The sequence below is a fragment of the Puntigrus tetrazona genome, chromosome 24 (genome assembly GCF_018831695.1).
Source record: "Puntigrus tetrazona isolate hp1 chromosome 24, ASM1883169v1, whole genome shotgun sequence".
NCBI lineage: Eukaryota > Metazoa > Chordata > Actinopteri > Cypriniformes > Cyprinidae > Puntigrus > Puntigrus tetrazona.
In genome coordinates this window covers 1440600-1557272 of record NC_056722.1, presented here as the reverse complement: position 1 = coordinate 1557272, position 116673 = coordinate 1440600, and the positions used below count along the sequence as shown (strand labels likewise).

The 116673-nt window shown below is 36.9% G+C and overlaps 4 protein-coding genes across 9 annotated transcripts; 2 read left to right on the top strand and 2 right to left on the bottom strand.

Annotated features, from left to right (window-relative positions):
• Positions 1-5679: 5679 nt before the first annotated feature.
• Positions 5680-8682, bottom strand: neurod6a (neuronal differentiation 6a). Its single transcript, XM_043225755.1, has 2 exons — positions 8533-8682; positions 5680-8071 (listed from the first exon to the last, which is right to left on the bottom strand). The coding sequence occupies exon 2, from the start codon at positions 8059-8061 to the stop codon at positions 7078-7080; it is 984 nt and encodes a 327-aa protein (XP_043081690.1). The 5' UTR covers positions 8062-8071; positions 8533-8682; the 3' UTR covers positions 5680-7077.
• An 8819-nt stretch (positions 8683-17501) lies between these two features.
• itprid1 (ITPR interacting domain containing 1) lies at positions 17502-31814 on the top strand. Its single transcript, XM_043227026.1, has 17 exons — positions 17502-17788; positions 18903-19105; positions 19429-19477; positions 19649-19686; positions 20531-20587; positions 22770-22818; positions 23520-23594; positions 23687-23889; positions 25516-25991; positions 26076-26136; positions 26554-26678; positions 28185-29048; positions 30466-30593; positions 30696-30807; positions 30964-31233; positions 31328-31376; positions 31727-31814. The coding sequence occupies exons 2-16, from the start codon at positions 18985-18987 to the stop codon at positions 31373-31375; spliced, it is 2676 nt and encodes an 891-aa protein (XP_043082961.1). The 5' UTR covers positions 17502-17788; positions 18903-18984; the 3' UTR covers position 31376; positions 31727-31814.
• Positions 31815-33659: 1845 nt separating this feature from the next.
• On the top strand, positions 33660-35313 carry ppp1r17 (protein phosphatase 1 regulatory subunit 17). Of its 3 annotated transcripts, none has more exons than XM_043226783.1 (3): positions 33660-33864; positions 34663-34747; positions 34950-35313. In XM_043226783.1, exons 2-3 carry the CDS (start codon positions 34678-34680, stop codon positions 35225-35227), a joined length of 348 nt encoding a protein of 115 aa, XP_043082718.1. In that variant the 5' UTR covers positions 33660-33864; positions 34663-34677; the 3' UTR covers positions 35228-35313. The 3 variants fall into 3 exon arrangements, with proteins under 3 accessions (XP_043082718.1, XP_043082717.1, XP_043082716.1); XM_043226782.1 differs by lacking the exon at positions 33660-33864 and having other exon boundaries at positions 34349-34747; positions 34950-35072; positions 35157-35313; XM_043226781.1 differs by lacking the exon at positions 33660-33864 and having other exon boundaries at positions 34349-34747.
• A 1007-nt stretch (positions 35314-36320) lies between these two features.
• On the bottom strand, positions 36321-106203 carry pde1ca (phosphodiesterase 1C, calmodulin-dependent a). Of its 4 annotated transcripts, XM_043226608.1 has the most exons (18): positions 105904-106202; positions 100291-100341; positions 99689-99854; positions 58524-58637; positions 56930-57112; positions 56552-56618; positions 52442-52558; positions 51958-52098; positions 50736-50836; positions 50518-50646; positions 49747-49848; positions 49456-49576; positions 46509-46590; positions 46302-46422; positions 45428-45600; positions 43606-43950; positions 42044-42100; positions 36986-40480 (listed from the first exon to the last, which is right to left on the bottom strand). In XM_043226608.1, the coding sequence occupies exons 1-18, from the start codon at positions 105986-105988 to the stop codon at positions 40398-40400; spliced, it is 2238 nt and encodes a 745-aa protein (XP_043082543.1). In that variant the 5' UTR covers positions 105989-106202; the 3' UTR covers positions 36986-40397. The 4 variants fall into 4 exon arrangements, with proteins under 4 accessions (XP_043082542.1, XP_043082545.1, XP_043082543.1 ...); XM_043226607.1 differs by lacking the exons at positions 36986-40480; positions 42044-42100 and adding an exon at positions 36321-36885 and having other exon boundaries at positions 105904-106203; XM_043226609.1 differs by lacking the exon at positions 42044-42100.
• Between the last annotated feature and the right edge of the window lie 10470 nt (positions 106204-116673).

Here is a 116673-nt window from a genome sequence, read left to right as displayed (position 1 = left end):
GAAGGTTCTTCAGATTATAAAAAGGTAAGAGATAGTTCTTTAATCCCTTAACAGTCACTTACAGCCATAGACTAATTCATAAATGAAAACATTTAATGTAATATGATTTTGATGTACCGTTTTGATGGTAATGCAATGTCTGATTTTAATGTCTTGAATTTTCCAAGTCATATTTTAGCCATGACGGGGAAAAAGGCAATGAAGAAGGCTATTTGACAAAGGTCTGAACTCCTGTTATGATGCATATTTTTTAGGTGCACATTCTAAATGAATCTATTACTATTTCAACATTTTTTTTTACGAACAAAAGTGGTAAAATATCTATTAAAGAGATTTGCAACAATATATAGATTGTCATGATGCGCACACACACACACACACTAAGTCATTTACACTATCTGACACAGCTACGTTTAAAATTGTATTGGAAGTTAAATGCTGGGCGTCCGGTCAGAGGAGAACTGACCCCAACTGAGTCTGGTTTCTCCCAAGGTTTTTTTTTTCTCCATTCTGTATGCATGGGGTTTTGTTTCCTTGCCGCTGTCGCCTCTGGCTTGCTTGGTTGGGGACACTTAACTTCTAGTGATTTAACGTCGAATTGATTACAGAGACCGTCTCTGCATTTAATAAGAAATTGGTCACTCTCGTCATTATACATCCCTGTCATTGTACTCTTCTACATTATACTGTACAGTGCTTTGATGCAACCTGTGTTGTTAAAAGCGCTATATAAATAAAAATGATTGATTGATTGATGATTAGATTCAATATAGAGAAGTAAACTTAGGTGTCCCAGTTTAGTCAAAGAACCTTTGACTAAATGTTCCTTTGTGAAACTAAAAATCGCTGTGAAGAACCTTTTAAGTGCCTTTGCCTTTGTACAACAGCTGATTTATAAAGTAGTATGTTTTAACAGCGTCTGTTTTCAGCCTCAAAAACCAACAGCTGACACTGATCTTATAATTCCCAGAACAAACTAAGTCACAGAACTAAATTTTAGACAGATTCATATACAAGTTTATGAAATAAACAGCAGCTGAGATGTACGTGGAGATGCTCAACTAGGATTTTTAGGTCAGACCTGTATCTCAAACCACTAAAGCATTCTGATCCATATAAAATTAGGTTCTCAATTGATCTTTCTGCCGAAATGTGTGCTGAGGGTCCAGGCAAAGACATTTATCATAAATAGTCATTAACTTTCCTTTAGTCTAGATTTAACATGGAATACAAATGACTTTACTGTCCAACATTCGGGTTTAATGGCTGCTAAATGTGCCTGTGATTAGCCAACATCGACTTCAGACAAACTTCATGTAATTTGTCCAAATGGGAATAGTTCATACATTTTTAATATTAGGTTTTGAAATTCACATTAACGACCAACTAGATTGATGAGCTCTAGGGCCTCTTGATGTCACGCTCTCTGCCAACTAGCTGAAAATCAGCTTTAGATGAAATTCAAATGACTCCGCGGCCATTGACGGTCAGGTTGAATGCAAAAGATATTTGCACCCGAACAATCCCAGCGCAAAGCGAATGGGAAAACGCTAATTCCAGACCTGCGAGTCTCTATTAGTTTAAGTTAAGCTTGTGGGTCAAATGTAAGGGCCGCATAATAACAGAGAGATCAAGTACCCCGGAACCCTCACACCGAAAACACAATCGTGTCCCGTGCCAGGATACGCACACACCGTGCCAAGTCTAGAAATAGGGGCGTTCATCTCAGCCAGGACGGGTGCCAAACTGACACCAATCTAATATGCAAATGAGTTGCTGGCTGACGATGCGGTTGCTTCTGTGGGGAGGATCACCTGCACCTCCTCTCGCAGGACATGGTTTTCAAAGGGGTTTATCTCCTTAAACCCTCTAATTAAAATGAGAAATCCCTAAGCCACCAGCACTCGCGCGAAAAAAGAAAAGAAAGAAAGATTATTAGGAAAATTCTGTGTCCCACACCATCTGCGACCCGGGACTTGTGGAGATTTTTTGGGAACGAGACTGAGAGAGAGAGCAGGAGAGGGACTAACGTATGACAACACCCTTTCTCCACCCGTTAGAGGGGCGTCGAACAGATAAATCAACATCGCACCAGCTCTACATTGTTCGTTCCTAATTACCGTTATTATTAACAAGCAATTCATTCCAGAAACTGTCTCTGAGGCTCTCAGGTGTGAGTTACCGAAAGCTACTGAGTGAACCTTCATTAACAACTACAATCAAACAACCTCCCTCTAAAGAGATCTCGACATCTGCATCGCATGTTTAGCATGAGCACGGAAACATGGGCTGTGTCCGAATTCCTGCACTTTTATTGGCGTGTATTAAATTTGAGAGAGGTTAATGAATTAGATTTTAGGTGTGTATATATGCATACACTTCTGGAAACTGAGCTGTCTGTTACGTATTCGCATTCATTTCAATAGCATGCAGCCCTGGAAGTACACAATTTTTAATCTGGCATCTTTGCATTCAGTTTTGTTGTTTTTTAACCAATCAACTGATTTCTGCATGCCATGTGACTCTGAGGCCATTGTGACAAAGCTGATTGGCTGATGGCAACAAAACAGTTATTCCTTAAGAACGTATTTTGAAGGCTTTTGGTAACCTTCCATTGACTTCAACCGTATAAACAAAAGATACTACTGAAATCAATGGAACCCAAAACTGCTTGGTTACCAAAATTCTTCAAAACATCAGCTTTTGTGTTCAACAAAAGAAATTAATACCAATTTGGAAAGACAAAGGGGTGAGTCAAAGTGCTATCATATGATGTTGTTGTAACATTGTTCAGCCGGAACAATGCTAACTAGTGCCTTCCATAGGCTGCATCCAAGTATGCACACTTGCCTTTTATATAGTAGGTGTAAAACAGTATATGATAAGAGTAATACGTTGAAATGTATAGTACTGTCTCAAAAATAAGCAATGCCAGAAAATAACCATGATTTGATTCCCCAAAGAAAGCTTTCAGTGAAGAGTTCATAAAAGAATTTTTTTTTCTTAATGTGAAGAACTGTTTAATAATCTAAAAAACCCTTTTCCACTATAAAGAACCTTCCGTGCAATGTAAACTTTCCATTGATGTTAAAGAACCATCAATGCCAGTAAAGAACCATTGTTTTTAAGAGTGTAGCTATTCATAAAAGCAGACAAAAAGTACGTAGTTTACTTCTTTAAAGAAGTAGAGTATATAATGAGAGTCATAATGGCAGGTTGGCAATGACCTCTGACCTGTTACCAATAACCACGAAAACAATTTATTCAGGTTTCGCTGAACAAGTCCAATTTAACCAAAACAAACCACTTTGCATATAGCACTTGATGGATTGAGGATTGTTTAGCATAACACTTATATGTTCCATCTGTTTACAGGCTATCTGTATAAATAACCGGACGGGTCATTCAAGTACAGCTTTACCACTCTGGACAGATTGCATTTAGTGATCAAGTTTGGTGTGACTCATCCTTCAATGATAGGATCAGAACAGAAGGGTTGACATCAGAACACAGAATGGAGCATCGCACGCGGACCAGAGCTATGAGTGATCGTGAACGTGAGTATGTAGTAATTCACCTCCAGCCGTCCACACACAAATATACGCCCACAAACTCATATGCACACTCACACACTCCCACCCACGTCCATATGCTCTTCCACACGATCGACACAAGTAATTTCTTTTAACCGTTCAAGTGACATATATGAAACGCAAACTCACCTAAAGCATCACGGCAGGCCGGTTTAAAACTCCGGTGGACGCCATCTTGAATTTTTACGCGGACGAAAACGAGGCAATATTCCAAACGTTTTTTTTTTTTGCTTTTCTAAGCGGTCGGTATCTTTTCAAAAACCAGCACAAATAAACTCACCGTGGGCTTCATTTCCACAGCCGTCAAAAATTAATTCCTGTCAAAAATTAAACAGGCTATGGCTCTACCTTGACTGAGGTCGATGTGCTTTAATGTGCTGTAGGAGCTAGATAATAAAACCGAGTGATGATATTTGATGATAAAACGTATTTTACATTATGGTCACTAATCTGAATAGCATTTCCGTTCAAAAAACATTTTTGGCCATTTTCATAGTCATATAATAGGGCCTAATTTAATATATAACTCTTGTCGGGGCAATAGACCAAACTGCCACATTTGTTTTACTTGTATATAATCATTAACAGTAGCCTAGACTATACAAATTCACAAATTCGTTTGTTTCATAATTGGTTTAATAATACAATTTGGTAGTTTAAAGCGTACCAAGCGCATTTTATATTTCAAAATGTACACATTTAGAGCTCCATCTCTTTGTTTAGGAGTAAAACACGCCGTCTAAACGACTTTGACTGGATGCAGGGACTGGCTGAAACTGCGTATATCTTCTCTGTCAGTAAACAGATTAGTTACGTTTTCGTCTGAAGGTAAATAACGCTCTCAAACGTCGACAGGAAGCGTGCGGCGAGAACTTTCCACCGTTCTCAGACAGAAGCGCACGGAGAAGTGTTGCTGCTCATTTTTCAGCTGTTCGTTCCTGACAGCTTCGTCTCTGGGGTAGCATATGTTCAGCCTCTCTCTGAGTTGTGTGAAATATCGCCACTGTGGGGTTTTTTCTGACACCTCAACATCCCCGCAGCAAATCAAGAGTCTCGTCGCACGCTATCGGTGATTGTGCAGGTTGGATTTTTTGCACCTGTCAACAGCATTAGGTGTTTTAGGACGACGTGATGATTAATTGGATATTAGCATAGATTATATTTTCTTTAAACGCGTGAAAAGGGATCAATTAGGACTAGGCTACCAGAAAAAAAAAACCAAGTCTTGTGAGATCAGTTTTTTTCTTCTTCAATACTGTTAATGTGATTGTGCCTTTTATTTTGGACTATTCTGCGTAGCATTTCATCCAAATGCGACATAAAACCTACGCAAAGCCTGCATCCTATTATCAATTAATGCGGGCCAGTCTAGGCCTATTATTGGGAAATCGAAAAGACCGCGCGCTGATTTTTAGCCATTTGTTTTTTTAATGCCGCATCTTTCGTAAACTATCAGTTTTATGTCTTCTAATCGTAACCCGCGTATCGAGAATGCTGTCACTCCGGTTTCCCGGGGATGACAATGCACATTCGCGGGGGAATAGCTGTTTTTCGGGCCCCTGATCCGCAGTCTGTCGCTGTTTGGCCCGCGTCCAGCTCGCCGCTGAACCCGGAGACAGGAGAGACTCGAAGCCAGACAACCTTTACTCCCCTAAACCCGGTCCTGAATAACATCTCAAGAACGTCTCATTTTACAATTAACCTTGACCACCGGCACAGGCCCGCAAAATAACGCGCGAGATGGATTTGGTGATTTCGGCGACGTTATGAATTCCTTTGTCCGCCCTTGATAAACAGATGATCTCTGCTCTTCTGTAGGCATTTGATCAAATCTGTTATTTATTTAGACTTTAAATGTGTTATCTAAATAGGCTATATATTAGATACGTGCATTTTAAAAGCTGTTCATTATAGGTTTGCAACTATAGTAGAAAAATTGCGTTAATTGTTGTTTTCGTTTATTATTTTTTTCTAGCGGCACATAGCGAGGTTCATATATCTTTTTTAAACCAGATGCATGCGTTATGTTTTATTTATTATTTGAATTCGGGACCCGTGTATTCAGAGCAGCGCTTTCGACAGAGAATTGTATTCAATTAAACTTTATTTTACTGTACAAAACAGCTCGACAGTGTACAAAGACCAGTTTCAGTGCATTCAGTCATTTTTGCGCACACACACACACACACACACACACACACACACGCACAAAAATCCCGTTTGGTGATAAAAATCAATGCACGACTCCACCAGACGTCCATGACATTGCATAAATGATGCGTGACAAATATATTAAGGCAGGTTTTCCCGTGACATGAGTTCACTAGACAGCACACAGACCTTTCCATTAGAGATTTTACATGCTTCTGATGCATTTGCTTACAGTGGTTGTTCCGAGATTGTACGCAGTGTCACCAAGATATCGACGACTTCACATCTGAGAAAATACAGAATTGTCAAAACAATCTGTTGCATAATTACATCATCGTGTTGTGATATTCCTTTATCGTACTTTTGAAAACGACGCGCATGGACAAATGTGAGATATTTGATATAGTTGGAAATTAAGAGGGTGCTTAAAAGTCGATTGTCCACAAGTTAAATTACACATATCGAAATCAATTAAACAAATGAATAATATACCGTTATTATTTCATTTTTTTTTCAGAGTTACATCCATAGCCTATATATATTTTAAATATATCATCTTCTATAGGAGAACAAACTGATTCAATAATCGTCTCTTCGTGGTGGTCTTTAACATATTACTACTATTATTGCAAATAGCCTAATAATAATAATAATAAGCAATTGTTGAATCATTTTTTTTTACCAACATTTAAATATAGTGCCCTGCGTAATACATCACGAAACTTTTGTAAACAAAGATTACATTTTGATTTAAAGGAAACAAATACAGTTACTTCTCATAAACGAATAAACCCATTTATGTATTACTAAATGAGGAGCAACTATTTTTTTTTAACGATACTATTTTCAACTTTGTGCGAACATTGTTTAGACAAATTAAGTGGATAAATAAATGGCCAGATCGAGATTTATAGACTTGTGTATTGCATAGCACCCTCAGCAGTTATTGCTCTCCCATTTTACTGAATTTTCATCGCAAATATCTGAACGATTTTATAATTAAAAGATACCTTTTGGAGCAAGAGTCCTTACTGGCAGATTTTAGATCTATAAATACTCAGGCCGTTAAAATAAACCAAAAATAAACGAGAAACTCTGTAATACACTTTGTTATTGTTTGGTCTGTTTTTTCCATCAGACCACGTATTTTGTCGAACGGTTTAAAATGATAATTAGGAACACTGTAAGCACGTTTTCCATTTAATTAAAAAGAATTACTAATAAAACATCCGATGGCTTAAAACCCAAATCAGAGATGGACTTTTAAATAATACATGTGCGATCGAAAGTCCTGCATTTTCAGTCCTTTTCACTCACGTTTGACTTTCTCTCGTTAATTATGAAAAGTGTTTACTTCTTCTTGCACGGGGTAAAACTGGCCGCGCAGGTGAATGTCATAAGGGAAGTGGAGATCCGAGGAGCCTCTCGCGGTCTGGCTGATGGAGGAGCGCGGCGGCACGGCGCAGTAGCGCGTTCCGTAGTGGCAGCTCTTGCCGTATTCGACCGGCTCTTCGTGCTTGAGGGAAAAGATCCCGTTAAAGTTAATAGGCGGGCTTAAGGGACCGTCGAACTGAGGGCTTCCGCATTCCGGCGAGACGCTTTCGTAGAAAGACTCGTAGGAGCTGCAGTAGTTGAACGGCCTGAAGGGTTTGACCGCTTCTACCGAGGGTCCCGAGGGCGTCACCACACCCGGACTGTGGTAGGTCGTGTACACGGATTCGTACGGCGACCTGCCGGAGAAAGACGCCTCGCCGTTGATCTGATCCGTGATGAAGTTCCTGGCGTTCAGCTGCAGGCACCCGGCCACCAAGTTGGTGGTGGGCTGCGAGAGCCCTTTGCACAGGGTCTGGACGAAGGTCAGGAGGTCGGGCCTCTTCCCGGTGCTCAGGATCTCGGAGAGCGCCCAGATGTAGTTCTTGGCCAGCCGCAGGGTTTCGATTTTGGACAGTTTCTGAGTTTTGGAGTAGCAGGGCACCACCTTGCGCAGGCTGTCCAGGGCATTGTTCAGACCGTGCATTCGGTTCCTCTCCCTGGCGTTGGCCTCCATGCGCCTCATCTTGACCCGGTCCACCCTGGCTTTGGTCATTTTCTTTTTCCGAGGCCCTCTCCTCCGAGGCAGCCCGTTCTCGTCCTGCCCGTCCTCCCGTTCGTCCTCATCCTTCTCCGAATCCTCGTCCTCCATCGTGTGGGAGAGCGTCTCCTCCTTTTTAAATGGCTCTTGTTTGTTGACCTTCATTTCACCCACGCAGTCCCTTGGAAAGTTTGCCCCGAATTGAGTGTCCATTATGACAGGATCCTCAAATGGAAGAGTCAGCATTGTGCTCTTACTGGGGATGATGAGAAGATAATAGATCTTCTGAATCAATCAGCAGCGATTTAAAAACAAGCTATACATGGTGCTCAATTAATACACTCTCACAGGTACAAAAGCAGTTACTGGGGCGGTACCCTTTCACTAAAATATACTTTAAAGATACTAATGTGCACCCGGTAGGGGTAAACGTGGTACAAAGGTGTACCTTCTGAAAAGATACCAACATGGTGAGAGTTTTTGTACCTTTTTTTTGAGCCCATAAAATGATGCATTAACGTAAGAATTACACACAGAATTCCAGAAGATATAGATTCTCTAATAAAATCACAAAAATGTAGAATTCAACAGAAATGTATCCGTAAACTTGTTTTCATCGGTAAAACCGCACTTGTGCGCTTACGAAATGTAAGGCTTTAAAATCAGACAGTCATGCAGCGCAGATGCCGATCCTTACCCTCGACCGATCCAGCTTACCTGGATTACGATGGTGTCAGATGACAGTTTTCATATTTCCTATTTTGAACTTTTTTTTTTCCGCGTGGTGTTTTAGCAGGTGAACAGCTCGTGCGTTTTTCTCACCTCCCCACTGTTCTCCTTGTCTCGCGCTAAGAGAAATGACACTGATGCCAACTGCCAGAGCTGGTACCCATGCCATCTGCCGCTGACGTCACGTGGCATGGGTTGGTCATGTGATCGGGTCCCGGGGGACCTGTATTCCTCCCCTGATCATCTGGCGTGCGCCTCGAGCTGCGTACCACTGCAAAACCACAAAGCAGCCTCAATAAAGGACCGAGTACCAGCATACACCATTAGAATCTGAGGCTGTGGATGAACAGGAATGCTGCGAGACGGTCAGGGAATGACATTTCTCAGTCTTTCCTCGTAGAAATGAAGAATTTGATTTGAATGCATAAGTGAACTAAATCTAAATAGACACACAATAGCTTTTTTGTATTAGGTATATTGTGCAAACATCTCAAAAAATGGTCAGTGCTGGTGAATGACAGCAGGAAGTGGATGATTGATGGCTCTTGTTTGCCTGGTCAGTCTCTTCAAGGGCGTTTGCCAAACGACCGATCCTACTGTCTGTCATCATGAAAGCGTTTTCAATGTGGCATCAACCCGATTACGAAAACATATATTTTAGAGGAAGGTTAGAAGAATTCGCTCTCTGACGTTTATTAAATGTGAGCAGTGAACACGGATTCTGAGGTTTTCTTATTCTTTTTTTGTTCTGCGTATGAAAATAAATCTGGGTTTTTGTTTACACTCTCTCACGCATGCACACGTTCACACAATCCCTTCCCGTCCTCCTCACACAGAGCCATCCGCATTCACACCGCTCTGTAGTATGCGGGTGAATCTAACGAAAACATGTCCAGGTCACATTTCGCTCCGAGAAGTTATACTGTGCACGACGAAAACGCCGCCTATATTAAGAGCTTTGTTATTTTTTGGGATTGTGACGTCTTTCCCTCAAATTCTCATGCTGTGTATCTGAACTGTGGATGATCATAATATATAATTGTACATTATAAAAAAAGCTGAATATTACGATGCTACAATTTAAAATGGTTGTATATTTTCAGTATCACTCTCGAGTGTCACATGACCTTTCAGAATTCATTGCAATACTCTGATATGATGCTCAAGAAGCATGTCTTTAATATTTTAAATGTTGAAAATGTTGTGTAGCTTCATACTGACACAGTGACACATTTTATTCAAGATTAAAGGGTTTCATGAGTTTTTCAGGAAAGTTCAAAAGATAAGCATTTATTTGAAATAATACAACTTTGCTGATTAAAGTGTTGCATGTTTAAATAAACAAAACAAAATAAAAATTCTCTTTCTATATACGTACACACTCATATGTACTCATAGGTAACACACACACACACTGAAATACTAAAACATAAGAATTTTTACTGACCCCAAATTTTAAACTATATATTAGAATTTTCTATAAACATCTTAGGAAAAAATTTTTTTTTTTGCATTATTTTAATGAGAACTTTGTCCAGGATTGTCATCATAATGTACTTAACTGTTAAGCAATGTCACAAATATATAGTCCTAAGCTTTTCTTTTTTTTACTTTCAGGATCACATTGAACACATTTGCGCCCGGTTTAGTGCAAGATTTACCCGTGCCCCAAAATCACACACAGATTTTGGGGCCCGGGTCTGGGCATCTCTGGCATCTGGTTGTGTCTTGTAGCAGTAATTGTCCCGAGCTCTGGCTCCTCCCACATTAAGACCCGACACCCATGCATTCCATTATCAGTGAAAGCTCCTGCTGCTATTGAACCTGTGCCTGGCCTACTCGCTCTCCCTCGCATTTATAATTCAAATCAGAAGCTCTTTAAATGCCCCAAGTGCATTTATCCCTCTCAGAAGGACGCCACAAAAGCCTAACACCACATAAATGACACGCAACACCTTTCTGTCCCCGTCTAAGATTAATAGGCTCTTTAACCCGATGTTGACAGACTCTAGTGGTCCCGTTAGCAGCGAGTCGCCTATCAGACGCAATCCGGTTAGTCATGAGTGTTCTTGGTAAAAATATTTGCTGTATTTTTCATTGGGACGGCCAGGTTGATCTGCACTTATCAGCTCAACAAAAACATAATGAACGCAGCATACAGATGTAGTTTGCTGACAGCGACGGCTCAGTCATGCATGATTGGCGGATACCCTTGGATGTTTGTGTTTAGAAACACACACACACACACACACACAGTCCCCTTCTGTCCCCCTCCAAAAAATGCCTCAGCTGGTGACGAGCTTTCCGGTTCAGCACACACACCAACATCTGATGAGTCAAACTTCCCCATTTCAGACTAATCACTTGACTGCACTAATTGCAAATGCAAATATGCAAATTCATATTAATTAATTACTCTGTTAATTAGTTCTCTGGTCTTTTTGGGCAATAAATCATTGTGCTGCAGAAAGGAAAGGGGGCAGGCCCATCCCGCATAAAAAATTTAGCGCAGACACTCGGAGAAGGACAGGCGAAAGGACCTGTAACGTTAGAAAAAAGAGCAAAGACCAGAAAAAAACGACAACACAAAAGCAATGGCCGGGCCAGACACATGCTCCCCTGACAGACTCTTGCTCCCCTGACAGACCTGCTTTATACCCTGCAGACTCACAGTGGAGGACTGGCCCCTTTTCATGTGGAACATTCGGCTGACAAGAGCTGTCTGCCAGTGATTTCATTAACACATTATCAGCTTTTAAGGACAGTGTGATGCCAGGAACAGGCAGCAAATGAAGGCATGGATGTTCACACGTCAAGTGGCATGCACACACACACACGCACACACACACACACACACTCAAGTATTAAGATCAGTAGCTCTGCTAAAGATGGTCTTTTGAGAGTTCTAGACGTCTGTTGATGATGGGCCTCGGAGCTAATCTCGAGTGCACGGATTTGATGACAAAGAAAAAATTAAATATTACCGTCAATAAGAGTGTAAAAATAAGCATTTTTTTCATTTTATAAATGCAATTAAATATGCTAAAATATTATAAATATAATCAAACAGGGTTGACATACAAAGATACCCGTGTGTACGACAGCCACAGTGTTAATGGTTGGCAGTATGGCATATGCATAATTCATCATTCAGTTTTTAAAAATGAATAACATCAGTTTCTCAGAGGAAAAGGACGACTGCATGCAGAAGGAACTGTTGCTTAAAATGGCACCTTTTAGTGAATTGTACATAAATATTTCTAGAGAATGATTTCTGTATCTAAAACAACTGGTAACATGCTATAAAAAAAAATTACAGTTATTGCAACAGCGTATTATAATTGAAAAATAGGCTATAATGTTTTCTAAACATATTTATAAAATATAATAAATAAATTGCGTATTTAATTAATGTTATGTAATTGTTAATGCGCTCTTTTTTAATTCATTAAAGCTAATGAGTAGAGGTATTGAGTACATTAAAATTTTTGTGTTTCAACTCACTGTGGAAATGGTAAATTTTTTTAACTGTCGCGTGAAGTGCATACAGTAGCTATTTCCATCTGTGCATGTTTTAGAGACCAATAAAAGTAGAGAGACATAAAATAAAAAAATGGCCGCGCTTGTTTTTACATCAAGAAAAAGGTGGATACGGGAGAATCTCCATTAATATACCATCAGATTAATCCGCACACAACAGCGAAGACTAAACACAAATTGCAAAATTAACCAAATATTCTCCGGTGTTTCATGATTCAACCGTTAAAGGGGCCAAAAGTAAAATTCGTTTACGAATTTTTCATGTGCATTTTACCGTTATTTCGTATTTGTCATCATTTAAAAATGCATGCTATGGACGCGAAAACTATTGTGATTGACACTACATTACAAATAAAGCGGCTAATAATAGCCTATAGCATAGACTAATATAATAACCTTCAAAATAAAACTTGTTATTGTTAATTGCATAGATTTAAATAGATTTCTATCACAGAAGATGAAGTTCATCGTGCATCGCTAGTTCTAAAGTTCTTCCTTTTCTCATTAGAATTACTGTTACATGCAACCGCATACAAGCCAAAACAAAATATGCCTTTGATGTAAAATATGAACTTGTGCCATGCTTGAAAACAAAGACTTGATTTTTCCCCCTGTGATTTGCATGAAGAAATGATCTGCTCAGTGCCGCCGATCCACACTGTTAAGTGATTTTAATTTCACTCTTGTACCTAGCCAATGCTATAGTCCAGGGACTAGCGGGAGCGGATGGGGGAAGTGTGTGCGTGCGTGAGTGTGTGAGGATACGTCGTGCCAGAAATGTTGATGTGACTGTGATTTATGTCAGAGTCGTGCCAAGTATGTCCATCAGGGTGAACCTTCTCTGAGAAACCTCACCTAGTGTGTGCCTGTGACTCCGTCGCAAAGCAATTGCGCAAATCTTATCTGGTAGGAAGGTGGATGTGGTGTATCTGGCACGAGTGAAGTCTCTGGCATGGGTTAAATGGGTCGTACCCTCTCTTTTGGCCCTGTGGAGGCACACGTTGGACGGGTACAGTCTCCTGCAGTCCCCTGCTCTTGTTTGCCCAGTCCAGATTAGGTTCTTCTGGCACGACTCGTGCTGGGCTTCTTCCTAAACCGTCTGGCATCTGCTCGCGAAGCAACCCTGAATGCGGTGATGTTAGGGCCATATTTGGCTCCTCATGAGACCAGAATGTGTTTTTGTCCCGATCTAAATAAAATAAAAGATCCATTTTGTGATCTATTCACTAAAAACAGCATCTGAATGTATTTGTTAATAAACACTTTTCTTGAGAAGTAAGCGTTAGTTGTTCAAATAAGAGGTTGAAGTTGACTTCACGCAAGCCTTTATCGGCTCTCTACTAGTTGTTACTCGAACGTTGCTGGAATGTTATGGAAATGTTATGCATTAGTGTGGCCCCAGCTGCTTTTTTGCATGTCATTTCATCATTCGCCATCAGCGGCCTCTCCAGACTTGTCTGATCATCTGCCCTGACGCAATGAGAGGCACTACAACAAATATTGTTTTGGAAATCGGCCTGTTTTGTCTTTTATCGTGGCTCATCCTCCACCTCCACCCAGAGACAAAGCACGTCCAAAGTTCAAATTCATTCCTGGAAAAGTATTATTTTTGACTCTTTAGCGGCTAGCAAGAGTCTGACGGTGTTAGATATGTTAACGATCCATGGCAGTAAGAAATGGCAGAAACGACTTTTTCAGAAAAGATTTGAAATGCTATTCTTCTTTTACGCTGCGAATCAGGAACAGACTGCGCGCTCATTAAAGCATGCATGGGTATCTGCGAAGGCGCGCGCTTAGAAGTGAGATTCCACGCAAGCGTGCACAATTTTATACAGATTTGTTCCATTTAGCGCGACGTGTATATTGTTCCTTTAGTGCCAAAACCCATCTGGCTGTAGTCAGTTTTATTTTGATGTAACCCCAGTCGTAAGGATCCTCGCGCTGGAGCCATTTTGGACGGCCTGCTGGACAGATCACCCTCAGGAACCGGCCTAAATGTCCTTGGTTTCAGCAGGCAGCTGTCTCCACTTAGGCCTTAATTTAATCTCCACTCTCCGACCCTCTGAGGCTCCTGTGAATGTTCTGGAAAACAGAATCTGGCAACCCGGACACCCGCTCTCTGAAGCCCGCCACAAGGGCTGATATTTATGATGAAGATATCTGGTACGTTTGTTTGCTTACATTGGATATTCTTGTGGGCCTCGCACTAATGCTATGATATGTTTATCTTCGGTTTGTAGTCGGGCTATCTGCATTTTCCGTAAACGTTGATAAAGCGATTACGTAACAGCGCCATTGTCGTCGTTCTGCGTTTGTTCTCGCCTCTTCTGAAATGTTGGCCTGCTCTTATTTTCAGGAAATCTGAAGGCCCCATCTGGTCAGCCTGGTGGGGTTTGGATTAGTCATGGTCTGGACCCTGTGACCAACCGACAGCCTCGCGAGGGTCTGCGCAACCCACCCACAGACAGCCTGTAACGAGCTCCATCCAAAACGAGCACAAGCGCACAAAGTCACAGTCAAAAGCATTATCGCCATTCTGCCAAGACCTGAGACAGTGGGACTTAAACCCACACGGAGACGGACGGAGTTCACACATATAAAATCTGTAAGTAGTTGTTAATAATATGACATTTTCATCCAAGAATATTCAAAATTCCCTCTAAAGATAAAAAAAAGCATGTATTTCAGTAAAGTCAGAACAAGGAAACGCTGCCCTCATAGACATGTACAAAGGTAGATTTACATAACAACTCATCTAAGATGCCTTTTGATATTAATGCTCTGTTTTGATTTTGAAGGCGGCAGAGATGAGTCTTTTGCGAATTTTTAAAAACAACTAGACTGAAAACAAAAGACTATTAATATCCTACTTTGATTGACTCCTTTGGACAGCTTTATTACATTTTAATTTAATTTGTATTTATATATAAATAACACTAATATTTGAATATTTTTTTTAAATTAATTTCATTTGCACATTATTTTTTACTACAATAAACTATCGACGTTATTTAATTAAAATAACACTTATATTTAAATATTGTTTTAATATGAATTGTATTTAATTTGCATTAAATTTGAATCGATTCCTTCATACAAAATTATTTTATTACATGTTATTTATATTACATTTGTTCTGTTAAAAACAAATGTCCACATACAAATGTATTTATTTATTATTTACATATTAATATTTATTTTAATATGAATCTTTTAAATTGGCTATATTATATATATATATATATATATATATATATATATATATATATATATATATATATATATATATATATATATATATATATATATATGGCTAGATTGTTTATTATATTAGTTAGTTGTATTTTTAGTTTTTTTGTAACCAATGAAAAAAAAAATCCTTGAAAATGATAAAAAAGGGAGTTGTAGATCTGTTTTTGCAAATGAGCTCTTCAGGTTATTTAAATACATTACATTATATTTCTAATGAGTTCTATTTGTGTGGTTGTGTCCGAAGCTCATTTGAATTAGTTTTAAAGCATTAGAATTTTCCCTTATGCTGCAACACTGTCTAGACACAGCCAACGTAAACTCTCTTTGAAAATCCTTCTCAATATTCTTTGTTCCAAAGCTTTCTACCAACAATAACGCTCTACATTCGTATCTTGTAGCCAGATCTTGGTGTGGAAGCCGGAGTAATTGTAACAGATGTTGAATGATTAAATTAGCAGTTGCAGGCTGCTCAAATATTCATGTCGCGTTGAGAACGTGTACCATTACGAAGAAAACCCATCGAACGCTGCTTGATTATTCTATGCTTTTGTTTCCTTCACATAAGGCACAACTGCCCGGATGATAGTCTAGGTGAAGATGTCTGACTGTTTTGTGCCGGGGCCCTCGCGTAGGAGAAAGAGATGCGTTAAAGCGTTAATACAGCCATTTGAGAGCCTTTTCAGAGCTGTACCGCTGTGATGACTGCATTTTATTCAGCTCTAAGGTTCATGAAAGTTTAAGAAACAGACTCTAAGTGATGTCATGGGAAGCATCACGCTATGAAGTGAAAGGGGGAACTGCTCTTGTGCCCCGGAGCGAGAAACTTCACACCCGTCTGCTCCAGATGTGCTCAGCGCCTGCCCCTGTCAGGACGTGTCAAGTCCCTCTCACAGCGTGCAAAGTCTGCATGGAAATTCACTCGAGGACTCGCACGCAGGAGAAGCAAAAGAAAAAAACAACTGATATCAGACTTAGGATGTTTATTAGCTTGCTTCTCAGATGATACGGCGACCCCAAAAACTATTTAGATACCTGGGACACATGCAAAAATTGGAATTTAAAAATGGGAATTATTAAAAATGAAACAAAGTGGCCTTTATTGTGTGCACGAACACACATTATATTTCCTAAAAAACGTTTGTGCAGCCATCTACGTAGATATAGACACAAAACACTGTGAAACTCTGGTTGTCAAACGCTATTGGATCATGTTCTTATTTAATTGAATTCGATTACTCTGCAAGAGCACCTGCGTAAACTCCAGAAGAACTGACTTCACACATCTGCTAGGAAATATACAAAACACAAGCATTAAAAGCTTTTTGTGCAACATTCCTTTTCATAGATTTAGATTTTAAATGTAAAAATTGTTGTTACAATAAGTACTTCTGACAACAGCAAACGTGACAGTATTGCTTATGTGAAACATTCAGGCTTTAGGATTTCCGTTCTGAAATGTAAAAGTGATTGGGTTGCTTTGACAAAACATTCAAACGAAACAGTGTTCTGCCAAACATGCATAATGCAATCCAATCTGTGCCAGTCACCTACCTAGTTGTTTGTGAATAGTTTACTGGTCCTCGGTGTGCACGGAATATTAATTCACACAGAGAAATGATCTAGTTTCCACCTTTTATCCTGGGGAAAAACTGCCGCACATTTTTATAGCTTAATTATGCGTGGTGGCATTCATTATTGAGGATGCAGGCATCGGTATATAAAGCCCAAATGTATTTCAGTTAGACCTTTAGTGACCTCTAGTGGTTGAAACACAGAACTGCAGTCAGGCCAACTTGGTTTAACATCATATTATAAGCTGCGTCTAATTCTAAACACATCATAAACACATAAAAACAATGTAGTAATAATAATGTTAAATGTGACTAAATATTTTATATATATATATATATATATATATATATATATATATATATATATATATATATATATATATATATAGACAACATGGCAATAAAGAACAGCAAACAACGTACAATATATAATTTAGTTCTTTAAAGTGCTAGAATATGCGCATAAATATGTCTAAATAATATTTTCGGGGGGCGGGGGTCGTTTAAACTCGTTTAAAAAGATTTTCTGGCTCAATGGCGGTATTGCGAAATGTCACAAACTTCCTTCTAGCAGGTTAGCCGACAACAAATATCATGTTTCTGCACGCAGGCAGAGCTCAATTCCTCTTTCAATCTTGCTCATGTAAATATTCATCTGGATTAAAGCAGAAGGCGATAACAGCGCGTTCGCACATCGGCTTTGCGCCTCGGGTTGTTTTCTATGCGCTTTATTTGCATACGCGTTCTGCTTTTTCCTTGTATGTGGACCGAATTAGCCGGTGTGTTTCTGTTTTTAGCCGAGGTTGATATAGCGATAAGGCACTTTAAAGCAGGCGCGCTGCGGCAGGTGTTCAGTCTGGACGTGCTCCTCTAAAGCGCAGGTGAGTGTTTGAGATGGCGGTCAAGATGCGGTTCGTCACATGTCTTTCTATTTTTCCTCAGTCGATGAATAGTGTTCGCTCGAAATCGGTGTTAGTTTCATCGTTAAGCTAACATCCACTCTAGTTTTAGTGGTTTCATGGTTTATTGTTTCAGGATAATTTATTTATTCATTCAATTTGTTACCATGGACCACAAAACCACTGGGTGTATTTGTAGCAGTGGCCAAAAACACACCGTGCTGGTCAAAATTCAGTGGCATATTAAGTAAAGATTAATAAATATATATAAAAAAAATATTTTTTGATTAGTAATATGCATTGCTAAGAACTTAATTTGGACAACTTCGTATTTCAGATCTGTTGTAACTCCATATCCGAACAAACCAAACATCAATGGAAAGCTTATTTATTCAGCTTTTTCAGATAATGTGTAAACCTCAGATTAGAAAAAACTGACACCTGTGACTGCTTTCGGGGGTTCAGGGTCATTTTTAGCAGAAGCAACATGGATCGCAGTGGTTTATATCATTGTTTATTAATCATTTTTTCTTATTTTTGGTGAAAGGTCTGGACTTATTCACAGATAACGTTACTTGCAGGGCATGTTCTCGTAACGTCTGACGTCCTTTAATTATTGAGGTGCCCGATCCTGTTCCTCAAGATCTACTTTCCAGCAACGTTCAGTTTCATCTTTAATAATAATAATAAAAAAAAACACCTGAACCTGAGCCAAATAAGAGGTTCAGGAACATCTGATGATTATAGACAGGAACAGAAACCCATATTTTGTATTGAAAGGGAAAGTAAAATTAACATTCAAATAAAATATGTATAAAAATTTTGTTAAGTAGATTAATGTTTTATTAATTGGTGTGTGTGTCTATCTATCTATCTATCTATCTATCTATCTATCTATCTATCTATCTGTCTCTCTATATATAAATTGGAAAATATTGCTGGTCAAGTGTTTAGAAAAGAAGGCCAACTTTTAGATTTGTTTTAGCCTTTTAGTTGTACCATAGATTTTATAATATAGCGTGAATCGAAACCGCATACATATGGTATATACCACAAATATTAAACCTGCATGGCATTTTGTCTTTTTTTCTGACAGTCATTATTTGGACCAGTGAAGATGAACTGATTTTGAGGTGTTTGCTCACCACGGTTGATGATTTTTCAATGGGTTGAATCTCATGACCACAACAATGTCTACCAATAAATCTGCCGCCAGAAGAGCAATTCTCCAGACCTCCAGGACTAGGTGGAACAGGACGGATAACTTTGATATCGTTCCCATCATCAATTTGGACGCAAGTGAGTAGCTGATATATATGTCTGTTAGGTGCTGTACTGTTTCATGGACGTGCAGAGTTGCGATGTATAGTTTGATATTTGAGATAATCCAAGGAACTGGGAAGTTGTATTACGGTATAGTCAGTGTCGGTCAAATCTTAATTCCACGGATCAATCCTGCTCACTTCACAGAACATGCAAAGCGGCGCAGTGAACGCCCATGTATCCCTGAAGCTACGGCTCATCCAGACCCATCCAAAATACATTTTTGTTTATGAAGCATACTGAACATTTAGGAAGCAGGGTGAGTGTTGTAACGACTGGCCGTGTTTTGTTTTGAACAGGGAAGTGTGATGAAGACAGCGTAGAGCGCTGGCTTACGACAATCTCCAAGTAAGTTGAGCCTCACAAGTCTTCATGCCTCTTTCACCGAGGGCTAAACCTTTCTCAAAAGGTTTCAGCCGCTCTATTGTGCCGTCTGTTATAATTTGCATTCTTCCCAAATTATACTCTTAAAAGCGTTTCCGCTATGGCCACTAATATAATTTGACTTCCTTGTTTAAGGGACAATACAAAACCAGAGGTTGTCCTGGAAACGTCCGGTAAGTTTACGTGTCCTATTTGCACAAAAAGTGTATGGGTACATACATTTCTGGTCCTGGGCAACAATTAATCACGATTAATCACATCCAAAATAAAAGTTTTATGTACATAAAATATGTGTATGTGTACTGTGTTAATTTATTATGTGTATATATAAACACACACACACATATGCATGTACAAATAAGTGAAAAAAAAGTGTGTATATATGAAAATAAATACATCTAAGTATTTTCTAAATATACTATATGTGTGTGTGTCTGTATATATATATATATATATAATACACACACACACAATGAACAATTTTGGCATTATAAATATTATATTAAATAATTTTGGAATAATTGTTGTCTAGCACTAATTACTTTATGTACACATTTTTAAAGCAGTAATACATTAAAAATAATAATACGTTATTATTTGTACTTGTTATATATTTGTATTTTAATGTTTTACAAAAATAATATTTTTATTTGATCATATTTTTATTATTATCATATCAGGGATAAAATGCAACATGGGAGAGAATTTTGGTGCATTTTTCTTGCTTTATAGTTGCTGTACATTTCAGTTCATTTCAATTTTTGATGGATGTGATCAGCTCAATGCATATGCAGTGATGTTGTGAATGCCTCTATTTCACCCTGGAGCTCTGTGTAAATGCTGCGTTGGAAATGTCATTAACATACTGATATGATTCACAATGAGTCAATTAGTCATTGCTGATTTATGCCATTATAACAGGGTTAGCAGGTCAGCCAACCTTTGACCCGAGGGAATGACTTGTTGCCTCTGAATTTCTTAAATATTGCATTGTAAAACATATTGCTTTGCTTTCAGTGAAGCCTATAAGAAGAAACGAGAGCGGAGAAGATGATCTGGCATTGGGAGTGGAAGGTAAACATTTTCAGGTTTTGTATTGCTTGTTCAGCTTAATCAAATACCCATCTGAAACAAGACATATGAGCGATATGAATGAGTGACGTCGGTTGGCATCAAGGCTTTAGCTAATTTTTTTAAATTAAAGTATTGAGCATACAGTGGCATATGGAGTCTGTGATTTAGAATAGTGTTCAAAAGGACTGTGCTAACCCTGGATTTTAAACATGGCAAACCTCTCCATGCCTTTTAACACAAACACTGGCAGGAACTGAGACAGTCCAGTCCCTGCTGTCTCCAGCTTCGGGGGACTCCAGTCTGAGATGCATCACGGCATATTTGTTGAAACTTCACGTGCTACTGCAATGGTTTCCAGTTACACAGAAAAGGAGTAGATAAGGCGGAAAAAGACGCGTGTCTTAACTTAACATGATTTACATAACTACTATATGTTGCTGGGTCAATATCCATATAGGTCTGCGAAGAAAACCAAACAACCAGGGGTACGTTTCCCAAAAGTTCTGTTGTTACCAATAGAGTTCAATGGAACTTTCCACCGTCATTAACTAACAATGCTTTTGGTAAACGCACCCCAAAACAACCAATACTATAGATTTTTGTGTTAGCATTTATGGGCTTAATAGTATTTTTTTTTTTTATAAATATGTAATTTCCCTTTAAATTTACATTGCAAAAAACTTCAAGTAATACATTTGAAAAAGGTAACCTAAGATTTACTTGATTATTGTAGCGTTTTTGTTTACTTGCCATTCTGAAGATCTCAAGTAATATTGTTGAAGCTTTCCTGTACTTTAATTTTTAAAAATGAGCACAACGGATGAGTTGGATTCATGATTTGTAGTTCAAATACACCTACACTGGAAAAAAATCTTAGTCTTAGTCACTCTTTTCCCAGTATGCAAAGGCATGGCATGACTAGTTTTGTCTGACTGTTCTTTTATAAATCTGCTGTTGATTTCATCACATTATTGTCTTGTGACATTAGGATTTGTTTTCTACTTCACTGAACTTGCATCATTGCAAGTTCAGTGAAGAGTAGGCGTTTGCTTAAAATAATAAGTAGGTTAAACTATCAAATTGTTGCCTTCTTTTATAATTCCTGTATGAGCACTTCTATGATATACATGAAGTACATTTCCTACTAGGCTAAGTCGTCCTTTACATAATTCTTGTGACTACTGTGGTGTTAAGGTTTACCTTAGGCTGACCTTTCACTACAGGCACCAGGGACTGTTACAGAAATTTCCTTTATGCAATCTCAAGTTAAGCTCTGACATGTCCTAACATACTGTACATTGCAACAGATAAGATTCTAGAGGTATGATGTTTAGATGTTGTTGCCCCTAGCCCTTAGAGAAAATATTTTTCCAAACAGAACTTTAGAATCTTTCATGTCTACTGACTTGGAAATGTATCTTTAGCCCAACAAAAACAGGATAAAACTATTTAGACATGTATCTCTTCACAGACCGATTTAAAGAACAAATGCAGAATAATATTATAATTAGACAAATACAGTAGATACAGTGGCATATTATGTTACTAGAACATACAACCAGCTGCATCCATAAATGTATTTGCTTACTCGCCAGACATTTTTAATATCTGTTAACATTTTTGAATGATCATATTGACGCCGACCACCTAAAGTTGTTTTCTTTCTGCTGGGTGTGCTGTGTTTCTTCAGGATTCTGTCTGTCTTCTGGACTGGGTAGGGTCGCTTTGTAGTGAACGTCTGCTCTCGTTTGTTGCCGTTCGACTCTTCTTAGAAAAGGTTGCTCACCTTCTCTGAATCTGTCACTCATGTCAGTTGTGCCGCCAGACACTCCCCTTCTAGTGAATGAGGTGCTTTGGTTTTGTAACTTGGCTGCAATGGAGGGTAGAAGACGGAATAGATTGCCGCTCTTCGGAATCCGCCGAGATTAAACAAAGACTCGAGTTTAGGAAAATATGCTGGGCACTTTGGATCGGGGGCCACTTTTAACAAGACATCAGCATGTCCCTGACAAAATGCCAATGCTCTTCTCTAGAGTTGTTTATGAGAAGATATCAAAACAACAATGAAGAATACTGACCTAATATAGCTACTGTACCGCTTCTCTGGAGGTGTTTAATTGAAAACGCAGATGTTTTCCATCTTTATAAGAACTCCTCTGTGTTTTTTCTGTGTCTGATGCAGCATCTTTATATGGCAAACGCTCTCTCAAGACTCTGCGAGACCTTCTGAGGTAAGAAATGATTTAATGTTCATTGCCTTTGAAGCAGTACTTGTCATTTATAACTTTTACGTCTTCATTGTGATGTGATATTCATATGATAAGCTGATCATTTTTGCATGGAATGGCCCATATTAAAATTGTATGCTATTTTACTGTTTTAATTAAATCAAAATGGATATTTTGAGATTTACTAAAGATTTAACTGTTATTAAATTATTAGTTTAGGCCTGAAGTGAGCTTTAGTGTACAATTAACAGCACTGTTCTCTATCAATAGTCTTAAGGAATACACACTGCATTTCTTTGTCACATCAGAATGTTTAAAATGACATTAAGCGTCATTAAGTGACATTACATTTGTTATGTGAATATGTACTCTGTATGAATGTGTATATACTATATATCAGGCAGAGTGCTGTGTAGGAGTATATATATGTGCGTGATGTAGGCTTGTTCAGGCACCTGCCAGAAACCTTAGCCACATTTCCCATGCAAATGCTGATTTGTTGACATGACACCGCATGGGCTGCTGGGCTCGTTTGCATGAGGTGGAATGTCACTGATGGGGCAGTGAGGTAAGAGAAGAGCGATTCTGACCGGATATGAGTGAAACAGAGGAAAATGTGACGGAGGGCTTCGTTGTGTAGGAAAGGAAGGTCAGCAGTGCTTGTTTTCTGTTCACTGAGGTTTGCTGGTGTCATTTACACACAGGTCATCTCAGGATCCTCCTGTTCTGTCCAGGTGGAACAGTTTTGCATCGAATGTCTCAATACCATCTGATGTCAGGTCTGGTTTTCCTCAACAGCCTTAACTAGCCATTCGTTAATTGTTGATATTTTGGCTAATGTTGAGTTTTGTACTGTGATTTTGTTCTGCAGTGTAATGGACGTATTGAACATACTGCAGGATGACCCTGAGGAACTGCTGTTGGATTTGGGTTTTGGCACTGAGGAGCCTGACATTACAGGGAGAATCCCAGCCCGATTCCTCAATTACCAGTCATGTGCTCGTGGGATCAGCTTTCAGCTCTTTCTGGAAGCTCAGCAGAACCGAATGGACGTTGAAAACTTAGATGTCAGAAGTGAGCAAGTATCCTAAGTTCACACAAAAATGAAAGGGTTTTTTTTTGTTTGTTTAAACGCCACCTCAAACTCATATGACTAACTGTCTTCCATGAAACTCAAACAGTGAATTTCTGAAGAACATTCTTTCCACAGCTCCTGTGTAATGAATGTGAAAGAGGAATGGAGCTGTCAAATTCCAAAAAATAAATAAACAAAAAACTAGTGCTGATGATCAATCGCGATTGAATCACATCTAAAATATTTTTTTTTTTACATAATATATGAGTTTTTACTATATATGTACTATATATTTTGGATGTGATTAATCACGATTAATCCTTTGACAGCACTACAAAAAACACAAAATTGGTCTATATGACTTTTTTTCTTAGGCCAAATCTAATGTATGACAGATATTTGAAATATTCCAACCGTGCCGAGAATTCCAGGCTGAATGTTTGTTTGTATTCATGCCTTGCCATACGAAGCTCATGTGGAATGTTACCATTCTTAAAACCAGACCATAGACATAGACGTTAAGTAGATGTTAAATTTGCAGTATGCAATATTTACAGCTAGTGGTTGAAATGGGTACTGCAGCCTAAATTCAAAATAATGGAGAGAGTTGTTTCTCCTGCCCTCTCCTCCTCAGACTCAACATTTATGTGGATTGCCAGATTAAGACATGCAAGAGGAACAATTGCAACTGACTGGAAGGCGATGGGCCATGCAATTTGTTGAGTTGATTTTTAGGTTGAGTAGAATCTGTGATCTCTGACCCAGTTCATTTTCTGGCTTCCATGGCTAAGTTTTATGATTTATTGGGTAAACTGGCAGTGGGCAGAAACAAACATACCAAAACAAAAATAGACATTCTGACAAGGAACAGTCATTTCAAAAGTAGAATACCTTATGTAACATTGTGAAGTATGTGACTTTAAAGGAAAAGTTCCCCAAAAAATGAAAATTCCATCATCATTTACTCACCCTCAAGTAGTTCTAAACCTGTTTCTCTGTTCTGCCGCACACAAAGAAAGATATTTTGAAAAAGTTTGTAACCAGGCTGTTTTGGTCACCAGTGACTTCCATGGTAAGAAAAGAAAAATACTATAACACTCAATAGCCCAAAAACAGCCTGGTTACAAACTTTTTCAAAATCTCTTTATTTGTGTGCAGCAGAACAGAGAAATTCACACAGGTTTAGAACTACTTGAGGGTGAGTAAATGATGACAGAATTTTAATTTTTGGGTGAACTATTCCTTTAACATGTTTCTTAAATGTATATTATGATATTTTTTGCTTTAGTACAGTCAAAAATTACATACAGCACCTTTTAAAAGTTCTTCATGGACCCTTAGGTTCCAGTAAAGAACTTTTAAATTTTAAAGAGTGTTTGTTGATTTTCCGTTGCACAAACTCTTCTTTATGCTGGTAATTTAGGTTAAGAAAAGTTTTTCTATGGCATCACTACATAATACCCCAATTTAGGTGTTTTCGAAGGTTGAAAGTTGTTTAAATATTGTGTAAAACAGAAGTTGACACTCCTTTCCTGTACAGCTGCAGTGTGTTGTAAATCTGATAAGCACAGTTTAATGCAAGTCAAGCGTCTTAAAGCTCTATCTCTTTTCCTTCCGGTGTTTAGATCGGTTTAGACAACTCGAGGTTCTTCAGCAGGTCACCACGACGTTCTCCTCTCTGGTTGGTGCTAATACTCAGAATATGGACCCATCTACAACCTCCAAGATGTCCGCAGAGGCACGAGAGAGGAGAAAGCGCATGGCCATGATTCTACGTAGAGCCTCTAAGAAGAGCCTCAGCCAAGCCAAAACATTACAGAACCAGCACATGCCCTCTTCTGTGACCTCCTCAGCCCTATCCGGCCCAGAATCATCTGGCATACCAATGTTAGATAAAAAGATCCCTTCTAAACGCACAAGAATGTCAGACAACTATCTCTCCCCGCTTGAAGAGGAGCAGAACGTTAATTTTGAGGCCACTGAGCCGGTTCTAAACAGCCCAACGGTAAGAGGAACATCAGACCTTCTGAAGCTCGACTCTGTCCCGTTCACAACCGAAGAGAGTCTGCAACGGCCTGTTGAATCTTTTGAGCTGGAAGAGGTGAAGTAGTAGTGATCTGCAGTAATGCTCTCTGTATTTACTTCCACATTATTCCCTCTCTAATAACTGTTGACTGTTTTTCAGATCCAGAGTTTTGACGAGGGAAGTATACCTGGGAGCTGCAATGGTCCAGTGGATCCTGGAGGTGCATTTTGTTTTTAAGACACCCAGGAAACTGCATAGCAACATGCAATGCCCTGCTAACTATCCTAGAATTTGTACAGGCTAACACGTGCACTTCAGAAAAAGCTAACATTTAAAATGCAATATTGTTCCATTTGTTTTCTGAAAAGCGAACGTTTTTAAAAGCCACAGTGTGGATTCAAATAATTTACTTGGAACAATTTCCATTTCTGATATTATGCAAATGACTCATGTCGATTGTCCAGTCATTTTCATATGCGCAGCAGGCTACATGGTGTATAGTTGATGTAATGTCCACCTGACCACAGCGCTATGGAAAAATGGACTTGTTTGTTTAGTCTGATCAAGAGGCTTTAGTGTTCTTCTGAACGCTTGTGATATGTGGCCACATGCTAATCTTGATCTTGGTTTCCTGTAGGTGAACGAATTGGGTCTTACGTGATGAGAACAAACAGTTGTCAGTCAGACAGCAGTGGCTTCCTAGAGGAGCCCTTCATACCTGTGCTATCCCAGCAAAGCAGCCCTGGACCCGATCTCATGAAGGTAAGACGTAATTCAGTTCTTTCTTTATCTACATACTGCAGAAGGATTGAGCACCTGTATAAATGGTACTATAAATAGTGTGCTATTGTGTTAAGTCTCTTTTATGTCAAAGAGAAATAAGAAAATACAATATATCATAAAATCACTTTTTTCCAAAAAAATATCTCATATATTTTCTTAAAATGTATTACACGACCATTCAAATGTTTGGGATATATAAAAGCTGTTCCTGGAAAAATATGTATCATGGTTTCTAAATAATAATAAGTCCCCCAGCATATTTACATACTAGAATGATTTGTGAAGGATCATGTGACACTGAAGACTGGGGTAATGGTTTATGAAAATGCTTTTGTATGGAATAAATTATTATGATTAAGTTACATATTACAGTATATTAAAATAATAACCAGTTATATTAAATGTTTAATAATATTTCTTAACACGGTTGTGACTGTAAGAAAATTTCCTCAAGGTGTCACAACACCGGTAATACTGGAGTCACTGTGATGGGATGTTTAGGTTTTTTTTTTTATCTTTTCCTAGCTTTCCTTCGGTTTTAAATAGTTTGAATGCGCCATGTGTGTTTTACGTTCGCTTTTGGCAATTAGGCAACAAGCAGTTGTTCCAATTTCCCTCATCTTGTTAAAAAGAAACGTTTACTTTCACTTTTACATGAGCGGCAATTCGACATGAATTGCTTGAATCCAATTCAAGCAAAACAAATAAAAAAATACACCATGCTATAGCATATACCTAATATAACATAACATAAAATAAAATAACAAATAACTTAACAACTAAAAATTAAACGTAACATCTGTTAGCAAAATGAGCTACAAAGCACTGCATTGAGCAGCTATGTTCAGTTTTAATCGTATGTTCTCTCACCGAACTAAATTACTTTTATTATTATTAAAAAAAATAACTATTGGGGCGGTGTCACGGTGGTCAAGTGATGTAACCACCAGCGTCTTTCGCAGCAAGCCTATTTCTTAATATTTCACTGTTTTTACTGTATTTTTTGACAAATACATGCAGCCTTGGTGAACATAAGAGATTTCTTTTAAAAACATTTCACTGACCACAAGCTTTAGAAACGTTGTGTAATTCCATTTCCTATCACCAGTGCTAAATAAATGCTATGCAGCAATTTTACTCAAGTAAGTCATTTGTGGAAGTAAATTATTGCACAATTCCACAATATTACTTGAATTACCAATATACATTTGATCCATTTGAACCATTTTTTGTAAAGGCTATAAAGAAATCCATACTTTAAAAAATGTCACAATGTGGCCAACTAATAATATTATAGGTATTATAGAGTCAGGATCTTTTTGTTCAAACCAAACAGACACAGTAGTTTAGCGGATACCTGTTTGGATACGATATCTAAAGCCATTATTTTTACAGTTACATTCTTTGTTTTTTGGCATTAATAATCAATGTGAACATTTAGCATTTGCTGGGTCTAATTTCCTCTGCTGTTTCTGCTTTTTGCAGATGCTAAATGCAATATCACAAGATAGCACAGAGGATCAACAGAAGAGATTACAACAGCGAGAAATGGAGGATCCACCTGCAGATAAAAACAACTCTGAAACGGAGTCAAACCAAAAACCCTCGCCTACAACAGCAGACTCTGAAACTGTGTTTGACTCAGGAGAGCTGAGGAAAATAATAAGTGAAAAAGAAATTTCTTTGTCGCCAGATATTAGCAAAGTTGGCAGTAATGGTGTTTACACTCTAGCATACTTTGTTCAAATGGATCCCGTTGGTTACCCGCCTGAAATACTGCAAGGATCAAAAAGTCCAGACAGTCGTCTTTATAGGGAAGGCATGTCCCTCTTTGAGGAACTAAAATCTGCTGAGATAAACTCACACTTGAGGCCTGATCTGAGGACAGATGTTGTGGGAAGGGAGGTGGATAACTTTACAAATAATCTTGAGGAGGGCAAAAAAGATCCAGCCTTGGATCTGATGCAGGGATCCCTGGCTTCTACCGCTGGGCACAATTCCCCCACAGCCCTCAAACTCAGGAGAGAGTCTTTCTCCAGGAGGTCCTGGTCTGATGTGATCACAGATAATGACTCAGGAACAGCACAGACACCTACCACACAGACACCGTTCACATCAGTGGACACATCTCCACCTCACCTATGGAACTCAGTGGACTGTTCTGGAGATTCTGGACGTTTGCGTACGCGGTCGATATCACTGGACACCGGACTGTCGTATGAGGAGGAGGATCACAGACTGCACGGTGCATTGTGGGCCGGCGCGCAGCGATGCTTCTACTGCGGCTCCCAGATCGGCTACGACAATGGCTGGGCAAAACCTCAACCCGAGCTGTCCTCCAGTCTGCCCGTAAGTAGACGTTGCTCTACAAATAATCATTAAATATGGCAGACTGAGGTGGAAAATTCCAATCATGCTCTGTATTGTATTTATTTTTTAAATATCTTATATTATTAGGAATGCATGATATATTGGTAGCATATTGATTATTGCTCGAAATGTCCTCTGAACAGGCTAAGATTAAACATTCTATTCTGGGAAAAACTCCTCCGCCTCTTAAACATGCGAGATTAAAAGCAATGTGCACTACTTATGTTTAATGAAGCTCATTTGAATTTGTATAGTTCATTTGCATGTGTAATGGAAAACAGTAGCGAACATTGACCACTTCAGAACCTTCACAGGTTTTAAGCACACGCACCAAAATCCCCTTTAACTCGCATCCTCGCTTATAAACACTCCACTGAAGCTGCCTGCATTTGGAGGTCAGAGGTCATGAAATCCAGCTAAAACCCCTGCATCAAGCCAGTTTTGTTTTAGTATCATTGAGAGAGATGGGATCAGTATGAAGTAGTTTCTTATGCTCGTCAAGGCTGCGTTTATTTGATCAAAAATACTGGAAAAACTGTAATATTGTGAAATTACAATTTAAATATTTAAAAATATAATTTATTCCTGTCATGCAAAGCTGAATTTCCATCAGTTGTTACTCCATTCTGCATGACGTCACATGATCCTTCTGAAATCGTTCTAATATGCTGATTTATTTTTATTATTACAGTTGTGTTGCCATTATATTTTTTTTAGTTTTCTTTTAGTTTTCTACTTTAAGTTAAAAAGAACAGCATTTTTTAATTAAAATATAAATATTTGCTAACAATAGAACTCGTCGCTATTACTTCTTATACATTTAAAACTTTTAATTTCTGTAAAAAAAGGAAAAAAAAGAAAACAAATGTACTTACCCCAAAATATTAAATACTAGATTATATTGTTAGAAAGTTAGATTTCTATTTTAAAATTTATTGTATGAATTTATATTCATCAGAGTCTTAGTATGACAGGTTTAAAAAAAAAAAAAAAAAAAAAAAAATTAAGCAGTGCAACAGTTTCCAGTAATGATTTTATTTATGTGACATTGAAGACTTGAGTAATGAGTGTGTGCTGTGGTTTTAATAATTTTCTCAGTTTTTATTTGTTCTATTTATTTTAGAAATGCTGTTATTTATTATTAGCTGTTTAGTTATTGGGAAATGCCATCTTGGTAGTTTAAGTGTTTATCTTTATTTTTCAGTTAACGTTTATTGTATTTCAGGTAACGCAAAAAACAGGTTTTGTTCTGGGTTGGGTGGTTAATCAGTTGGTGGCCTCTAGCAATAAATCAGCTGTTATACACCAAAAACCAGCTCAACTGCTTTTAAAGACCTTGTTTTCCCAGAAGGGATCAAACAGGAGCGGACAAATATGATTCTATTTCTTTTCCCAGTACTCTCTGGATGAGCTTGAAGACATGGTGAAATGTCTGAGGAAGTTCCGGACAGTTCTGACAGAAATTGAAGTGAGACTAGAAGAAGAACAAGCAGCTGTGATCGGATCTCTGTCAGATTCCCACAGGTGAAGACGAATACTATCATAACGGATAAATCAGTAGTTAATAGTGCTCCTCAATGACATGTATAGTATCGTGCAGCGTTTAAAGCTGATTCTGTGTTTCAGGGAGGAAGTGGAAGATGTTTTGAAGCTACGAGAAGCTGTCAAACATGAAGCCGGGACCCTTGAACAGCAGCTGTCTGATCTGGTGCATCGCTATGACGACAGCATTAAAATGGTATTCAGTTTACTCATAAACTAAACATTAAATGTGGTCAGAATATAGGCTTTGGCGCAAAAATGGCACAACGCACGAATCGGAATACACTTTGTCACCACCCAACATCCTTCAGACGTGCAATGTAAAGAATATAACATACTGTTATGTTTACAGAAGCTGAATCGGCTCATGGACGAACAGTCTCAGCTGTGCACCCAACTGAGAATTACACCCTCCGATATGCCCCATTCAGAACCCACCTCAACCAGGAGCGTGGCCGTTCAGTGCTGCCTGCCGCCCGTCGCGTCCAGTCCTCAGCGGTGTGTCCATCATCACTGCACCTGTCACGGGGCATGTCAAGATCCACATCGGTTCCCCTGTCAAACCCAATGGGAGGCCAACTTTAAACCAGACAGGCTGGACTTTGTAGCTTTTATTAAAAGTGTAAGAAACATCTCGTTCCCTCATCATCAGAATTATTAGAACTGGTAATGATAACGTCCTAACGCATCGTTAATTGTGCATTTTTATCTTTCAGTTGAAAAATTCATTACAACATTCAATGAACAATAACTCATTGGAATAAGGTTTGTTTTCTTCTTTAGTCTGAAATCAAAAGTTAGTTTTATCTTTTCAACTTTTTGTATATCAAGTGTATATCTGACTTTTCACCATTTTGGCTTAATATCTTGCAATTCTGAATTTTCTCTTTGTGAAAAAGATAACATAACTTATAAGATTGATTATCAGTTACGAGATTGATTATTAAACTTATGATTATGAGATTGCTCTCAGAATTGCGCAGTTTATCTTGTGGTGGAAACAAGTTTCTATATCTGAAATAAGTTTGGTGAAATTTTGTGGGGTCTAAATGGAATTCAGTTTGACTTGCATGCAACATGCAAAACAAATAATTTTGTTTTTTCCTTTTATTTAGCGACGCAGCAATGCAGTGATGAAGTCACTTATCAAATTAAGTGCTGACTCCAAAGCACAAGAACTAATAAACAATTATGTATATACCATTATCATGTGTCCATCTGATTTTTTACATGTGCATACACGACTCTTATAATGTAGATTAAACCTCCTCCCAGTGGTCTAGCACTCTCTCGTCTCTGTCTTTGTAATAAAACACTCCATATCATCGAGGTGTTGCACTGACCGTATAAGGAAGCTGCTGCTCTCCTGATGAAGCAGTGTATGACATAGTGCTGGTCCGGTCTGATTGGACAATGATCTAATGGTTCCTCCAGTGGTCCTGAGATGCCCTCCAACAGTTATGGCCCAGTCAGTAAGCCTACTTTTTGGTCTACAAATACAGTTTCTTTATGTAAGATTACTGATAGTGTGTTACTGAGATTAGTTTTGACATTCTCAGAATTTAAAACGGTAAATATTCTTAGCAGCATGCATGCAATTTTAGTGTAATGAATCAGAAGGCATTATAAGTCATCATAATAGTCTTTCAAAACGTGCAATAACCAACTGTTTGTTGCATTAAGGGGAGAGACCTATATCTCCACTTCAAGAGTAATTACACGCACCAAAACTTACATTTTTATTCCTGTCTACATCCCAAAGGCTTTTACAAAAGGATTCGTTCATATATAATTTGCTTAATAATATATAACATTTTATTCTCCCCAAAAACTGCCAAAATGTATTGTTTTCGGTCTGTTCTAAGTATTTTCTGAATTGTGGAGCAACGAAATGAAATACCCAAAATTCCTTCTGTAAAACCTTTTGACTCCTACGTGTCAAAAACATGAAATAATTTTGAAACTGGCTTCATAAGGTGTTTAGATATTTTGTTCTAGAAATGTATGCAAATTGGACATATGCATAATTCATTAAAGAATGCCTCATTTGCATATTTAAATTGAATATTTTAGAAAATTGTAATACAAAGAATGGTTGCACTTATCAATGCAATCAGTCAACTAGGTAAGTAAGGTGATAACTATACGTTGTTTTTTTTACTCTATTCACCTGCAGTGTCTCGCATTAAAATGTTTTGGGGGATGTTAACGTTACAGGGTTGAAGGCCAAAAATGCTTTGTGCCTACAAAAACTATTGACTGTTTTGCCACGTAAGAGCCAAAGTATTGAGTTTTACAATACAACAGTTACAGTAAGATTGAAAACAATGAATACTGAGTAACTGCAACGTAAGAAACTCAGCCTACCTGTTTTCAATCGTTTAATCAGACATACTTCGATGCCACTTCCTCAGACATGTTCTCAGGAATATAAAAAATGACATTGCTGTTTCAAGTCGTTGTTCTAACCCATAAACAAACGTAAATGTGCCATATAACGTTAATGTTTTTAATGTTTAGAAAACGAGTTTTGCTTTGGCGCGTTCAGAATTTAGGGATCATGTGTAAAGTGCCGCATTGTATTCGCATGCAGACTGACCAAGTTTATACGCTTACATTTATGTTCTTTGCAGACGCTCCCTTACCAGACTTAAGGTTGGAATATGGACCGTTTGTATGGTTTTTTTTAGTATCGAACGGTTCAGTGAATTAAAAAATAATCAAAACCACTTCACACACACTCCACACGGGAGGAGGAAACACCATTCACATCAGAGCAGAAAAAAAAGACATCAAAGCCTGTCAGTAAACAATGTCCACATTGTTTTTCATTATTATTCATTTCCTCTCGTTCACACTCTTCATCGAGATAATATTGTTATTATTGCTGTCGTGATGAGTGTACATGCGTAAAAATGATCTTAAATATTATTAAGCTCTTTATGGTGTGGTGAAATCAAACACCAATGAAGTAGGAATCACTGCACTGAAGACATTGTCTCAACAAACTCCATTTTACCAAACCTCGCCTCCATCGTGTTTGAATCGCTACTAAAAGTGTTGAAGTTGTTTTATTAACGTTGATGAAGTGCGTTCATGGAAGCTGAGATGATTGACACATGACAAGGGCCTCCATCACCATGACAACAGGCTCTAATGGAGACAGAATTAGAGGAGGCCCCTCCTCCTGAAGTACATAACCCCTGTCTTTGATCTGACCTGCACTCGCTCTCCAGCTCTCTGCTGCACTGAGGTAAGGCCTCTCTCTCTCTTATTATTTACTTTAAATGATTAATAAATTATATTTATATAGTAACATGTTCACAGTATATACATACGCGCTATTTTATGATGTAGTAGCCTATGTTTTAATTGTAAGTGCATGCATAAAATCTAAAGCAAATTTTATTTTACTTATTGAAATTAGATTGATATATTTTCATATATTTATTTCAGATAGATGGTAATTGATTAATAAAATAAAATGAGTATTTTTAAATAGATTGTTAAATCAGATATTGTTACAGTATATACTTAGTGTGGTCAGAATTTTATTCTTACAAAAAAAAAAAAAAAAAAAAAAAAAATATATATATATATATATATATATATATATATATATATATATATATATATATATATATATATATATATTTACATGTAAAAAATGCTATATTAAAATTCATCAGAACTCAAGAAAGTAATAACATAAAACATTTTTATTGCTGTTTGTATTATTTTTGCTGACTGACAAATTAAATTCAAATCAAATTAAAATGTAAGTTTTTTTAAATGAATATAAACACAGAATTAAACCCGTTTTAATTAATGCAACACATTTAAGTATCATGCTTTGACGTTACATAATTAACCATAATAATATAAAATCCAGAGCCCAAAGTGAGAAGCTATTATTTTTTTTTTTTTAATCAGTTTGCTACCATTTAGACGTTCAGTAAATATGCTTTCCAGTAAATATGACAGAGCCTTTGTCATGTATATGAGTGTGTGTGTGTGTGTGTGTGTGTGCTGTTATCTGATACCTGAACAGACTGCTGTGAGGAGCATGTCCACTGACTGTGTGAGGTCACTCTCAGACAAAGCCGAACACACACTCACCATGCACGAACATCTCTGTGAGTACCGCAGCCTGTTTTTCACCTCATTTCAGCATGTGTATCTGCACGCACGATGTTATTTCTGAGTACAAGAGCTACGTAATGACAATAAAAGGGTCAAAACGTGGGTGAACAGCGTCCGGCGGGAGTAACAAAGGAGTACCAGATGGCGACGATCTGGCTGACTTTCTGAACCCATCTCTCAAATGTTCTCCTGCAGATGGGAACCCTGAAATGGACAATCAGAAGCACAGCTCCGAGGAACATCAGCAGGACAAACTGGGACAGAAGAAACCCCGCAGGAAAGACACTCCCGTACTCAACAGCCCTCCGCTCATACCAGGCAAGACTCTGATTTCTGTCGTCCTCACACCCTCTCCATCAGTCTCTTTGTCTCAGGTCTTTGCGCTTTTCTTTTTTTTTGCAGGCGTGAGATTGATGAAGACAGAGGCTCGAATGATTCATCAGGAGGATGAGGAGAAGGAGATGAAGAAGTAGATGTCTTTAAAAACATTGTTTTCAGTCTCGTCAGTGTTGTTTTTGATCGTCGTCTGAGCCTTCATTAAATGTAGGTTTTGCAGATATTTTCCGCGTCATTTCGTCATTTGAGCGTTATGCTGTAGAAACACAACTTGGAACGATGCAAAAACATCAAAGCATGAAGGTTGGGAAAGTGTGAATATGGTGCATGCGTTTTAATTATTTTTGTCATATTGAGACGATCTTTATCTAAATTAGATAATCATCTGCAAAACTACTATAATAATTCTGAAAGTGGTGCTCAACATAGGATGTACATGCACAGGGGTTTCAGAGAGTCGTTACGTTTGAACAGCTGGTTACATTAACTGGGTACATCTCAAGACCCTAAAATCAAAAGAGGAAAATTATATATGTTGCACAGTTTATGAGATATTGCTGCCTAATTCTCATTATGAAAATAAAGTGGAAAAAAAATAAAAATCTGATTATTTTTAAAGCTTTCATACTTCATGGTAACATCTATCATGGTGCCTTAATGCTAACGTACTTTGTTTTTTTAATTTGTATTACACATTTTTGTTTTTGAATTGGGAACAATTAAATATGTACATTATTAAGGCAATGTGCAACACAACTGAACATAAGAATGACCAATAAATAAATAAATAAACAAACACAATTAAGAAAAAGCAGTCTTACCTCTCCAATTCTTTTTACAATAAAAAAAAAAAAATCAAATAAAAAAGAATATTAATATATATATATATATATATATATATATATATATATATATATATATATATATATATATATATGTGTGTGTGTGTGTGTGTGTGTGTGTGTGTGTGTGTGTGTGTTTTAAAAGTACTCATATATTATCAAGGAAGCATTTGTTGTAGTGTAGCATGTGTTTAATTTATGTTGACTAAATAATAATTAAAATGGTTTTGGAATACAATTAAAAAAGTACTGTGTCAAGGCAATATGCATCACAATTGAAAATAAGAAAATAAGTACTACTATATATACATATACATATATATATATATATATATATATATATATATATATATATATATATATATATATATATATATATATATATTAGTGGTGTCAAACAATCGCAATTGTATACAACATTTTTTGTTTGTGTATATTCATAATACATAAATAAGGCTACACGATGGGCACATTTACATGTCTATATACATATTTAAATAAGTATTTAAAATACTAATAATTATAAATAAATATATTTAATATATAAACATATTTTTTTTTAAATACATACACAATAACTTATTTTGGATGCGACAATTTGGCAGCACTAATATATATATATATTTATTATTTGATCTATTCATTTATCTTCTGTGTACACTCTTGAGCGAAACTGCTAAACTGTCAAAGCACCGTCTTCCTGCAAAGTACAATTTCTTTTTCTATTGATTTTGGGTTGAAATAGCTTCACTCAACTCCGTTCATCCAGTGCGCGCGCTACAGAAGGGGTCACCTCCCCCGTCTCAGAGAGATGCTCTGCAGGTGTCTGGCCTTGCTACGGGGGTCTGCGGGTTTGCTGTCCTCTTTCTGCGGGCGGGAGGGCAAGTAGGAGTTGGCACAGTAACTGGGTTTCTTACTGTATCTGACCAGGTGGTATTTGCGGCGGGTGGGAGCTGCAAAAAACAGAGCAGATTCTTAACAGCCATTCTGTTAATGCAGTCCGTGTACATTCTTAGGTGAAATATATCAAAATGAAGACTCAAACCCGTCATCTGAGCCCTTTGAGTAAAGATTTATTGTCACAAAAGTGCAATTAAGGAGCATCGAAACAAGCATGATCACGTGACCACACCTGCCTTGTGATTGGATTTTTTCTTTTTGAAATAAAAAAAGTAACGGATGCATAAACGGACATTAACGTACAAAAAAAAAAAAAAAATAAAACAATCTCATGACAAATTATGCTTTTGGAAGTAATAAAAAAGGTAAACAGAACGAAGTGTGTTTGACTGCAGTACACTAGATAGCCAACAGATGGCTGTACAGCACTATGTGATCCTTTCCTTTTACTAGTAGAAACTGGTCTGTGTTTGAGTGCCGGAGAAGATATGTAGCACATGAGGATTTTTATACAAACAAACCAAAAAAACACATTTTTTTTGACATCGAGGTTTCCTGGCAAACACATATATGTACTCAATACATGACAGTTACTACAAAGCAGAACTAAACACACATATTAAGGCAGAATCTCACTGTGCCATATTTACTCATCAGCTTCGATGTTCTAGAAATGTACAGCATTTCACTTAAACGATCACATTCTGAGCCTAAATGTGCTTAAAATGAACTTGGGAGGCAAGACATTTCTAAAAACACAGTTATAGTCAAAGAGCTAGTGTGTGTGACTCATTATGCACTCATTTCATCCAGCAAGGAAGTTTGTTAATCAGTATTTGTGATATTTTAACTCTGCGCTTACGGATATATAACAGCAGGGGAGGGGCTCTGGCCAAAATAAAAACCTGAACAAAATTATATCATTATTGTAATATTTCATCGTGGCACACAGTACTGACCGATCAAACGGGTTTTGCAAAATTCAGCACGAGAGAGCAACATGCTGACATTCACACCCGACTTAACTCTTCAGTAACATAAAATAAAAATCTCTCAGACATGAAGAAAACTTTTGACATAAGCACATAACAAAAAAAATAATAATACGTGTAATGACTCAGAACCAAGTCGGAAGAGGACAAATAAACAGGAAGATGAACAAAAATATTCTATGAATGTCAACAGAATAATTCACAAGGATCTGTAATTAATAATAGATTTAAGGCAACAATGCTTCCTTCTTTTTTTTTTTTTTTTATCGTTCTTTCTCACTTTCCAACCAATGACTCATAAGAAGTATGCATGAATGATGGCTTGCAATGACCTCCAGATAAATGACGTACAGACATTATAATAATCTTTGGTTGAGGCAGTCGAGACATATACACAGAATTTTGCTGCCTATTTACAAGGAGGCCTTTTTTTTTTTTTTTTTTTCTGCTTTTTACAATTTACGTATGAAAGTTTACAGAAAGGTTCACACGGACGGGTGCATTATACTCTCAGAAGGTGAGCGGCACAGACAGGGACGTAAATACCTCGCTAGGACAGTGAACTATAGTTTATTAATATCACGCAGCACCCGACGGAAGATGCTCGTGCTAAAACGTGCTTCCTAATCGTTCCGTTTCTTCTTTCAGCAGATTAAAAAATAAGATTCCTTTTAATCTGTCGTCATTCTCTCAGAGACTGCATGAATAGCACACCTTCCTACAATTAATCTACATTGTTCAGTTGTTCATACCAAATTCCCCTATAAACACTTCATAAATAATATAATCTTTTTATATACATTACATACAAAAATAGAAGAAAATTCAAACTATAACCTAATGTCAAAGTAATTACATTTACTACATTTTAAGGGTTTAAAGAGCTTATGACGTTTGCAGAGGTTTAATTGGCCCATCAGATTTTGACTCATAATAACACAGAAATCAGACATAATCCTTCATTCATTTTAAAGGAAGAGTTCACATTAAAAAAAAAAAAACCCTCAGGCTAAGTAAGATGAATTTGTTTTGTTATTTGAACAGATTTGAAGAAATTTACCGTTACTCATTCATCTGCAGTGAATGGGTGCCGTGAAAATGCTGGATTTAATTCTTACAAACATGCAGCTTTTCACTTCACAAGAATATAGTAATTCATGTTTTGGAGTAACGCGGATTACTAGTGGATCATTGTGACGTTTTTAATCGGATGTTTGAACTCTCACTATCGCGGCACCCATTCACCTCAGAGGATCCAATGGTGATGCTTAACTTCTCCAAATCTGTTCCTGTGAAGAATCAAACCCATCTAGATCTCATATCCCATCTAGATTATTCCTTCAATATGCGTAGTGGGGTTCAAAAATCAGGCTAATTTAGAATTTTTGCTATCTAACGAAAGAAAATGCATCCGTTTTAAAAATGTTTAAATTACAATATACAATATACAACGATGCGATTCCTCATTTCTCGCGTAATGTGTTTTAATGATTGTGACACTATGCCACAAAACCGGTCGTAAGTTGCTGAGGTACAGTTGCAAAATGATTTTCTTTTCTGCTAAAAATCACGAGGATACTAAGCAAAGATCATATTCCATTAATATATTTAGGTATATTAAAACTTCACTGTTGATTAGTAATATGCATTGCTAAGAACTTAATTCGGACAACTTTAAAGGGGATTTTCTCACCCTCAGATTCCAGAATTTAAAATAGTGACCAAATATTTTCCGATCCTAACAAACCATGCATCAGCTTGACACTTACGACTGATTTTGTCGTCCAGGGTGACATATTATCTTTTTTCCTCCCACCAAGAAAACCCCAGATTTTCAACTTTTGGACCCCACTGTATAAGTATTAATTTTCACAACATCCTGCTTACACATATAATAATATAACATGAAAACATCCTGAAAAAATCTTCTATGAGCTGAGTGCCAGTGGCAAGTATACCAGCGGAGGATTATGGGCCGTTAAACTAAAGATCAGACTCAATCAAAGACGCGGTTCGACATCAAGAACCTTCCGAAAGCGTATGTACAGAACACACACGATGGAAACTGTACGGCATCTGTACCAACACAGAACAAAAAAACAAGTCGACAGCAAGATCGGAGGACACAAATAAAAATAAGGAGGTGAACAAACAGTAGTTCTGCAGACATTCTTTGGAGGTGGTAACGGCGATGATCTGGATCCGTGAGCGCTCTTTGAAGTTCTCCTCTCGCTGTCCGTGCAGGTTTGGCGCTCGAGAGGTCGGCAGATGTCGCGTTGTCCCCGAGGGAAGAACATCAGCTGGGGTTGGCCTCCATCCACTCGACGCGGGACACATTTCCACCATGGCACCTTGTATGACTTTGCAAGACCAAAGTCTTAGTTCTCTAACGGTTTTTTGCGCATCTCTGAAACAAACCCCGGAGAACATCCGTGGACTGAAAAAAACAAGCTCCATCAGAAACAAAAAGATCCGATTTTAGGATGCGAAACGTCCTCAAAAGAAAAAAAAGAAATGATGAATAATAAAAAGTAACCACCAGGCGACAGCATAGTACAGGATTTGGAGCGCTGTTAGTTTGCATCAGGCGCAGATGCAGCGGCTGCACTGTCTGCCAGTGAAGAGATCCCACAGTTACTGTGCTCGTCTTCTGAGTCTGCAGAGGAGAGCAGATATTGGGCACATTTAGAGCTCCTGTTCCACAGCTCTGACTGATGTCTGACAGGGGAATGATACGCTACGATCAGAATCAGATGGAGGGAATCTGGATGAACTAACCGCGTATACAGTATACAATATCTCAGAGCAGGTTTCATAACGATTGGTTTGGAATGCTTCAATTAAGGATGAAAGTTTGGTCATGTTAATCCAAACCCACGTGATTTTCTTTAGTGGAACACAAACTTTTATAGAATGTCTTGGCTTTGCTTTCATAGAAGTAAATGGAAGCGGAAAAGGGAAGAAAAGTAAAGTGGGAAAGGGCTGTCAAAGCTCAAAAAGATGACAAAAAGCGAGAATCGATGAGGTTTGACACTAAATCTGTGCAAATGGATCTTGATGCGGCATGTTTGAAAGCACCGCAGTCTTATTTTACAATTAAAATATCCTTGAATCAAATATTATATACATGTCATGTGACACTGAAGACTAAAGTAGCGATGCTGAAAAATTCAGCTTTGCATCACATGAATGAAATAAATAAAAAATAAATTACAATATAAAACAGTTATATTAAATTGTAATGCTTTTTAAAATATTTTAATAAAATATTTCACAAGTTTTTGACCGAAAATTATATATATTTATATTAAAGACAAAACATATATTTTATGAAGTTTTGTAAAGTTTGTTTTAAAATATTTTAATAAAAAACAGATTTTTTAGTGCAGCGAGGGAAAGCTTTTTTTGTGGATAATTTTAACTTAATTTGTAATTCAAATGTCAAACAAAACTACCTTTTTGTCCTTTTTCAAAGCAAGAACCCACTGTATGCACAAAAGCATCCAGGACATTGTACCTCAAAGAAAATCATACAGGTTTGGAACAACACAAGCAAACAATTAATACACAGAATTAGTAAACAGATTGATTTTTGGATGAAATGCAGAAGTCACAGAAAATGCGTGAAGGTGTCAAATCAAAACACCATGGGTTTTTCTGCTAATAGTCCTGATGAGAGGAAATGAACCTCAAGTAGCTCTCCTGCTGATAGCGACTGAATCCCATTTTACATACTAAAGCATGAGTGCCATATCATAATATACTAATATAAACTACGCCAAAGTTCGGTTATCAAACTACTTCCAAAAGATTTTGAAGGAATGCATCCCTAAATTTTCTTTAGTTTTGCTAGTTTTTCCTATATTGTGCGGTTTTATGATGTTGCAGTCACTATTGTGCACCGTGTCCAAACCAGGCACAACACAGTAAACCAAACAAGAAAAATTCAGTAAATCTCTTTCATGTAAATTGGATATTTTTTTTCCCCCCAGCCAGTTCAAACTACGACAAAAACCGAAACGATCTTAGTTTAGGCTTCTGTCGTGATGATCTCCTTAGCCCCGCCCACAGTGCAACCTCATTGGTTAAACATCGGTCCTGCTGTGATTTTTGAGTGCGGACAGACTTGGTTGGGACACGGTGCTGCAAAGTAGTATGCGAGTATGCAAATTAGCATTCAGCCGCTATGTAATGCAGTTAAAAGAGATGATGGAGTTACCGTCCGATCTCTTGCTTTCACTGTCGTCACTGTCAGGTGAGTTCAGTTCCTCGTTCCCTGACATTCAGATAAGAAACGGGTCACTAGCTGAGCCCACTCGGGGCAAACGAACAGACAGACAAACAAATAAAAGAAAAGACGAGCGCTTTTCTAACATAAACAACCATTAGGTCTGCTACGCTAACCGTTTAACCGTTCTTTGTGGTGTAAAGTGTGAACTTTGTTGTATCCATCATTTCTAGCTCTAGTAAAACATGTCCGACAACAACATAAACGCATATACAACGCAGAATTCAGCACACAGCACAATGCATTGCAGAGTAGAGCACTAATAAGTGGTATACGCTAGTTAGTATGCTTGCTTGAGGACATTAAATGCTATACATTACATCGCACTCTATATACCACACAGCACACTGTAAATTGTACAGTATACACTATAGAGCACACTACACAACATGGACCACTCTGTACACTACAAAACACTTGAGAGTTAGTGTATACTAAAGTATACTAAAAACATTGACGAACAAAGCCACCTGCTTTCCAGCATGTAATAGTTAGTGCTTGGTTACAACAAATACAACAGTAAGCGAGAAAAAGTGGTAAAGCAAGATTAGTAGTATGCTAGTGACAGATCTGTATATGCTGGCCCATGTTATTAGCATAGTATGATAACTTATTATGTTCACAATTGTTTTTTTTTGTTTATTTCCTAAATTCATTTTAAGGAAATATTGTGGAAATTACAATTGCACAATATATTAAAATACTTTTGAGGAAATATATTAAAATTAATTTAATTTTTAAATTTAATTTATTAAATAATAATAAAAATATTAATAATAACAAAAATAACAATGCAATTACATATTAAAATTTTTGGTGCTGTCAAAAGATTAATCGCTATTAACTGCATTCAAAATAAAGGGTTTCAATTAAATAATTTATGTACATGTACTATGTATATTTAAATACACACACATATACATTTTATATTTTACAAATAAAAGTTTATATATTTATTTTTCACATTCTTATATTTAATTATTATATATAAATATTTAATATATAAACATAACATGTTTTTCTTAAATATATACATGCATCTGTTTGTATATATTACATAATATACATAATAAAAATACACAGTATACGCACACAGCGAATAATCGTTAGACAGCACTAATTTAAATTAATATTTTCAATTATGCGTGTATTTTTTGGCATCTGCTAACAACCAGCCAGTATATAAATATCATTATTTGCTTCGGCCATTGCCACTAGTCTGCATCACGTACATTATTTAACGACATAATATACAAATGTTAATAATAATAACAATACTGATAAAAATATTAAAATCATCAAAACCCGTATCGGTCAACCACTAGTTTATATCAAGCATAAGATAAGCTTAAGTATTGGTCAGTATAGATGTTTAAGATAATTAAAAATAGTTTTGGAAAAAGGACAGGCAAAAAAAGCACCACATATTGTTATAAACTTGATATCCGAATATCAGGATAAAATCACATTTTAAAAACGTTTTTGACCCTCACCGTTGTGTGCTCGCTGGCTGTTGTCCGTGTCGCTGCTGGTCTCGGGCTCTTTGGAGTCAGACGCTGGGGTTTGAGCCCCGTTCACCCCCCCTGGGTCTTTATTACCCTCTTCCTCTCTGGGCTGTTGCTCTGTGGGCTCGTTGTTATCGCCTGTAGCTTCTCGATCTGTCTTTGAATCCTTCTCTTGTCTTGTGCCTTCCTTCCGTTTGTCTTGAGATTTCACACTCGAGTCTGTGTTGATCTTGTCTTCTTTTTTAGTATTATCGCCGTCACTGCTTTGCGTGTCTGTGTCAGTTTTATTATCTTTCTCCTCGTTCTCTTCCTGTTTGGCCTTCTCTTCCAGATCTAACACAGACAAATATAGTCAGTACTGGCACTGTGAAAGTGAGGTCACTTTAAGCATGAAAAATTATGAATATGGGATACTGGATATGGGTAAGAATTTGAAATGCCTCTGAAAGAGGTTGCTAATGCTTACCGATGTTGTATGTATTTGATCACAAATCAACAGCTACACTGTTAAATATTATTATTATCAAAAAAATTACTTTTCTATTTTTATATATTTTAAAATTGTAATTATTGCTGTGAAGTGGAATTTTCAGCACCATTACTCTTTAGAAATAATAATTTCTGTTTATTATCAATGCTGAAAGAAGTTGTTCTGCTTAATAATATTTCTGTGGGAACAATTTTTCAGAATAGAATGTTCAAAACAGAAATCTTTTAACACTATAAATGTCTCTACTGTAATTTTTAAACAACATAAAAGGCCTTGGTAACTAAAAGTATTCATTTCCATGGAAAAAGTCAGCAACATATACTTTTATTGTCCGCTTTAGACATTACTTTAACTACTAACAGTAAGAAACTTTGCAACTACATGTTAGTAGCAGTCATTAGAGTCTGCTTAATAACTTCTAAGACTTTATTTTATTCACACAACATACTGACTATAAGAAACTTATATCAAGTATATATCAACCTATTCCACTAACCTTAAACATAAGCTAACAGTCCATTCTGAGAGTTAGCAGACTCAAATTACTGAGAATTAGTTGACACGTATTTACTATTTACTTAATGTCGGTGGAATATCAAAATAAAATGTAACCAAGTCTGTCATTCAGATCCTATTTTATTTAAACACTGTTTGAATTCCCAGATCAGAGCGAACTCTTGACATTCTTGCATTTCCGCTCTCTAGAATTTGCACAAGTATGAATAGAAATAAATGAAAAAGGAAGTCTGATGTGACCGCAGCTTAACACAGTCAATCGTGATTTAATATTACAACATGTTTCATCCACAAAATCTGTGCCAAATGGAGATTTATCTAGATTTACGTTATAAAGATTTGTTTTTGTTTATTTGTTTAGCCTGAGCTCTTAAATCTTTTATTGAATTCATTTATATTCCTGTAAGAAAGCTATATTTTTACAGTTTCTGAAGAGATGAGTGGTGCGTACTGAGGCATTGTAAATGATTGTCAGGGTATTGCTATGCAATTGATAAGGCGTTCTACGTGGTTGCTAGGGTGCTCTGTGGCGTTGCTATGGCTTTGTATATTGCCCCAAGTCATTACTCTCATGATTTTCTGGTCTCTAGATATGGCCTGGATTCATTGTCCAACCAGCACATCACTATTTGATGCATCTTTAATTTATGTTCAGCATAAGCTACAGCAAAAAGCCAAATATTAATATTTTATGGGTTTGTTTAAATCAGTAGCCCTTGGTATGAACAACAGGAGCAAGCATTACTAAAAATGTACAACACACCATCTTGATTTCGCTAAAAGTGCATATGGTCGCGATTATACCTTTGGCTGCCTGTGCTTTCCATTTTTCTCTGTTTTTATGCACTTCCTCATTCCAGGTGCTTTTGAAGGTCTTAAAATCGACAGCGTTTACGGAGCAGTTCAGGGAAGGGCCGCCCTCCGAACCAGTGCTTCTCACAGTAGAGCGTTTACCATCTGACGGGATGTTATTCAGACTGCACAAACACACACACACACACACACACACACACACACACACACACACAGACAGAATTGGCTTTCATTCAGCTTCCAGTAAATGTTTGTCTTTAGATTATATGGAAGTACATCACGTTTAAGTGTAATGTCATTAGTTGTCAGGCTAATGAAGGACACTAAGAGCTTCCTAGACTAGAAACAGGATGTGCACGTCCAAATACTACATTAGTCACCTGACACCCAGGCATGTTTGGCAGTTCACACAGAATGACCTCATAAAAGCATTAAAGTAGTAGGTGTAATTAAAGTAGCAGGCTATTAAAGGAAAGATTCAAGTTTAAAGTTCCCCGATTATGGGTAATGAAAGGTTTGTATTTTGGTTTTGGGAGTCCCCAAGTTGTCGTGCATGCAAGGTCAAAATGGCTAGTCGATAAATATGTTTAATGTTAGCTGTTCAGAAGTTAGTAAGGTCAAGTTAGTAGTCTCTCATGCTCACCAACGTTGCATCTGTTTGATCAAAATACAGTAAAAGCAATTGTACTATTTGCATGTATTTTGAAATGAAAACTGTTTTCATCATTATTCTTCAGTGATCCTTTAGAAATTATTCTAATATGCTGATTAATTTGTTTAAAAAATTGCAATGACCCCAAACATTTAAACGAGGTCAGTTCGACACGGAGCTTTAATATTTGAATAAACCAACGCTGTTCCTCACCTGGACCGCCTGAATCCGGCCAAACCCGAGGGTGAGGCTTCTTCGATCAGCGGAGTCACGATTTTCTCAATCATGTCTGTCAGCACAGTGAAGGTGGGCTCCACGATGAAATCAATGAAACCTGTTAGGGAAGCGAAATGAGCATCATAACACACGGACTTGGGTGTACCATATCCTATTGATTCACAGGCAAACTTGATCACTCACCGATCTGAGACTGGGCCACCATGGTAGACTTGCGGTCACATAGAGGAGAGAAAGGAAGTCCAAGCTCTGCCTCCTTATCGCCCTAAAACAGAAAGAAGAAGACAACCAACACCAACAAGCATTAGTTTTCAGGTAAAGATTTCTGATTATTAAATGGGTCATAGTGTATTTCTCACCTCTAACTCTTTTAAATGGGCTTTTTGGGTGCTTAGTCTTTAAGACGTCTATAAATTACTTTATTTGGAGTATTTCTTTACACACAATGCTTTATTCACAATGCACATTTTTTGATATTATGCCTAAAATGTGTTTTAATATCACTATTGATAGGACTGTATGTATAATATCAGTCTCTGAATGTGAGATTTTTAAAGTGTACCTGCAATAGCTCCACTTTAACACAATCCAGATATACTTCAGTATATCTTTAGCTGGACTTCAGCACTATTTCTGCACAATGAAAGTGCACTGAAGACAAAAAAAGTTTAGCCAATTTTAAGTATAATAGTTTATTATACTAAGTTACTTAGTTGCATTATTTTTTACATTCATTTATATTTTTTAGTAAGGACTGTCTTTTGGGTAAAAAACAACAAAAATAAATAATCAAAACAAAGCAAAATATAATGTGACCGTGATACAGTCTAATACTGTCATTTTCAACTCTAAACCTCACATAATGTTTCTATAATAGATTGAGAAATTCAGATATCGTATGATATGAGGCCTCTAATCGCTGACCAATTCAGACAAAACGAATTTGGTTTAGGTTTCAGTTCATTTCAACAGAACTGAAATCCCTTGTGTTCAGCTCAGCTGCATTCTCATTATTCTCTGAATCAGTTCATAGCGCTTCATATACAAAACACCAAAGATAATCATGAGAAACAATAGCTATAATTATCTTTGTTATGATTGCCTTTTGGCCGAATAATGCAGCTATGACCTCTAAACAACGTAGGACCCTATACATATTGCGTTCCTCAGGATGTTTTGTCAATTGCACTTTTCGCCGTCACCATTAATTTTCTGCACAACACTGAGCGATATTTCATTCCTGACCCTGAAATTGCAATTATAATTCCTGGGGGTGATTTACCTGTGACGAACCGCTCATTTATTAGCTTAAACATGTCAATAAATCAAAGATTCAATTTCACTCTTGTAGGAACACCAAGATGGGGCCGGTGTGATATCAAATCAGACAATGGAAAGTTAATTGGTTTGGCACTATGAGCAGATACGCATCTCTTAAAAACACACTGTGTTTGGATCAGAATTAGATCCGTTTTCATTTAGCAAGAAAATTGAGCTCTACTTCATTATTTATTCAATCATACAAGAAAGAAAACGTCCTGGAAAGCAATTGTGAGAGACTTCATAGAGATACTAAAGCTGATGGCATAGAGTGAAGCAGCGGAGATTCAAACGTTGAGGCTGGAATGTGGGAAATGGATGTTTAGAGGGGATTAATGGGATTTTTACAGTGGACATTACAGGCTTGAAATGCTAAATAACCCACAGACGCACAGACAATTCACGCCCCGTCTGATGCATATTGCCCACAAAAATAGCAAGAGCTTTCTCAAAACCTCAATCTGCGTTCTGACTGTGAACACAATTTCCGGGAGTCATGGTGCTCAGGGTTTTTATAGGCCCACTGGGAAACAGAGTTGTGTTTACATGGTATTGGGCTGCTGCAATGATGAGCACTTCCTAGAAAGAGCTAGGGTGGATTTGCAAGGTTTTCGGTGAATGAAATTCAAATCGGAGATTTGTTTGAGGCTCTTATTTGGTAGCTGGTAAACAGGATATTCTCGACGACAGCTGTATATCCCATTTTGTTTACATACATTTACTCTAGTCTATGTATAAATTATTCAGCATTTATTCTAATCGAATCAGAAAGGAAAAATAAGAAATCATCTTTTTTCACATCAGCCTATTCTCAAATTTGTAATACCTTGATAAATAAATAATAAATAAATAAACATTTCATTATGATGATTTATAATTAAATTTTTTATTTTTATTTGTTCTTTTATTTGTTATTAATTTTTAAACATGCATGCATGAAGTCCACAGTATGTATAAATATTAAAATATTTTGTATTATTTTAATTATTTATTTTTGTGTCTTTTTATAACACTTCACAATAAGGTCCCATTTTTTAACTAAACTAGTTAAACTAAATTAGTTAAACTAACAATGAAAATAGTTCTAAAGCATATATTAATCTTAATGTTAATTTAACATGTACTAACATGTACTAACTCATTATTAAAATTGTTACATTGTCATTTAGTGTAGCACAATATTTATGTAAAAATTCAAACAACATTCTTATTCTAACTTGTACATATAAAATAAGGAAGCATATTCAATTTTACTGTATGAGTAAAATGAGTACAAAAATCTTACTGACAAATGGGTAAAACCTAGGATAATGGCAAATTAAAAAAAATAGTAGTTCTAATTAGTATTTAGGGTTTAGTCATAAATTAGTCATAAATTAATTTGACAAGATTGTTACACAATGACATTTTAAATTTTGTAAATCAAGGAAAAATATGACTTTTTCAACTTCAACCCATGAATATATGAATAATTATAAAAAAATATATATATAAAAATAAATATATAAAAAAAATAAATATATATATATATATATATATATATATATATATATATATATATATATATATATATATAATATAAAATAATAATGTATTAATTATTAAATAGCCTTTATTATTATCAATATTATTTTACAATTCTTAATTAAAAATAAAAATCAAGATATATATTATATGGCTTTTTTTGTTTCCTTCAGGCAAATTACAGAATTTCATGTTTCTTTCTTTTGACTTCATGAAATATGAAGTATAACCCAGAAACAACTTAGATGAGCTGTACATGCTTCTGTAACTATGATAAGACACTGACCTGTCTGAAGAACTCCTCCAGCAGTGAGGTGGTCCAGCGGTGGTGCATGTTCCAGTTTTTGGCAGGGTGGCTGATGTCAGCGGTGTGCAGTAACAGGGATAAGGCCTTGGGTTTATCAATCCTGCAGAGGACAGAGATGTTCAGCCCCTCAGAGCTGTTATAATCACTCTGTCCAACCTCTCATTATGTGGATATGAATATCTGTAGATGCAGAAATGTTTTTGCGTGAACAGTGTGTGATCAGCTAAAGCCCCTCCTCCTGGTTACCCTGATGTGTGCGATCGCACTTACGCTTCTGGCTGCTGGAGGAAGTTCTTCATGGCTTTAATCTGCTGGAAGTGACAGGACATGTCAGTGGCCAGGACCATCTCGACCACCAGAGCCCGCAATTCTCTTTGAGAGAAAAAGACCTTTTCAATATTGACTTTAAAACAGGTTACATTCAGTCTTCTTATCAAGAACCTATCATGATGTACGAGGTTCTTGGGTTTATTCTCCATATAATATTACACTAATAACTAATAACATATTAGTTACTTATTAATTATGAAGAAGGTTTTTAAACCGCGGTCATCCAGGGGGTCTGTGTAAAAAAATGCAACCAAATACAAATAATAAAATGTGTTAAACTGACAAAATTGCTTTCTTCTGGTCATCCTTGCCAGATATCATAAGAACAACTAATAATATTTAATCCATACTGACAGTCATAGTTTTATGTCTGTAGCTTTATACATCTAAAAGTATTATTTTAAAATGCAGAAGAAAATATACAGTACCAAATGTAAAAGGAAAAAAAGAAAAAATTATATATACACACTTATATTAATTATATTAATTATTAATATATATATATATATATATATATATATATATATATATATATATATATATATATTTTACATTATTAAGTATATATTTTAAATATAAATTATATACAACTTTTTTCTATAAAAGCACCAGGACTAGAAAATAAATTTTAAGCAGTTTAGTTTCTAATTTAAAACTAAGATTACTGATTGGGCTACTATGAGTTTTTGCGGTTTGCAACACGTTTCTAACCTCCAGTCATCTTTTGACAAGTTGTAGAGGATGTTCATTTCATCATCTTCCTGCAGGAGACGATATGCAGCGCTGACATGGTGGTTTTCCTGTACGGCACGGTCATTGTACAGTATAGCTGTGTCGGATCTGTAAAACACACGTTGGTTCTATTAAAGGCCATTGATGTATTGGGTTTGCTGAACTGCACTGATAACGGTGTTTCATAGCAATAGTACCTGGTCTGTATGTGGAAGTTGTTGGTGGTGCCGGTATGTTCGTAATCGTGCACAGCAGCAGCGAACAGCATGGCAAAGATCTCCAACTCGGTTAACCAGTGCTGGAAGAAGTGAGATAACAAGAGAAATGCTATAGCAGCAAGAGAAATCCCACTTTCGATTAAGTGTTTTGATGCAGTTGGTTCATTCTTTGGGGTATATTGCTGTTATAATGGCCAACAAGTAAGATAGTGTCTCTTTCTGCTAATGCTGTAAATGATACAGGACAGTATCAAAGACTGATTCAAACAAGTTCTTTGAAAGAGTCATAGAAGTTGGAATCAAACTCATTGTCATTGTCTATCCATCTGATTCTCTAAAGAGTTATTTGTTCAGAAATCAGACCACAATGGTCACCTAGTATATCTAGTATATCTTGGCTTTCCTGCATTTATTTGATTCACTAAAAAGAACCAACTTATATGAATCGTCCATCCAGACATTAGACTTATATTTCTGATTTACTAAAAACAACCATCTTAAAAGACTCATTCATTCAGCAGTCAATCTTATCTTGGTCTCCTTTAAACTTCTGATTCACTATTAGTTCACGTCGGTTGGGAGAAAAAAATTTAGCACAAGAACAGTAGCAAAAATGTGCAAAAAAACCCCCACTCCAAACACCACCATAAGCGTGAAGGAAATGAAATTATATTAGTTCAGTACATTCTTCGCCACATTTATTCTTCAGTGCATAACATTATCTTACATTAACACTAAATCACCAAGGTGCCAGAATGACAACAAGACAAAAAGAAATCATCAGTGGTGTAAATGCTAAGGGGCAAATAATTTGTCAGCGTGCCAGAGTGATGTCCACACATCACAGAGAGGTTAATGAGCCCACGGCGGGAGTGACAGGAGCGTGTTTTGAGGCGTCGAGGGAGATTAACTTTCTATTGATTGGTATACAAACCAGAGCGGACCATTGCACCTACTTCCATTCCAAGAACCTCCACCTCAATAAATACCTCAAGTGCACTGTCAGGCTTAATAAAACATACTTCGCCGGCTCGCTTCAGTAGGAATAACAATAATAAACAACCGAGGGGACTCGATGTTCGTGATTATTTTATCCAAGCACACATAAACATACACAAATCCCCAAAGGCGAGACCGTTGCTGGAATTCACAGGGTCTAGGACACCATTTTTTTGCGGAGGATTAGCACCCATGGACTTACAACCATGCCGGTCTTGAGCAGGAGGTAGTGCACTGTCTGGGTGACGTCTGCGGCGTGGATTAGGTTGTGGTATGGGTTTCTGTGCTTAGTGTAGCCCACCTCCAAGGCCTCCACAAAAGACACCAGAGCCGAAACAGGGATCTGAGGAGACATACAGTGTCACCCGGCCATCCGGGGATGATCATCTGGACTTTGTTATCAAATGTCATTATGATGGATGGTTGAGTCTAAACACATAGCGTATGCCATGTTGGTAAATATCAAAAATACAATTGGCAGTATTTCTCATATTAGTTAAAATTAGTACATGGAAAACTGGAAATAGTGCAAAAAATAAAATAAAAACTAGATAATAATAAAATATATTTCTGCTTTACATTTACATTTACATTTTCCTATTAATGATGTCTTGAGAGATATCCCTGAGGAACTCACTGGAAGGTAAATTTTATTTTTAAATAAAAGGAAAGAGAGAGCGTCTTACCTTAAAGCGATTGATTATGTCATATCTGGTAAGAAGTTCATAAAAAATAAATTTCAGTGCATGATCTCCACTGGCATCATTCAGTGTGAAGACGTCAAATGACCACGTGTCCACATGCTAGATAAACAACAAAAAGACATCTTTACCATTAATGTCAATATACCGCAGTAACATGAAATATCAATAATATAGTGCAGTCAAAGGGTTAATCGCATTCAAAATAAAAGGTTTTGTTTGCGTAATATAAATGCGTGTCCTGTGCATATTTATTATGTATATATAAATACAGTATAGATTTTGAAAATATTTACATGTAAATATATATTTATATTGAAACAATTGTATTATAATATATTTAATATATAAACAAACTTTATATATTAAATATACAAAGTATATTCTTCTGAAACATAAACATGCATGAGTGTGTATATATATTTAAACATACATAAATATAGACACATATATTATGCAAACAAAAATAATGCTTATTTTGGTTGTGATTAATATTAATTAATTATTAGACAGCACTACTATATTACAATTCAAAAAGTTTGGGGTTAGTAAGTTTTTTGTTTTTTTTTAATTGAACGATCCTGAATTTATTTAACTGATATTATAATAAAATACTAATATTTCAGTTTAAATGAACAAATATTCTATTAGAATAAATTTCTAATTTTTTTTTCTGTGAAGACAAGGTTAAACAGCATTTATTTGAAATAGAAGAATACTTCTTTTTGATAAACTGAATGCGTTATTTCTGCATAAGTCTAAATTCAATTCAAGAAAAATTCTTTTGACACTACTTTTCAATAGTAGTGTATAGAGTACAACTTTTTGTAACTTCCTTCATCTCTTAGCATCTTGAGAGCTATGAAAGAGCAACTGAGACTTTACTTTATGATGCCTATAAACGTGATAAGATGTTCAGTCCTGAAATTGCTGCGTTTGCATAATGTGGTAATACCTGCCTCATTTCTTTTTTTTTATAGTGTATAAATTACTTTCAAACCTTATAAACAGGGTCTGTGATGAACGACGTGTGATTCTATCCTTGTACATTTCAATCCGGAGTCATGAAATGAACATCAGTAATAATACAGAAGATTTGGTCTCCGTTATGGCCGCCTGTGGTTTATGTGTTCTCTCTCCTCCATCCGCTCTAAGTTTGACCCTCCGTTATTTCATCTCTTCACTTTCAAACAAAGTTCTATGTAGGTTTGATTAGTTGGTTGCAATGAACATTTGCAAAATGCTGCATTAAATATTCACATCCTCAGATTGGAATATTTGTCCTGCACTCCGTCTCAGTCACGGCTGAGAGCTTTCAATAGCTTTAGGCTGTATGTGGAGATATATATGCAGATTCACCGAGTGCTGTGAAATCAAGAGAGAGGCCAAAATCCTGCTGTAAAACCACCAGGACATCCAGTACAAACCTGCTGCCTCATTTATAAAACACACTTGCAGTCAGATTTGACCCTAAAAATTTTTGATCCTATGCTAAAATTGGATGTATAAACAGACATAAAAATATTCCTAAACAGACTTATGAAGGTGTAAACATTAATTTACACTGATAATTTATTTTAGCAACATTAATATGATCAAATATTATTATTATTATATTTTTTTTAAATGCACTATAGTGAAACTGTATTGTATAGTTGTGGCTAAATAAGATTTTTCTTCTTAAACAGTTACTTTTATTATTTTACAAAGATATTTTATATGAGATATTTTGATCCGAAATAACAGTAAATATTTCTAATACAAAAAACCAAATATATATATTTATTTTTTGAAATATGAGATTCATATATTTCAATTAAATGCTGTTTATTAAGCGGTAAATGGGGATATTAAAATGATGAGACACTGAAGCCAAAATGATGCTAAACTATTCCGTTTGCATCACATAAATAAATTAAATTTTAAAATATTGTGTAGCTATAATAATATTTCACAGTATTTCTGATCACATAAATGCAGTTTTGGTGTGCATAAGAGACTTTTTTCAAAAACAATAAAACAGGTGACATCTTTATAAATGAGGTCCGGAAAAGCTGAAAGGATTAAAAACTCTTTATAAAACAAGCAGTCATTAGTTTCAGCTTATTAACTTCATGTTCTATTAAGATTAGGTGGACAGAGCCTGCAAATTACTGCTATTCTTTGATAAGAACATTATCAAAGTATTCTGTATTAGTATTCCGTTACTTATTCTTCTCACCTAGCAGACACTTTACACATTTACCTGCACATAAAGCAATGAGAAGCAAATTGACTCAGTCAAGGGCACAAGAGTTACAAGGGACCGCAGGAGATCTCTATTCCATTTGAAAAGTTTGAACCTTCACCCGTTGTCAAAGCAGTCTTGAGGCTTAACCACTAGGACACCACATTATTCCGTTCATCTGACTTTCATCCACACACCTCAGAAAAAAAGGTTTGTGCTGTGTATGTGCATGCAGAATTTAAACGAGGCTGGAAGTTTACAAAAGCTGCATGTTTAAAAAAAAAAATTGATATATTTAACGCAACACATAGGTAAAGGTATGTTTTGCTTACGAATGTAATTTAGTGTAATGTAATTTAATTAAATGTAATTTTTATTTTACATCTGGAGTGACCAAATTGCACACTTCCGGTTCATTTGACACAGTGAAAAGGTTACTAAAGTAAAATAGGATATGATATTCCAAACACAGCCTTGCACAAGAACATCTCTGACGATCACTTTTAGTGCAGACGGCCAGAATTTTAAGAATAGGCAACAGAACAAAAGAATATTTTAAAAGATTGTAGATTTATGACTGAAATGACAAAAAGGAGTAAAGCTAAGCCTTCCTGCCACAAATAGTTGAAATCAAAAAATGAATGAGAAGCTGATAGGAGAAGAGATGCGGCTGATAACAGCTCTGAAATGGCATTCGTGATCGAATCACAGCGGATAGCTGGATGTATAATTTGGACTATAATTTCATGTGGAGAAAAGGATTAAAATCAGCATATTTTGCATTTGCCTAATACTCCAGCATTCAAAAGTTTTGAGGTTGGTGAGTTTTTCTTAGGTTTCGGACAGAAGTCTCATGGACACAAAAGCTGCATTTATTTAATCAAAAACAGCAATTTTGTGAAAAATGATTACAATATAAAATACCTGCTTTCTATTTGATTCGATTTTAGATTGTGATTTATTCTTGTGATGCAAAGCTGAAATTTTTTTAGCATCAGTGCGACATGATCGTTGGAACAATGTTTAAAAGAAATGTCTTTGTCACCTTGCATCTTCGCTCAACAAAAACAGATCTCTTAAATTAAGATTTAAACATCACATGAAAGCTGAATAAATAGGCTTTGCATTTTTATTATTGTCTCTGCAAGACAATAATAGACCAAGATACAGTTTATTACAAATCTAGAATCTGAGAGTGCAAAAAAATCGAAATACTGAAAAAATTGCCTCTTACCAATGCATATTGCTAATCAAAAAATACATTTTAATATGTTTACCGTAGTACATTTACAAAAAACCTTTATGGCATATTTTAAATGGACTCAATAATTTATGCTAAGCTATACTAAAAGTGCTATCGCCAGGCTCGGATATCAGCTGAATAATTTCCAAACTGGTAAAACTCAACTTTTTAACTCTTGGAGAATGAGCCTATTTCCAAAAAAAGTCGAGAGTTCCTTTAATATCCTAATGATGTGTGGCATAAAAGAAAAGTAGCTAATTTTGACCCACGCAATGTATTTTTGGCTACTTTGACTGATTTTGTGCCTTTGTGTGAAATTTTATTGGACAACAATGCGAAACAGAGGCTAAAATCTCTGTCCTGTCTAAAGCGTGTGTGTGCCAGGTAACCCAGCTGGCCGAGGGATAGATCAATTGTGCACTTCGGTTAATTAAACAGGGCTGTTTGCCTGGAGACGGTTTGATTTTGCCATCTCCCCCTTGTTTCTTCTCGCATAAGCTATTGTGCATTCAAAATGTGTCGCATTCACACGTTTTGCATTCATGCTGTGACCAGGTTGTGCGTGTGTTTGCGCACATGAGCATTTGAGGTCACAACCTAGAATCTGATTGGCTCGTTCATTTACCTTCAAGGCCGTGATCACGCTGGGCGGATAGCTCAGCCCCACCATGTTGGAGGTCCGTCGGTACATCCTGTCAGAAAGAGATAACACACTCCTGTCAGTGTGTGAGAGCTTCTGAGAAATAAAAAAGGGGGGAAATCCCTTGTTTCACTCTAGATGTACTTTAACATTTATATTTTAGGTGCACGCAGTACTGGAAATATGAGACTAGACAGGAAATGCACAGCAGGGTCACAGGTCACAGTCCTGATCGATCTATGAGCCGGGCCCTGCTTAAAATGTATCAGTACTTTGAAGGTTTCCATCTATTACCAGTGGGACGCCTTTAGGGTTTAAATTTGTTTGCTTTATACCGTCAGCTTTGGAGAAATCCTCACACACCTTTCCACAAATATGCCTGCTTGCACCGCGTGCACGATGCTGCGAAATCTCGGCTTCTCCTCCGACCGTCTCAACATCAGCCCCATCTGACGTGTGAAAGTTGACGCCAGCCAGTCGCGCACTTCTGAGGGAACGGAGTCGGACTGGATGTCACTGAGCTCATCTTCTGTATCCACCAACCGCCTGAAGGAACAAACGCACACACACACACACACACACACACACACACACACACACACACTCACATAAGACACGACTGCTGTCTGAAGACACTAAATGGGTAAGTCATGTCACTTTCGATCACATCAGATGAAATTTCAGCCAAAACCCCTCTGAGCAAAAGTGATTGCAAGAAAAAGATAAAAATATACGATTCCAGTTCAAAGACAAGGGAAATACAAACCAACATATCTGATCACCTAAACATAACTTCAGAATGAAAAAACCGTCTCCACTGCAAAAATGAATGCTTTAAAAAAAACATAACTGACGATATCATTATTCAAGGAAAAAGTCAAAATTCTATATAATTATGCGATAAGATGAAACTCGACAAATTATGAGATGAAGTCATAGTTGTGACCAAGTCAAAACTGACATTCATGACAAAAAGTCAAAATTGAGAAAAGTCTGAATTATGAGATAAAGACATAATTGTGACAGCTGACATGCTAAATGATAATTCTGATACAAAAAAGTCAAAATTATGATTATTATAATGAGATATAATGCAAAATTACAGTCAAAATTGAGCAAAGTCAAAATTATGAGATAAGGCATTATCGTGACAGATGAAACTGACTTACAAAATGATATTTCTGATACATAAAAATAGGATTTCAAAAGTATGACAAAAAGTCAAAATTGACCACTATAAATATGAAATAAAAAGTCTTAATTGTGACAACATTGTAACTGACATGAGAAAAAAGTAATAGCAACAGTCATAATTATATTACGAATTATGACGGTCAATTATTAGACTTTTACATAATTATGACTTCATAAATTAGATATCCAATAATTATGTCCTTGTTTGTCACATGTCACATTGTTGATCAAAGTTGATCATAGGCAGTCAATTAGTCTGTTAAGAGTTAAGACATTCTGTTAGTTAATGTTAGTTAACAAAAGTCTGTTCTTCTAAAAAAGGTATGATATGGGAAACACAATATGGCACACAATCTTGTATGGGCTATAACTATATTCCATTTTGAAGCTTAAAAGCTCCAGTCACTATTTTTACGTGCACAAAAAACAAATAGGTAGATTCAACAAAAATGTAAATTAAACGGGTTTGGAAAAACACAAGGGTAAGTGAATGATGCATTAGCATTTCAAGTGATGCGTGGCACATTTCAGACTCTTTCAGTCTAAACAACTGAATAAAAACACATCACATACTCATGGCAATGAGGAGACAGCATTACAGAACAAATGCAATCCCTCTTCCATTTGCATTTTTATTTCAAACAGAGGTTTACGAGCAGCTTTAAAGATTAAAGACACTCTAGGCACAACATATACTTTTGACCCAAGATTTGTTGACTTAATATGTGCCAAGACTAAGAGAAATGCTATGTGTTGTGCTCACCTTGTTTCTTCAATGTAGACAGATTCCAAAACAGACGCGGCGTATTCTAGGTTCTTCTTCAAGTCGACAACAGAAGCCTCACCTCTCTCCAACTGTTTCACCAAACATCTCAGCCTGAAATGAAAAAGTCGATTATGAAAAAGTTGTATTCGGATTTAATGGGCTGGTTTTTCGTTTGTCTTTAATAAATAGAAGAGCGGAGAAAAGGAAAACAATAAAATAAAATTGTGGAGTTGTGGATTCAATTCTGCCGTGCTAAACTAACAAACAATTGGCATTTTCGAAGGAAACATAATTGCTTAAAACAAAAGTTGTTTGACTCAAGTTAAAGTTTCCTTAAAAAGTCACTTTGAAGCCCAATATGTGCGCTGTACGTTTGTGGGGTGGTTTGTGGCTGCCAAATGACAGATTCATCCATCATCTTTATTGCTCAAGATGATAAAAGCACTCTGTGTTGTTGTCCATCTTAGATTCTTTTCACTACTGAGAAATAAACTGATCCATTCTGTGTTGATTTTGACAAAGCGTTCAGCTGTTATCTGAGCAGACCCAATGTGTATTAAACATAGTTTCAGTCTTGGATATTAAGTCCAGTTCTAAAATACAGTCTGTCCCATTTTAAAACTTTTAAGAAGCATCTTTTTCCCTTCGGATTTCCACTGATCCCCTCCTAAATATTAGCAACATCAAGTCTCCATAATTCAGTGAACGGTCTGGGTCACTGTTTTGTTTATGAGCCACACACAGGATCTCTGAAGTGAACTACAATCTTCAGTCATGTGGACGGAGGGCCAAATCAAAAGGCCAAATGTCCCAGGTGTGTGCAGCAGACAGATTTTTCTGCATGGGTCTGGGTGATGGGGTGCGTGTTTGCATGAATGGAGAACACAGGAAGCACGTTTGACCCAATTCCCATCCCAAATGACTGGACCGAGCGAGCCAGAGCAGCATGCAGGGATGAGACGGAGCGAAATCATGAAATCGACTGTGGAAAGGTATGAGAAGATATTTCGCAAGATGTGAGAAGACATTACAAAAAAAAAAACACATTTAGGAGAATTCTTTCAGTTACCACTGTCTTTAATGTATGAAAAATACTACAACGAAAGTTCATTGGAACCAAAACTGGTAATTATTATTCTTTTTTTTATATTGACTTTATTTCTCAGCAACTCGCTATCAGGAGTTATATAGCAACAACTGAGAGATATAAATTTGCATTTGTGAGAAATAAACAATTTTTGTATCTTACAATTCGAGAAAATATCGAGAGAGAGAGATCTTTTTTTATTCAGTGGTGTAAATGGGCTTCCAAATGAAGATAAGTGACAGCAGAATTAAAATTACTGGGTGGACAATTTCTTTAAATTGACAGTTCTGTGTAAACTTTATGATATTTCGGAAAATAGTTTTTTTTTTTTTTTTGTGAATAAAGTTGCACTTGTTAGCTATTAGCTACGACTTTCCCCCCAATTCTTAATATGCCGCTTATTAATAATTAGTTGAGGTATTGGGTAGGATTAGAGATGTAGAATAAGGTCATGCAGGATAAGGCATAAATATGTGCTTAATTAGCACTAATAAATGGCTAATATTGTAGTAATACGAATGCTAATTAGGTGTAACCGTAAAATAATGTCTCATGATACACTGAGTAAATATTGAAAATTACATTGAAGCATTCATTATTGAGAATTAGGGAAATCAGCATTGTGAAAAGACATAAAAATGAACCAAGCTGTGATACTGATAAAAAATGGAATTTAAAATAAATATGAACGAATCTTGAAAGCGGCGGTAGATGCGTATTTAAGCCATTTCTACAAAAACTGACAACTCGTGACCCTCCTCTCAGCGATCTCTTGTCCTCTATCTTCAAGCGGTCGGCAGCTGTGTTATTTGAATGAAGTGCTCTCGTTCAAGTGAAAAGCGTGACGTCGGAAGCAGGGTCGAGGACACGCTGTTTGAACAATGTTATCAAAACAGGCGAAGCGGAGCAGAAACACATTGCGCTGGCGTCCCCAAGGAATCCCCTCCTTCAGACAAACACGCAATCGATGCAGCAAGTCAATGCCATCCCATTAGAGGATTAGTACTTCCTAGAATCTGTCCGGAGCAGAAATGATAAGAGCAAAAATTCTTTAGGCGCGTGAGTCCGCTCGGCCACCACCGCACAATGTATGACCTTTCTAATAAAGAGAAAGAAGAGCCAGATTAGATGCTTATGATTAGACCATTAAACCACGCCTTCTTTCTCAGCGGATCGGATTAGACAGCATGTTTCAAATAAAGGTCTTGTGGGCTAAAAGAATTAAGGAATGTAAATGTGTTTTAGTCGTGATCGCTGAGCTCGGTAATGTCTGTGAACATGACATGGTGAAGCCGAAATGCATCAACATGTCGCAATTTCTTTGAGCTGAATTCTACAGGGAAATTCACTTTTAATGTCCATCTGGCAGACAGGGGTCAAAAGGGAACTGCTTTTATTGATCGTGTGTGTGTTTTTTTTTTAAAATGTCATGTGCTGTTGATAAGGATAGATTATGATGTCAGTAAACCCTGTGCAGCCAACAAAACAACATTTTTGCTATAATAATATGACAATTTCACACTGATTTTATTTAAATTAAATGCAAACAAAATTATCAGGCTTTAAATGAATATGAATAATTACTATATATATATATATATATATATATATAGTAATTAATGTTGTTAACCAATGTTAACTAATGAACCTTATTGTAAAGTGTTACTATATATATATATATAAATACTAATAATTTAGTCTATACTTTATAATAATACTTAATAATTATTATAAAATAATTAGTTAATAGTAATTATTATTATGTTTCAAAATAATAATATTTTAAATTATAAATATTATTTAAACACTTTTAAATACATTTTCAAGATAATAGGTTAAAAGAATAATAATAAAACAAATAATAACTTGTAAACATATCATTCAAGCTTTGGGCAAATACTTTAATACACTGAAGCTTGTTGGTTATAATATTAATCATAATGCTACTACTACTACTACTACTACTAATAATAATAATAATAATAACATATATTATTATTGCTGCTGTTTATTTATAATATTATTACTATGAATTATAAATAATATTTAAATAAGAATATTTAAACATAAATATTATTTAAACAATGACAGAGTAATCAAACTGTAATTGAAAAAAATGTATTAAAAATAATGTAATAAAATAAAACCTAGCAGGTATTATTATAAACTACAGATCAGAGCAACATATTAAAGATGGGTTTGATCTTATAAACATTCTAGCTGCATAAATAACTCCACATTCATGTCACAGATATTTGAAGGAAACTCTATTGTCCCCTTGAGTGCTGAGGTTTGTCACCATGACAGTAACACAAGAACGCATGTTAAGCACGTCGTTATGTACAACAGAACGCATGCAGTGCATTCGTGACTGCATTTGCATATTCATACACAGTATGTGTGTCTGGCCGAAGGCGAGATTTGTATGCAAATATCATTGTATTCGATGCTCATTCACTGTCATATTTGGTCTGACAGACATACAGTTCATGTTGTACAAACAGACCACCAGTGGTATCACACACTAGGCTTCCTGTTCATTAACGGCTCCTAATGAGCATGTGTGCCGATGACTCATCGTGAATGTTTGACTTTTGCAAAGCAGATAAACTCCAGCCTAAGGGGTTAAGACTGCAAGCTCGTGAAGAAAAGCATCTAAGCCAGACTCTACAGCTCTGTTACAAAAACTAGTGAGCATCCTACCTAGACAGCATTTAAATAGATAGATAGATAGATAGATAGATAGATAGATAGATAGATAGATAGATAGATAGATAGATAGAATGTCTATAGTATATATTATAGTTCTAGTCTATAGTATATATAATATATACATTTTATTTTTGCTATTTTGTACTTTTTATATTTTGTATATAATTCTTTTTTTTATCTGTCTTGTCTTGTTATCCTGTTGCACTGTAGAGCTTAAACAAATAAATTCTTTGTATGTGTAAACATACCTGGCAATAAAGTCGATTCTGATTCTGATAGATAGAGAGGTAGATAGATAGATAGATAGATAGATAGATAGATAGATAGATAGATAGATAGATAGATAACTGGCCCATGGATAAACACATAGTCAAACAGATTTGCTTAATCTGATCCATTTTAATTTTATTTTATTGAATATTTACGTGTGCTACATGTTTTTGTGTTATATATTTTAGTATTGCGTTGTTCACTTGAGTATAAAACAGAGGTTTTGTCACCATTGACTTTTTTATGTCTGTGTCAAGGCCCGAGATCTCGAGGGCATCACGACCAGATCACTCAATGGAGTATCAGATACAGCACGAACAAGAAAACACTATTAAAACACAGTCCTCTGGAGAGACGTGACGATGTGTGCACTTTCTTGTCTGCCTTTTTTCACCTCTTAGAAACTTCAAGGTCACTTTTAATCCTTCCTTTAATCTCGCCTTCCACCGTTGACTCTTATGTATAACACAATCACACACTCGCACACACAAATGCATTAAATTACGCGAAACGCTTACCCAAAAATTGAATACATTTCACCCACGCTCTGAAAGATTTCCATCTTTCTCTCTTGACTGAAGGTCAGCGGGCCGTCTGTTTTAAGGTCAGTCATTGAAGATCTGAGCCATTATCACACTTTACTGGCTTCTTCTCGAAAATACACAAAAGCTTCTGGACGTCTGAGGACAGGAGATTTATTCAGGACGTCCGTGTCTCGTTTGAGTTCCTGTATCATTGAACTGGCAGACGTTTTTCTCACAAAGTACAATCTCTGGTTGGTTAGTTTGAGAGTCTGGCTGCTCTGTTCCAAAACCTCAGGAGTTGCCTCAACGTCTACAGACTTTTAAATTTGGAGTGTTACTCTTATTAAGTAATACATTAGTGTTTCATACAGATAACACTTAAAGAGAAATCAGTTCACGTTAGCATGTTGCAAACAACAATACTTATATGCTGCATTCAAGGAATACATTTTTAGCGTTTTTTTGCATTACCTGGCTTGACTTTAGCAAAGATTTCACTATGATCTACTTGTGAATGTTAATAATATAAGTATCTACAAAAATGTAATAATAATAATAATAATAATAATATATAAAAAAATACATGAAAATATAAATATTTACAATATTAAAATATATCAATTAAAAATATCTAAATAGTTTAAAAGCAAAGTTATGTAACGCCACACCAGCAGAGGAGCCTTCCCAGAGTTCTGACTGTCAGCTCTTCCTCTGCTTTCTCCACCCACTTCCCTTTTGGCGGCCATTTTAACCAGGCCCAAACAACAGCCTGGTGCGAAGTATTGCCAGCTCATCACTGCATACCAAGCGTTTCTTTATCTGTCTGTTTCTATCGTGTTTTTGACCTATTGCCTGTTTTTTCCTGACTATCGTTTTTTGGATTACCCCTTGCCTTGACGACTCGGATTGGACTGATTATTGTGTTTGAACCTTTGCCTGATTATTTGACGTTGAGTTTGGATTACGTTTGGATTTGTTTGCTGTCTCCATTAAAACTCCGCATATGGAATCTACTCCGCTTCCGCCTCTGTATCGTTACAGAATACTTCGCCTTCACCGAATCCAGCGGAGGTTTCACAACTACAGGCCGCGTTCACTTACCAGAGTGAACTTATGAAGAATTATCAGGAACAGCTGGCTCAAGTGCAAGCAGCAAACACTCATCTGCTTCATTATATCCGTTCGCTTCCACCCACGCAACTTTCTACGGTAAGACTGGCACTGCCAGAAAAATTTGATGGTTCTGCTGAGCAATGCAAAGGGTTTATTCGCCAAACTCGCACCTACCTGGAAAGTATGACTAATCATTCCGAAGCAGATAAGTGTTCACTGATCATGTCACTATTGTCCGGCAGAGCAATTGATTGGGCTGCGGCCGCTTGGGGAGACAGACGTGAATCTGCGTACTTCTGCTGAATATTTTATGAACCAAATTCGTGAAGTGTTTGAATATCCTGCAGGGGCCAGGATGTATCAACACGGATTCTGCATTTAACTCAGGAAATCGCACAGCAGCAGACTATGCCATTGAGTTTCGCACCTTAGCAGCACAAAGTGGGTGGAATGATGTCTCACTCAAAGCCGCTTTTTAAACAAAGTCTCAATCCGGAATTGCAAACTGAGATGGCCTGCAGAGGAGAGGATTTGTCTTTCACCGAGTATGTCAATACCGCCATTAAGTTGGATAACTTGCAACGGAGTGCACCAAGACGGAGAACCACACGCCTTTCATTACCCCGTTTTGCACCTGTGTCCAGCCGTACACCTGAACAGTCTGGCTCTGAACCTATGCAAATTGGAGCTACACCAGCCTATCTGAGACTGAGAGAAATCGGCGCGAGAACTGAATCTCTGTTTCTACTGTGGAGAACAAGGCCATCGCAATCACCAGTGTCCACACAAGGCCTGGAAGAAGGCAGCTGATTCAACCCGGGTGAGTTGTAATGGTTTCTCCTTACAAATATTCAAGGCTGTTACTGTACCAGTCCAGATAACTACTGACAATGGTCCTATTCTGCTAACAGCACTAATTGACTCTGGAGCAGCACTTAATCTCATTAACCAGGATCTCATTCATCAACACCATATCTCCACCATACCATGTTTGCCAGCCATTGGAATTACCACTGTGGAAAATAAACCCATAAAAGGGGGTATCACCAGACAGACATCGCCCATCCGTCTACAAACTGGATTGTTTCATCAAGAACTCATTTCCCTGTATGTAATTGACTCACCCAAGTATGAAATCATCCTCGGATACCCATGGCTTTCCACCATGACCCAAGTTTTTCTTGGTTCAATGGGGAACTCACACACTGGTCTCAGTTCTGCCGAAATCACTGTCTTCACAACTGCCCATCATTGCCATGTCTCGCTACTAGTGTGGAAAGTCCTCAGCTCACAGACTCCCACGATTCCACAATGCTATAATGACCTGCGGGAAGTTTTTAGTAAAACTAAGGCCACTCAATTGCCACCACATCGGCCCTGGGATTGTGCCATTGATCTCCTGCCCAACGCTATGCCACCCAAAAGTAAGATTTATTCCCTGTCTCGTCAGGAGTCCCAAGCTATGGAAGAGTATATCAACGAGGCTTTGAACTCTGGATTTATTCGTCCATCCACTTCTCCCGCTGCAGCTGGGTTTTTTTGTTGAGAAAAAGATGGAGGATTACGACCATGTATCGACTACCGAGGTCTCAACCATGTCACTGTTAAATTCCGTTATCCATTACCACTGGTCCCAGCTGCATTGGAACAACTTCATGCGAAGCCAAGATTTACACCAAACTCGATCTCAGAAGTGCCTACACAACCTCATCAGAATCAAGGAAGGAGATGAATGGAAAACTGCATTTCTCACCACTCAGGGCACTATGAGTACCAGGTGATGCCGTATGGACTTGCCAACGCTCCAGCAGTATTTCAGTCCTTCATCAACGAGATCTTCAGGATATTCTTCACAAGTTTGTAATCGCTTACATTGATGATATTCTGATCTACTCCAGATCTGAGGATGAACATGTGGATCATGTGAGGATTGTCCTTTCCGTCTTCTAGAACATAACTTGTACATCAAGGCAGAGAAATGTGAGTTTCATGTATTCCAGACATCCTTTCTAGGATACAATATAAGTCATCACGGCGTGGAAATGGACAATGCAAAAATCACTGCTGTCACTGAATGGCCCAGGCCCTCCACAGTCAAAGAACTACAACGGTTCCTAGGATTTGCTAATTTCTACCGCCGGTTCATCAGAAATTACAGTTTGATAGCCGCCTCTCTGACCTCCCTACTCAAAGGTAAACCCTCAAGGTTACATTGGACCGAACAAGCAGACACCGCCTTCAATAACCTGAAAACCACTTTTACTACAGCCCCAATCCTGAGACATCCAAATCCCGACCTTCCATTCATCCTGGAAGTGGACGCCTCTGATTGTGGCATTGGTGCGTGCTCTCACAGCGCCATGGTCAACCTGCAAAATTGTATCCCTGTGCTTTCTTTTCTAGAAAGCTTTCCACAGCAGAAAGAAACTACGATGTCGGCAATAAGGAACTTCTCTCTATGAAAGCAGCCATTGAAGAGTGGAGGCATTGGCTAGAAGGGGCACTACATCCCTTTCAAGTAATCACTGACCATAAAAACCTTGAATATGTCAAAGCTGCTAAGAGACTCAACCCACGCCAAGCACGATGGTCACTTTTCTTTTCAAGATTTCAGTTCACTGTCACTTACCGTCCAGGAAGCAAGAACAGCAAAGCAGACGCGCTTGTCACGGAGACATGATCCCCTCATCAGACACATACCTCAGAACCCATCCTGAACCCAGCCGTAATCATCGCACCCATCAACTGGGATATAATGGATGAAATCCAACAAGCTACCCAACACGAACCGTCCGCCAACTAATTGTCCTCCCAACAAACAATATGTTCCACAAACACTAAGAAGGAGAGTGATGCAGTGGGTTCACACATCTTTGAGCTCAGGCCATCCAGGAATATCTCGATCCATCAAGCTAACACAGAACTCATTCTGGTGGCCCTTTATGACGCGAGACATCACAAATTATGTAAAAGCTTGTCCAGTGTGTGCTCAAGCCAAGACCCCAGAGACCTTCCAGCTGGCCTACTGAAACCTCTCCCCATTCCACAAAGACCATGGTCTCACCTGTCCGTAGACTTTGTTACCAACCTCCCACCATCTAATGGATTCACCACCATTCTGGTGATTATTGACCGATTCTCCAAAGCATGCCGTCTAGTTCCACTCAAGGGTCTACCCACAGCCATGGAAACAGCCCAAGCCATGTTTCATCATGTGTTTAGAAACTATGGAATACCCGAGGACATCGTCTCAGACCGAGGAACCCAATTCACGTCTCAGGTTTGGAGAGCCTTTTGTAAATTACTAGACATAAATGTCAGTTTAACATCTGGTTTTCACCCACAGTCTAACGGGCAGGTAGAGAGACTAAATCAAGAGATTGGGAGATATCTGAGAACATACTGCAGTCGAGAGCAACACCGTTGGACAGAATTCCTTCCTGGACTGAATATGCTCAAAATTCATTGACTCACTCATCCACAGGACTAACCCCGCTTCAGTGTGTGCTTGGCTACCAACCCCCCTTGTTCCCGTGGTCCGGAGAACCATCTTCTGTACCCGCCGTTAATGACTGGATTCAGCGCAGTGAGAGGGTGTGGGACAATGCTCATGTCCGCCTGCAACGTGCAATTGGCACTCAAGAGTTGCAAGCAAATCGACGACGTCGCCCACATCCTCCCTATCTACCAGGACAAAGGGTCTGGCTCTCCACGAGGACCTCAAGTTACATCTGCCGAGCAGGAAGCTCAGCCCAAGGTATGTTGGTCCTTTCAAGATCATTCGACAAATCAATGAGGTCACATACCAGTTAGAGCTCCCTGCCAACTACCGTATCTCTCCTTCCTTTCACGTGTCGCTCCTCAAACCTGTCCACTCGGATGCTGACCCCAATGCTGAGCCGGAGGAACCACCACCACCGCTGGATGTAGATGGATCACCGGCGTACATTGTCAATGTGCTCCTGGACTCCAGAAGACGAGGGGGTCAGCTCCAATATTTGGTGGACTGGGAGGGCTACGGACCTGAGGAGAGATCATGGATACCTGCTTCGGACATTCTGGACCCTCCTTAATCGAGGAATTTCATAGAGCCAGACCTGACCGTCCTGCACCACGACCACGGGGACGACCACGTAGAGCACCAGGAGGTGCTCCTAGAGGGGGGGGTGCTGTAACGCCACACCAGCAGAGGGAGCCTTCCCCAGAGTTCTGACTGTCAGCTCTTCCTCTGCTTTCTCCACGCCCACTTCCCTTTTGGCGGCCATTTTAACCAGGCCCAAACAACAGCCTGGTGCGAAGTATTGCCAGCTCATCACTGCATACCAAGCGTTTCTTTATCTGTCTGTTTCTATCGTGTTTTTGACCTATTGCCTGTTTTTTCCTGACTATCGTTTTTTGGATTACCCCTTGCCTTGACGACTCGGATTGGACTGATTATTGTGTTTGAACCTTTGCCTGATTATTTGACGTTGAGTTTGGATTACGTTTGGATTTGTTTGCTGTCTCCATTAAAACTCCGCATATGGAATCTACTCCGGCTTCCGCCTCTGTATCGTTACAAGTTAAAATAAAATAAACCAAACCAAAACGATAAAATTAAATAAAATAAACATTAATGGATACGTTCTTGATTAAATAAAATATATATTTTCTTAAAAAGATCGTGTAAAATATATAAATATTAAAATAGGTGATAGAAAGAAAAAAAAGAATGAAATATGTATGTTTAGCCAGAATTTGCTTGACAAAATGTAGGAAACACTTTTAATATACAACCAAACCAGCGAACAAATAGATATTTGCATGTCCAACAGAGAACAAATATGGACGAAATAAATAATCTCTAATAATAAATTACAAGTAAAAAAAACTAAATGCAAGATATGCCTGAGATGTAAATAAATATGCTTTGTTTTCATCGGAAGAAAAAAAATAGAATTCCAATCTTCACTACAATGCTGTGAATTCTGCTTTCTCGGAGCAGGATTGTGCAAAGCTGTCAATCTTGCACAGAACAGCATGGCTGCGTGACATAGAAGGAAGTGTTAGGTTGTTGATGGGGCTGTACAGTCATGTTTGCTGTCGTGAGTTTTTTCTCCTGGGGCTCTGAATGAGCGTGTTTGTGCTGAGTGGGCTGTTTACCGTGACCTTGACGGATCTGGTGAGATCAAACTCTGTGATGCTGAATGGTGCGGCGGTGATTTGAGATGCGTCAGTCGACTGGCACATGTAGCCTGAAACATATGTGCCGTCGACAGGGGGCCCAAATGCCTTCCTTCCGCGTAGTGGGGGACTGGACCACAAGGATATGCCGGTAATCAGGTCCTAAAGAATCTGTGCCTAAATCTCCCTCCGGATGTGGTTTCAGAAAGGAAGACGGGTCAGCACCTCAATTTCCCAATAGTTCTTTAATTCCGAATCACAACCGGAGTCCCACTGGGACAAATACTCGACCGGGGCCAAAGGCACCAGAAAGCGCTTGGATCGAGAACAATGACATAATATTCTCCAGTGACGTCTCCTCAACCTCCAAAGATCAAACAAACAAAACAAACCATAAGCCTTACCATTTTTTAAACTGGATTGGTCTCAAAACATAATCATTTATTTATTTATTTTTTGATGGGAAGGAAAGAGGAACAGTATTAAGAAATCAAACTGTGTTTCTTGCATAAGTGCCATATCTCGATGTGTATTAAAAATGTATATATATCCACGTTTCACATCAAAATCAAAAATAAATTCCTACATGATTCTGAATAAAGCATATTTTTGTCAAATTTAAGCACATTCCAAGACTAAAATCTAATATTTATTAGTTTAATTATACTATTATTAATGAAAGTCAATACAAATACTTCATGTTAAACTTACTTCACAATTTAAATAATATATAATAATTTTCCGCAGAACAGTTCTGAGAATATTCTGAGAACACAATCAAAATAATTGAATACTAATGTTTAATTATTCTAAATAATGAAAATCCTGTCTAAATAGTTTTCTAATAGTAATCTATTTTTTTTTATCATTTAAAATAATTATTTTTTGGAAATTAAATACAAAATACAACCCAACCACGATTTATTAACTTAATTAAATTAATGTAAATAATATGATCATTTTCTGCAGTACAGTAAGGAAAACTACAATTCTCTGAGAATATTCTGAGAACATTATCAAAAAAATTTAATATTACCTTAATTATTCTAGCTAATGAAAATCCTGTCTAAAGAATATTTTTCATTATTTCAATGATTTTTTATAATTAAAATACAACCCAACTATGATTCATGCTTACTTAAACTTACTTTAAATTCAATCAATATGATAATATTCTGCAGTACAGTAATGAAACTGACATTTCTCTGAGATATACTGAGAACATGATCAAAATAATGTCAAAATTCAATCTTAACGGTCCTCAAAATGGGCTTAGTTTCAGAAACATGCACAGGCCTCTCTAATCCTAGAGATTTAACAGATAAATCTCTGCTCGCCAGACCAGAGATGGATCTGAACCCGGTCGGCAACAGGTTCAGTGTGTTAAGCCTTTCCAAAACCAAAGCACAGTGGCGGATGAAGCGAAAAAACCAATGTTGGGCAGATCTTCTCAAGCTCATCGGGTTTAAACCTGTCTGTAAAGCACAACACTGTAAAAGCTCTATAAACCCTTTAATCAGGTTGGGGGAGAGCAGGACTAAGTGTGCCGTAATCCCCTTTAACGGCTCTCTAATTGGATTCTGGCAAAATTACTCGTGCACATACAGGATTGAAATGATGTCTATGGCTCCGATAGCTTCGCTAACTAAACTCTGACAAATGTATAAACCAGCGACCAAAAAAACTGAAGGAACTAACATCTGCCCGGGTGAATCATTCAGGATTAAAAACAACACATTCCTGGCACATCCACTAATAAAGTCTCATATTATCATGTTGAGCCATATAAGAAAAAGAAGGTTGTCTTGGGCATTTTTTTTATTCAGTAAACAATGCCAATAGGTCAAAAAAGAAAAGAAAATTTGAATACGTTCAGGACACAGAATACGTTTTTTCTCCTTTACAATGACTCATTTACACTAATGTTTCACTAAAGTCTCTGCACTGTTTTAACCAAAAGCAGGCGGGTCAGAGAGACCTCCACGTCATTAAAACACAGTCAGGGAGATAATAAACTGATCAATAGAGCCAGAAACAAGACAAAGAAGAGCAGCAATGAGAACATGACGAGGTACTGTAGAAGAAAAGACACAACAGACTCTTTTCAGACTGACTTAATCACGTCAACAATTAAAATCAGGCCATTAGTTTTGAAAGTAATTCACTTTTTTGGCTATTTTATCAAAGTCAATTCGATAGACACTTAAAAGGAAACTTCTGTGTCCTTTCGATGACCTCTCATCGTCTGTGTGCGCCTTACGGAGCATGTCCAGTGAGATTACTAGGCTCTAGACATGATGTCGACATCTAAGGTTTAGTCTATAACAGGTCTGAAAATTACACCGACACTAAAGCAAGTCAGCTGCACTTCCTCGCCCAGGAATATTAGTATGCGCATGTGTCACGGTCTGTGACGGCTGCAATTTTTCTATTGCACGCTATATGATAGGGTTCTGTAGTCATGTTGATTCAAAACTGTGTTTCCGACTTGTTTTCTGCTACATACATTGAAAAGTCGAAGTGTTGTTCGGACCCCAATGTCCTTCGAAATATCTCTTTTTTTTTTTTGTGTTCTGCAGACGTAAGAGAGTCATACAGGTTTGGATCGACATGCAGGTGAGTAACGACTCAATTATTCCCTTAAAAATTAGGTTCATTTAACTCTCATGTAAATGTGAAAAAAGAAAGAAAAAAAGACTAATGCTTGAAAAATGGGACAAAAATATTTAAACGTAAATATAGTATGTAAAATAGTATATAAAATAAAATAAAATAAAATAAATACATGTTTGGCCAAATTTTTTTACTAATATATTTTACCTGACAAAATTGTGGAAAAATATATAAATAAAAATAAATCGTAGATATAAAAGAAAGAAAGAAAGTACAAAATATGTTAAACAAAAAGAGAAAAATAAATAAATATAGATTTGCCTGGCAAAATGAAGAAAAAATTTACTGAATAAATAAATAATATATAATAATAAACTACAAATTTAATTTTAAACAGATTTATTTCTATACGAAATACAAGATACGATTGAAATATAAATAACTTGTCAAAGTATGAGCGGTAATAATACAGATGCTTGCATTAGCAAACACCACTAATTACTGTAATCATAATTAACAGTCACTTCTGTGGTCAGGTCTGAAATGGATTGGTTCGTAACTCTAAACTGCACAAGGACAACTAGCAGTCACAGTCAGGCTCAAACCTCCAGAGATAAATGTCTGGCTTAAGGTGCATTAACTCAAAGCGTTGCAATACGGCCCATCACAGGACTGCCCTAATCCTCTCCAGTCACATGCAGCAACTATATACACACACATACACACACACACACACACACACACACACACACTCACTCACTATGCACACAATAGGTGATGCAATCATTAAAGAATTCAGTTTATCAGATTCACTCCATCTGTCAGGCATTATTTTCACTCTGTTTGTAAAACACTTAATGTCCTGTGTCTTTTCTTATGAAGCACTAAAACAGATTAATGCATCAAGAAGGTGATTGGAATATATAAATAGGTGATAAGGAAACTTTAATGCTTTTGGTCTGCAATCTGTTCATTGGTTTGGAAATGGAAGTGAGGTGTCCACTTTGCACGTTAAATGTAGTTTATAGACTATAAACGTCAAAAAAAGAAAGATTCTCTAAATACCAAACCTGCAAATGTGCACAAGGAGTTATGGGTAAGTCAGTAAATGATCAACAGAGGAGAATTCGTGAGAGAATTTGATATGAACCGGTAAAATATTTCTAATTGTTATCTTGCTGACGTGGGTTTTTCCTCAATTCTTTAAAAAAAATAAAGGGTCAAGATTCTTTAAACACTAAACCTCCAAATGTGCGCAAAGAATTAAGGGTATGTTAGTAAATGAACAACAGAGAATTTGAGAAAATAAGATAAGACCCAGTGAAATACTTCTAATTGTTAACTTGCTGACATGGGTTTTGCTTCGATTAATCCAGAAAACATCCACACGGGGAGAGAGCTATAGAGAGATTATGGTAGTTTGTGTGACCCTCTGAGAGGATCAGAGAGAAAGTCCAGTGACCCTGAACACTGCTACACACCGCTTCATCTAAAAACTATCATTTCTGAAAAATATTTGTTTAATTACTATTACAAAACAATTCAATAAAGATTTCAGTGATTTTCCAATACTGCACACAGTCATGAACAGTAAAAGTTAGTGCTGTCAAATGAATAATCGTGATTAATCGCATCCAAATTAAAAATTTTTGTTTATGAAATATATGTGTGTGTGTGTATTTATTATGCATATATAGATAAACATACAGAATATGTTTAGAAAATGTTTACATGTATGTGCATATATTTATATTTGTACAAATTATGTCATATATATAAATATATTTAATATATAAACAACATATTTTTTTTTAAATATATACATGCATGTGTGTATATTTATATTCAACATAATATAAACAGTATATATTATGTAAACATAACGCTCATTTTGGATGCGATTAATCAATGAATCATTTGACAGGACTAGAAAATTATTTATTTGAGTCATTCGTCCTACTGAATCATTATAAACAAACAAACACAAACTCAGAATTAGTAACCTATGGTTCTTATACTATACAATTTAGAATTTTATTTGCACAAAAAAATGTAACTTTTGGTTGTTGATTTTTTTTTTTTATATTTTTTATAATAATAATGTGTTAATATTTGTGTAATACGAGGCAAAACGGCACTGTTCCTTAATATACCCAAACAAATCAGAAGAATTCAATCAAAATTTTACCAAATTGTTATTGAATTAAATCAAATCAATGGCTTGTGAATCTGAATCAGTTTGAATTAAAAAAATGCACCCAAAGGAATCAGAATTAAACAAATATGAAATCAAATCAAGTATTCCATTAAACCAGTGGCTTATGAATCGAAATAAAGTCAAATCTGTAAATGTACTCAATGAATCAGATTGTAATCAAACTTATATCGTCAATATCAAATCATATTGAATTCAATTAAATTTTCAACTAAATTAAACTAGTACTAAATCAAGCCAAAATCGAATCAAATCGAATCTGGAAATGTGTATCGACACCCAGCTACAATGAATAGAAATGCTAATGCTAATTTTTCCAAGCCATGCCTGGACCTCCTCGGCCTGACATTTTCACTCTCATGCCCTGGAAATATTAGCACGTGTCAGCGTATGAATGAGGCACTTTCAAAATCCGTTGAATTGTGCTTTATTAAAGTTAAGCGAGCAGCTGCGCTGAAAAACAGTGGGATGGAAAGAGATTTCGGAGCTGGCACTCACAAAAAGGGGCGACTTGGGCTGATTTGAAGTGACCATCTGTGGCATAATGAAAACCGTGTTTGCAACTTCGAGTCTCTTCACGAAACAGCATTTATCCACGCTGCCACAGGCGTACACAATGCGCTGGCAGCTTCGCAATAAAGTGCAGCTTGTTTACCGAGCGAATGCTAAACGCCAATCGGGGACACAATATCTCACAAATGTTACTGCGGTATGAAGGTCAGTCAAAGCTTCAGGTTACAGGTCATATGCCTGCTTTAATTGCCTCCCTAAACCAAACAGACAGAGGGCAGATGGAAAAGGATAGATAGATGGGAAGAGAGAGAGAGAGAGAGAAATTCATTAAATATTCAACTCCTATTTTGTTCAGTAACACTCGAGTGGAGACGTTAGATTGATAATTGGTAAAGATTCAACCGACACCGAACTGTCACTCAGCCCTAACAATCCCATTTATCCCGAGCCCCCCTTGCATTTCACTCTCTGGTGACGACATGAAGGTCACGACACAAAAAAATACACGTTTGCAAGCGCACGTACGCACATCTAGAGGGAATTTTGATTATTTCGCTGATTTGATTAATTGCATGCTTTATAACTAAGTACTCAGGTTCACTAAGACAGCTGTGAAATACGACCTGGGTTTGACTGTACCGTGTGTTATATATATAGCCGTGGAGCAGAACAAAGCGGAGTTCCATAAGACTATGGATCCATAACCTTGCTGTATGACCCGGTCCCCCGCACCCAACCCCCACAAACCAATCAAAAATCAGCTTTACTGACGCTTATCACAGTAAACGCCTCTGTCTACATGCTAAACCAAGTACTCGGTGTAATTCATTAAAATTCATCTTCTTTGCTCTCATTCAGGATTAATGACCACAGGTAATCTGAGGCTGAAGATTTGAATCACTAGAGGAGATAAAATACAGCTTTAATGATTTTTCCACATCTGAGAGTAAACCAGGGCATCGGATGATTACGACAACAACAAGTAGAGAAATCGCAAGAAAATGTCGTTTCTTTGCTGTGAATGAGAACGAAAGAGCTGAATGTAAACTGTAGCATTCTAGAGGTCAAAAAGATTTTCTTTGAAAGGAAATTATAGTTTTTTACACATTGCACTGATAAAAGATTTTTATATTTATAATGTAATTTAAATGCTTTTTGTTTGAATTTTTTATTTAATAGAAAATGCGGGAAAAGAATAATGATTTCTAAAAAAAAAAATTCAGTTTTGGCAAAGGAATAATCACATTTTGAAATGTATTTAAATAGAAATCTGTTATTTTAAATTTGTTGTATTTCTATCAAATAAATGCATTTATTATTCCTTAATAAATTTTGTTAATCTTTTCTGATACAATAAATATGAATAAAAATTATTTAAAATATTCATGTCACATTTGGGGAAAATATAAAATTGTGTATTTAAATGATACTTTTATCCAGCGTGTCCAAGAATGTTATCCAAATAACACAACAAAAAACACCATGGTTTATCATTTGTATAATTATTATTATTTATAACATTTGTTAATACATTGTCCATATATATTTTTTAATTATTTAAACTCATTTTAAACTCATTATTATTAAATAATAATAGCAATAATTGTCCACTGTGATTTGACATACTAATAAAATAACAGTATCTTGAATCAACCAACATTCATTTTATTTCTATCCGCTTATGACATAGATATGGGGATACACTACTGCCAAAATTGCCACCAAGTGGACTGATTTGCCTTTAAGGACTTTGGCTCCATGTCTAGAGTCACTCAGTTCCTGCTCAGAGCTCATGTAAAAGTCCTGGCACTGCTGGGCTGCGATGAGCTCTTGGCAGAAGTTCCAGAGAATCTGTCCAGTCTGTGAGGAAGAGCCCTGTTCCTCTGTAACGGTGGAGACAGAAGCAGCGGTGGCTCATGGGCGGCGTAGCCAATGATGCTAACAGTGGGTGAAAAGTTTAATGGCCATAACAACACACCATTTACTGCCCGTCATCACTAATTAAGACCAGAGAGGCTGGTGTGGAATTGGCCGGGATGGGGGAACTCTAAATACAGCCGCTCTTGTCTGTTGAGCAGCTGGGCAGACAGAAACAGTTGACTCTGTTGTGTCTGTTCTGTCCAGGTCACTAATTGTCTCAGTGGCTGGTGCCTTGGTGCGATGGCAAGGAGAGGTTGAAGGCCAAAGTGTTGACACAGCGCTTGCCAGGTCCATCTGGAGTCTTTCAGAAAGGTCCAGACCCCCAGAATAGCTCATGGGGGACCGGATCAAAGCCCAGTCTGATCTGGTTCACACACATGACAGGATAAGACATATGTAATAGAGGTCCAGAAGAGGTGCACGACTGACCCTTCGTTAAGCTCCTCCCATATAATAATACACTAAGAGAAGAAAAATGTTACATTTTAGTACAACGCACTTATTAAATTGAAGAAACTGAATGGATATTATAGTTACTTCATGGGATGTGTTTTTAAATGTAGTTTTTCTTAAACAGAAATGATTAAATGATATAATGATGTGATTAAAAACTCTAAGAAACTGTGAATCCAAATGAAATATCACAATGAAAAAAAAGTGAAAGTGAAAATAAAAACACCTCTTTTGAAACCAATTATGGACAGAATAGTTTCTGTCCATTCCAACATTTAAACGCATAGGAATGTACCAAATGTATTTAAAAAAAAACAGTGGCCCACCAAAAAATTTTAACTACCCCACTCTCAGAAATAAAGCTGCCATTGGGGTACATTTTGTACCTATCAGGTTAAAATAGATTTTAAGGTATTAAAATAAACAGTTTAGGTACAAACTTGTACTTTTTGAAAAGGTACTGCCCCAGTGACTGCTTTTGTAGAGTGCGTGATCTATTCACCCTGAAGCCATCCTATGCGTATATGAATTTCTTCTTTCAAATAAATACAATCAACAATTGCTCTTTAAAGCTTTATAATGGCAGTGAATCTAAGTTGTGGTTTTAAAGCAAAATAAACAGCAAAATTCATCATAAATCCTAAGAGTAAATCATGGCGTATGTGTCATTTCTGTGTGAACTATCCCTTTAAGGAAGGGCTGGTCAGTAATATTTTAAAGGCGGGGCTAAGGAAAGGCTAATAGAACAGTGTTATTAGGCAAAACTGTTCCTAATGTTTCTATAGTGTTTGCAACATAGGTTGCTTCAATAGCTTTACATCAGAAAAAAAGAGTAAAAGATGGTCTGATATTATGGCAACAGTTGCTAAAGAAGAAATCGTCAGTAACATTTTAAGACAGGCTTAGCAAAGGCTCAATTAAAGGCAGCACAGATCCTCGCTTAACTCCTCCCCTGCCATAAAAGCTGATAAATGTCTGGGTTTAAGGTCAAGAGCTTTGTATAGCTGCAATTATGATTTTGATAGGTCATTATGCCACTGATTGGACATTTTCCACGCTGTAAACTCAGTTTCACAGTACGTCACTTTGCCAGCTATTCCCACGCAGCCCGACATCTTACTTTATTTCACACTGAGGCCATCAGGGCTCCGGTGTGGATTTATGAATATTAAAATGAGTCTCTGCACTGAAGGCAGATTCACTGGTAGCACCTTAATAACAAAATAGATCGTTGTCTATTTCTCCATCAACCCTTTTCTCGCTTTAGCCCGAAGGCAGTACCCAGATTTGATTCAAAGCAGTCATATTGTCTGATTTCCAAGAGCCAAAGCAAAGTCAAACCTGGCACTGATCATCTGAAACATTTCCAAGGCTGGCAGAACACACCGACTGGTTTAAATTATGCTGAAATGAGTTTCAGTAAAACCATAAACCCTTCCATCCCTTCTGTTTCCCAAGATGAAGTTAAGACAAAGCGGCAGCCACGAACGGGTTCATCCTAACAGACCTAGTCAATACAATACAGCGGGACCCCAAGGCAAAACGGAGAGCCTGGTAAAATTAAGATAAACTAGAAAAGCAGGTATAGGACCACTCTGTTAAACTGCAACTACAGCCTATTTAGTCTGCAAGATGATATTTCTCTTTATTGATTAACTGGCACAGAAAACAAAAACACGGGATGAAAATTGTCGGATGGTGGAAGAGGGAGATTTATTCACTAATGCCACACAACATGACATTTCACCACAGCTTTAACAGGCTCAAAGCATCTGCATCCCCGATAAACATGCCTCTGTATCGCCTTATTATTAATATTACTTTCCTCAGGGTGGGGAATGAGTGACAGGGAGCGACAAGTAATTGTTTAAATTAGATTTTTATGCTCTCTGAACAAATGTTATTGTCGCACTGCAGACAAATCCTTAAATTTTATTTATTAGTTAAAACATCATTTGCTTAAAAAGCAACTGCGAAAACTGTTTTACTTGCACTGAAATAAAACATCTTATTAATCAAATAGATTTATTTAGTTGGATGTTTAGAAACATATAATGTATAACGTTTATGGTTTTATAACCCGACGTCTTCAGGAAGCACCACTAATTACAATGTTTGCTCTTCTAAGGGATTACATATAAGACAGAGGATTGCGGATATACTTCATACCTGAGTATTCATAGCCTGCAGCTGCAAAGCCTAACAAATCCTCAGTGTTTTGTGTCTCATCAACTGGCACAGAGAATATCAGCTTTAGAGAAAAGCTCTCCTAACATCAGAGTTAAACACCTCAGATCTCCTCATGCCTGAGTGGCATTTCCAACTAAAGGTCTCTGCCAGAGACAGATAATAAAGACGCCGTTCTCCAGCGACAGATGCTATAAGATACCATATTTTACAGATAAAAAAAGAGTTTGATGAGTCTCTGGCCTCATAATTCCCCACAGAAGAAATGAGTCATTGTTTTTTGCAGTTCTGACACTAAAAATGACACATTTCACCTTTAACTGAACTAAAACCGATACAGCTATAATACTGGAAAGAATATGCATATGATTTAAGCTGATTGCAAATAACAGTTTGAGCACCGGCATCATTCTGCTCCCACGACCCAGGTCCTGGAGGAGCCCCGTCGTGCACGATAGGTCATCTGCGGCCAAAGTCATCACAGCTGTGCTGATTTTATGCAGCTGAAGAGCTGCGCGAGCTTGAGCCGAAGCCAGATCTGTCTGCTCTAGGAGAAAAGAGTGTTTATCCCCTCAACAGTATTTTTGCAGTCGTTTAATCAGTACGCCCTACAGATATCTGCATGGGAATGAAGAGCGAGGTCAGAGGTCAACAGTATATCCTTCATGTGAAAGCACTGACCAGGAGCGGTGTATTAAAGAGTATGCGCATGTTGCGGAGAGGCTACTGGTTTTAGCTTGCCTGGGGTGCAAACCGCTGATTTTCTTTGTGCCATTATTTCGAGCACATCTATAAATCCGTTTGATAAACACAACGGGAGTCCCAAGGTCACGACTTTCCATCACAGTTATACGGTCTCCGTCCACGCAAGCTATTTTTCTGCAAGTCATCCAAACTAGCTGAAGCAGAAACCGAAACTCAGGGGAAACATGATGACCAACATTACTACTGTGTTTGCAGCATTTACGATGCAACAAACATTTTCTGTGACTATTTGCAGTCCATCTTTTGGCACTTGGATATTTAAAAAAATGTCGTCAGGTTGAGCCAGTCAAATCTACTTTTGCTCTGCACGATGTAGTGGACTATTTCCATCCAAATTCTATCCATTTTAATAGTAATGTGCAACTGGGAGTTTTGAGTGAGGGCGAAAAGGTTCCCCAGGCAGATTTTGAAGTTACACAAATTCGCTGTGATTAGCAACAGAACACTGGTTGGTCTGAAAGTGACCTTTACGAGCAGTGCTTCATACATTGCTAAACACCGACAAAGGAAAATGAACCATTTCTGCCTGTGAAATCTTGTCGAAATTTTGCCAATGGTTTGATTGTGAGGTTCTTTAGCAGTATTTCAGACATGCCTACATGCTAACGATGGAAAATTTTATGTAATATTTTGCCACTGTGGATTTGGCTAATAATATCACCAACCTGAGTTCATTCTCCATTATTCTCCCTTTTTCTATCACATATTAGCTAGTTTATTTTAAATTAAAAAGCAGAATAATATAAAAAAAATGAAAATAAAGTGTCTTCACTTCAATTATATTAATAAATTGTTAAAAGGGAATTTACATGAAACTGCATGTAGTGTGTATCGGGCAGGCTGAATATTTTGTTAGTATCCTAAACAGCATATTTGCTACCTATTTTACTTAACTTCAAAAAAACAATCAGATGGGACCTAATTTTACATATCAGGATTATTTTACAGTCATCTTCCTCGTGTACATACTATGTACTTATTGTAGTAATTACAATAACTAGCTAATAACTAGGTACTAACCCTGAACCTACCCCTAAACCTAACCCTGCTTCAAGTAGGGATAGGTTATATTACTAGTTATATTATATTACCGGTTATATCACTAGTACTGTCTTGGGCAAGTACACTGTAAGTACATTATAAGTACATGTAAGTACATTTACTGTAAAATAAAGCACGACCAAAATAATACACGCCAGCATAGATATTTATATATTTTAATACTGTTTACATTCATGTTAAAAAAGCATCACATCAATTTCAAAAAATGATCAGAATGACTCTTATGGGTCTTAACCAATCACACACATTTAGGCAGGACTATATGTTTGTCTGACCAAGTAGAGACAGGGAACAGTTAGGAAAATACACAGAATATACACATTTAGCTTTAAATTATGCCTGGATATGCTTTTAATTCATTCCTTTATGAAATAATCCCGCATCATCTTTCCTAATACTTATATATCAGCTCGCAGTGCAAGTACTCTGACCCTCAAAAACACTTATTTTTATTGTTGGCAGAGTCGGTTTGTTATGATGTGCATGGAATTCATCACAAATAAATGGTACCTGTATCCCATTATTGTGTGGGAGCAGCAGGGAATGAGGGGTCGTCGTGTGGCCGGGAGGGATTGCTCCCTGCTCTGGGAGATAAACCCAGACTCATTTCTGCTCTCCATCTCACTGCTGGCAAATTGAAGGACAGATCAGAGCGAAGCGTACCCACAATCGGCACTGCACTCTTCAACAGAGCAGTGCATTTAATCCCCGCAAACCCCTGTGGGCATGCGACTCTTCAGGAGTATGGAATAATACGATCAGGAAGGCCCACTCGAGGTCTGTGCGGGAAGCGCATAAAGATAGACTAAAGGACGGCAAATGACAACGACATCCATTTTGTCTCCCTGTTTTGTATTCAATTGACAAAACACACCAGCGTCGGCGGCTCCCGGGGGAGGGCATTGGTGTTGTAAGGTGAAATCGCTTGTTAAATACGTCACTTTTTGACTGGAGTAATTATCTTGTTAATTATCAGGTGTGGGGGCTGTGATTCAATGGCTGTGAAGCGATCAATTAACAAGCTGAAATCAGTCAGCGGAGGCATGACGAGACAACACCTCAAGAGTTTCTCAGAGCACTCAGCTAGCGCAAGAAACTCGTAAAAGCCAAAACGCAGCGCCGGATCGCTGACTGACTCGATCATTTGAGATGTTTTTGTGTAAAAAGCCTAAACGCTCCAATGCGAAAGAGAATTTTCATCTGTCGGTGGTTTCTAAATATTTACCTCCGCTTCGTTCCAACTTGGCAGAGCTAATCGGCTTCGCGTGTAGTCTATCAGAACGACACAAAGCTATGAGGAGAAGAAAGTTGTACGCGGACAGCCTGTTGGGTTCAAACCACATCAAAGCTGGTTTCCACACCACAAGAAGTCAAAAAGAAAAGGGAACCTCACGATAACTTGTAAACAAACCCCATCTGCGCAGGGCTCTGGTGAGTTTGAATGCCCCAGTGTTCATTACGCCATGTGTGAGAAACAGATTGAAGTGCCGTCGGGCTGCAGGAGGCTGTAATGGCTGTGCTGCCTCTGACTGGGAAGCCAGTCTTAATTAGATCATCAGAAAAGGCCACAATGATGGTTGTAATACACTCCCTGGATTCAGTGGCTCGGGTATCAGTTCGGGTCAAAATGCAAACACTGGACAAAATGCCAGTGGCAGTACAAATGTACCGCCAACCGTTTGCATCTGAATGATAAATATGGCTTAAAGAAGAGACAAAAATCTCTAGTCGTGGCCGAGATAGGCAGCTCATAACACTTATAACCGTAAATAAAATAAAATAAAATAAAATAAGCAAGTTACAATAGATATAAAAAAACAATGCATTAAAAAAAGTGCAATAAAATATAATAAATACAAAATAAATTAAATAATATAAAATTAAATGAAAAGTATTTTATTCCTGTGATGGCAAAGCTGAATTTTTTGCATTCTAACTCCAGCTGAGTATCCCATGATCCTTCAGAAATGATTCCTTTATGCTGACTTTTTGCTCAAGAAATTTGTTTTGTAAGAATGTTTTTTTCCTTCTCATCAAAAGCACTGTGCACTAACCAAACACTTAACATCTCTTCGACTACATCCGAGAGGTTCAACGCAGTAATGGTGATCTAGACCTCACCAGCCAACTTTAAAATCAAAACAGCATCGAGAAATGACTAACACTAAGAGGTCTGTAAGAGAAAGACTAGCTTTGCGAAGCACAGTAAAACAGTGTGAAATGTAAATAATACCCAAATGATGAGTTGGTTAACTTACTGGAGTAATGAAGGTGGTCTTTATCAACAGCTCGTCTTTTGATAGGAAAATCCTAGAAATGTTGAAGTATATAGCATCTGTATGCCACACTATCTGCTACAGTCCTTCTGACAGTCACGCAGCCCGTCACATTTAGTTACGAGCTGTATGGCATGCCAAACGCTGCCCTACCCAACTCAAACTACAATGCATGACCCACTGAGACTGTATAACAGACTATTTGGCCAGTGCTAAGAAACCTAGAATATGGTTTCTCTTGAAGCTCTAAAATATATCACACATGCGTACACAAGCAACATGAGCCACTTCACTCAACTTTTTTGCCATTAATTATATTTCCAAATGTCAAACACTGGTTTAGGTGCTGGTTTGGTATATAGTCAATGAAAGCCAATGATATAGTCAATGACATATTTTACATACATTTATTGGACGATTTCAATTTTTGCTATAATTTATTCAATCTCAAGCTGCTACAAACCATTATTATTTGTATTTTATACCAATCGTCATTGGTTCTTGGTCATTGGTTCCTAAGGTCATTGCATATGGAATATGAAATTCTTGTCAGAAATTCTCACACGTAAAAAAAAACAAAAAAACGTTGTCAATCACGTTTACACACTTGAGTTGGACATGCATTTCTATTGAGTCTTTTTGGAAAATCTTTGGAAAAACTATTCCTTCGCTGGACGAGAGATTTATCTGTACTCGCAAGAATCTCCTGTGACTTAATCACCAGGAGACATAAATCTGTGAAGGAATGGAGTGATGGTGATAATTACATCAAATTAAACAGCTGCCACAAGCAGCCCCACCAGCGAAGTATTTCGCCTGAGAAAACGTCACTCTTCCCAAGCCCATATATATATATATATATATATATATATATATATATATATATATATATACACACAAGAAACAAATTATAACATGACAATACTGATTTGCTATAATGTGTAGTTCACACTGGAGCTCATGACAACCAACAATTGCCCATTTTTAGGAAGAGATTGTTTGTCGAACATGTAAAGTGAGCAAACTGAATTTGTTTTGTTATTGTGTAGCTATTAGGAGTTCCTTAGAAATAAAATATACAGGTTGTGCTGTCTAAGCTTGAGGCTGGGTTACAATATAATTTCCCGAACTGGGTTTGGTGAAACAAAAATCATTATCAAGACAGATGAAAATGTCACATTCTCAGAAACACAGTGATATATATGATCTGATGTCTGAACGGCCCGTGACCTTTCACCTTGATGGGCTCATAAAGCATAACTCCCTCAAGCCCAATTCAAACACACACTTTTCCCTCCAGCTCTGCACACACACACTCATCTCTAACACTGCCCTGCCAAGCCATCAAAGCCTGACAAACACAGACATTCTCATGCGTGCACAACACACACACACACCCACACCCACACACCCACAGACACACACACACACACACACACACAAAAGACACAGTGAGAAGGGAAGGACAGGCATCTGCTGCTGGCTGTTTATGTCTGTGTGTGTGTGTGTGTGTGTGTGTGTGTGTACTGTCTAGATCACAGTCATTACTGACCGGTTAAAGCTTTTTTTTGTTTAGTCTCTGGTTGATGTCAAGTCATCTGTAGCTGTTCTATCCGGGCTATGTTTGAATGTGTACCTCAAATACATTTAAATATAAACAGCTAGACTGATATACTTTACATTTTATGTGACATATCCCTACACATAGAGATAGACCACAGGGTCAAAAATATCACAAGCTTTGCCTTTCAAAAATTACTATGGTATAGTGAAGGTATCAAATGCTAATGATGCAGTACTTTGAAACATACTGTGGCACTGGGTGATTAAAACATATGAAATGTCTGAGCATCAAATCAGCATATTAGTTATGCATATTAATTCAGTTTTGCATCACAGGAATAAATTACATTTAAAACAATATTTAAAAAACCAAAAAAATTTAATTATAGTAATATGTCACAATTTTGTGTTTTTGATCAAATACCGCAGCCTTCAAAAACAAACCAAAAAAATATATATCACAGACTAAATTGTGGTCATTCGGTACCACACATAAAACATAGTATGTCCTATGGTATAATTATCTTAAAACCTTCATGTTGACATCATGGTATCACAGCACAGTTTTGTAAGTGTTCTCATATGCTAATGCACAACTGCGTTCCATTCACTTGTGATAATGAAAGAAAACTGCTGTTTATTTCTCGCTGACAACCAGTAATTAAACACAATGCCACAACCACGTTTTACTTTCAGGCTTTTTTTTTAGCACAAACCACATCAGAAAACTGTGACCAGACCTACATACAACAGTTGTGGTTTCTGATTACAACCGACTTACGGTAGAAAAAAAAACACCTCACTTTATACAAATTGTTTGCAAACAGTTTTATTTGCTTATTTTCCCAGCTAATGTTTCAGGTTGAGATGATGAGTTCTGTTGTATTCAGGGAGTATCTTACCTCTGTGACGTCTTCTTATATTTTCGTCTGAAACCAAAAATATGGACATTTCAGTACAGGTAAACACAAATTAATTTCAGTATATAAAGCCAATGGGGCAAGTTGTCACATGGACATGTAAAACCATGTTTTTGAATCAAACGCTCAAATACACAAAATGTATTTTACCTTTAAAAGCATAATGTTTTTGTTTATTTCATGCATTTATATTCAGGCAGCTTTTATATGTGTCATTTTATAATAACTAATTAATAACTGATTAATTTAAATTCAATTTTTTTATGTCACAATTGTCTCACTGTTTATATATATATATATATATATATATATATATATATATATATGACATATACATGAATACAATTTTAAATACACATTTTGTGAACTAACTTTTTTCAATAGCTTCTTTGCTGCCACATTTTTGATGAATATGTTTATATATAAATTAATGCATTGATTTTTAATAAACCTGTTCTAAAAAATGTGCAGTAAAGAGTAAAAAAAAAACAAAAAAATGGAGTAAAAAGTATGACCACTATCCATTCGATAAACAGATAATCAGAGTAAACAGTTTTCTTCAAAAATGTCAAATATAGAGGTTATACATTAAACAGTTAAAATGCCCAATGGACTCAAATTCTCAAATCAAGGCGCGCATGAACATTTGTTTCAAAAAAGGAAAACAATGACCCTCTTATGACGGACATCTGAACATTTGGTCATCTAAATCCACTTAGCGCATGAATGCTCGCTCTGTTTCGCACGTAGAGAGGAAATGCCTCTTCTTTTAAAGAAGGTTCAGTAAAACCTCTCAACTGCAGCTGCTCTCAAGCCATACTGTATGAAGACAGACGTTCTGATTGGTCAAATTAGACGAGCCAAGAGCGACTAACACACAACCGCTGCCATTTACGTGATCAGCGACCTTTAACCTTAACGTCATCTTCATCATCAAAACGCCTTCCTCTGTTTCTCTCAGCCCGTCTAATCTACCACGGAGAAAACGCCTGCCTTTATTACGGCCTTAAACTTTTATAGGTGTGTGTTTTTCTCGGCGTCCAACGGTGTCGACACGGGTCTCATTTCCCTTCGGAGCCGCCAAGTGCACAATTAAATTCTTAATAAGCTCAATAAAGTGGGCCTAAAAGGGAAATAAAGCTGGAAACAGGATGACTTCGGATCAATCTCGCCCTGCTCCTGACCGGGGCCGTTATGACAATGTTGATGGCCCTCGTTTCAGGACAAATAACAGCTGTCTGATTTCTCCACCTGGGTTCAGGGACCCCAGGCTGACAGCGACTCCGCAGTCACAGCATTTGTCATAAATCTAAAACCGAACCTGGAAGATATTTTGCCGTTTATAACAGGGATTAGCATTCAGCGGCTTAATGTGGAATGACACAGTGAAGGATTAAATCAATCTCTACAACGGCAAACAATAAAATCCCCTTGTGATAACATACACGCTCATTACTGTCCGCATAAATTCAGAAGAAGCGCTTCCTTTCATTTACTGGCAAGGAATGAGATGGCGATAGGAAGTAAGTTGCACGTGCTGCTAATATAGTCATTATCTGCTGAAATTCTCCTCTGGATCACAGGACAAAGATTCAATTTTAATAAAACTCCTCTGTCTTCAAAGACCAAAAAGGCATGCGATTTTCAGATTTTTGAGTTTAGTCTATTCTGCTGCATTTATTTTCCTGATCTAGCTTCAGTGGCAAGTTCAAACATTACATTTCCCTTTTGTAATTCCTCCGCAAATACTTGCGCTTTGCAAATATTTTGTTTTAATATGCCGGATCCGCCGGCAGCCTAGTTTTCAAACTAATGCATTCTAAATAGCGATCAACTGGAAACACTTTTGATGGAAGATGAGGTTGCTTTTTCGTCTGGGAACCGAGCCACACATGAAGAGGATGTTTGTACTGAAAGTGACCCGTTAACCCTGACCTGCATCTCACTTTCACAAATATGTCAGTGTCTCATTAGAAAGCCATCAACTGCAAATCACACAATAAAAACAAGAAAAGTAAGTTCAACTAATTTTATTCTTTTACTCTTTGAACTGTGTAATTATTTAATTGACTTAATTTTTAAAATGTATTTTAAATGTAATTTAATTTCTTAAAATTTAAATTTATTAGCATTTTTAATGAATTTATAGAATTAATATTTAAATATTTAACATTTTAATTTATTTGCCTTTTTTAATGCAAGATTCTTCTTCCTTTTATTACGACATAATGCTCTATTTTTGTTAAAATATTAATTTTATGTACTTTTATACTTATTGCTTGAAAATATTACCATTATTATGTGTAATTTGCATAAATTTTTTAACACTGTCATACATGATATTCTTATTTAATTAGTGTGAAAATAAGTCATATTTTGATAAATTTATCTCACAATTATTCTTTATTTATTAGCAATTTATATTAATAACAATGATCATATTTAATATTGAAATAATATTCCTTTACTCTTTATAAGGTATCATTTTAAATACAGGTTGCTTTATTAAGACGTAATAAAATGCAAATGTAAAATATTGCAATATAAAAATGTTTATAATGCAAAATATATATAAAAAAAATCATATTCTGATAAAACATTACTATTAATATTGTGTTGTTTTGATTTTTAATCAAATTCAAATACACGTCGCCTGCTCATGCACAGACACGGAAAGTATAAAACTCTACTCACAGTCCTCGCAGTCTGAGCCAGATCTTCTCAATCTGATCCGGTTGTAGGTACTTCAGAGAGTTGTTCTCGAAATCCTCAATCTCTTTGGTGGGCGACTCCATGTCAAAAAAGTCGACCAGGCAAAACGACATGAACGAGTTTGTATCTGGACAGCACAGACACAGAGGCGGTTTATAGAGCTATCGGCAGCAGCAGCAGAAGCAGACGCCGAGTCTGTCACAGAGACAGCTGTAGCACGTCCCTCATCCTGTTCCTCCCTCTCCTCTCTCTCTCTCTCTCTCTCTCTCTCTCTCTCTCTCTCTCTCTCTCTCTGTGGTTGTGGGCTTGTGTCACCAGCTCTGGTCAGGTGTACAGAGAGGAGCGCGTATGGCAGCACTGCAGGGGGCCGCTCTCTCCCCCTCATGAATATAAGGCAGTGGAGAGGAAGAGGAGGAGGATGAGGAGGAGGGGAGGGGATTAAACAACTGCTGTTGATCTCTGTATCGGAGTCTCGGCTCCATCCAGCCACACAAATGGAGAATAAAACCAATGCAATGCATGAGTGGAGAGACATAAAAGACAGGAAGAAGAGAAAAAAATAGAAGGAAAAAAAAAGGAGATAAGTTGAAAGAGGCAGACTTGAAAAAAAGGATGTCTCCGGAGTGTAAATAAAGTGTCTAAGAGAGACAGGAAGAAAAAGGTAGCATTATGGTGCTTATAATTATAATTTTTTTAGTATACACTTATGCATAAGACTTTAATAATTTAAAACCTTAAATAAGTGTATAATGCATTAAAACACATTATTAATGCTAAATGTCATTGGTTGTATTGTGTAACCCTGTGTTGTAATGCATTAGAGTTTTGAAGGTCAATGTGAAATCAGCACATAATAGATGTTCCTGTCTTACTGTAAATGGTACAACGGTGAACATTTTTCCCCCAAAATGTTTGTTTGTATCTCAAAACAATTTCCGTGTTCAGCTGTTGGATGTCAGCAAGTCCTATCTTTCATCCTGTTCTCCAACCACCTGGATCAAAAATTATGACTTTTCACCATCCAACCAACTTCCGAAGGATAAAATCAAGTAATTGTTGAATATCTTGTTAAATAAAATGTGTTGCAATGCTGATTTTAAATGTACAACAATGAATACAGTGTAAAAAGAATTGACTGTAATTATCTGCGTAATAAATATTATACACTGATTGATTTAATAAATCAAATCATTCTAAAATTAGTGTCTGACGTATTTATTTCAATATATTTCTTACTTGCAAAAGGTCAGAGAAAAATATAACATTTGTTAGAATGGGTTTATCTGAAAAAAATGTTAGAAGTTATTTTTAGAGTCAAATAAATGTTATAATTAATAGCTCTCAATTGTACTGTTGTGTTGATTGGCTATAGAAATGCCTTCAGTCATAACAAAAAAATGGCATGAAACAATTATTAAAATATACTGTTATGTTATACTTTATGTTAGTTCTTGTCCAACTCTTGATGTTTTTAAATCTCATTCAAAGACTTATCTCTTCTCTCTTGCATTTAACAGTATTTAATTTTATCGAATTACTGTGTAATTTACTGTTTGTTACCGTCTTTTAGGATTTTAAGATTTGCCTGATTTGTAAAGCACTTTGGCCAATGCCTGTTGTTTGTAAACATAAACAAAAAAGAATAAAATAAATGTTATTTGTACATTAGGTGGAAGATTGAATGTGAAATTATTGCAATAAATAAGTATATTTAAACAATTTAATGTTAGGTGGGAATAATCAATGAATTTAATCTGCATTAATAATTTTTTTTATGCATTAATATATTTTATATTAAATCTTTTTTTATATATGAAACATTTTTTTAGAAATGTATAACTGACAATGAAAAGAATGGCAGTAAAATGTGTTTCGGGTCAGATCAGGTAACAATAACTAGAAATATGCATTTATATGCACAGTGTACTCATCGTAACGTGCAACTGTTCTTCTTTATACTTCAAATTCACTTTTGATTGAAAAACCACAAAACATAGGGAAAATACAGTATCAACCATAATGTAACAGTAAGAAGTATAAAAAACCCACTGTTACTGAACATAAACCGATGCCCTAACATCACCGTGTGTAAAACGCAAAGCAGAAACAGCAGATGGTTAGCACAGAGATTTTATCTCTGCCTAAAGAACAGCTACGGCTTGACGTGAAAATACAAATTATATCATCATAACAAATGAAAACACAATGGCTGGCACAGCAAAGGGAGGACGGCGCAACCCACGCAGTCAAATCAAGACAGCGTCAATATCCGACTGAGCTTTAGACTAAAGCACCATCGAGACGGAGTGGTTTTGATGACCACGCTCCATTAGCACGAGACGCTCAACGCCGCATCTGCTCTGCTTGCGTTCGTCTTTGATGCAGATGTGAAGAATTATTAATTAAGGGGATTGCATTTCCTTCTAGACCCTCTTTTGAGCTATAGACGGCGCCATATTGACCAGGGTGACTCGAATCGATGAAGATAAGACAGCGCAAGGCTGGAAATACGCCATCAGGTGAGAAATAGCAGGTGTTGAGAGATGGCTGAGAGGGGAAAGGTGCGGGCGGAAGAGCTGGTGAGAAGTGTGACTAGGACGGCGGCCGCTGAATTCATCGTAGGATTCTGTGGTAATACCGTATTTGACGATCACGGAGGAATCAGCTGAAATAAGACCCGTCCAGAGCTGTGAATAATTCCATTAACACCTGCAGACTGGAGCCAAACACTCCAATGCAACACGTCTCACTGGAACAAACACAGTTGATTTCCTTTGTTCTGGGATATGACAAAGCTCTACAGTCATGCAGATATATGAATCATATAATGAGAAACGGTTGAAAGTAATTACTATACTCATCCTTCGACATTTACAGTATTGTAGTTACAATGAAAACTGAATAAGCAAGCATTTTAAGGCTGAAAAATATAAATAAAGTGATTCTTGTCAGCTGGGATTGCTTCTTTAAGTGGATGAACATCTGGTTACGCATTAGAAACATTAAAGTAGCCCTTTTATGGATTTTTGAAAATTACCTTTCATGCAGCGTGTAAGTGAACGAAAACCAAAGTTTTAAATCTGAAAGTGTATTGTGTATAAAGTCTCTTAAAAGAACGAGTCGACTCAAGTTGAATCAAGTGATTTTAAAACGAGTCCCAAACTGTTTCGTCAGCATGAAACAAGCATATCACCCGTCTACTATTTGTGTTGGTCTGAAAGAAAATGCTAATTCATTCTTTGCCACTAGGTGCTGTTCGAAAATATGAAATATGAATCTTTAATAAATAAGCTGCAAGTAAAAAAGATTCTTTAGAGAGTTAAGTGTCATCCTTTCTTTAACACCAGCGTGTTAACCCTAGTGTTATTTTAGTATTTAGTAGTATTGACGTCTTTACTATTATTTTTTTAATAACTACTATTTTTACCAAACAGGGTAAAACTAACGCAAAAGAGCAATTCCAAAATATGAATATATAATGAAATATCTCATTTACATATTGTCCAATGCAATATAAATTAGTTTAGTTCTATTTTGTCACACCGTGCTGCGTTCGTACGATACACGAACCGTTACAAACATATTTGTTTTTATTGGCATGTCAAGCATGCCGAGAGGAAACTTAAAGTTAATGTAAAGGGTCCGCACGATCCTCCAAGTTCTTTAGTTTGCGTTCACGGTAATGCTGACAAAGGGGATTCACAGCTACATACAGTACTACTTACGCAATGATTATTAATAGTGTTTAGTTATATCAAGAACCAAAAAAAAAACTAAATTCTTGCACTCTAACAAACACCTTCCACTTATTAAGTGAAAAAAAAGGCATGTGTAAGCATTAAAACTGAAATCACACAGTAAAACTCCAGCTCAATGTTCAAGAGCAATGAACCCGGCTGTAATACTGAACTATATTAAAACTGTTCATCATAAAAGTCCTGTGTAAATATATGGCTCAGCAAAAACTACTTTTAATTCAAAAGTAGAACATTTAATTCAAAACTGAATATTCTGTCATTATTTACTCAACTTCAGTTTTCAGATTTATGCTGATATAAAAATTTAATTTATTCCAAGAAATATTAGAAAATACAAAAACCCACCAAAAACTATAATTGTTTGTTTTATAAGTAAATTACAATGTAGAGTAGTTAAAGTAAAAATGTATATTAGTTAAAATGATTCAAATACAGTTATATGGCACCCAAGATAACCTGAATGTAGGGTAAAGCAGGATAAAATTGAATATCCGGTATTAAGTGATGGATTAAATTAATTACAAAAAAATAATTTGAACAAATTTCACAAACTTGACATACATTTAAAAATAAAAATACATAAATAGAACAAATAGACCAGCAAACAGCTGGTATGTTACCTATATTCTGCATCTCTGAACATGATACAATAATAGTTTTTTTGTCTGTTCTCCGGTTTTTAATGTTTGTCTATAATTTGTTGAGCTTGAACAGGTCCTTTTCACTACGAATTGCAGAACTTCAAAAGCTCTTTTTGTGTTCTAAGCAACAAATAGCACACAGATTTCAAACAGCAAGAACGTTGGTTTCCAACAAGCAATTTTTTCCTGGTTTAGGATAGAAACTGAACTTTCTTCCTGAAATATGTGCTATTAAGCGTGTCTTAAAATTTGGATGTCGTGAGCTGGATTTTACGCTTTTTTAAATCAGTGTTGTTGGGTAAATCACGCAAAAAGCATGACTGCGTAGAATTATTCAAATCTGACCTTCCCAAAACAAATATGCAGGTAGAAAGCAAACAGCACCAGACATGAATATTTAACAAGACAACAAAAAAAAAAACCTCTGAGGGGAGATAAACAGCATGCGGTTTGTTCTTCAACAAGCTGGAGTGGGTGGAACTGCAGGGAAGAGATCAGCCTGTCCATAACCATACTATCAATGCCATTTATTGCTTAACATGGCGAAAATTCAGTATTTAAGATTTTTTTTATTGAGTTGAAAAATTTTTTCCAATCAATTCTCTGAACAAGAATATAATAGTGCTATGTAAATTAGAATGAGAGAGCACGAAATAAATGAAATATATGTGCATTATTAATTAACATAGCTGGCATATCTAATCATGCATTCATTGGTCTGCCTGTGTAGATTGATGACCAACAGGAATATTCCCTCTTCATTAAAAAATAATTCAAATTGCTCTGTGACTAAAACCAAGTAGCGGATTTCACGAGGGAATATTCATATCCATGCTGCCATCCGGACAAGCTGAGCTATGGGACTTTTCAATAACTATCAAATATCAACATTTCACTCTTCACTATTTAATATTCAAAAATAAATAAATTAATAAATGGAAAATAGTATATATATATATATATATATATATATATATATATATATATTATATATATTATATATATATATAATTTTTTATTTATTTATTTATTTATTTTTATTATTAAACTCTCTCACTCGTTTTAAATATATAACCCTACTGGCCTACATTTTTTAGTTACTTAATGTTAATTTAAGTGACACCTAAAATATTTTAGTTGACTAAACAATCCATTTTTAGGCAGCGGGGTAACAAGTCATTTCAAGTATTTTCTTTTTACAGTGTAGTTATATATACACACACATATATATATTGAAATTATATACAATTTATATAACATTTATAAATTCTAAATGTGCTGAATCTATATATATATATATATATATATATATATATATATATATATATATAACTGACTTCATTATGCTCCTAAACTACTATGTCATTACATACATGAGTAACACTTTGATGACTAGTAATAGTTATCCTAGACCTTAAACTCAAGGGCACCGTAGAGCCAAAACACACAAGTACAAAGCCGGACTGGACAAGCTAATTAACATCCAGTCAGTGCATGAATTATTGAGTTTTTAATCCCGTCAGCTCACAGTAGGGTCTGCACCGGGCAGGTCAGGTGACTTGGTGGGGGGAAGGGGAGGGAGACACTCATATTGAGTAACAAGCTCCCTAAACATGACAGCCTCTGGTCTTTGAGATTTGTAGGTCAGAGAAAACAAATACTCTCCAGGGCCTCCTTTGTGGAAGAATGACAGGATCAACAAAGCTTAGGAAAGAAAGGATGCAGATATCTTTTACAGGTGATTAATCACCCTATATGAACTGCCTATCAATACGCTGCAACTTCATTGGAAAGCAATCTGCAAATTGCTGCAAAAACAACTTGTTTTTTAACAATTTCCCCCCCCCAAAAAAAAGTTTTTTTCATTGTGCATTGTGCAAACTGCAGTTAAATACAGTTAACTAACACAATAAAAAACACGATATTAAAAAAACATGATTTATGAAAGTGTTTAAAGATGGAGTTATCCATTTTTGCAAATAAACTCTTCATATATTTATATATATATCTTGCAATTCTGACTTTTTTCCACACAAATTCTCAACTCTGAGAAAGAACGTCACTGTCATGTTTTTTCTAGCAATTCTCACAATTCTAAAAAGAAAAATCACATTAAAAAACCAAAAAGTCAGAATTGTGAGACATTTTTTTTTTTTGTAGGGAACTTTTTGCAAACCTTTTGCAGGGAAAAAAGTAAAAGTGTGTTTTTATCTAAAAAAAGAAAAGGCCAAATTTGTGGTGTAAACTCGCAATTGTGAGAAAATGAGATAAAAAAGTAACAGTTAACTTTTTTGTGGCAGAACCTGGTTTTCATAGTTACAGGGAAAAATACGAAAATTTAAAATGACATTTTCCGTCTATGGGCAAATAAATGACGGCAGCGTTTTCATTTTTGCACAAGCTTTCCTTTTAATGCTACATTTAAATGATTTACATTTAAGCTTTAACTCCAATCGCAGCTGCACTAAAGTGTTGCCCGACTGGCACCTGCCCTGTTTGCCTGCGTTCCTGTAAGATCCCGCTCAATCTTGCTTTCATTCACTCAGTTCATTCTACTCAACGGGGCCGCGCTCAACTGGAAAATTAGGTTTCTCCACTAAAATGAGCTCCGCCTGCTACAGACCTATCAGAGAGCGGGCAGAAAGCTGGGGCTAAAAGAGAAACGATAATCGAAAGAAAACTCGAGATGAGAATGGGACGTCCACCTGTGTATGCTCCCGCGAGCCCCGGCTAAAGATCGGAGGCGTACAAAGGTCAAATCATCCATAAGTCAGGAGAAGCATCGGGGACGGCCGATGTAAGGAGAGACAGACGCTCTTCTGAAACAATCCTGCTGCGCCTCGCACCTCGAGCGTAATGAGTTCATTCAGAGGAGATGAACCTCAGCCTGCTGTGTTACACATGAATTTGCTTCACAGGAGAGAGGGAGAAAGCATAAGCGAGAGAGGGAAAGAAGGAATTGAGTGAGAAATGGATACTACCAAGCAGCATCATTAGAATGGAAAGACGCATAGGTGCATGACTGCAGTCTGTATTCAAGAAAAATCGAAAATCTCAAGAAAGAGCTGAAATCAAGCATTACTTTTAATAAGCGATGCGTTAATAATCTATTCAGTTATTTAGTCATCATTTTATATATTAATATAATTCAATTGTATTAATTGCTCAACGGTGCAATATTTTTTTTTTTACCATTTCAAAAGCATTTAAATACATCTACATTTAGCGGAAGCATTTATTCAAACCGACTTGACAAATGTGGACAAATAAAGATAAAATACACACGTATTAAATATTAAAATTCACTATAACTCCTCCTGGATTGTTCAAGTTAGACTTAAATAACAACGTAAATCATATTAAATGAGAGCTATTTTATTCGGTTTTTTTAAAAAAAAACTGAATTCATCATCTATCAGCCTTCCACTGATTGACAAAAAACATATATGAAGCCATATCATACCTTTTAATATTATTAATTTTCATTTATTAGCTCAAATGCCACATGTTCGGGGCAGGAACATCAAGGTTTTTAAGGAACAGCATTACAATTCACGTTCACAAATCTTTAGCAACTGTTTTCCATAATTACATCTTTGGCTTTAAGCATAATAATTCAGTTGAACTTGTCTGCATTACAGACATAAATGCTGTTTCAACTATTTTAAACAGAGCGGTTTAAAGCGATCAGACTTTATTATCGATCAGATTTTTGTTAACGAATTACTTTCTTCATAAAAACGAGAGATTTGAGCTTTCATAATTATAAAACGAAACAGAATCAAGAAGCTATTTTAAAACCATAGAGAAATGTGCTGTATTTCTCGACAGCCCGTGTAAAGGTGAACGTGTCTGTCATAGAGTAAAAGTCACCTCTTAGTAAATTAGAATAATAAATGTGGCTGACATTCCAATCTGTGAGGGTCACACTGAATCAGTTCAACTCTTTAGTCACACAATTTCTAGATAAGACTAATGGAAGAGCAGCCCTGCCAATCTTAATATCTTACCCTGGGGGGAAAAAAAACCCCACAGACCTCTGCTTAACGCAAGATCAGGCTGGTTCTCTCCGACCACTCACTCAAAGGTGCATTACTTTCCTTGGCCTTTTAATTAAGTGCGCACACACCTCATCAGCCTTGCACGCACACACACAAACAGGCACGATTGCACAAGTTCCGTTGTCTCATTGTGTCTTCGTCTTAAATCAATATTTCAGTGAATTAACAGCAAATTTGACTCTTAAACTATATTCCGGGTCTATTCATGCAAAAGCCATTGTATCCAGATAACTGAATCAGCGAGTTTAACTTGAGATACTGATAAGTCTAGTGTCTTTAGTTAACTCTCTAGTGCTGTTTAGACATTTTTCTTTAAAAGGGTACAAAGCCCTTGGCACTTGCTTTGTGCACACGAAAAATTCATTGTCAAACTGTGCAGAAATTCAGAAAACAACTTCTTTAGATTTACGGATTTGGTTTTCGTGCAGAGTAATGCATGTTCCATAAAATCTACATTTTCTATGAAATTTTAAAATTGTATTTTTGTATAATTAATTTTAAGGCCCTTTTAATCTTAAAAGGGTTAGATATGGTTACAGTATATCTCAAAAGATAGGGTTCTCAAGTTCAACTAAAGGACAAGATTATGAGTGAATTATGATTCAAATTGCTTCAGAGGACTTAGTATATAGTGCACAAGTCACTCGGACCACTCTTTAGGTTTTTTTAAATAACTGAACAGCTTTATGCATCACGAATTGGACTAATATGGTTCTCAAGTTCAAGTAAAGGACAAGATTATCAGTGAATTTTTTACTAAATACATATATACCCACATACACTTAGCATATTGAGTCTATTCTACTTAGAATACTTAAATCATGGTTACTATAAACACAACGATTTTTAATTGTTTATTTTGTTAATTCATTGCCTCTGTCTCAGTGGTGAAGGGTTAAACTGTCGCTATGAAACTGATGACAAGTAGGCGGGTTTTGGCATGCCATCCCATCATGCCATGTTCGGACTGGTTACCGCTCAGCTGGGAGAGGGGGCTTTCTCACCTGCAAACCATCACCCAACCTGCCGAATATGCCCTCTCAAGCTGCACAATAACACACTAATAGAACATTAAGGATTCACTGGAGCACAGTTTTACGGTGGATATTTATAGCAGACGGTGCCCGGTGCTGACGTCAGGTCTAATGCCATACGGTTCTCCCCTCCCTTCCTCACACAGGGTGATTAATGAGGAGTCGCTCACTATACAGAACATCACAGTCCACCGGAGTCTCCCTGTTTAACACAGCCGGTCGCACCAGCAGACAGCTGAGTCCAAATATCATTCCGTTTCATCATTCATTTTCCTGTCGCTCCCTTTCAGAATGCTACAATGATGAGATTTATGTGTCTGACGTCCACGCGAAATCCATTCGGGATACACTAGGATTGGTATGGATTAGGATGGTTTACTGGATTGCTGTGGGAGTAGGGTTTATGACGTTGAAAAATGTACATCCTTCGCCAGGAAATAGTCTGTATAGACTTATGCTATCTTTGCATATATCTAGCATTTTTTTTTTTTTTACTAATTTCTAATAATGTTTTTTTTTTTTTTTGCATTTAGCTATAATGTAATGAAACATTTTTTTACAGTTTTTTATGGTTACTAATAACTTTTTACTGTAAAAAATGTATTTCCAATTAGATGCTGAAAAAAATTGGTTTTCAACACTGATTGAGCACTGAACTAGCATATTAATTTATATCTGAAAAAAGTTGCCTTCAAAGAAACAAATTACATTGTAGACACTAACCTGTGTTATATCTCATGCTTCAGTTTACACAATACACGGCCTTCTAACCATATGCACATGCGAAAAGCCTATATATATTGGCAAAACAACTAGCCACCTCAGCCAATTCACATCATTTTTATATAAAATACGATTTTCAAGAATGACACCACAATCTGGAGATAGACAGAGCATATATTCACTTTATAAACTGTTAGGCCACTTGACATTTGCTGTATAAGTTTCCCGTATTGCTATATGCTCTCAAATATAACGTTTATTTGCATGCTTTTATTGAATAAAAAGGTTTCTCATGCTTGGAACTAATTGCAAAAAAGGTTCTTTATAGTGAGAAAAAAGTTCTTTATGGTTCTTTGGAAAGTAAATAAGTTACATTTTAAAGTCCTTGCATCATCCCATTGGTTCTTTAGCTCTTAAAAGATTCTAAACAACTAGAATGTGAAACTTCCTAGCAGGAATTAAACAGGTTCTCCTGTGGCTTCGTGACCTAAACGCTTTCTGGTTCCAGCTGGAACCTTAATTTTTAAAAGCATGGTCTTTTCAGAACTGAGAAGCCTGCTGTGATCTGTAATAGAAGTGTGGTTTGACACCATTGCTCCTAAACAAATCAATAATCCTATCTAGGCCTGCCAGCTGCGCTTATGAGTGGAAAACGCATGCACAAAGACTTTATGTGACATAATCACGGCATAATTCCTGCTAACAGAGCGTGACCGTTCAACCAGTTTCACTCTAATGTGCTTTTAGATAACAGCTGGTAAAGAAAAAGCACTTTTCGCGAAGCAGTTAACGCAGAACCGGCGTTGATTGATCGAGGGCGGATATCGGCCCATGCCGATCGATCGAGGAGTGAGTGAGTGTGCGATTCCTTCCAAACCTGATGGCGGTCTTCTCCATGGCATCAGGGCTGTCGACAGAGGGCAGGTCATCAGCTAGAATCTCCTCCGGGCTCCGCGGGTCAATCAGGATACCCCGCTTGTCTTTGTCCTTGATCCCGATGCCCGCCGTGATGGCGTTCCACAAAGCATTCTGGGACTTGGAACCTGATGCAACAATCAGAGATCAAAAGCTCAGAGGGGCGCAGACGACAGAATGCAAGACCAGGGCAGAGGGAGAGAGGAAGGGAGACGGAAAGACAAAGGAAGATAAACGACTCTTGCCAGTTTGCTGTTTCGCAAACAGCCAGTCAAGAGGTGAAGGTTTCGCTGGTTAGTCAAATGATATTAATGCTCGGGCGATTGGGTTGAATAAATATTTCCACAACCGCGCGCCTGTTGGCAAAGATGGCAGGATGCAGGCCGCCGGATGATTTCTAACACCTCTCACTGCTGTTGTGATTACAGATCGGTGTGTTTGATCAATGGAGACCGTCAGCAATTGCGTGTCACACTCATACCCGTTTTCTCACCGCGTCTGGAAACAATTTTAAAGTAAAAGTCAAGTCAACAACAAAGTTTCGTTTTGATTCCGGATACTCACGTGCGAATCGTGCCAGAGGTCTCGCGCTGCTCTCTCCGGTCTCATTCGCCACTGCGGAGAAAAAGAACGAAACGCGCAGACGGATGAGTGATGAAGACCTTTCTTCAACAGCCACCGCGATGACTCACCACAAATCTCACGTTTTTTTTTTTTTTTTTTTTCAAAAATTGCTTCTCGATTTTATGTGAAAATCGATGCTGTTGTTTATGTGGTTTACCTGATGCATGTTCCTGCGTGCATTAAAATGAGGGATAAATCACTTCACTTAGTTTGTCATTTGCATATCACTCATGAATATGCAAAGGACATGGTAATGTAATAACTATAAAGTAAATGTTTAGATATGTGCACAATACAAGAGTGGAATATGTTGCTGTTTGCCCAAAATGAGAGGCTTTGCAAGCTTATTTCAACCACTGAATAAAAAAATGGATCAAATATGAAGTAATTTGCGACTTCTTTTTTCACAATTCCAACTTTTTTTGCAGAATTGTGTGATCTAAACTCACAGTTGCGAGATATTCAGTCAGAATCGACACATATGTAGCACAACTAGAACATAAACTCGCAATTCTGACATTATTACTTGCAATTGTAAGTTTACATCAATTTTCTCACGACTGCGAGATGTAAACTTTCAATTGTGAGAAAAAGTGTCAGTATTGTGAAACAAAACGGTGGCAAAAATGGGCTTCCGTACAGGCAGGTGAGACAAAAAAAAAAGAGTTTTTCTTAAACACAGTTAACTGAAACTACTACATTAGCCTGCTTCAAATGAAAGGTTTCTCATAAGAAACAATCTAGCAATCTCACATGCCTAATAGGTTTCAGGTAAAATATCACAAAGCTCAAACTGTGCTCAGATGCTATAGTGACCAAACCATCCGCATTCATTACATATTTAACAACTACTATATTTGATTCACCTCTTATTTTAGACTAAACAATTGAAAGAGTTACTGAAAAAAAAAATTTGAGTGAAAAAGTCATATAGTGACTTTTATAGTCATATAGTTATAGTGAAAACAAAACTAAAGGTCACACATAAATGTGCGATACCAAAGTCCTCCTACATTCTCTATCAATGCAAACATAAATCCTGATCCAGCCGCTGAAGAGACATCAACCGTGCGGTTTTTCTGTGTTTACATTAAGAGGTTCTACCGAAAAAAAGCTCCTTCATAAACTGTGCCGTGGCTTTTACGCTTCTGAGCGGTAAAATTGTCAAACAGCCTCGGGATGAATGAGTGGAAGAAGCCGTTCGAGGTCAGAGACAGCTTTGTTCAGCTTTGTTTACACGCGCTGCTGTAAAAACTGAACGAACAGCTCCCCCTGCGGGTCACCCAACGACTCTCGACTAATTACAATGACAACCGATGGCTGAAAACACAGCTTACCGAATCCACAAGAGGTTTAGAAACACTAATAACAAAACAGAAGGTTACAGACATCTAGAGACACGTCAAATTAGCGGCTGGATCCGTCAATTAGCGGCGTCTTGTGAACGTCTGGTCGTTTTTAATGATTCGTTCGTTTGTGAATCGTTTGTGAAATGATTCAGATGCGCGAGAGAGGATGTTTGAAGATTTAGAACTTCAGAATAAACGAAGATTCGAAACGAACATGATTCAATATGTACATTTAATGAACATATACAAAGATTCATATTCCTAATAAAAAGGGGGGAACAAAAATCTTAACTTAGTTTGTTTTTTTGTTAATAGGGCATAATTCTATTTATGTAGCCTACGTCAATCCCTATATAATTTTGTATTTTTAAAAAACATAAATGATCGTTAAATTTCCATTTCTGAAAGCATAACGTAGGCAGCCAAATGAATGTAAGACTGAAGATATTTAATGAAAAGAAGATAAAAGAGAAGATAAGAATTTCCAATAAAAACATATCAAATAAATTAGTTTTTAATAACATTTGAACACGTTACAATTAACTCTGTTTACAATAATATTTTAAATTGCCTAAGTTTACTTTCGGTTTAGTTGAATTCTTCTTATTTTTTGTCAGTTTAAGTGGTTTTCATGTAATGTGTTTAATTTAAGCTTTATTACAATTAACACATTTTTGCAAAGGATTTAATTATAGTAGGGATTTTTTTATTAGTTTATTTTTAAAGTTGCGCATGAATAGCCTTTTGGAGGCATGATAGACAGTAAAACAGAGAAAATATGAACCGCCGAGAATCAACCAGGTGAATAAAAGAGCTGAAAGAAAGAAAAAGACAGAGAGAGAGAGAGAGAGAGAGAGAGAGAGAGAGAGAGAGAGAGAGAGAGAGAGAGAGAGAGAGAGAGAGAGAGAGAGAGAGAGAGAGAGAGAGAGAGAGAGAGAGAGAGAGAGAGAGAGAGAGAGAGAGAGAGACGTGAGGTTGTTAAGTGGGGACTGCCGGTCCGTGGGGGGCACAGGGGTAATGAGAGGGAAATCAGAGAGGAGCCTTTAGCACGGCGAGTTCGTCAGGCTGCTGAGTGTCCAACGAGTCAGTACTCAGGAGAAGAGGAAGGACTCTTCATTAGCGATAATGACTCCCCCTGGGCAGCTCACACTACTCCTTTAATCTGCTGACGACAGAAAGGCCCCCGGTGAGGGGCGCACGCTATCATCCTCGCCTCCCCTGCCAGGTAACCAGCAAAGACCCCTTCATCCTTTCAGTCCACCCCTCTGGATCTCCATTACGGTACATACAGGTCTCTATACACTTATATGTATGTTTCTGTATAAATAAGTCATAAAAATGACTAGTTAATAAATGTTGATTATGTTTATTGTTATTACATTGTTATGTGTATATTTAATAATGATTATTAGTAATTTATAAAAAAATATATAATATTAATATTATTTGATATTACAAATACACATGAATAAAAAATATATGACGCTCTAAATAATACATTTTGCATCTTACATGTAATCACACATGCATACATAAGTAAAAATAATAAATTGTTATTTTTATAATATGTTTGTTTTACAAATATGAATTCATTACTTTATAATTACATACACATCACATTCTATATTAGATTATATATGCAACCTATAGAAAATATATTTGAATGATAATAGATTATTATAGATTTATCATATTAATTATAAATTACAATTATTTTAAAATTATAATTCATACGCATTTGCAACTTGATAATATACACACACAACTGTAAAAACAACACTGTTCTTTTTATATTTAATAATAATGACTATAAATATTATGCATATATTACTTTATAATAAATATAATATTAATTATTTTATATACACACACACAAATTCAAAATAATATTGTAAGATGCGATGCATATATAAGTTATATAAGTAAAAATAATAGTTCCTTTTATAATAATATTTGTTTTCGCAAATATTTGTTTATTTTATAATCACACACACATGTCTGTATATCTGGTTATTAAATAACACTAGTATTAATAATGACAATTATTATTATTTCTAACACATAGCTTTGGGGTCTTCATATGGGCTCCCCATCTGACCCAGAAGCCTCAGTGACTCCTCTACAGGTGCTCTAATGAGGCCTCATCGGGCGTCCTGCCCAAACACACACACACACACACACACACACACACACACACACACACACACACACACACACACACACACACACACACAGGCAGCACTATGGGGAAACGAATGGGTTGGGGTTGTTTGTCAGGGAGAGGCAAGAATCACTAGGTCGTGACATCACATCCTGCCTCCGCTGGTGACCATGGAGACGGTAATCGCAAAGGCAGCATGGGAGATCCACAGGAGAAAACCCTTATCATGGGCCCAGTGCGATTTAAAAGCATGACTGTTTGTGTGGGCTTCGGTTTAATGATAAACACAGGTTCCCGCGAGAATTCTTCCCATCAAACAGAATTAATCTGACAGGTTAGAAGTCACAAAAAGACTCGGAATGATCACATGACTATGTTTTCCACCTGACACCTTTGATTTGAGCACATCTCCTGATTGTGGTCTGTTACATAAGCCCTTGACCTTTTAGGAGTATAATTACCGCCATCCGATGTTCTGCCACAACAACTGTCATGTCACTTTGCCGTTCGAGCTCTCTTTGTTCAGCGCCTGCCTAAAATCGACTAACCCTGTCAGAAACATCAACGTCCCGATGCTGTGTCCCTCATCGGCTGACAGGACAATAAAAGATCTCACGCTTCTTGGAGAACACGGAGCACCGTGACTCATTTAGAACTGGAAAAAAAGTTGTTTCTTATGTAATCTAATTGTACTCAGGCGACTCAGAGGAACCCGGAGAGACTGAAAGAGACATAATCACTTTGTTGCATTCGTGTTACTATGACACAACAAAAACTAGAGCTTTGCATGCAAGGAAAGCGACCTCAAGCTGTCTTGAACCAATTTAACAAACTCTTGTGCTCGTGTCAAGATCCGTGACTCATCGTGACATTTCCAAACCCTTTTCTGAAAACTTCACATATGCATAAACACCACAATTTAGAGCATACATATGATAATTTAGCTTTCATGCGCTATCGGGGTCTGAGAGACCCCATGATAAATTTAATAGCTCTAAACAATATCAGGTGGAGACATAACTAACTGTGTGAGAACTGACTATGAACTTTTGGTGAGGAATTTTTGGGGTTTCAAAAACCTCGACCCCTTCCCTCGAATATGCTTTATTGCGATTGATTTTATACAGTAAGAATCTCTGATTTGATTATTTGGATTTATTGCATTGTTTTACCTCAGACTGAACCAAAACAGAAAGAATAGTGCTATATTAGAAACAAGTTCTGTAAATGCTTAAAAAAAAGCATTTAAACTTTGATTTGATATTAAAGTATTTAAGTTAATAATGAACATCATCACCACCATAATAATAATAATAATTGTTTTTAGATAATCATTTAATATTAAACATAATAATTATTGTTTTTAGTTATCATAATTTATTATAAAAAATTATTACTTTCATTTAGTATTTAAAAAAATATTCAATTTCGGTAACACTTTATTTTACGGTTATTATCATGCATATTACTAAAAAATTCACCATTTATTAGTGTTAATTAAGCACATATTAATGCCTTATTCTACATCCCTAATCCTACCCAATACCTAAACTTTACAACTATTAATAAGCTGCAAATTAAGATTTTATTCATGAATTCGTAGTTAATAATTAACAAGTATTACCTATTCTAAAGTGTTACCCAAAATATTTATCATTATTACAATTATTATTAATTAATAATCATATTATCCTTATTTAGAATTACATTTTTATTTGATTTTATTAAAAATTTGAATAATAGAATGAATTTAGAATACAACAATAATAAATAATACATAAGATAATATAATTAGGAATAATAATAATAACAATAAATTATTATTATTATTATTATACAGGACCCTTAAATATAATGCAAAGTTAACCCTCATGTTGTGATGTGATTGACAATTGTTTGAGGTGAACCAAAAAAGCTAAAATGACCAAATTAATGGTTTAAAAAGGCACCATGTTTGCTCATACAAAAAAAAAAAAGAAAAGAAATCAGTGCCGGCCACAGAAACACACATCCACCCACACACACCTGACCAGCTGTTCTTACCAATAGTGAAGCTGAAGCCATCAATGCTGAAAGTGGCACTCCGGCATTTTTTAAATCCTTGTTTTTTGGAGCTGAGCTCTGACATGTTCTCCAGTTGACTCGGTCCGTCTGCGAGCGGAGAGAAACTCTGGAAACAGACTCCTCAGGTGGGAAAGCGTGCTCTGAGCGGGGACGTCAAAGATTAGAGAGGATCATTAGCGAAGGAAGTCACAGGGTTGACATCTCCTGCCGGGAGCGCATCCCATCTGTAAAAATCCCTCTTGAGCTCATCATCCAGCCTGTTTCTCTGTTGCCTGCCTTTCTTACACTGTAAAGAGAATAAACACACAGATGGGAGATGTTTCTCTCTCTCTCTCTCTCTCTTCCCCTCCCGCTCACACTGTGACCCTTCCCACCGCTAAACTGTGCTTGATTACAGGCTCTCTCTCTCTCTCTCTCTCTCATTCACTGTCACACTCACTCGCCCATTTACTTGAGCGCTAAGCATACGTGCATGCACTGATCTGAGTCAGTGACACGCGATGATGTTTATTCTTGGACGATTTCATGTGTGTCTTCTTCAAACCTGTGTGGTTACTGTACACGGGCGCGCGTGTGTGTGTGTGTGTGCGTACAAGCACATACGGGCAAGTGCTATTGCAAAAGGGCAACCTTTTTACGATGTTTAAACAAACCGCTCTGCCAGAAACGCTGGCTGGATGAGATTAAAAAAAAAAGGTTATAGCGGGTTACGGTGTTAAAAGCAATTAACTAAAAACATTATACAATCAGGTTCCATATCGGACCCATTCTGAATTACAATTTGTTTACAAACCACATATAAAGGAAAAGGTCGTGCAAAAAGCACGCAGAATTCGTGTCGCTGTTTATATCACGAAAAATGTCAGATTAACACTGTGTTGTTTTGGGAGTTAAGCGATGCAATAATTCTTGGAAGCTTTTTGTCTGTTAATGGCTATGATTGCATTCAGATGCAAATTTGCGACGCTGCATTAAATAAATACTGTAAGGAAATGCAAAGATGCATAAAAATTCTAAACGTGTGCATATGGAAACATATTTCCTAAATAAACGCTTTGATGTGCAACAAAACTTTGTCTGTGTCAGTGCACAACTTGTTAAATGTCAAATGTTTGGTCATTCTGAGCCAAAGTCTGTCATCAAAATTATTTGGCTTGGTTCCTCGCTGAAAAGTCTTGCACGATTGTGTTCACAAACACTAGACATACTGTTCACTTAAAAGTTAACACGACAGTGTTTAATTGCAGGTTTTTTGGGGTTTTTTTCAATTGTGGCAACTTTTAGTTTCACTACAGATACATTGTGCCACTTTTCTCTTTATTCGCGTGTATATATTCCCATAAAACATGTACGAATTGCACGTGGGAATATTGTTTTGTGTTACTATGAATATGCAAATAAAGTTAAATATGCAGTTTTGGATGGGAACATAGCTGCTGTGTTTCAAGTTTCAAGTTTTTTTTTTACTTTCTCTTAGTAATTGCTACATTTTACAAACAATCGCAAAAATAGGCGAGTAGCACATCCAATAATCATAGTTTTATTTGCAACTTTTTTCTTTTTTTATAGCATACTTCATGTGGATCAACAGGTCAGTTCCTCGACATATTATATTTGCTGTAACAGCAAGCGGATGCTGCGTTTAGCATAAGCCAAAAATTAGCATCTGCACTTACATACTCGACTGTGTTTTTGGTCCATAATGATGGCAAAATGTACATTTTTGGGTAAACTATTTCTTTGAAGCTGATATAACTTACTTATTTGATCCAATTACATACGTTTCTCGCCATCTCTTTCAAAACAGCTCTTTTGAACAGGACTTTGAGCTCATATGAGTGACGCAACCGTTCATTGGTGTTATGTTACGACCCTGTGGCACTTCAATACACTCGCTGATTAGCCCTGCGATGTGAAAACCGCACGTACATGACCGAAGCATCAGCCATTCAGTAACTCTATTTAAAGTCTTGAATTGCATTATCAAGTGACATTTACATTCATAAACCCTTCTAATGTCTAATATAACGTCTTAACACTGGAGATCTACTGTAGTATTAACCCTGTAGCTTTTGTTAGTGGAGAACTGACTGGACGATCCTGTAGAGCGGTTGAGGACTTCTGTTCTTACTTTACTGATGTAAGAAAAAAATAGTTGTTCAGTGCTTTATGTTGCACTCTTAAGCATTTCTTTGGCCAGTGAAAATGCTGAGTGGCTAGTAAATTTTTTTGGAAAACCACTAGCCAGAGTGGCTGGTGAGCAAAAAAGTTAATGTCGAGGCCTGATTCTTTAGAGATTCTAAATACAGTATTCGCTTCAGAAGTATATGATGCATCAAATCGTGCTGCTTTTTTGAGGAGTAGTGTATTTGTGCTACTACTTGAGCAATCTAACTGACCATGTTTTCATTGGCATAGGTAACAACAGCCACTCAGAACACAATAGGAAATTTATAGTCACTTACAGTACATTCTTCATTTTTTTATACGTACACTACTACGTTGACATTTAAAAGAAAGTATTTTTAAAATGTGCATACTTTTATTTACCCAGCATGCATTAATCTGCACAGACTTGACAGTAAATACATTTATACTGTGACAAAAAGGAATTCATTTCAAATAAATGCTATTCTTTTGAACTTTCAACACTTCAAATTGGGAGCAATGGCTTCTTAAGATTCAGGAATAAATGATATTTTAAAATACAACACTCCTGTTTTTTTATGTATTATTGATGAAATAAAATTAAGTTTAGTGCGAATATCTTTCAAAAAGCTCTCAAAAAAGAAATTAAAAAATCACACGCACACACACACACACACACACACACAACAGACTCTAAAAGCTTGCAATCATTTTTGATAGAGACGCTATGTAAATTTACCGTATAATCATTTCAGTCAGTTTTTCATATTAATAACAAATGAAATAACTAACAATATTCTGCAGAAACGGTGGTTTCCATGGGGATTTTTTTGGAGGGTTCTCCAACAGAAATACATGTCAGCGTGTTCCCCAACACAACAGGTGAAATAAAAACATAATAAATACATTTCTGTCGCCCATCCACCTGAAGGCTAGGAGCCAATTTTGGCGTCACTTAGCAACCACAAAAATATGTGTCCTTTAGATTTAAGTCTTATTGCTGTGATCTGTTTTCACTAGGATTCTGTATAGTGTCAGAAGGTGTCAGATCTAAATCAGATAAGTGCATTTAAGTGAAAATGAATGTTGTCTGGATATATGTTCTTGTAAAGAAAAGGTGAAGGGGTCACTCCGTGTGTATTCATATGCAGCGGCTGGTGCGTAGTGATAATTAAACGGCCATATTAGTTCAATCCTATAGAGGATGGTGACCCATTCACGCTGTTTTGAGACATATCGCACCTGTTAAATGGCTTTATGGATGCATACGTTACTCTCCCGCATGATTGCAGTGTGACCTACATCACACGCGCAAGCTGAGCGGACGTTCCCATTCAGCCGTGTTTTTGAGCACCTGTTTTCCAAGTCCCCCCTCACCCACCTGCACAGAAAACAGAGACCAAAGTACAGCGTCATTACCCAGAAACACCTGCTCTGTAAACCTGCTGAGATTAAAATCTGAGAGTGATGATTCTGCAAGTGGCTCTCTCTCTTTCTCACAAAGCTCACACACCTTCACCTGATGCGTGTTTACACCCCTGTGCTATTTATAGATTTACACATACATGTGCGAAGATTTACCCACACCTTTAATTCAAAGATTCACAGTGAGAGAAATAGTTATTTAAGGGTTAGTTTAACCAAAAATGACAATTCTATCATCACTTCCTGCTTCTATATGTGACATACACTATATATATATATATATATATATTTTATAAAGGCTAAACAAAATTGCCCTGGATATACAGTGTCCATATTAAAGAACCTTAAAAGTCAACTTTTAGTTTTTTGGGGGGAAATGACCTCATATAAATTGCTGTCTCATGACATGGGCCCACCAAAATATGCTTTAAAATGTCAAATTCAAATATTTATATATTAAACAATCTAAACCTGTCTTTGGATTTAGATTAGCATTAGTAGAAATGAAAGAAGTTCTTGTATATACGGTCATGGTCACAAATATCAGCACCCTTGGTAAATATGTTCAAAGAGCGCTGTGACTTTAATTGGATATAAGAATTTAAAATCAGGGGAAATATCATTATGAAATAAAAGTTATTTTCAAATACACTGTGGACACAATCATTGGCACACCTAGAAATTCTTATGAGTAGAATATAATATATTCCCATTCATATTCACAATTTTGAGCATGATTATTAGCATGACGTATAGCCATGGCTTCCTGGAATTTAACAGGAATATAAAGATGAGGGACAAGAAATCAAAGAATATATTTCTTGCGATTATTTACCAAGGGTGCAGATATTTTTGCCCATGACTGTATATTTATTTTTTATGCTTATTTTTGTCAATCTCTTTTCACCAGTGTGTACATTCTTCAAAATATCTCTTTTGGAGATCTCCAGAAAAAACTAAAATCATACGGTTATATACAGTGTCTCGACTGTAATATTCTAGGCAAACAACCATCACGCACATCACAACCATTTCAAATGCAATGTTTTCTTTCTGTACTGCTGTATATTCTGTTCATGGCCAGACACCAATTCACTCAAACAATGCAACAAGTGAAATAAAAACTCAGGGTCAGCCCACACTGACACTCTGACAGAACGCCACAGAGGACGATATAAACCTCAAGGACGCCGAGAGCAGAGCGAAGCAGGTTAACTTCTCTATCTTTGAGTGGGTGTAGCGGGATAAAAGCTTGGTTTATCTGATTCTGAAAAGACCGTAGTCCACAAAACCCCACCCAGGACTCTCGGCTCACAGGTTTCCATGGAAACCGAATACAGCGCTCACGGGTTCAAAAAGTGCCTTTTTTTGTGGTTTCACATCACGCTATGTTCCTGAACCATTCTGCGTATTTACAGCTGTTGGCACTCGTGCGGTTGGTTGCATTTGTTTGGAGAGGCAGAAGAAACTCAACCCTGATAAGTGCAACCAAATTCATGCTATATATTTTTATTGTACTACTGCACTACATTCAACAACCGGCGCTAATTTATATTTCTCTAAAGTAAATACTGACACTTAAAAGCTGATGCTTAAAGGAAGCACAAGTGAAAACTATCTATGGGAGTTTCCAATACTCACTCCTGGAGTACCGGTGTATCACAGTTGTCTGAACTTTGAACGCATAAATCACCTATAAGTGCGAAAACAAAGGAAACGTGTAAAACAATCCACCGTCTTCATTTAAGATCACACAAAGGATCCTGAAGGAGTTTTCTACTGACTCATAAATGTTTAAGGAGCTTCTGCGCCTTATTCCGAGGTGGAGAGAGAGAATAAGACGCTTTGCGCTCCGTTGGTTCCACTCTACGCGTTCGGCTTCGGTTACCAGCTCATCACAGTGAGAGCAGCAAACACTTGTAAGAAACTCTATCGCTCCAAGAACAGACCCGATAAACCGACGCACTTGCGTTGCAGCTTCCGACATGCTCGGCTGCGCTCGCCGCATCGAATGTCTTGCTCAAGAGTTTGAATGATTGAGCTGCTAAAAGCCCAGTGTTAAGTTCAAGCAGACTATCTAGCTGGTTTAACCGCGGGTTTAATGAGCAGAGTGCATTGCAGAGGCTGCGATCGGTGGGTCCGCGCTGCCCACCTCGGCGCTCTTAGACACCTCCACATCTCAAATCATGCAGATTTTAATGCTTCATTTGAATATCTTTCATACTTACGCATAAAATTAAATGCTGCCATAATGTCAGGTTGGAATAATTACTTTAGATGAACGCATCCGAACGCCGCTAGTGTCTATTTCTACAGAGCCTCTGAACTGGGAACACGTAAACAGGACAATTAATGCGTTTTTGTTATGCCATATGCTATAACAGAAATGAATTTATTCAACATTTGGCTTTTTTTAAGGTTCGCAAGCTGACCACTAACCGATACTGATTAGACACAGTTGCTCTCGCTTTGCCAAAATAGTGGTAAGTAAGAAGAGAAATGGAAGAGAGCTTCCCAACAAGTGCAATTCATTCTGGCAAAAATCACTCGTGTGCTGTCACGTCAAAATGTAACTATTAATACGAATCAAATCAAGAGCAGAAAAAGCAAGCAAAAGCAGTTGCAAACGTCTATTAAATTATATGTAGCTAATACTCCATTTAATTTACACCAAATGTTCCCCTCAAACTTTTAAGATATTGGGGATATGCGAGTTCCTGAATGAGTAAAGTATGGATTTATGATGCCTTCAAAGCAATAAACATCCATTTTCCCAAACCCGGGACAGTCATAAGTACTTTTTATCACACCCATGCAATCTCAAGTGGCATCACAGCTAAGGAAACTGTATATGAATTTAAAGGAAGTTATAGCAAATACATCTCTCAGGTGTCTCTAAACTGACCTAAACTCACTTTAAATGTTTGACTTTTTAACAGTCATCTGTCAACTTCTGACACTGATTACGTGTCTCTGGAGATATTAGTCCACCACAGATGTTAAACGTTTGATGTCATGACAGACTGAAAGTGAACGTGCAAAGAATGATAACTTGGTTTTGGTTTCCCAGCACAATTTCAAAAATGCCTTCTTTTTTTTTTTACAGAGTAATTTGGGACTACTTTTGTAATGTACCAGTCACAAAATGGTTTATTTAGATGTTTATTGCTCCTTACAATGAAAACATTTTAAGGAGTTTGCCATTATATTCGTTGCATATTGATGCTTGTGTGTAGATAAAACAGGAATTAATGCGGAAAGAAGAAGAGAGAACCAAAGAGAAAAGATTATTAGGCTATTAATAATAATGGTCTTGGCTGAGAAATATCAGAGAGGATTTTAATTTATTATATGATTTATTTATTTTTTTTTTTAAAAAAGGGCAAAATGTGTGTACATGTACATTTACATGTTTAAATTAAATAACTCAAATAATACACATACTACATTTGGGGGGTGTTGTTTCGGTTTTGGCCTGAATTTTTTCTCTGAGCTCTGGCAACCCTGCATACTGATTAAGTTGACAGACAATGCCTCATCCACCATGGAAATGAACAACTCTGAAGGCAATGTAATCACAATTCATATTCTTTTACAGCACAAGACATGACTCTAAAGAGCCATTTAGCATGAATCTGAACTTTCAATCCATTCACCTGTCAGATGAGTCTTCCTCTCAAAAGGCCAATCGTCAGTTAGATAAAAGACATAAGAACCCTCTTTTTAAAGAACCCAAACACAAATGCAGACTGCCTCAGAATGAAAATCCCATCTGCGGCGTGCTACAGAAGTGTGGACTATTTACTAGGGCGCTACGTTGATGAAATATTCAGTATATGCTGGTTAGGTATGGTTGCTTGTTTGTACTGCTCAATCCAGCATGCCATGCTTTAAAAAAATACCTACCCAACATGCTTGAATCAGGGTTGTGTAGTAATGGCGTCACATATTTTGAATTCAAAATTGAGCTAAATTGACTGTATTGAGCCAACGTGCACATTTTTTAGCCATTACATAACGAAATAGAAAAATAATCACCTGGTCCGACACCTCGTGGCGTATTGTTTTCTTTTTTTTAGTGGTTCTGGATCATGCTTTTTTTGTGTGTCTGTCATGTCTTCAGAGATCGCTGTCTGATGTAACGTGTCAGGAAAAAATACAACAAGTCTTTCTTACTGGGTTGTTCTCGCGCACTCTCCGAGATTAAATATACGATTCGTTAAACGATTCATATGAGCCGGTTCTTTTCAATTTATCAAAACAGTCACAAACAAACAAACCGCGCAATCACTCGAGTCACGAAGAGAACATCTAATACTTATGAAAGGTTATCTGTAAAATTGTATGTAATTTTACTTACACAAGTAAGTAGTTTAAGCCGATTTAGGTGAACGGATGACTCGTAAGAGTCGGTTCTTTTTTTAGTTAAAACTCCGCACAAACCCGGATGTTTTTTTTTTTTGTAAATTATTATTTATTTATTTATTACAAAAACACAGTTTTCAGCCTAATTAATTACATACAGCAAATGTGTTGTTTCTGTGTGATACAGTATTATTAGCAGCTAATAAAAAATTGCGCGTGTATGAATTGCAATTGGAAACGTTATTTTCAAATACTCTTAAAGCGAGATGTAACGGACGATATTTGCCAAACAATAATAAAAAAAAAACATTTGCAGTTTCTGGAATCAATAAGACTATGAAACAGACGGGATTTAACTGAACTCAAAGCGTGCAACTGCTTTTCTCAGTAAAGTGCTCTCTGAAATAGGCAGCTATCTTTTGTGTCACAATCTGACACCAGAACTTAGTTATAATGGTTCTCTGATTACTTTGCCCCTCTTGAGCACTGCAATTAATTCTGCTCTCATAGCTGAGAGTTAAACAAGAAAACGAGTGTTTCATCAAGGACTGTGGTAATTAAAGCCCCATCCCTAGTAATTAGCCCCTGTATTACAGAGAGGAAGAAGTTGCTCAGAAACGCTCATCTTTATTAAGGCCACTGCATGTCAAACATGAATAAAGCATAATTGAGCTCTTCTGTCATTATATTAGTCAGCCACGTGCAAATGCTAAAGTATCTTTAGAATGTGTATTCGTACTTAAATATGAATATAACTAAATATTCCCTGCTTATATAACTTGCAAGCGTTTTATTTTGTCAGAAAACCCGGTTTTGTTTAAATGCAAAATTGTGTATCGATGTATTTATATTTAATATGATTCAACATATATTCACGATTAAGGGAAATATACACTCTTATGAAGTGTGCTATTCCTAATTCAGATTTTGAGCTTTTGAGCTTGACCGCTTAAGGCTCCTTCAACCTCTGAACCTGCTTCCTTCCCATTCCTTTAACCGGTGACCTTGGCTAGAAGCAGAGACCTTTATGACCTTTTCTTTCGGTTGCCGGTTAGTCGGTTTTGAAAGCAGCGTTCTTATATGTCGCACTGACCACAGCCTTTAGCAAATTCTCCATCTCTCTGCCCCAAACCTTTAACCTCGCAACTGTAAGGTCGCATTGCATATTCATGCGGACTTGGCTAATTCGTGCATGAGTTAGCCATGAAAGACGCAGTCATTGGACCACAACGCACGGGGCCTGGAGTTATTAAACCCATCTGGGCAAAAACCCCATTGAAGTTCACTCACGATCAAAATGAATGTTCGGAAATGAACATGCACTATAAAGTAAATAAAAGTTAGGTTTATTAGTCGTGAATAGATTTATGAGCCTAACACAAATGTAATTACTTGCTTTTCAAATATAGAAGAATTGGTCATTATGACAAAATAAACTGTGACATTTACACTTTTCTTTTTTTCAGAGTGTGTTGCAATAACAATATAGGCAAGGAATTATTCTAGTCACCCTGAAGGGCTTTATTTTTCAGAACAAGCGAATGTTCATTATCCTGCTAATTATGTGGCTCCCTCCCAAATAAACAATGAATGGACAAGATTTTTCTTATTTTGCATTATTCATATTGTTATCTCACGTGAGGAGAGAGCAGCCACAGGGCGATGCGAGAGACATGAAACTAGTACAGTTACCGAATACGTACGCAATACTTTTGCAAGATAACGCTATATTTATTCGAAAATGTAATGCTTTTGCAAGAGAACGCAAATGTTTTGTAAGATAACACAATGCATTGTTTTTCAGATGTGTGAGAATGTAATTAAATTGCAAATGTTTCGAGTTTGATTTCTGTACCGAGTATTTGCCGAGAGTTTGTGCAAAATCCATGCAATAAAGTAAGTCTTGCACTCAGCCAGTTTTTTTTAATTATCTCACACACAAAAAAGCAACATGTTCTCATAAAAATATGCACCTTTGTGCACGTTTCGCTGCAGCTCTAAAACACAGGTTCAATACATGAACCCTGGCACATTTTTATTACGTTAATATAAGTACGTATTGCGACGGTTCAGAATTGAAGTATCTGTGGACTTTTGCTAAAAGTTAATGCTCTATCGTTTTGGAAATATTCCCTGCACCAAATCCAAGCCTAAACCTACCCGATAATGTAACAAATGCAAAACCGATATAAAATGCAAACCGTGCCATTTCAGCTTCCTTTTACACAGATGGCGTCTATAAAAACCCGTAGATGTGAAGCTGACGTTCAAAAGCAACAGTTTTCAAATATCCCATCGTATAAATATCGAAGTCATAACATTTATTAATCTGAACTCTGTAGATCTGTGTGCAAAAAGCAAATAAAAGATGTCAGCGTTTTACTGTCTCTGGTGTTCATTCCTTTTGGAAACCGCAGTGATATGCACTTGTTGGTACGTTCTTCGTGTCTCGCTAAAAAGCGCGCCAAGGCAGGTTTATGAGACTAGATAGCAAAAAATTATAAATAAATAAAGCTAAATAGCCCTTAAAAGGCAAAGTATATAAAGCTTAGTGAACACATTCAAATGTTTGTAATGCAAGTACACAATAATGAAAATGTAATTCACAATACCATAAATTTACCATCATTTTTGTTGGTTTGAAAAATTCTCCCAACGCTCTCTCTCCTGTGTATCTCTCTCGGTTCTCCCATATCCCTGCTGATGACACAGATTGCCCTTCACAGCGTTTCTGGAGGAGGTAATGAAATCTGTAATGGAGCAGCAGGGCTATGGACCATTTTGGATGCCTGAGATGAGTCCCTGCAGCTG

What these genes read in the sequence shown, in the direction of transcription:
- neurod6a (XM_043225755.1), bottom strand. Translation starts at nt 8,061, where the DNA reads ATGCTGACTCTTCCATTTGAGGATCCTGTCATAATGGACACTCAATTC.
- itprid1 (XM_043227026.1), top strand. Translation starts at nt 18,985, where the DNA reads ATGACCACAACAATGTCTACCAATAAATCTGCCGCCAGAAGAGCAATT. An exon ending in TGGCTTACGACAATCTCCAA is followed by an intron (nt 19,478 to 19,648) that starts GTAAGTTGAGCC and finishes TCCTTGTTTAAG; the next exon opens with GGACAATACAAAACCAGAGG. An exon ending in GGTTGTCCTGGAAACGTCCG is followed by an intron (nt 19,687 to 20,530) that starts GTAAGTTTACGT and finishes CTTTGCTTTCAG; the next exon opens with TGAAGCCTATAAGAAGAAAC.
- ppp1r17 (XM_043226781.1), top strand. Translation starts at nt 34,573, where the DNA reads ATGCTTTCCAGTAAATATGACAGAGCCTTTGTCATGTATATGAGTGTG. An exon ending in CACCATGCACGAACATCTCT is followed by an intron (nt 34,748 to 34,949) that starts GTGAGTACCGCA and finishes GTTCTCCTGCAG; the next exon opens with ATGGGAACCCTGAAATGGAC.
- pde1ca (XM_043226607.1), bottom strand. Translation starts at nt 105,988, where the DNA reads ATGTCAGAGCTCAGCTCCAAAAAACAAGGATTTAAAAAATGCCGGAGT. An exon ending in GTCTACATTGAAGAAACAAG is followed by an intron (nt 57,113 to 58,523) that starts GTGAGCACAACA and finishes TTGTTCCTTCAG; the next exon opens with GCGGTTGGTGGATACAGAAG. An exon ending in GCCGGATTCAGGCGGTCCAG is followed by an intron (nt 45,601 to 46,301) that starts GTGAGGAACAGC and finishes GTGTTTGTGCAG; the next exon opens with TCTGAATAACATCCCGTCAG.